Source organism: Gossypium raimondii, chromosome 12, assembly GCF_025698545.1.
Source record: "Gossypium raimondii isolate GPD5lz chromosome 12, ASM2569854v1, whole genome shotgun sequence".
NCBI classification, from domain to species: Eukaryota; Viridiplantae; Streptophyta; class Magnoliopsida; order Malvales; family Malvaceae; genus Gossypium; species Gossypium raimondii.
The window spans coordinates 46,438,880-46,571,867 of NC_068576.1; the positions used below are offsets into that span (position 1 = coordinate 46,438,880).

The window sequence follows — 132,988 nt, forward strand, 5'->3', positions numbered from 1 at the left end:
AGACTTGCTTGTATGGTTGTTAATCACATCCAAATTTTGTTGAGATGTTGACACTAAAATGCGCATTGAAGAGCAGAAACTGATGTTGGGAATTGGGATAGCATAGCAGTGATATTTGCTTATTTAACTGAAATAGAAATATTTGTGCTCTTAACACAGATGCCCATATTCTCTCTTGTCTGATAAAAGGGATTGCTTTCCTTTGTTGTTTTGTGCGTTTTTGTTATTATTGCTTAATTGTCATCAATCTCTTAATGCATTTGATACTTGTAATAATCATGTTTGGACAAAACTACTAGTATATCAGATAAATAACTTCTTAGAAGAAAGATGGAAGGAATAATCTTCCAAAAACCCAAATAAAATCTCCAACGTTTGTTTGAAGTTCGGTGGGAGCCATTGCATTATTATTATTATTTCAAAATAGTTATATGGTATATGATTGATAGACGTAGAGCATTAATGTTAAATTTGGTTTGGTGGACAATTCACATCATCTGAGACCCGAAATCTAAACTAGATGAGGATGATGATAATGACGACGAATTGAAAGGTTTCCTTGAAGCCACTTACCATAAGTGACAAAAACGTGTATTCTTTTTAAGTTTACACATCCGTCGCTTGTTATGTCCATCTTGATTATCTTTGGTAAAAAGAATCCCCAGACATAGATAACCCTAAGAGAAGCAGCCCAGCCCAAATAGCAAATCATGATGTGACCCAATCCTTTCTTTATTTTTCATTGTAAATTTTTTGTGGATGGTGGGGGTAAATAGATGGGAAAACCAGTGGAGGAGAGGCACGTAGGTAAAAGTTGGATAGGGATGACGTCATCCCTCAATTGTACTGTCGTGAGTGACGTGGCAGTGTCAGCCCAGTGCCCACCCACCAACTTTGCCAGACAGACTGGACCAGGACACGTTCCTCTATAACCTACCTGAATTACCATATCCATAACCACAATGGCTTCTTCTTTTTCCTTTTTGGTACAAATTTCGACATTCACTTTCTTATTGTTCCCTTTATCACTGGAAAATTCCTATAAATTTGTTATCTAAGTTTGATTTATGTATAACTCAATTATAGTTGTATTTAATTAAAATTGATTTATTATGTGTTATCATGAAGAGGCTCCTTCATCCTTATATTAAGGTGCAAATACTTTTTTTTTCTTCGAAGTTACTAGTACATATTTGGATGTCTATAAATAAAATCAATCTTTATAAATATATTTAGATCTATGCTAAAATCAATTTAAATAATCTCATTATTATTGTAAGATTAATAATCAAAATATATGCAAATCTTAACATAACCTACATATAATTCGTATAAAATTAAAATTAACTATAAAATTTCAACCACACAAGGTGTGCTTTAATTTTCATTTAAGTTTTACCTTGTACTTTTTACTCAAGTTTTACCCACTTGGGATTATTAATTACTGTACCCTAAATTTTCTTTTTCTCTCTCTTCAACTACATGTCTTTAGAAATTATTTTCGATGACATTGATTTTTTTAAATTCGAAATTTATAAACTAATCATATAAAACAGTAAAAATTTCAATGTGGTAGCTTTTTTTTTTTAATCCAATCTCTATCAAACTGCAAGACTAACGAAAAAGTCATTATTTGAAGATGCGATTATAAAGTTTGAAAAGAATATGATAAAAAGTAGATAATACCTAAAATTTAATGATTTCAAACTAAAAATGGAAAAGAAATCAAAGAAAAAGGAAAGGGCAGGAAAAAAAATGCCGACATAATATGAAATGGTGAATTTTAATTAGAATTTATCATAATGGCAAGGACATAGTCAAAGAAAATGACACACAGTGCTGAATTCTGTCAATTATGTCCAATGAAATCAATGTCACATTCATACTTATCAAACTAATGAATTTCCAAACTTGGGTTTTTGTCAGTCATTGACTAAACCCTATGTCAAGTTAATGGAATTTCAAATTTTTATGGGTAATATTTTTTTACGTCAAGTTGATTTTTGTAATATGAAAGCTTTCCTTAGTTTGGTCTAATTTTTTTTTATAAAATAACGTTGAGCCAAAACTAAATATTACATTAATTCTTCAAAGAGTTAAGATAATTTATCTTGTCTAAGCTTTGTACTGATTGTGGAGGTGCTCCAAATCATTTAATTTCTGTAAAGGTTATTGCCGTATACTTAGCAATATGATCAATAATTGTATTCTAAGACTTCAAAACGTGATAAAAAAAAATTTCAATTATGATTTAACAGACAATAAATAAGACGTAATTTTACGATATTGCTATCAATAGTTCCACCAACTAAAATCATCTCTACTAATAGAACATTATTACATTTCACTTCCAACTGAGGATATCCCTTCCCCATGATAATATTTTGCGTCAGCATCCCTCAACAGTCCTCCAATGCCCACAAATCAATCATTTCGGGACACTGTTCTATCCGTTGAGGATGTGGATAAATGAAGTAATTTCTTCAAGTAATTAATTAAAATGATAAAATAAAAAATAGGGTTAGAAGGATTAATGGGAGAAATGTTGGATGGAATTTGTAGCATCCAACATTCCGACAAATTTGTATGAATGATGGAAAAGGGTAGGCCATCAGCATCAGAGTCAAAAAAGATTGGCAAGGCACGTGACGAGAATTTTCCCAGCGTTTATAGATTTGAAGCATTTTGGTTTTACATTTGAGGATGTCAAGTCACAAAAATTAAAATTCGGTCATGAGGCAGTTCACAATTGAAATGGAATAACAATAATAGATTATTTCATACCAGGTTTTACTATTATTTCACAGAAATTTCAACCACCTCCTATGCTATAAAAATATACGAACCATTATTTGCTAATAAAAAAATCATTTTAATTTTACAATGATTTTGTTTAGGTTTCAACAAGAACGTGATTATGAATAGATTAGTGAGTGATGAATGATCGGAAAAGCATACAATTGCGTGAGAGACAATATTCATTAAAGAAAAAGAACAAACCCAATATACTCAATTTTAGTTTCTTTCATAATTATTCTGATTAGCCAACTTATTAGCAACAACAATGTGGACAAATAGTACAATCAAAGTAGTTTGCTTGAGATAAACCTGCCCAAAACAAAGCATCATGTAACACTCTATATTCAGTCTAAACATTGGATCCGAGCTACAGGATGCTACAATAGTAAATAAAAAATAATCATATACATTTTTATCAATAATAATCAGTATATAAATAAATACAAATCGAACCTAATGGTTAACATGCATTTCAAACAAATTTGAGTCTCAAATGAGCTTACGAAAGCTCTTAAACCGACTCGGAACTAAATCAATACCATTTTCAAACTTTTACAAAAGATAGGCAAAAAGACAAAACATGGGTCACATGGCCGTATGGCCAGACCATGTGATAGATTGAGGCCATGTGGTGCCATATCACACAACCATGTCCCCAAACCATGTAACAAACTGATGCCGTGTAATCTAGGGTCACATGGCAGTGTTGTCAGACCATGTAACTAATTGTGGCCGTATGAAACTAAAACCAACTTGAACAAACAGAACACACAACCGTGTCACCTACCCTTTGTGGTAGACCATGTGCAACATAAATGACCATTTTTGTGCATGTTTCATACCATCCATTCATGTAACCTATAATGCCATTTTATACCATTCAAACCTACTCCAAAACATACACATTTCAAGGCTAAAACATCAATTCACATAATCATTTAAACATACAATCAATATGCCCTCATTGACACCAACAAAGCATTAAACTCAAATCAACTACAAATCATGTCTTAACCATTTCATATCACAAACTCAACAATGCCAAACATAAACACTTACTAGTTTATAAACATAACATTATTCAAAACTTTCCATTACTATTCAAAATCTTTAGCCATTTCATGTCACAAGCTAATTCATACACATGATACTATTCAAAATACCAAACTTGGCATTAACCATACATCATATAACAAGTTACCAAAATGAATCTTAATGAAAACATAACCATGATAACACATTCAACATTTATACAAGTTTTAGCCATCCTATGTACATGCCACAAGTAACCAAGTTCAAAACATCAAAAGTCTATCGAATCAAGAGACGGTAGGTGTGTGCTTCACATTGATCCGATCGACACGTTCCAGACATTCAAAATAAATAGAAAAGTAGTAATACGAGTAAGTATTTAAAATACCTAGTAAGCTCATACAATATAAATATTTACTTACCTCAATCACTTAACACATATGTAATTCATTATTTGAAATAATTGTCCCTATCAAGGCACAATGCAACATCATTAAACACATAAGATTTTGAGCTCAAACTTTACATATAATCTCATTAGTTCATAATTCCATCAACAATTTATACTATGAACTTTCTTTTGCTAACAACTAATTGCATATAATTACATTTCCATTTTTTAATTCTACCCGATGAAACTTCGTAAAAGAACTTCATACGCAGGTGAAAGAAATAGTGCCTGACTACCCGTTTGGGTTAAACCTACATGAACAATAAATAATAGTGCCTAGTTACCCGTTAGGGTTAAACCTACACAAATAATAAATAATAGTGCCTGGTTACCCGTTAGGGTTAAACTTACACAAATAATGAATAATAGTGTTTAGTTACCTATTATGTAACAGCTCGATTTAAACTAAATCAGAACAGTGGTTTCGGAACCACAAATTCGAAATCGTAAAATTATTTTAATATTTTTTTTGGTATTTACAACATGTTTTTTTATATGTGTGAAAATTTTGTTATTTAATTTTACCGATTGGTTAGTTAATTTGATAAAACGACTAAATCGCGAAAATGCAAAAGTGGCATACTAATTGTTTAATTATTTTTTGCTATGATTAATTAAATGTGAGGTCCTTATGATATGATTAGACCATAAAGGAGATAGTGGATTTTAATGGCTTGACATTTGTGTAATTATTAATGTTTTAAAAGGTTAAAATAGTAAAAAGGTAATTGAAGTTAAATTAAAATAAAACAAAATAGGTTGTCATCTTTCTTTCATCATTTTGAACAGAAAGTAAAAGCTTGGGAAGCCATTTTTGGAGTTTTTGCATTCTACAATCTTGCATGCTTGATTAGGGTATGTTTAGAGCTCAATTTTTGATGATTTTTACGTTTTTGAGATTGTTGCTTCGTATACTAGCTAACCCGTGTTTTAATTTTTGAAATTTTTGATGATTTTGTGAAATGCCATTGATGAATATTCAAGATTTTTGATGTTTGATGATGAAAAATAAATATTTGATGTTAGATTATTATGTTTTATTAAGTGATTTTTGATAAAAATGTTTATTAAGGATTAAATTGTGAAAATTGTAAATTGAGGGGTTAAGATGTGAAATAAATAGAATTTATAGATAGCTATGGACATAGGAAAGGTTCAGCCAAGCATGAGTATATTGAAATTTTGTGTATTTTGTGTTATTTTGAAATAAGGACTAAATTGTAAAAATGTGAAATTTTGGGGGAAAAAGTGTAAACGTGCCCAAATGTGTGTTTTGGATTAAATTGAATATAGTAATGATTGAATAAGCTGAATTTGATATTATATAGATCAAGAAAAGTGGAATCCAGACCTAGATCGGGGAAAAACTAAAGTTATCGACTAAACGACTCGATTCACCGTTTTAGCATCCTAGGTAAGTTCGTACGCGTTAAACATTGTTACAATTATGCTTTTAATGCTTTGTTATTGCATAAATTGTATACACGAGAATACTGTCACGTTTAACGATAAATCAGCTATGTTTAGCACTTAGTATGAAATTCGAGATAGCTTCGACTATACGATGACAATTAGTGTATGAAACATTGAGTGTTCGATAATGTTACGAGAAGATTTAAGTTCGTTATGAATTTGCACAGGTATATACAAGTAAGTAGGAAGTTCAAATAGAAAAGGGTTTTTAATGTTCGGATATGAGTATTAAGTCATGCTACAAATGTGTTTCAAAGACATTAAAATGTGGTTATTTCGCATATTACTATAATATTCAAATGTGGCTATTTTTATATGTTATAATGCTGTCCATTTTGAGCATATTGATGCTGTCCAATTTGATGTATAATGTTGTCCATTTTGAGTATATTGATGCTGTCCAATTTGATGTATAATGCTGTCCAATTTGAGCATATTAAAGCTATCCAATTTGATGTATAATGCTATCAATTTTGAGCAAATTGATGCTGTCCAATTTGATGTATAATGCTGTTTATTTTGAGCATATTAATGCTATCCAATTTGATGTATAAATGCTGTCCAAAACAGGGTAGGTTACTTATGTTTGTATTATGTTGCATAATTAGTAATTTGTTAATGAAATAAATGTATACAAATAGATGTTTTGATATTTGCTCTCAGTATATGATATATCTTGATAAATGTTTAAAAATGTTTTTAAGTATTTGAATGATATAAAATTTTGATTAATTAAATGGTAATGAAAGGGTTGAAATTGAAACATGATTTGAAAATGTAATTTAATTAGTAAAGCATGATTGATATTTGGTGTGGATTGTTAATAACCTATGTTTTGAGAATAAATTGTTTTGATCATTAGGTGAGATAAATTAGGGTTTGTATATATATTTACATACACATGACGCATATTTATATACAACTATGGTATTTGGTTCATTTTTTTAAGTATGAGATTTCGATATTTAGTAATGCTTCGTAACCCTAATTCGGCGACAGATACGGGTTAGGGGTGTTACATTTGATTGGTATCAGAGCTATGGTTTAGTCAATTCTAGGACTAACGTAGCGCGTGTGGGTCTAGCTATACATACCATATATATAAACTGCGATAGAGTGATGATTCTTGACAATTAAAATGTGTTTTTTCTATAGTAAATGGATCCTGATCGAGCTGTAGCTGACGATGTTTAAAGTAATGCACCTGCTTCCACTCAAGGGGCAGTGCCATCTGATTCTAGAGTTGTTGTTAGTAGCCAAGAGGGAGAGGCAAAGCAAGCCTTCTTCCATGTGATGAATGAGTGGTTTTTGGAGTTCGTTCGAACGAATCCGGCTGCTCAACAACCTTCACTCTCGCTTAATCCTCTCCAAATACCTGTGATACCTCAAGCTATTGATCTGATGCGATTAAATAAGCCTCCGGTTGATAAAATTAGAAAAAAAAATAGGGCCAAAGAGTTTAGAGCTACTGTTAATGATGATGCCAAGCGAGCTGAATTCTGGCTTGATAATACGATTCGGGTGTTCGATGAATTATCTTGTACTCCTGATGAATGTATTAAATGTCCTGTATCTTTGTTGAGGGACACTGCATATTACTGGTGGAATACACTAGTATCAGTGGTTTCAAAAGAACGAGTTACTTGCGAGTTCTTTCAGACTGAATTCCGGAAGAAATATATCAGTCAGAGATTTATAGATAAAAATGCAAAGAATTTCTCGAGTTAAAACAGGGTCACATGACAGTGACAGAATATGAGTGGGAATTTGTGAGACACAACAGATATGCCCGAGAATGTGTTTTGACTGAAGCTATAATGTGTAAAAGATTTGAAGACGGTTTGAATGGAGACATTAAGTTGTTAGTCGGGATTCTAGAAATAAAAGAGTTTGTGGTACTTGTCGAGCGAGCGTGCAAAGCTGAAGAACTTGGGAAAGAGAAAAGAAAAGCTGACTTTAAAGCCAGAGATTCACGAAAAAGATCATCGAGTAAGTCATTTCAGTCAGCATCAAAGAAGTTCCGAGATGATTTTAGCCGTTCAAAGGCTACTGTGGGTTATTCTAGATGAGATCGAGACAGACCACCTGTGAGTTCGAAAGCTACTTCAATAGCTAGTGTTGGAAATGTCAGACCGAATAAACCTGAGTGTCAACAGTGCGAAAGACGGCATGTTGGTGAATGTTGGGGCAAGTATAACAATAGAATTTGCTATAAATGTGGTTCACGAGATCACTTCATTTGTAATTGCTCGGAGTTAGCTGAGAAAGATGATGTCCAGAGTACAAGGCCAAGTAACACGGCAGCTAGAGGTAGACCACCTAGAAACGCAGGAATTGTGAGTGGTAGTCAAAGAGGGATAACAGATACAGCTGTGAGGTTGGAGGCCAAAGCACCTGCTCTAGCATACGCTATTCGCACTCGCGAAGAAGCGTTGTCTCCAAACGTCATTACCGGTACTTTCACTCTCTATGATACTACTGTAATTGCATTGATTGATCCAGGGTCAACTCATTCTTATGTATGTGAGACTTTAGTATCCAGTAAGACTTTGCATGTAGAGTCTATTGAATTTGTGATTAGAGTATCGAATCCCTTAGGTGGGTGTATTTTGGTTGATAAAATATGCAAGAACTGTCCGTTGATGACTTGAGATTTCTATTTTTTGGTCAATCTGATGTTGTTGCCATTCGACGAATTCGATATAATTTTGGGTATAGATTAGTTAACACTGCATGATGCTATTGTAAACTGCAAACAGAAGACGTTTGAAGTGAAATGTCAGAATAATGAGATTATCTAGATTGAGTCAGATGATTTGAATGGTTTATCAGCAGTGATTTCTTCGATGTTAGCTAAAAAATATGTGAGAAAGGGTTGTGAAGCTTACTTTGCCTATGTACTCGACTCTAAAGTGACCGAAAAGAAGATTGAATCAGTACTAATTGTGTGTGAATATCCAGATGTGTTTCCTAAAGAGTTACCGGGTTTGCCACTGATCAGAAATGTAACACCCCCTAACCCGTATCCGTCACCGGACTAGGGTTAGGAGGCATTATTGAACAAACCACACCTTAATACAAACGTTCAATAGAATTCAAGAATTTAACATTGATATGCAATTCGTTTGAATACAGGTTTAAATCAACTATTTTTAATTCAAAATATAAGCATTGTATATATATATAAATTGAAATATATTAAGCTTAGCCAAATTTTAAGTAAGTATAATTATAAATTCTACTTTAACCTTTTTAAAACAAAACATAACATTTTGATCCCGTTAAACCATAAGAAAATAAGCCATTTTCGTATGGCTATTAATTTCATATACAATATATCAAAGTACGACTTTCCAAAACATTTATCTAGCCTGTACATGCCAAGTTAAAATTTAAACAGTTTAATACCGAGACAGTAGATAGAGTGATGAACTTGCTGACGATCCCTGAGCTTGAAGCTTGATCTTAAGTCTAAAAATCAGAAAGACATAAACAAACAAAGTAAGCTTTTATAGCTTAGTAAGTCTATAGCATAATAGAAATTATAAAAATAATTATGTAATTTCTTGATACACTTAATGAATTCGCAAATACTATATATGGTAACTATTACATATAGTCAAAAGTATACTTAATTATCAACTCTTAAAACCGAATGTAAATTCACCATAAACATGAATAGCCGAATGCTTATATACATATATGCTTAACAAATATTAGCTCCAAATGTATATACAGATTATTGTAACTAAATGTATATATGTATTTATCACCTGCATATATCTAAATGCATATATGTGCTTATCGCTTGCACTTCATCGAATGCATATATATATTGTTCAAATACATATGCCAAAAGCATATACTTATACTTATCAACCACATGTGCCGAATGCACATATATATATTTACTATAATCCACATATGTCGAGTGCATACACATATATGTATCCAACAATTTCATGATAACCAACATATATATATACTCACTAAACACAAAGATTCGAACGTTTATATGCTCATCAAATACTTAGAAACAAATGTTCATATATTTATCCATTACATATAACCAAAATCATATATATACCCAATGCAAATAATCACTTAATTTAAACAGATTCACTGGCACTTAGCCTGTTAGGCTTAAAGCCTGATTCAGATCACCGACACTTAGCCTGCTAGGCTTATAACCTGATTTAGATCACCGGCACTTAGCCTGCTAGGCTTATAGCCTGATTCAGTTCACCGGCACTTAGCCTGCTAGGCTTATAGCCTGATTCAGATCACCAGCACTTAGCCTGCTAGGCTTATAGCCTTATTCAGATCACCGGCACTTAGCCTGCTAGGCTTATAGCCTGATTCAGTTCACCGGCACTTAGCCTGCTAGGTTTTAAAACCTGAAAATTTCAATTTCTCATATACAGAATAATTCCTCAAATATTTATTAACAGCAAACACATATTCACCGTAGTCCATGCTCAAACATAAATGAGTTTGCAAATCATATTTTCAATCCAATTCAAGTACTAATAACTTATAATCATATAAATATATTCGAACCTCATTTATAAAAGCATAAAATTTTATGCTTTAATTCAATCTAAAAACTTGTACACAAATGTACAAATAGATATATTCAAACTCCCGTATACATATTTAACATTTATACCTTTTAAATAAAAATTAAAAGCCCATACAAGTATGTTTATTTATATTCGAACCTATATGAATTTATATATATACACATTCTTGCCTTTACCTAAGTTCACAACTTATTCATGTATATAAAATATACTTAAATAAATTTAATACAAATAATTTACATGTACTTATGTATACACACCTATTCGAGCATAACATATATATATATATATGTATCTAAGCTCAATATGAAAACATATTTATGTATATCCATACATATTCAAAACTATACATACATGCTTAACATTCATATCTTATAATATAATCAATACTTAATTATATATATAAATGTTCCATCTCACATATAATCACCTTATTTAAAAAATTACCTATACAATTTCAATATATATATTACTAATCAAACCTAAAGCTTTTACATATATATATATATATATATATATATATATTTGTATATTTGAAAACTCATGTATAGATGAGTATAATACATACCTTTAATCAAAGCAAGAATTTATACATGTATTTATTTTCTCATATTCGAATCTTATGTGTATATATATATATATAACCTTCATACAATCAATTAAATTCAGAACATATTCATATAGATACATATATAAATATTAATACATTATATATTTATATATATATATGCTTTTATAGCATTCCCACTTTAACTTAATTCAAAAATTTATATAAGCATATATATATATATATATATTCGAACACTTTATACACATATATATACCATTTATAATTCTAATTTATTCAATCAAATTACTTCAAATTAAAGCTCAACAACAACTACAATCGATATACATACATATATACTAATTTAATATCATTAAATAGCTAATAGACTTACCTCGGTTATAGACGAAGACGTTCGACTATTCGACTACTTTTGTTTTTCCCCAATCTAATTCCATTTTCTTCGTTTCTTGATCTAAACATATTCAAATTTAGCCTTTTTATCCATCAAATCATTCAATTAAATCCAAAAATACATAAATGGAAAAATTACCATTTTGCCCCTAACATTTTACACTTTTTTTTAAGTCCTTTTTGCACAAAACACAAAATACACAAAATTTAATCACACCATACTAGGGCCAAATGTTCCTAGTGTTCATACAAGTCCAAAAATTTCATTTATTTCACATTTTAGTCTCTCAAAAATTTATTTTCACAATTTAGCCCTAATTACTCAATTTCACCAAAATTTCAAAGACAAAACATGTTAATCTTTCACATATCTTTCATTTTTCATCTTCAACTATAACAAAGCTCAAGCATTCATCAATGGCACATTTCAAAATCATCAAAAATTCACAAAATTAAGACATGGGTTTTGAAGAATTCAAAGCAACGATCTCAAAAACGTAAAAATTATCAAAAACCGAACAAAAACCAACATTGAATTAAGCTTCAAAAGATGGCCGAACCTAGCTTAGGTTTCTTTCTTTCTCTTTTCTCTAGGTCAAAATAAGATGAAAATGTGGCTTTTAATTTGTTTGTCTTTTAATATATATTAACTTTATAATATAATATATTATTATAACCTTTATACATAATAAAAACTATAAATTATAAGCATAATGCCGTCCACTATCATGACTAATGGTCTAATTTCCTATTAAGGTCTTCACATTATAAAGAAATTAGCAAGTTAGCACTTTACACATTAATTAGTCAATTTTACATTTTACGCGATTAAGTCATTTTATTAAATTAAGCACACAAACAATAAAATTAATTCACGAAACTTTCACACATGTAAATTAACACATAATAAACACAGAAAATAATATTAAAATATTTTTTTAGACTCGGATTCGTGGTCCCGAAACCACTATGTCCGATTAGGGTCGAAATCAGGCTGTGACAAGAAAGTTAAATTTGGTATTGAGTTAGTACCGAGAACAACTCCGATATCGATAGCTCCGTGCAGAATGGAACCAACTGAATTAAAAGAGTTGAAAGCTCAGTTGCAAGAGTTGACAGATAGAGGTTTCGCACGACTGAGTTTTTCTCCTTTGGGTGTATCAATTTTGTTTGTGAAAAAGAAATACAGAATTATGAGAATGTGCATCGATTATCGACAGCTCAATAAAGTGACCATCAAGAATAAATATCCTCTGCCACGAATAGACGATTTTTTTGATCAATTGAAAGGGGCTACAGTGTTTTCGAAGATAGATTTGAGATCAAGTTACTATCAGTTGCGAGTTAAAGATTCAGATGTGTCGAAAACTGTCATTCGAACGAGGTATGGGCATTCTGAGTTTCTAGTTATGCCTTTCGGACTAACGAATGCACCTACTGTTTTTATGGACCTGATGAATCTAATTTTCAGACCATATTTGGATAGATTTGTAGTTGTGTTTATAGATGACATCTTGATCTATTCCCATGATGAATCTAAACATGCTAAACATCTGAGAATAGTGCTATAGACTTTGCGAGATAAACAATTATTTGCAAAGTTCAGTAAATGTGAGTTTTGGTTACGAGAAGTTGGTTTTCTGGGGCATGTTGTGTCAGTATCGGGTGTTCGAGTCGACTCGAGTAAGATTTCGACAATATTGGATTGGAAGCCTCCAAAAAATGTATTCGAAGTCTGAATTTTTCTGGGACTCGCCGGTTATTACAGATGATTCGTAAAAGGTTTTTTAATGATTGCAACTCCGTTGACAATACTACTTCAGAAAGATGTTAAGTTCGAGTGGCCGGGCAAATGCCAGAAAAGTTTTGATCAGCTGAAAGCTCTTTTGACTGAAGCTCCAGTGTTAGTACAACCAGAATCGGGTAAAGAATTCGTAATCTATAGTGATGCATCGTTGAATGGTTTGGGCTATGTTTTGATGTAGGAAGGAAAAGTCATAGCTTATGCTTCAAGACAATTAAAGCCACATGAAAATAATTATCCAACGCACGATTTGGAATTAGTAGCTATCGTGTTCGCATTGAAAATTTGGCGTCACTATCTGTTTCGATGAGAAATGTCATATTTAATCAGATCATAAGAGTTTGAAATATCTGATGACTCAGAAAGATTTGAATTTGTGACAGCGAAGGTGGTTGGAATTGTTAAAAGATTACGAGCTAGTGATTGACTACCATTCGGGAAAGACCAATGTTGTTGCTGATGCATTAAGTCAAAAATCTTTGTTTGCTCTACGTGCAATGAATACTCAGTTAGCTCTATCTGATGACGGCTCGATTATAGCCAAGTTAAAAGCAAGATCGTTATTTATGCAGCAAACTTGCGAAGCTTAGAAAGTGGATAATGAATTGTTAGCAAACCGAGCTTAATGTGATTTGAATTCTAATTCAGAATTTTAGGTTGATGCTGATGATTGTTTGATATTCAAAGGTCGGATATGTGTGCCAAAAATTTCAGAGTTGGTTCAGATGATTTTAAATGAAGCTCATAGTAGTCGTTTGTCTGTTTATCCGGGAAGCACGAAAATGTATAACGATATGAAATAGCTTTACTGGTGGTCTGGTATGAAACGTGACATCTCAGAGTTCGTTTCTAAATGTTTGATATGTCATCAAGTTAAAGCTAAGTATCAGGTACCGTCTAGTTTATTACAGCCGATTATGATTCTTGAGTGGAAATGGGATAGAGTGACTATGGATTTTATGTCGGGATTGCCCCTATCTCTGAAAAAGAAAGATGCGATGTAGGTTATAGTTGACAGATCAACGAAATCAGCTCATTTCATTCTAGTACGAATGAACTATTCGCTTGATAAATTAGTTGAGCTGTATATTTTCGAGGTTGTGAGATTGCACGGAGTACCTATCTCTATTATTTCGGATAGAGATTCGAGGTTCACATCGCGATTTTGGACGAAACTGCAAGATACATTAGGTACAAAACTACACTTCAATACCGCTTTTCACCCACAGACGGATGGACAGTCCGAGCGAATTATTCAGATACTCAAGGATATGTTACGATGTTGCATTCTTGAGTTTAAAGGTACGTGGGAAAATTATTTACAGTTGATTGAATTTGCTATAATAACAGCTTCCAATCGAGTATTAAAATTGCACCTTATGAAGCTTTATACAATCGCAAGTGCCAAACACCTTTGTATTGGACTAAACTTACTGAGAATAAGATTTACGGGGTCGATTTGATTAAAGAGACTAAACAAAAAGTGAAAGTGATCCGTGATAGTATGAAAGCAGCGCCAGATCGTCAGAAATCGTACGCAGACCTGAAACGAAAAGATATTGAGTTTTAGATTAGGGATTGAGTGTTTTTGAAAGTATCTTCGTGGAAGAAAATACTTAGATTTGGCAGAAAAGGCAAGTTAAGTTCGAGATTCATCGGGCCGTATAAAATTATTGAGCGTATCAAACCGGTTACTTATAGATTGTTGTTGCCACCTGAATTAGAAAATATTCATAATGTATTTCATGTATCGATGCTTCGACGATATCGATCTGATCCCTTACATGATATTTCCCCGTCCAAGATTGAGATTCAGTCTGATATGACATACGAAGAAGAAACGATCCGAGTTTTAGATTGCGAGGTTAAAGAACTAAGAAATAAGAAAACTTCATTAGTGAAAGTCTTATGGCATCGACATGCGGTTGAAGAAGCTACGTGGGAACCCGAGGATGCTATAAGAAAGCAATATCCGAACTTATTCACTGGTAAGATTTTCGGGGACGAAAATCCCTGAGGGAGGAGACGGTTTAAGCTAAATCGTAATAGTGGTTTTGGAACCACAAATCTGAAGTCTTAATTTATTTTAATATTTTTTTGGTATTTACAACATGTTATTTGATATGTGTGAAAATTTCATGATTTAATTTTATCGATTGGTTAGTTAATTTGATAAAAGGACTAAATCGCGTAAAATGCAAAAGTGGCATACTAATTGTTTAATTATTTATTTGCTATGATTAATTAAATGTGAGGTCTTTATGATGTGATTAGACCATAAAAGAGATAGTGGATTTTAATGGCTTGGCATTTGTGTAATTATTAATGTTTTAAAAAGTTAAAATAGTAAAAAAGGTAAATAAAGTTAAATTAAAATAAAACAAAATAGGTTGTCATCTTTCTTTCATCATTTTGAACCGAAAGTAAAAGCTTAGGAAGCCATTTTTGGAGTTTTTGCATTCTACAATCTTGCATGCTTGATTAGGGTATGTTTTGAGCTTTGATTTTTGATGATTTTTACATTTTTTAGATTGTTGCTTCGTATACTAGCTAGCCCGTGTTTTAATTTTCGAAATTTTTGATGATTTTGTGAAATTCCATTGATGAATAGTCAAGCTTTTTGATGTTTGATGATGAAAAATAAATATTCGATGTTAGATTATTATGTTTTATTAAGTGATTTTTGATAAAAATGTTTATTGAGGATTAAATTGTGAAAATTGTAAATTGTGGGGGTAAGATGTGAAATAAATAGATTTTATAGATAGCTATGGACATAGGAAAGGTTCGGCCAAGCATGAGTATATTGAAATTTTGTGTATTTTGTGTTATTTTGAAATAGAGACTAAATTGTAAAAATGTGAAATTTTGGGGGAAAAAGTGTAAACGTGCCCAAATGTGTGTTTTGGATTAAATTGAATATAGTAATGATTGAATAAGCTGAATTTGATATTATATAGATCAAGAAAAGCAGAATTCGAACCTAGATCGGGGAAAACTAAAATTATTGACTAAACGACTCGATCCGCCGTCTTAGCATCTCGGTAAGTTCGTACGCGTAAAACATTTATACAATTATGCTTTTAATGCTTTTTTATTGGATAAATTGTATGCACGAGAATACAATCACGTTTAACGATAAATCGGCTATGTTTAGCACTTAGTATAAAATTCGAGATAGCTTCGGCTATTTATGGCACTTAGTGTGCGAGACTGAGATAGCTTCGGCTATGCAAGGCACTTGGTGTGCGAGATTATAATAGCTTCGGCTATACGATGACAATTAGTGTACCAAACATTGAGTGTTCGATAATGTTACAAGAAGGTTTAAGTTCATTATGAATTTGTACAGGTATATACAAGTAAGCAGGAAGTTCAAATAGAAAAGGGTAAGATTTTGCACATAAGTATATGAATAAGCTTATGGAAGGTTTGATATTATCATGAGTTATACATTAATTGTTCAAATTGCTGATTTGTGTTTTATGAATTGTTGAGTATATTTAGTACGAACTTACTAAGCTTTGTAGCTTATCCTGTTTGTTTTTCCTGTGTTATATAGATTTTGAAAGCTAGCTCGAGTTCGGGAATCGTTCAGGAACATCGTCACACTATCGATCACTATTTTCGTACCTTATAAATTTGTACTTTCGACTTATGGCATGTATAGGCTAATTTCGATATGGTACATTTTGATTATTGTATATATAGCCATGCGAAAATGGCTTAATAATACTGTTAATGTTTGTGAATATTATGCCATGAATTGAGCTCATTTTGGAAGTATGTTATGTAACACCCCTTACCCGAGACCGTTTCCGGAGTCAAGCTCGAGGCATTATTTTATTTAACTTATTAGTTCGGGGCATAAAAGTTTGCTTTTAAAATTTATCTCACTATCTATGATAAAGTTGTCCACTCGCGCAGCAGTCACTAAATCATTTATAACTCGAGCTACGGAACTCGAAATTTAAATCCGTAAATTTTCCCTGAAACTAGACTCATATATCTTCTTACCATAAATTTTTCAAATTTTTTGGTTCAGACAATTAGAACAGTTTATTAGTTAAAGTCTCCCCTGTTTCACCACTCGGCTGTCCTGACCTCTTGCCACTAAAAATAAGTTTTCTCATTGTAGGAATTTCATATGGTGTTCTCACTTGTTTCTATAGAAAATAGACTCAATAAGAAATATAGACATATAAATTACAATTTTTATTGATTTTCTAAACTCAGAACAGGGGACTCCAAAAATGGTTCTGACCCTGTCTCACCAAAATTCACATATCTCAAAATATAAAATTCCTTTTGCTAAATCGTTATTTTTCCATGAAAATATACTCAACAAGCTTTCATTCTATATATCATACACCCTCTAATTAATTTTATACTATCCTAAGTGATTTTTCAAAATCACGTCACTACTGCTATTTGAAATCTGTTTCTTTGCAAATTATTACTCTTTCATGATTTCTATGCATAATTTATCACATAGACATGTATAACAACAAACACCTTCATACTTAACCATTTTGACAACCATTCATCTTTAGATATTTACACATCATTCTTTAGCAAAATCGTAATACAACATTCAAAATAAGTAAGTCCCTATACATGCTATAGTTCAAACATAGTTCATCATAAAATACCGAGTCGTTGTGGTTGATAGTGTGGACGATCTCCGACGTCTTTAGGATCCTCGACTTTAATTAATAATGCTATATAAAAAGAAAATAAACAAAGCAAGCATAATTCTTAGTAAGTTTACAAATAAATAAATAGCAACATTTAACACAATTAATAATACTCAAGTGACATAATCTTTAATTTCCTCTTTACTTACTTCCTTACTCGTTCTCTTGCTTGTTTACTTAGATAACTCATAATTATGCCATTTATGCTTTTAACTGAACTTTCATGAACATAAGTTATTTACTAGCCCGTTGAGCCACATTGGAACAATAAGGATACTTGGGTCTCTTTCTGATAATAACATACCAAAGCCATGTCCCAGACATGGTCTTACATGGAATGTTTCATGTACTGCCAATGCCATATCCCAGATATGGTCTTACATGGGAGTTCTCATATCGGTGCCCATGCCATGTCCCAGACATGGCCTTATGGGGGATCTCTCATCCCGGTGCCAACGCCATGTCCCAGACATGGTCTTACATGGGACCTCTCGTCTCAGTGCCAACGCCATGTCCAAGACATGGTCTTACATGGGACCTCTCATAATCTCAAGAATGCCAATGTCATGTCCCAGACATGGTCTTACATGGGATCTCTTTACCCAAATGTCATGACATTTGTATCCAATACCTTCCTTATGTTTCAACGAGACTTTTTAATATCAATTCTCTATCGTCTCATACTTGAGTCAACATCAAATAAATTCATAAAATAAATACATAATTGCTGGAAAATAGCAGCATTAATAATTATTATTAAAATATTGCACTTATTTACCGTAAACTTACCCCGGTACCAAATATAGCCAAATCTACCACTTAGTCTTCAATCTTATTCTTTCCTTTGTCTAACCTCGAGTTTCGTTCTTCTTGATCTAAAATAGCAAATTTAACTCATTTAATACTCACATTTATCAAAACAGCCCTCGACTCTAACTTTTACATAATTATGCTTTTGCCCCAAAGTTCGAAAATTAAACTTCATCTCATATTCTTATGTTATATAACATGCTGAACATTTTTCTCTTCTATAACAACATCAAATTCTCACTCTAACACTTATGTACATTAGGGATTTTTACCGATTATGTCAGCTTACTCGTTTTCACTTAAAATCGGCTAGCAAAAGTTGTTTAACATAATTTCTAGCCTCAAATTATTGCTATCATAAAACATAATTTCACCTATGGGTATTTTTCCAAATATAAACCCTAGGTTAAATTATTGCTAGAATAAGCTAAATTAAGCTACCGGGATCTCAAAAACGTAAAGAGCATTAAAAACGGGGCTTGAGATCACTTACTATAGAGCTTGGAAGCTTGAAAACCCTAACTATGGCTTCTCCCCTTGCTAAATTCGGCCTAATGAAGAAAATGATAAAAAATTGGCTTTTAATTTTGTTTTTAATTCATTTTAATAATTCAATGAATAAAATGCCTTTAATGAAAAAATTTGGAAACATGCCTAACCATGTCCATTTTTGTCCACCAACTTAACCAATGGTCTAATTACCATAAAAAGATCTCCAATTTAAAACTTCATAACAATTGAACACCTCTAACATATATAACTTAACTTTTGCACTTTTTTACAATTTAGTCCTTTTGACTAAATTGAGTGCCCAAACGTCAAAATTTTTGAACGAAATTTTCACGAATTCTTTTCGTGAAATAGTAGGCCATAGAAATATAATAAAAATAAATTTTTCCTCATCGGATTTGTGGTCCCGAAACCACTGTTCTAATAACCTTAAATTTGAGCCATTACATGTTATATAGTATATAATTGTGTGATAATAAGTGATGGATGTCGAATCCACCAATATAAACCTACGCCTTAATTTTCAAATTATGCAGTATAGGGAGTAGGGTCGATCCCTCAGAGACTGATTTACTGTAAATTGTTGCTCGCTTGACCAGATTTATGTCGGGGCAGCTGTCGTGCCCAAGACATTCGGGGATAAAATTTGAAAACACAAATTAATGAAAAATAACGTCAAAAGTAAAGGTTGAAAATAGAATAATAAAAACCGTGAAATAAATATTAAGAAAAATTAATTAGAATGAGCTCAGCTTTAGACACGAATTTTCCTCGTCTTTGAACCGATCCTCGAAATTGGATGAACTCCTCTTTTCCAATAAGCTAGTTATAGCTACCAAGGACGCCTCGGACACCAACTCTTCCTTGTGTAAATTAGTTATGGAACGTCCAATAACTAACCCTTACCGATCGAACAACCACGAAACGTTTGTGATTTAGAACTCCGGCAGCTTTGCGTTCTAGAAGAGCCTAGCTCGAACCAGTGCCCTCAACCGCGTGGGGCATTTAAATCCGGTTACTACCTCCCTTGACGGAACCAAACAGCTGTCTCCACTTGGCACGCCAATGTGTTCACAGAAAACCGATTAGAAACGTTCCTTTCGGAATTCCAACTGTACGTCTAACCACATTAAATCAAACGACGTCTTTTTTGACTTAGTGTTGATCTGACTTTATGAGTTGACAAAATCATACTCTTAATCTGGAGAAGTAATAAGTACTGGAATTTTATGAGTTAAATGGCTCGGGTTCGTAACTCACGGGTTTTGACGAGGCTAATTTCGGCCTAAAACTGAAAATGGGTTTAGTTGGCTAAGGTTTGGGACATGTTGGTATTTGATAAAGTAATTAAGGTAAATGGGTGAAAAAGGTGGGTGATGTGATTAAGTATGGGAGTTGGAATATATTAAAGTGGGGTGGTTGACTATTTGGAAAAAAAAAATTAAAAAAGGAATTGCAAATGGTGATTAACTACCGGAAATTAAAATTTGAAGGAAAGGAAACTAAAGAAACAACAAAGGCTACGTAGGAAGGAGAGAATTGAGAGATAAAAGCTAAATATTTTTTGATTGATGAAATGATGAACAATACAAGCTCTATTTATACTAGTTGATTTACTAAATTAGGAGCCAACTAGTCATAGGAAATTAAGGAAAAAATATCCCAAAATAAAATAAATCCCAAAATATTCTCCCACTAACTCAAAAATTTCAGCTAATTAATCTTGGAAAAATTCTTCTTTGGCCCTCCTTTTTCGCTTCTTTCTTCAATTCAGCCCAATTGTTTCATTTTTCTTCTATTTAGCCCCAAATTACATTCCTGCACAAAATTCAATAAATATGGCAAAATTAGTGGTGCATTCTCATAAATATACCAAATTAATTACATAAAATATGCAACTTTAGTATTTAATCAATAAGTATGTCCAAATAAGTTTGCCGATTTCGCTTCTTAATGTTTGGATATGAATATTAAGTCATGCTACAAATGTGTTTCAAAGACATTAAAATGTGGTTATTTCACATATTACTATAATATTCAAATGTGGTTGTTTTATATGTTATAATGATGTCCATTTTGAGCATATTGATGCTATCCAATTTGATGTATAATGTTGTCCATTTTGAGCATATTAATGCTGTCCAATTTGATGTATAAATGTTGTCCAAAACAAGGTAGGTTACTTATGTTTGTATTATGTTGCATAGTTAGTAATTTGTTAATGAAATAAATGTATACAAATAGATGTTTTGATATTTGCTCGGTATATGATATGTCTTGATAAATGTTTAAAAATGTTTTAAGTATTTGAATGATATAAAATTTTGATTAGTTAAATGGTAATGAAAGGGTTGAAATTGAAACATGATTTGAAAATGTAATTTAATTAGTAAAGTTTGATTTATATTTGGTGTGGATTGTTAATGACCTATGTTTTGACGAATAAATTGTTTTGATCATTAGGTGAGATAAATTAGGGTTTAAATATATATATTTACATACACATAGCGCATATTTATATACAGCTATGGTATTTGGTTCATTTTGTTAAGTATGAGATTTCGATATTTAGTAATGCTTCGTAACCCTAATCCGGTGATGGATACAGGTTAGTGGTGTTACATATTAAGGTTAAACCTACACGAATAATGAATAATAGTGTCTGGTTACCCATTAGGGTTAAACCTACACTATAAATATCCTAGTCAAGGCTTAGAGTACATGTATTCTAAAGTCTGCCACATATGCTGCCTCTGAACCTTCGGGCATTAAACCTTAACTCGATATACGAGACTTTTACTAAGTTCATCGAGATTTAACCTCAACTTATACCACAATTCATATTCACCAACAAATCACTAATTCATATTTAAATATAACATATCAACAATAGGAATTTAATTATACTGTTTGAATCTACCTGACAAAACCGTAATGGTTAAGGTAATAGGGACTAATCGACAATTTTTCTTTTTCCGCGTACATCCTCTAATTGTTGTAATTCTTGATCTAAATCATAATTTGACTCAATTAACTATTCCAATTATCATTTAACAACATAGTTAAGTCATATAGTAGATCAATGTCATCTATACAACAATTATTCAAGTTTTGCATTTATCTCAATTTAATCCCTAAAACCAAAAATACTATAACATTTAGATTCGAGCTTCGATTTCAAAATCGATCTAAATTCCATTCTTCTACAGTCTATTAGAACCTATATTATATATAATTTTATGCTAATTTTGAATTTATTACATTTTAGTCCCTAAGTTTGAAACTAACAACTTTTACTTTACAAACTAGTCCATTAACATATCTAAGCTTCAAAACTAACCAAATAACCACAAAAGCTTCAAGAATACATCGATGACATCTTTATAAATCTCTAACAGTTTTAGAAACAGAGATACGAGTTAGCTAGACCTAATTGCAACAATCTCAAAAAACATAAAAATTATAACAAATGAGTTTAAAATCACTTACCAATTGAAGGATTTAACTTGAACGTGACCAAGGGTTTTATCCCTTCTTACATTCAGCTTTTGACAAGAAAAAGATGAAAAGAATGTTTGTTTTCTTTTAATTTTAACTTATATACATGATTAACTTATTATTAAATTATAATTAGTTTAATTAATCATTAATTTATTAACATTAACCTTAATTAATACCTTTGGTAGATTATCGTTGTCTATCACCATCATTTGACCATTTACCAATGGTATAATTACTCATTTGGTCCTCCAATTAATTAAGATTCCATAGTGATTAATTTTTATCACTTTTACAATTTAGTCATTGTACCTTACTTAGTCACTAATTTGACAAATCTACCTATCCACAATTTAATTCACCTATAAAATCACTCTATAAATATTTAATAAAAACATTTTCAATCTTGGTTTATGAAAACAAGGTCCCGATACCTCATTTTTCGACACCACTAACTTTTGGTACTCATCATTTGTACCTTGACTAATTGACCAATTAAAAAAAATCTACCAAATCTTGATTCACTAATATATTATATTTAACTCATAAATATTAATTAAATGGATCTACAGACTCTCTCATCAGAAATTTGGTCCGGAAGCCATTGTTTTCGATACCACTGAAAAATAGGTTGTTACACATGAGTTGTTTTATTAGCGCTTCTACGAATTCAATGGAAGGATTGAGAATGAAAGCCAGAAACAATATAGTCGTAACCCTTAATCAATGATTCTGAGTCTGAAGCACCCCAATTACCATGGGATGAGCTTGCCAAAGTCGTTAACTATCAATCTCCAAAGCAATATCATTCGTATGTAAAGACCAAAGCCAAGAAAGAGCCTAACGGGCTACCAAGATCTCTACTATAAAAGAATCCAAAGTACTCTTCATAAAAATCGAGATGCATCGGATGAATTCTCCCGTATTATTATGCACCACCGCAGTCTATCCCGTATTACTACTAGCGACAAATATAGCACCAACAAATTTACATTTTACCTTATCGGTCAATGGCTTCTTCCAACATTCATCACTATCGTCCACCATTGGTTGAGGCCCCAATTGAGACTTATGAACCATCCGCGCACCAAGCATCCATGCATAAATTTGTCCACATGTTGCACAACATGCTCCACCATCATAATTTTTTTATTCCCCAAGGCAGTGTTTTTAGCAAACAAAATTCCCCAAAGCAAACATAAAATCCATCGCTTGAAATCAGTATGTTACCCTACCAAAATCCCACAAATAAAATAAAAAATCGATTGAGCAGATGGAAAAATGTCCACTACTTGCTATACAAGAACAACAACAATAAGGCAGCAAAAGAAAACATGTTCTAAATCCTCTCCATCTTGAAGACATCTAACACACGTCGGGTCAGTATACATACCTCACGACAAAAGCTTACTTTTACAAGGTATGAACCCTCTTAAGTAATGTCAAATATACTCCTTAATTTTTGAGGGGGTTAATGTAACACCCCTATACCCGGTCTAGTCGTACAGACTCGGTATAAGACTATTACATTTGGTGTCAAAACAGTTTTGGCTAAATACTGTTTAATTTAAACATTTATACATAGTATTTTAACTTACCAAACCACATTTGCAAACATACTTATAGTTTCACTAATTCATTTCATATAGACCAAAATACTTCAAGTAACCCAAAATAGATAGAATTTCAAGAGTTTGCATTTTAGTCCCTAACACATGGAAACACATTTGGTCTACATATGTACATGCCATTTTAATTCAAAATATGGTACCTACTCTTAAAGCTCTTGAGGATGTGATGAGATGAGAGATCTCCTAACTCGATTCTGCCTCTTCGAGTCTAACTGTACCTACGCGTTAAAAATAAATGCGTTAAGCCGGTGAAGGCTTAGTAAGCACTACAAGAATAAATAGGTAAGTGAATCATAACAAAATATTTTAAAATTATTCAATTAATACATATTTACACACATATAGGTTTCTTCAGCTATGCCTTACTTTAATAAAAAATTAACTTACCTTTTTGTAAGTTATCAAACTTACCTTAACACATTGGTGATTCACTTTTGTTCACAACTCATATTCTTAGCCCAAAGTAGACTTTATAGACCACACTGGATATACGGAACAAATACAGAGGTGCATTATTATGCACTATTGAATAGAGAGCACTAAAGTGCTATATAGAGAGCACGAATGTGCTAAACGGAGAGAACTAATGTGCTAATAATTGAATAGCGCGCTAAGGTCCCTTAATGACATGCCACTAATATCCTAATAGTTCTAAATTCCGTCTACTTGGGCATTAAAGCTGAATTTCATGTATTTAAATACTTTACATAAATATTTCAAAAAAGATTTCTCATTTCTCCATCATCTACAATTTAGTCCACATTTCACAAATCACAAATATCACACATTTTTCACACATATACTTTTACCATAACATCATTACTTAGTGTTCAAACAATATACCGTTTCATATTCTCCACCTATAATTTTCTTTACAAATTTCATAATTTCATAATCTAATCTTTTTTTCTTTTCTATTTACAAATTTAAATATATATTTTACATTTCTATTCTAAGTAATTCCATACTACAATATAAGTATTTAACTAAAAATAATTTAAAAATCTTGTAGTACTTATAACAAAAGGTTAAGATGATGTATTTTCATCTTCCTTCACTCCTTAGCCTTCTCTTTCCCTTTTCTTCAATTAGGCCCTCTCCTTTCTTTTCTTTCTCTTCAATTTCATATAAAACATATAACATTTATATGTTAAAAAACAATCAAGTGACTTTCCTATACTATTTAATAAAAATAAACATGTATGGTATGATAATTTCATCATTTCTTAACTTAGCACTTTGATTTTTACTAAGGAAATTTCAAAGAAAAATTAAAGTTTGAAGCTTGGATGGTTCAACTATGATGGTAGGACATGTAGGGAATTAAAAGAAAAGTTGGATGGAAGTTGGAGGGAGATGACTAAGACGGTTTGTGTTAAGAAAAGATGATATATTTTCATCTTTTCTCTACTTTTCTACACCATTCCACTAAAATATCTTACATTTTTAATTATAATGGTCAAATTGCTACTAAGTCATGAAGCCATCCATCTTTTTACTTTTACCCATCATTATTACACCTAATGAATATCCACTTGGCTAATTACCACTTTGTCCTTCCTCATATTTCATATTTCCTAGTATGACTCATACAACACTTTGGTTAAATTTCTTTTTAACCCTTCATTCCTTTCCTCTACTATTATATGTCTCCTAACTTAATATTTTTCCTACTTTGGCCACAACAATTTCTTTATTATTTCAACTAAATCAATATATCTATTTTAAAATTTCCTACATAAAGATTTTTTTTTATTTTTTTATTTTTTATTGGATCTATATATTTCCTAATTTAATACTTAAAATTTCTATTTATTATATTTTTAAAAAATTATACTAATTCTTGACTCGATCCATCACTGTACCTAACCCCGAGTTAAAATGTGGATGTTACAGTTAAAACCTTTTTCCAAAATGTTTGCTAAGGCCCATCAACATGATAATCAACTACATTCGTAAAAAAATAAAGAGCCATTTATATCTGGACCTCATCGAATAATAATCATTAAGAGTAAAATGCCACATAACCTGATCCTCCATAGGAAACCAGCTAACCGACATACAAAGAACCTAATTAGCGTCGTACGAGGAGAGAAGCCCTTCCACCATACCCATAACTCAAGAACCTCCATTAGGATACAACAAGCCACTAGCTTTCATATGATTAACCCCTCTAATGGAACAAACTTGTCTCATCCCAAATCTGATGGGTCCAAAAGAAAGACATATAGTGGTGAAGGTTATCTATTTTGGCGAACTTAAGTGATCTATCCGAAAATTTATAAGTTTTTGGCGATTTAATGACTGATGCATAGAGTATCCACCGTAGAAGTAATTAAAGAGTTTATATCTGGTTATTCTGTTATTTAAGAAAAGATTAGGACAAACAAAGAGTAAGTCTAGTAAGAGTTACCGCCATATGCATAGTATGCCCAATTGCTTAAGCATTATGCTAGTTAGGTTTTGTAATGTGATTTGGTAAGTAGCCAACTAAATTGTCTGGTCAAGTAATATTTGCACAAGATCCTCATTTATATTTTTTTTGGGTTTTGCAGGCCAATAATGAGGACAAATTTTGGATACAATCAACACTTGTAAAGTTCCATTAATGGGGAACTAGATATATATATATATATATATATATATATATATATATATATATATATATGAGGTGAGAATGATTTGTTTGAGAATGGTTTTTCTTTCTTCAATATTACTCTCTGCTGATTCTTTTTAAACTTATATGTTTTCTTCTCCTTTATTAAGCTGGAAACAAAGGTTTTTGAATTAATCAGAGGATGTTCCACCTCCTGGGAAGTCTGATAGCTTTGCATTATGATTTTTTGAAAGAATAAGGATAGTAAGAAGCTTTTGAACAATGAGTTGTGAATAAGAGACCCTGCATAAGGGTTGTGTGTAATTGAGATGCTAGTCATTTTCTTGTAAGTAGGTTTTAATGGTGGTTCCATGTTCTTTAAGCAGTTGCCGCTGCTGGTTCGTAAGAAATGTTTGAGTTTTGGAAGCTGCAGTCTTGGTGAGTATCAGGTGAGTCTCTATCTTGGCTCTTGCATGTGGATTGTTCAAATTAAAATACATATAAAAAATATCTAGGACAATTGGTAAATATGTAGAGAAGTAATACAAAGATTCTGCATGAGAAGGGTATTGTTTGAGTAAAAAGTTAAATTGAAAGTCTGCCTAGGACTATCTAATAAAATAGAGTAAGCATCAGTCAAGTATGTGAACAAATCTAGGTAAGTAGCTTCTATGTATAACATTCCTTGTGATTTCTCTAGTAAGATAATTATAGTGCTAACTAGACTGGCAAATCACAATATGAAGATATATGTAAGACCATGTGGTAGAGACTCATGGCATTATATGATAAGTGAAACATTCATTGTAATGCCTCTAGTGAAATGGAGATCGACATGAAGATGAATAAGCCCATGAGGGAGAAACCCATGGCACCTTCTGTGGAAGTGTGCTGGGACAATAAGCATGTGATTCTGTAAGTGCCTTTATGACGTTTTTGGGGCTACCTACATGGCAAAATCTGGTTATTTGCCTTTGTGGTAAGTTCTGGATACATTTCAAGGTTTTCATTCATAGGTAATTTTACGTTAATGATCTAATACATCATAAGTTAAATTGGTTTGACTAGTCCTGTGATGAAGTCGAATGAGTCTTAAGGGAAGTTTCATGAAAGAAAGTATGTATCTGTGTTTTTAAAAAGGGTATCCACCGTAGTAGTTTGTTGGTAAATGATATAGGCGTATTTATAATTATGTAAGGTATAAGTGTTCGTTAGTCTGAGTTTGTCTACAATAAGTAGGATTGAAATATGAGTTATCTGATATTCACCATATCTGCATAGCATCATGTCTCGCTCTGAAATCATTTGAAATCTGGGACGGTTGTCAATTTGGGCATTCTTGTGTTATGTAGCATAGGCATTTGAGATTCTTCTTAATGATCTGGAACATTTCTTCATTAGTGTGAGCTTGTTTTTATTTGAATTAGAGTATGACCTGACTGGTAGTCTGATAGTTATCCAACTCAGTATGCAGTTCCACCAAGGCAAGATTAATTAATACATATCCGTCAAAGAGTAGTATTTATGAATAACTATTCTGGGAAAATGGGAAGTGTAAGTTTGACGAGGAAATCCTTTGAAAGTGAATTCTGTATAAATATTCTTTTGAGAAGTATCCTCGTTATTTCAAGAGTGAAGAAAGGTAGAAATCATTTGGTAAGGTCTGGAGTCATCCAAGTAATGAAGCGAGAGATGATACATTAAGTATGGAAACTGGCGTATAGGCAATAAACTGATATTATCAAAGTGGCCGCCAAGGATAGTGGTGTAACTCAAAATGTTTAAAGGAAGGAAATTCAACTAGAAATGCTCCAAGTATTTTGTATTAAAACTCGCTAAGATCTCTTGAACTTACAAGTGTTGTTCATGTTTCAGGTGTTGCTATGCAATTGTGTATATGCCAGGAGAGACAAGTCAAGAATGCGCCATGGAAATGGCGAGCTAGAATAATATGCATATAGGAAACATCTTAGGAGTAAGGCGTATAGTAAACCACGCCTTAAAGAGTCTGTTTTTAACACATCATTGAGCTGTACTGTTTTATGTTATTTTACGAGTCTGTTGTATTTATTGAGTGTTATATTTATTTCTTTTGTCTAGAAAACCTTTATTAAAATAAAATGAAGTATGTTGAAAAGAGTTATACGCCAATTGTTTAAAAATTTATTCTAAGTGTTGGTACGTCGTAATACCCGAAATTCGAACTCAGTGATTCGGGTCGGGTTAAGGGTTTTACAATACATGATATAAAAATTGTCGTCATCATTCTCTTAAGGATCATTATAAACTTCAACTAGATTCCCCTTACCAATCTACCATTTAACACCTTTAAGAAGCACCTATTTAACCTTATGAATACTCTTCCAAATAAAAGGACCCGAACCCTCCAAAGAATCAAGAAAACCGCCATTCAGGAAGCTCTGCACGAAAGAGGCTCAGGTGCAGTAAGGAACCTCCATCATTGTTTACCGAAAAGCGCTAAGTTAAAACAGTAAAGATTGCTGAAACCCATGCCACCAAACTTTTTCGAGACACAAAGCCTGTCCTAAGATTCCCAATGTGTTTTCCTACGGTCAACACCGGAACCCCACCAAAAGAAATTCATCATTTTCTTCAGATCATCGCAAAAATTATGAGGAAGTAAAAAAACACTCATACTATAAACCAGGATAGCCTGAGCCATTGTTTTAATCACCACCTCCTTCCCAGCCCGAGAGAGGAGCTTGTTCTTCCAACTCTGAATGCGTTTACTCAATTGTTCCTTAATAAAAGCGAAGACCTGATTTCTTGTTACGTTTGATAAGAGATGGAAGATCCAAGTACCTTCCATGATTGAGAGATGCACTAACGCCAAGAATATTACAGACAATATGACAAATGTGCTCCTTAATTTTCGAACTGAATATAACACTGGATTTCATAAAATTGATGACTTGCCCAAAAGTTGCATCATACTGTGAGAAAACATCCCTCATTGTACTAGCGTCAGACCCATCAGCTCAAAAGAATAAGAAACTATCATGGACAAAGAGTAAGTGAGACACCGTAAGACTCCCATGGCAAATAGAGATCCCATGCAAATCCCCACTCCTTTCCTCCTTGCGCAACAAATAATTAAGACTTTCTATACATAAGATAAAAAGAATACGATGAAATCGGATAACCTTGACAAAAGCCCCCATCCACCACCAGGATATGCACAACATCATCCAATCCACGCCTCTTTATGAAATCCCATGTGCTCCATTATAAAAAAAAAAATTGCATGAGAGTTAAATTGTCCATTGCATGTATTATTACAGAAAGTGTCCTTTGCGTGATAGAACTATACTTGTATCTCTTTTGTTGATCTTGTCTCGTTACTTATGTTAAGTTGTTGTTCTTGAAACTTGGGTGTCTTGGAGTGTTTATTAATTTGGACTTGAGGTCCATTTTCTTAGGCTGATGTAACAACTTTGAAACATTATTGATTTCAAAAAATATCATTGGCATGTACAAAAAGAAAAAAAAAGGAAAGAAACGTGAAATTGAGAGACGGCGGCATGGATTTAGTAACATGTTCTAGTGTAAATCAAGGATAATCCAAGGCGTGGCTACAATGTTAGGAAGGGGTGGTATGGATCAAAACAGCGATTGGAATGGTTAAACGACAATGATTACATCACTTGGAAATGGGTATATGATATAGTTGAATTAAATAAGAAAATGCATTTGATGCATGAATGAGGCAGCTAACCAGCAAGCAGTATAAACCTCATCTTAAACATAGGCAACGGAATATTAATTTGTGGGAAATTAGGTTGGCTAAGTTGGAAAGCGTGTATTAATTTTTGTTTAATCCAGAACAAAGGTGAGAGGCAATGATTGCATGAATGGCACTGCATTAAATATTTATGATATGATATTACTTTTAACTTTTAGTTTCTTTATAAATTTAAGGAGAGTGCGGAGTAATTTAATTTGACTTTAAGGGAAGGGATGGGGTCCCAAGTCCCAACCCCTAACTTAGCCCTCTGCTGGATTGAATGATATACAACTCCACACGTGGACTCTGATTCATGGACGCCCTCCACTCCAACCATTTTCATACAGTCAAAAAACAAGTACTATTATGATTGTAATAATGAAGTTAAAATGTTTGATAAGGTTGAAAATAAAAATATAAACACCAATTTTATAATAGTAGAGATATTAAAGTGAATTACAAGGTCATCCTCACTGAATCCAAATATTTTCAATCACCCGAACGAAAATCATTGCTTTTCGCAGCTCTGCAATATTGCCTGCCCTCATAATTCTTCACTCAATTGTTGTTGTATTTGAAGCTTAAAAGCTTGGTCTCTTGCCTTATCTTTTCACACGCTCTCTCTCTCTCTCTCTCTCTCTCTCTCTCTTTCTCTCTCTCTCTTTTCAGAGAGGGAAAAAAAAAAGAAAGAAAACAACTGGGTTGAAAGCTTCCCCGTCTGAAGGGAATTCATAACTACAAAACATTATTGCAACAAAGAGAAATTCAAAAAAGAAAAGAAAATAGACCCACACCACACCCACCAAAGTCACTGAAATTGAAGGTGGTCACCTACAGATCATGTCAAAATAAAAATAAAAAAGTGTTGGGAATCGCTAACACATGATCATGGACGGCGAAAATGGGATCTCAACGTCAAAATTCCCTCTCCAACTTCTAGAAAAGAAGCAACCACCTTGTCCAAACAAAGGAAACTCAGAGACAAGCTCCGAACCACCCAAGAAAACGCCACCAAAGCGAACATCAACCAAGGACCGCCACACCAAGGTGGAAGGCCGAGGACGTCGCATCCGCATGCCTGCTACCTGCGCCGCTAGGGTTTTCCAGTTAACAAGGGAGCTCGGTCACAAATCTGATGGTGAAACCATCGAGTGGCTGCTTCAACAAGCAGAACCCGCTGTTATAGCCGCCACTGGAACAGGTACCATCCCTGCAAATTTTACGTCCCTTAATATCTCTCTCAGAAGTTCAGGCTCCACTCTCTCTGCTTCCCACTTGAGGAACACTTACTTCAATCCAAATTTTACATCACAACAATTGAGGAATATGGCTGACGACTCTTCTTCTCACCAACAAAGGCGGATTTTATTTCCGGAGGATTCATTAAACTTTCCGAATGTGAACACTTTCTTGCAAACTAAACAAGAGATGCGGGACAGTACTAGTGTGGATTTTTCGGCGGCGGAGGATACTAACAAGGGGAAGAAGAGAAGACCTGAGCATCATGAATTATCACAAAATCAAGTCGGGAACTACTTGATACAATCGACTATGGGTTCGGTTCCGGCAACGTTTTGGACGATCACAAATCCCAGCAACCAAGGCATCAGCGGGAGTGGCGCTGCTGATCCTATGTGGACCTTTCCTTCAGCTAATAATACTAATATGTATACAAGTACCACGTCTAGTGGGGTGCATTTTATGAATTTCGCTTCTCCGATGAGTCTCCTGCCCGGACAACAATTGGGTACGGGCATTGGTGCTGGTGGTTCATTTAGCGACAGTCATCTAGGCATGCTCCAAGCACTAAACGCATATAGGCCGACTCACAGCACCAATGTTTCGGAGTCTCCGGCCACCGGATCACATCAAGTATTACACCATGGTGAAGAACATAGGCATGATTCAAGTAGCTAGTAGCTAGTAGCTAGTCTGTCCATTTGCCCTTTACAGCAAATTATAAGCTTATGGGCTATGGCTTGATCATGCTTTATTTTCTTTTCCCTTATTTTCACTAGTACGTATAGAAATATATAATTGAGTGTGATATTCGATTTTGGTGTGAGCGAGTAATGAGAAATCAGTCGACTAGGGTTTGTTAAGAAGAATTAATATTTATATTAATTCAGGTATCTTTTTGGGGCGTGATTAAACAGTTCGATATCAAATGTTAAGTTGTTAATATGTTTATCTTTTAACATTACCAAACAAATTAATCTTCAGGCCCAAGGGAAAGATACTATATTTATACCTTTATATTGATCAGGTTAGGTTTAACAAGGTCATCATTTTTCTCTCTTTCTCGCTATTACAGTACAAGTGTTAACAGAAAAGCTTCCATATGTTGATTAATTTTAACGAAATGGTGAGAGCACTGACGGGGAGGGCACAATCTATACAAAAAGGGTTCCGCAATTGTGCATAAATTCAAGCGCTGGAACGGGCATTTGTGATGATTGTTGCCATTAGATCATCAGCGCGCAATAAAAGGTTCAATCATGTCTGCAAGAATAAAGAGAGGAGCCCACACGTGTGATCAGCCTTTGGAGTTCACTGATTTCTCTGAGATGGGTGAGCCCCCTTGTGAGTGTTGCAGGTCACTAAAAGCAGTAGGCAATCACTAACTAACAACAGGATCCTTCCCTCTTTCTTCATATTAGGAAGGTTGGTGGTGATATAGAGATTGATTGGTTTAGTTTTTATTAATTTCCTTATCATTAAGAAAGAGAGAGAAAAAAACATATCTTTATTCATCTCTCTGAAACCCTTAATCAAGTTGTGGGGTTTTCTCTCTGATAACCCTTCAAAACTTAACAGATGACCCCAAGCAGTGGGTCTTCATGGCATTTAAGAATGTCAGCTCAGTTGTTTCTTTTCTTTAAGTGGCGAAGGACTGCACATTTCTTTCTTCTTCATCATCTTCTTAGATTTTCAATGGCAGAATTAATGCTGGATGCTGCAATGGCGGCTCTCTTTGGCTTGAAGGTCTACTTTTTTTCTAAATCGGGGAACCTTTTCTTTTGTGCAGCATTTCTATGAAGATTTCCATGCAAACTTCTTCATTCTCTCTAATCATTATATTAATATATATATATAAAATAGTATTAAACGTTTTTTCTTTGTGTATCCTTGTTTATTATCATGGATAATTGCTTTGTTTTGCAGCATTATTAACAAATTATTCGAGTTCTTGACTTAATTTTAATTAAAACTTTACAATTTTGAAATCTTATATTTGAGTCTATAAAATTGTGGTTTTCGGGTTTATATAAATTAATTTAATTATTTTATAATAAGAAAAATATTGATTTTTTGAAAGGAGTTGATGAGATTCCTTTACCAGTACATCAATGTCTTCATTGACAAAATAAAACATTCATGATATACATGGGTTAATTTCAGTAGGTCATTTCCAAATTGTAGCCTAAATTTTAAGTTTTCATTGAGTCATTAAAATATATCAATTTAGGATTAAATGTTAGCTTGAATCTTATGTAGAGCATATTTAAAATGTATAGATCAAATTTTAAATAGATCTATACTTATTATATAGAAAAATTTAACTCTAAAGGTGACAAATTGTCTATGAATAACATAGTTACAGACTAAAATTCACTAGAAGGGCTAGTGGGTGTAGTTGTAGTATAATGGTAGAGTTATAGACACCTTCATTCCTCAGAAACAAAGCAAGGAATAATGCAAAACTACGAGTTCTTCAGAAGTGTAATGTGGGATAGTGTAGAGAACTTAAGAAGATTTTGGGTCTGGTGGTGCTTGATGAGTTTGAAGTTTCGAGGAGTTCCAGTTCACACTTGGACTGTTCTGACATTTTTAAAGGGGTTTTAATAGAGGTAATGCTCATATTATTCAAGTTACCGTGGAAAATTGATAAAACTTGTAAATTGTCAGATGGAGATATGGTTGAATGTCGGAGGTGGATTTGGATGATTGCAAGATTGATATTTAGAATTCTACAATCCAATTGGATTCAAGTCAAGTTTTCTTTATGGGTTATTTTTCATAGTTTGTCTTATTCTAATATTGCTATTTCTTTTATACAAACAATTCACATTTTAAAAATTTTGGAGTTGAATTTATTGGATTTTTATATTTAAAATTAATTTGATAGAATGTGTAGATATTAGAAAGTTAAATTAATAATAATAATAATAATAAAAGCATGCGCCAACTTTCCATCACTCCTATCTATATATTAAAAAAGCAATTAAAATATTTAACTTTAAATATTTTTAATTAATAATTAATAATTAAATAACCAAAGTAAAACAAAACCAATAATTTAATATTGTACTTTACCTAAAATAAATTTAAAGCGGCACATTAACAGAGCAATGAATGCAAGGTGGCACTTTCTCTTCCTTAATTTAATGTGTTTTAGTGAGTCATATGTAGATGTAGGAGCAGGGAATCATTTCAATTTTATTGACCTCCCATCATATGCCTTTTAAGCTCTGTCTAATCCAAATTTGGGGCCAGCCAGTCAGTCCAATCTTCTCTATATTCAGGGCTGCGGGGCTTGACACTAAGTTATCATTAATTACCATGTATTTGGGGTCCCATATTTAATTATCACCTTCAACCTAACAGTATTTATGCAATTTCTTCTTTCACTCCCCAACGCTATGCTACATGAGCAAAGCTAATTCCTTCAACCCCAATTTTGCTGCAATTATCAACCAAAACTCAAGCCAATGGGTGCCATTCTATATGATATGCATGCCTGTAGAAGAAGGCTTTTATATATATATATATATGTAAAGTACCTTCATTGGCTGCCAGTGGCAGGACTACCCTTCTAATATTAAATAACATTTTCAAACATATATAAGTGGAGTGAGAGTCCATCCCATTTCGTTACCATCATAAATCTTACTTATCACAATATATTTATTTTTAATTAGTAAGAATTATGGATGATATAATAGAGAGAGTTGATACTACTAGAAAAAAATGTTGATGAACTGACCAATTGAAAAGCCCAATACTGAGGGGTGTTTGCAGGAGGCAACTACCGCAAATATTTTGCTGAATCTTTAATCTTTGGGCCAATCAAACTTGGACTCAGAAAAACAAAATAAGTTTTCATTACGTAAATAGAATTATGTTGAGTCCGAATGCTCTAAAATGGCAGTAGCAACTTTATGGTGCTAACTACTTGTTACCATACCAACTTGATGTCAAATATGTACCACAAAAAGCTATGCCAATAAATTAATTTTTTTTTCTTTTATATCCTTCAAAACTATCAATATATCTTAAACATAAGATACAGATATTTTTTAAAATTTTATTAAAAAAATCAGCTTTGGTTAATTATATATCAAGTTGCTATTACAATTATTTCGTTTGAAGTCTGACTCATTCCTTAAATATTTAGGCATTCCAAGGGAATCTTAAGCTTGTAAAGATGGTTTGAAATTTCAAGTTTTTATAGAAGAGGCATGTGACAATAAGTATGCATTTACTTAATAAAATCCAAATTTAGGGGTTACAAGATAATGAATTTAGGGTTATGAACATTCCTTCTTTAAGGGTTACAATAGGATAAATTTGAGGGGGTTATGAACATCCATTTATCAACGGATTTACAACACTCCCCTTTGGATGTCCATTAATGAAAATGTCTCCTAAACAAAAAAAAACTTCATTAGGAAAGCCTCTATGAGATAAAAACCTAATGAAAGAAAAAAGTACATAATCTATTATTACAAGCTACCTCGTTAAAAACTTTTACCAGGAAAACTCAGTGGGACAAAATCTTAGTTAAAGGAAAAAAATTACATGTTTTAGACTCCCCCTAATGGCAACATCTTTGAGTCGATGCATTTTAATCTTGTGTAGTAATCATTCAAGCGTTGAAGTTGGAAATGCCTTTAATAGAATGAACTTGTTGAACTTCTATATCACATTTTTCCTCAAGATCATGAATACCAAAGAATAATTTTGGTAAATTAATATGTTTTGTTCTATCACCTTTGATGTAACTATACCCTTCAATTGAGCTATACGTGTTGCATTATCTTCATATAAGATAGTTGGCATCTTTTTGTAAAGCCAAATTACATATCTTTTAGATATGTTGGGTCACTAACCTTAGCCAAACACACTCTCGGTTTGTCTCATGCATTGCAATTATTTCTGCATGACTTGAAGAGACGGCAGCTAATGTCTGCTTTGTTGAATGCCATGATATGACAGTGCCTCCACATGTAAATAAATATCCCGTTTGAGATCGACCTTGGATCCGATAAATATCCAACATCAACATAGCCAACTAATATGGATTTTGAATCATTTGAATAAAATAACCTCATATCAATGGTCCCTTTGAGATATCTAAATACATGTCTGATTTCATTCAAATGTCTACATGTTGGAGAAGAATTAAATCTTGCTAACAAGTTTACAACAAAAGCTATATCAGGTCTTGTGTTGTTTGCAAGATACATCAATGCCCCTATGGCACTTAGATATGGTACTTCAGGACCAAGAAATTCTTCATCATTCTCGCAATGACGAAATTTATCTTTATTCACATCTAATGATCTTATAACCATCGTGGTACTCAATTGATGTGCTTTATTCATGTAAAAAAAATTTTAAATTTTTTAAGTTGACTGATGGACATTAATTCCATATTTTAAATGCTCGACCTGCATGCCAAAACAAAAATTTATTTTTCCAAGAACTTCATCTTAAATTATTTCTTTAAACAATTTAAAGCATTTTGAAGCTCTTCAATATTTTCAATAATATTTAGATAATCAACATAAAGAACAATTATCACAAAACTTAATCCAAATATTTCATCTCAAATTTTTCTTTAAATAAATTACTGCATTTTAAAATTATTCAAGAATTTTAATAATATTTAGATAATCAACTTCAATAAATTGGATATTTTATAACTTTTTTAACAAATATTTAGTAACATCTATTTTCAAGTGATGCAATCATAAGAAGAAAAGAAAGATTAGATAGAGAGGATCCATTCCACTAACATGGAAATGCAACCAATGGTGCGATTTTTTATTATTATTATTATTATTATTATTATTATTATTATTATAGAATTAAGAAAGTTTAAGCATGTGCGGATGTGCTGGAATCAGTCACCCAAACAACACTTTGATGGTGTAGAGAGAGAGAGAGAGAAAGAAACGAAAGCCAGCCAGGCTGCAGCTTAGACTTGAATACCAGTGCTGTGTACTTTGGTGGTTTTCACTGCTTTTTCCATTCGGCTTTTTGGGAAATCTGATTTCGACTCAACCACCCACCCACTCTTTCATGGCCCCCTAAATAATCAACGTTTTCAATTTTCTATTTTTTCATCCCATTTGCAACCAAGGTGGGCGTTTTTATATAAAAAAAATTTAATTAATTACGAAAATAGGTTAAAAGGATAAATTATTTATAAAATGAGTTGTTTGTTATAGTATTTGTTGGTATCGTTTGATACATTAGCAGCATCACTCTCATTTTCTAGTCTATCATGAGCTAATCATCAATGTTTAAAAAAAAATTGCCGCTAGTGTGTTAGGTGGCACCCATATGTATTTTCCAAAATAGTCATGAAAATATGGGTGTATACATGATGGAAAGAGATAACTTTTTAATGGTGTTGTTGGTTTGTCAGACGGCACAAGTGATAATTTAAAAAAAAAAAACTTGGTGCCAGGAAAAAAAAGTTGAGACAAGTAAAAATAATATTTTTGTTAATGGACGTCGTCTGTGTGTCAGGCATCACCACTGATAATTTTAAAAAATATATATATTTTTAATTGGTGGCGTTGGTGTGTCATGCCTGCACCAATATAATAAAAAAATGGTTATCAAGGGAAAAAAAGAGAAACCGAAAAAAAAATTAATTTATTTGTGGTGTTGTCGACGTATCAAGTGGCACTAGTAGTCCCGCGATGCTGTCAAGTGGCACCACCTAGTATATATACTTGATCCCCGGTCAAAAAATCTGTTTTTGTTGAAGTTTTAGATTTTTGATGAAGTTTTTGCTTTCTGATGAAGAAAAGAAAAAAGAAAAAAAATACTTTCAACTTTTTTTTTCATGAGATCAGAATTTTTTTTAAATCATCGGTGTCGCTTGATAGTCTGACGGTAGAATTAAAAAATATTTTTTTTATTTTTTTCCATCAATGTACCTTTATTTTCAATAATATTTTGGAAAAATACATAACAAAATTATCTTTTAAAAAGAACACATCATTACATGATGATTGACTGAAAATGGAGGATGATGCTGCCAATATGTTAAGCGGAACCGATTAATACAGTGGCAAACAATTTATTTTCATAAATAATTTATCCCAATCCATTTTCATAATTAATTAATTTTTTATATTATTTTTTTATAAAAAAGCGACTGAGATGGTATACTAACATGCACCTGCTGCATCTTCAACTTGGTTGACTCAACACCATTTTCTCTATTTGGAGTCCCAACCTCATCATCTGGACTTCCAACCGTCTTATGATTCGCTCTTCTTCAAAGCCGCCGCTGTTGTTGTTGTTGTAATACTGCTTTCTTTGTCAGCTTCTAAGGCTAAGCAAAGAATACTAAGTTTTTTTTTTTTTGTCGTTGTCATAAAAGAGCATGAAATAGCAGGAAACATAGGATAGTTAGCCACATTGGCTTATTTATCATACGAAACCATCAAGTCGAGCAAATGAAAACAAAGAACATAGTGTTTCAAGGGATCCCTAGGATTAAAGGTAGATAAAATTCCAGATTAAAAGCTCCAGTCGAGGTGAAATTCCAGCCTCAGTGGTACATAATGAAAAGCAATGAACAGGGGTAGCCAATTGAGGGACCACAAAATAAGATTAAGAGAAGGGATGGGTCCAATTGTCCTTACCAAAATTGACATAGAGCCATCAAAACTGATGGTTTTAATTGAAGAATTTTTGCCCAAATGGAGTCCAGGTTTTGAACAGCTCTCCAGACTCCAACCAAAGCTTGATTTTGGGCTTTCGTTTGACGGAGGCCACGTCCCCCAACCCTTTATGGTTTGGTAACCACAACCAGTTCAATTTACGAAGCTTAGATTCATTTCTAGTGCCGCCCCCAAAGGAAATTCCGATTCATACGATCAATCAAATACAAGCTGGGAGCTTGCATGGAATGGGCATAGTGATGGATTTGATGAGGGTGAGTCTACCATAGGCGATAGAAGGTTAGCTTTCTTACCAGATTTTTCTACAATAAAAAGTGTACTTGTCTATTTGTGACCCTCATGATTTACGGCGTTTTCTTCCAGAAATAATACTCTCCCTTTAATCTAAGAAAATTAACCACGAAATCAATCATTAATGGAATACAACAACTAGCATTAACAATAAAAAATCATAGTAACATAGCAAGAGGATCAAGTCATCCAGTACATGCCAATCCTCCCTGACTATGCTCCATTATCTTTCTGTTTTATTCAAAAATGCAAATGCTTGAACAAATGACATGAGCAAAAAGATTAACTTTATATACAATTACTAATAAATTTTATCTGACTCTTTAAATGATATATAGTTGCTTATGAATGTAAATACAACAATTTAATAGAAGAGAGATCAACTCACGGTTGGTCTGTAATTAAACTTTCAAGGAAAAGCCTTTGTGAAGAGAATAAACTAGTTTATGTATAGGATTGATGTTGTAACTTGATGAGTAAGTTTAATTTAACTGAATTGACAGTAAATTACATTTAAATAAGTTCCCATAAACATAGGAAAATCTTCTGAATTGCATAACTCACTTTTGTATACTTTTTTTACACTTCCAATGATTCATCCAAGAAAATTCAACAAACTTTTAATAATAAGGAACAAATCTCAAAATTATACATGAAATTTTGATTATGATTCAATTATACGCATCTAAAGAAATAAACACATCACTTTCTTTCCATATTAGATAAATATAATTTTTAATAAATAAATAAAATTATTTTTGTGTGCAATATAAAAATACAAAATGATATTATATAGATATTTTATGACAACTAAGTCAAATCAAAATTTCATGTATAAAATTAAAAATATATATACAAAAGAGGTGGAGTTGTATGTATAAAAAAAAAAAGAAAAAGAAAGAAAAACTGTAATTTGGTGCATTAAAGTTACAACTAAAACTACAGTGGGACATTGAACTGTGAATAGAAAAGGAGAAATTGTCCCACCAACCTTTGGGTGTAGCAATTAATTCGAACACATTCCTTAAACAAAGGACACATTCCCCCCCTCTTTTCAATGGGTTGTCGTTCACCTTTGCCAGCTCTCTCATAGCTAATAACTTGAAGAGATATCTGGTCCTTACCTTAGCTACACGCATTCTATCCACTCAATGCTAACAAAGAAATAGTTGAAGGCTTAGAATCAAAATGATTAAAGAAATTTTAACAGTTTTGTAAGACATTTGAATGAATAGGCATGCAAAGATGGATAACTCAGCCTACCACAACCCCTAATTCTTGGACCCAAAGGTAACCAAATTAATTACCCGGACTGCCTCTATTTGTCGTAAAAACCCTTTTAGTTTCGAGGACCACCCACTTCAGAAATAATAAATAAAAACCACTTTCAATTTATAATTTGCTACATTTGGGCGATGAATATAAACCAAATTCCTTGGAATTAAAAAAAAAAAAGATTTATGAAGTTGATATCATTGGGAATATGATTATAAATATTAACTTTTTTTTTACAATAAAATTTTAAAATTTTAAGAGAGATTCAAATATATTCATTAAATTGAGTAATAATAAAATAATAACTTTAAAGCACTGTACCATTAATTGAGTAATAAAATCTTTGTAATTTTCTCACTCAATTTTTAGGGTACTTTCATTTTAGTCACCCAATCATTAAACCTTTAAGGGTGATTCATATCATGCTCACTGTAACACCCCTAACCCGTATCCGTCGTTGGAACAGGGTTACAGAGCATTACAGGGTTTACTGATCAATCAGACAGACATATCAATATTAATAATAAAACCAATCAAAATCATATATATTGTCCCTTAAACGAGCCCTCGGGACCCAAAATATGCATTAGAAACAAGTCGAGACTAAGTCGGGTGCTCAAAGAATTTTTCAGAAAACACTGAAATTTTTCAAAGTTTCAGGGGTCACACGACCATGTGGTTAGGCCGTGTGACTCACACGGTCAGGAGACACGCCCGTGTCTCAGGTCGTGTGGGTATTCGAAATAGGGATGCACGGCCGTGTCCATACCCGTGTAACTCTCTGACTTGGGTTACACAACCAAGTCACATGCCCGTGTGCTAGACCGTGTGAGCATACTGACTTGCATTCTTAAGAAGATATAGGAGACACACGGCCGTGTCACACATGGCTGAGACACACGCCCGTGTCTCTACCCGTGTGGACGAAAATAGGTCATTTTCTAAGCCACATTTCTCACCCAATTTGACACCAACCTAGCCTCAACAAATTATACATCAATAAGCCATAACAAGACATTCAAATCAAGCTAAAATCAAATCTTAAACATGTATTATCACCACATACAACCAATATGCCCTTAGATACCTCAAGTGACAACTTAAAAATATGTCCACCAAATATCCAAACTTACCTAATTAATTTACCTAACCAAGTTATCAAAGTTCACTACAATTCAAATACATGCATACATATATCACTCATACTAACATCACGATTATACCCTAATCTCATACCAATATGTAAATTTGATTATATAAACATAATATTTACATAAGCTAAACTTTGACCAAGACCGTACAAAACCTATTCATGCCATGTAAACCGTATTTAACGTTTCAAATACTACCGAGATAAACTGGATAGTGTGACTTGAGTGCTGATCCAATCGCCCAACCTTCCGATAATCTACAAAGACATTAAACTATACAAATAAGCTTAATGAAGCTTAGTAAGTTCAACGGGTTAAATAAAAATCTTACCGAATCTACTATAACAAGTCAAATAAATAAAATCATTTATGTCAACTCCCTGTCATTCACAGCTTCACTTGATCAATACATCCGTATTCAAATCAATACAAAAATAAATAACATGTCTTTCAAATTCATTAAATAAATTACTTTACCGAAATCTTTCCATTCGAAGAACGACTTACGGATAAGAGTATATCGTCAATAGAAGCTCATAAGAGTTAATCCACCCAATCACGCCAAACAGAAAGTAAAACACGAGAGTTCGCAACAAATGCTGAACCTCGGTTTTACTTGGGTAAAATGCTGATATCTCCCTCCAATACCATCATACACCAAATTACAAATGTACTTAAATCCCGCGTTCAATTCAAACCGAACATCCAATCCAATATTATAATTTCAACAAAGCAACAATAGAATAAATGCATAATACTATTTATCAATTTATACAAATTTTAAATTTTAACCGTATGAACTTACCTAGATTGAATTGTAGTAATTGCAAAAGTTCTGAGGCTATTCCACTATTTTTTCTTTTTCACAGTACCTACGGGATCTTGATATAGAATATAAAATTACTCACTTATTAGCATATATTTTCATTTCCAATTAATTTTGCAATTAATACCCTTTTATTTTTAATTTATGTAATTATCCTAAACTTTTACAAATTTTACAATTTAATCCCTTAATTTGTTAATCTATCAAATTAACTAATTTTCTCAATCAATAATCTATCTAAATATTCTAGGCCCTCATACAGCCCTTAATAAACCCTAAGTTCACTATTAAACCCTGATATTTTAACTTTTCACAATTTAATCCTAAAATCAATATTTAATAAAATCACTTTATAAAATCATCATACAACATAATCAAAGTTCTAAATCCATGTTATTCATAAAAACATCTAATATTTATCAATATTAACTTCCAATTTTTTTAATAAAATCAAAAACAAAGGTATGGTTTAATTGGATCTAATTTTAAAAATCTCAAAAATATAAAAATTACGAAAAACGGATAAGAATTGAACTCACATGAAACAAAAATATGAAAAACCAGCTTAAGGCTCCCTCCTATAGCGGTTTAAGTCGAAAATTAGAAGAAGAAATGCATAGGAAACCTTTAAATTTTAATTTGTTTGTTTTTAGTTTCACCAAAATTACCATTTTGCCATTCAATGGCTTTATTTATTATTTTTCCTGAACCTGCCGCCCCACCTTTCTAATTTACGAATATTTATTACTTAAGTCCTTCCTTATTTATAAATCAAACCATTTAATCACTTAATTATTATAATTAGCAAGTTTTGTACCGTTTTCAATTTAGTCTTTTTTTAATTAATTAACTATCGAAACGTTAAAATTTTTCAACGAAACTTTAATACCACCTTAATGACACTCCATAGATATTTATAAAAATATTTACGGTTCGGTTTATAGAAACAATGTCCCGATACCTCACTTTCTAAAACCAATTGACCTAGGGTCTTACCACTCGAACCTAATAAATCATTATAAAACATAAATTACCAATTCAAAATCCTTTTTAACCATATTTAAGTTCGTAAATATTAAATAATAATATTTAGGAACTTACTCGTCGAATTTGGTGGTCTCGAAACCACTGTTTCCGACACCACTGAAAAATCAGACTATTACATTCACACTTTCATTTTGATCACCCAATTTTTAGGTCACTTTCAAAAAAGATCATTTCCTTAAGTATCAATTGAGATTAAAAAAAATTAATGATTAAAGTGAAAAAGGTAAAACTAAAATAATTGGTTAAAATTTTCAAATTGTACTTGTTTATCACATTGTCGAAAATTACAACTTTTTCCATATTAAAATTTTAATTTTAAAACATAAAAATTAATTAAATAAATTGTTGAATACTTTTATTCTTTTATAATGTTAATTAATTTTTACTGTAATATTGAAATTAATTAAGTTGATTTCATTCTAAATTTTAAAATTTTATTTTATATTTCCATATCATTCTTAATAAAATCAACTCAAAATCATATTTAATAATTATCAACGAAACTTAAATTTTTTTATTATATACCCCAAATCTTTCATACTAATCTAAAATCAAACAAAATCATTACAATTATTAAATTAATTGCTTGTTAGTGATAAAAAATAATTGGGTTTTATTTGGCATAACATATAAAATTAATTTAAGAAATTTTCTTTGCTTTTATTTTAGTATGAAAGACTCGAAATCATATAATTAAAAAAATTGGGTTTCATATACAATTATCAAAATGATTTATTTGTGTAACAGCCCAATTTTTAGTAGTGTCGAATAGTGATTGGAGATCATTAAATCCGATGAAAAGTTAGAAAAATTTATTAATTAATAATTATAAGTTAAGCGTGATTTTAGAAATATTTTTGAATTAGTGAATTATCGGGTCTCCGTCTTGGTAAAACGGACTCATAAAATAATTATTAAAAATATTTATAGAATTAGTTATATCACCAATTGGATTTTAGTTAAGTGAATTTAGTTAAATTAAAGTTAATTGAGTATTAGGACTAAATTGAATTAAGTGTGAAAGTTAATTATAAAATAGAAAAAGGTGAAAGGACTAAACTAATAATTAAACCACAAAAAGTGACAAGTGTGTGGTAATTATAAATACATGTGTAATAAATATATGTATACATTTGTAATTAATATATGTCCATACTTATTAATTAAGTAAAAGATATTTATTTATTATATTATTAATTAAATAAAAGAAATAAAAGATAGAAAAAGAGAATAGAAACAGAATAGCAAAACGAAAACAGGGGAGAAAGGAAAGAAGAAGAAGAAGAAGGGAAGGAAAGGAAGAAAATTTGGGATTTCAAGGTTCAAGGTTTGATTGGTAAGTCAATTTAGTTTCTTTTCTTGTAATTTTGATATTTTTGGAATCCCAGAACAAAATATTACTTGATTTAAGTTGAAATTTTGAAAGTTAGTAAATTTTTAGATGTTGTTCATGTTGAATTAATTGAAGAATTAGGGATTAAATTGATAAAATTTCAAGTTAGAATAGAGAAATGGATTAAATTGTAAAATAAATTATAGGTTTTGAATTAATAGGGACTAAATTGAGAGAATTTAAAATTAAGGATTTTGGTGAAATTAGAGAGTTAAATTAGTTTAAAGTGGGAATGGAATGAAAATATGAAATTAGTTTTGAGAATAAAAGTTAGTCTCGGTTTAGAGACTAAATTGAAATTTAGGCAAATATTGAGTAAAAATTAAAATATTTAATGTGAAATTGAATGGTGTTGTTTTGACGATTTTTAATTATTTTAATTCCGTAGCTAGCGTCGTATTGGAATTCTCGACTAAAAAGGGGAAAAATATAGTCGACATCGAATAGCTCGGAATTCTTGGTTTGTATTTCTATAATTCGAATCTAATTATTGATTAAATGTTAAAGTTACATATTTTATGTAATTAAATTGGTTAATTTATGAGATTGCACCACTAATTTTCCCATGTTTATTTTGAATTTTGTGCAGAAATACAATTTGGGGCTAAAAAGAAGAAAAAGGAAACAATTGGGCTAGATTGAAGAAAGAAGCAAAGAAGGAGGACCAAAACAGAATTTTTCCAGGATTAAGTAGCTGAAATTTTTGTTCACTTATTAGGGAGATTATGTTGGGATTTTTTGTATATCATGGAATATTTTCCTTAATTTTCTATGACTAGTTGGCTCCTAATTTAGTAAAGCCACTAGTATAAATAGAGGCTATATTGTTTATCAATTCATCAATTCATAAATCAAGCTTTCAATTAAGTCTTTCATTAAGTGTTTTTTTCTTTCTTCAAGTATTTTTCATCTAGTTCTTTTATCAAGTTTTTAATTACCAAGTTTTTTTTATCAAGTTTTGCAACAAGTTCTTTTTAAAGTTTTTCATCAAGTCTTTTCATAAAATTTTCCATCAAGTTTTTAATCATTTCGTTTTTAAATTAAGCTTTTATCTCTTGCAATTCCATCTTTTCTTTCTTTCTTTTTTTTTTGTCAGCAATTAATTTCCAACCTTGCGTCACCTTCACCACTCACTTTCATTTTTTTCATTTATTCAATCTTATTTAATTATTCCAATACCAACATGCCCCAAACCTTAGTCAACTAAACCCATTTTCAGCTTTAGGCCGGAATTAGCCTCGTCAAAACCCGTGAGTTACGCACCGAGCAAATTAACTCCTAAATTCTAGTACTTATTATTTCTCCAGATTAAGAGTATGATTTTGTCAACTCACAAAGTCAGATCAACACTAAATCAAAAAAGACGTCATTTGATTTAGTGTGATTAGACGTACAGTTGGAATTCCGAAAGGAACGTTTCTAATCGGTTTTCTGTGAACACATTGGCGTGCCAAGTGGAGATTGCTGTTTGGTTCTGTCAAGGGAAGTAGTAACCGGATTTAAATGTCCCACGCGGTTGAGGGCATTGGTTCGAGCTAGGCTCTTCTAGAACTCAAAGCTGCCGAAGTTCTAAATCACGAACGTTTCGTGGTTGTTCGATCGGTAAGGGTTAATTATTGGACGTTCCATAACTAATTTACACAAGGAAGAGTTGGTGTCCGAGGCGTCCTTGGTAGCTATAACTAGCTTATTGGAAAAGAGGAGTTCATCCAATTTCGAGGATCGGTTCAAAGACGAGGAAAATTCGCGCCTAAAGCTGAGCTTATTCTAATTAATTTTTCTTAATATTTATTTCATTGTTTTTATTATCCTGTTTTCAACTTTTACTTTTTACGTTATTTTTCTGTTTATTTCAGGTCATCAAATTTTATCCCCCCGAATTTCTTGGGCACGACAGCTGCCCCGACATAAATCTGGTCAAGAAAGCAACAATTTACAGTAAACCAGTCTCTGAGGGATCGACCTTACTCCCTACACTGCATAATTTGCAAATTAAGGCGTAGGTTTATATTGGTGGATTCGACACCCATCAATTATTAATTGTTGTATTTTGATTAAATGTTATAGTAAGTGATTAATGTGAGAATTATTGTGTTTTACAATTGAAATGGATTGTTTTGATATGTGATGAAATTATATTGGTTGAATTGAATTGGAATATATATATATTATGAATATATATGTGTAAATGTGAAATTGTGCAAATATGATAATTGGATTATTTTTTATATGTATAAAATTCAGTTTTAATGCCCAAGTAGACGGAATTTAGAACTACTGGGATTTTAGTGGCATGCCATTAAGGAACTTTAGCGCGCTCTCTGATTATTAGCACGTTAGTGCTCTCTGATTACTAGCACGTTAGTGCTCTCTATTTAGCACATCTGTGCTCTCTGTATAGCACTTCAGTGCTCTCTGTTCATTAGTGCATAACAATGCACCTCTGTATTTGTTCCGTATATCCGGTGTGTTCTATAAAATCTACTTTGGGCTAAGAATAAGAATATGAGATAGTAAACTGAAAATAGAATGTGAAATATGTTGTAAACACATGGAATACACGAGTTATATACTCATAAATCGATTGTGGAATGGATAGTGACATTGTTTAAATGATACGTGAATAAATTATGGAAAGATATTATATATAGTAAGTGATGAAAATCGAGTATTGTGTGATTTTAAATGTTCAATTGTGCTTAACATTTTATTATACATATTTTATTGTTTTATTTTTTTTAAATATTCGGATACCACTGAGTTTTTACTCAGCGTACGGTTTTATTTTCCGTGCGCAGGTTAAGTACTTAAGTTTGATCGCTGATTCAGCATCCAACAATGATCCCGAACTCAAATATGGTGATGTTTATTTCTTTGTGTCGGCATGTACCTAGAGTGTCTAAATATTAGTTATTTTGTGGTTTGATTGTAAATGAAGTTATAAAATCTATTTTGGAGAGTTTAGAGTTTAGATTAAAATGATGCTTTAATGACTTGTTTTGATGATATAAAATGTTTGAGATTTCTGTCTGTTTGATCTGTAATCTCCGGTAATGCTTCGTAACCCAGTTCCGGCGAGGGATACGGGTTGGGAGTGTTACAATTTGAGTTGATTTTAATTTGAAAACATAAAATAAAATTTTAAAATTTAAAAGGAGACTAAATTAATTAATTTCAATATTATAGTAACAAATCGGTACAATCAAGGAATAAAAATTTTCAATAACTTATTTAATTAGTTTTGATATTTTAAAATTTAAAATTTCAATATTGAGAAAAAACTAGAACTTTAGGAGAGGGATAAACCAGTACAATTTAACAATTTTAATGCATTATTTTAGTTTCTACCATTTTTTACTTTAATTCTTAATATGTTTTACCTTGATAAATATTAAAAATTATCTTTTAGATGACCAAAATGAAAGTGTGAATATGATATGACATGTACAAATTAATTACCATTAAAAATTTAACGGTTAGATGACTAAAATAAAAACACCCTAAAAATTATGTGATGAAATTGTAAGGATTGCATTTTGAATGATCAAAATTAAAATGCCTAAAAATTGAGTGACCAAAAGGTAGTTTACCCCATATATGTCAATAGTAAAAGAAATTAAATGATGGTGAGGCAATCGAAGACTAGGAACCCCACATGGTCAACGCCAAGTTTAAGGGTCAAACCATGGACTGCACAGTTGTCATAGAGACTGGGTGAAATGCAAAATAAAATGCATATTCCATATTTAAAGAAAAAAAAAAACACAGTTTATACGAAAGAGAAGGGAATTTCAAGTCTACACTGCGAAAACAATAACCGAGTACAAAAGTAGTTCAGTGCCGGCTTTTCATCTTGTATGTTTTGATGATTTTGTCTTCTGGCAACTCATTTTTTGTCAAGTAATAATTTCCGAACTTCAAATATATGGAAACATGGTTGTATCAATTATATTTTTGTAATCCAAATTACATAACTGTAACCTACATTTATTATTAATAGTAGTGCAGTTTTATTTTAATAAAAAGATACACAGTTGCTTTTTTTTTTTAAATTATATTCATAATTAAATCAAAGACCTCAAAGTTTATACAGTTCCTACATTCCAATTTCCACGCCTATAACTAATTGACAATCTTTCTAAAAAGTATAATATCTACTTGTATTTTCTTTGGGGGGGGGGGGCAAGGGGTAAATGCTTCCCAGCTAATAAAGAAAGAAAACAATACACCAAAAGTCTCCCGATCATAAAAGATGACGAAGTAACACAGAGTTGATTGCATATAAAATAAAACGTGGGGCAAAGGGCCACCTCCTTATTTTAGTATGGGTGTTGGCATACCCAAAATAGCAATAGGAGAACCAAAAGCCTAATTCAATTTCGTTACACTGATTGAAATCTGCGTGTGAATTGGCTTAACATATAACACAAGACCCAACTGCTAAAGGGGACTGTTATATATATATATATATGTGTATAAAGAGAGAGAGAAAGGGGTCAAACAGGATAGCTAAGACATATTTTTGCAAGATTTCCTCATCTAAGGCTTAGTTTGGATGGGCGGTGTGTTTAGCTCCGGTGAGATTAAAAATAGCGGTGGCGGTGAGATTAGTTACTGTAGCGGTGAGATTGGATACTGTAGCGGTGAGATTAGAAACAATGGTGGAGTGTGTGTTTGGATTCAAACGCATTAGAAGTGATGAGGTGAAAATAGAAAATGACTTTTAAGGACATTAGATTAAAATGATATATAATAGAAGTTTTTAAATTATTTAACAATTACAAATTTAATAAATGATTAAAAATTATTACAATTATATTTATTTTTAATAATAAATAACTAAAAATGAATTAAAACTAGAGACAAATTCAAAAATTTATTTTATTTAATATTTCAAAATTAATCATATATTTAATTATAAGGGCTCAATTCATTATTGAAAGATTATTGAAATTATTGAGCCTTTAGAAAAATAAAACATTATTGAAAGATAAAATAATAAAGCAACTTTAGAATAAGGGTCTTAATGCATGTTATTTCAAATGTTTGTCATCAGTAACTCAATGCAAGACATTGCTAGCACCAAATAACTTTAAAACTAAAACCAACCGTTGGCTAGTAACTGAAATAGCCTATGGCCACCATGTAGAACGTGCAATGTTGAGCCTTGAGCTGGTCATCAATGCTAAAGGGAAGAGTTAAGAATCACATCTGTTGGGGTTTTGACAGCAGAGGAAGAAAACAGAAGCAAGTAACCCGGATGATGTAAAGATTAACTTCATTACTTGAATAAGCAATATGCAAGAAAACAGAAGTATTTATGTTACAATGAAATATGGCAGTTAACTAATGTATAACTGCTCCCACTAATACATGACTAAAGCCTAGATAGAATTACAAACAAAATGTAGCTGACATACCGGCTATAACATCAAACATAAATCAACAACTACTCCTACTAACTTTAAGTATAAATTACATTGCAACTAAATCAAGTTACAAATGAACAAAATAAACAAATTGTTTGTTGGTTATCTGGTTCACTTGGATCTTTGGTCGCATCTTTGGTTTGTTGTTGGTTTCTGTTGCATTGCAGGCCAAAGTTCAACAACGTCTGTACTTTGCTTACTAACAAAGTAGTGCATATTGCGGCCAAAGTCAATACAACTATGAACTTACAATGAAAATATAACACCATTTTTGAGTAAATTTATGCCAAATGCTAATTGTTTATTGAAAATATTGAACCCTATGAACACAAAACAGATGGCATTAGCATCAGAAATTAATGCACCAATGGTTCTAGCAAAGCAACAAAAAGAAAGCAATGGATCTTTTATAAACTTAAAAGTGATAGAAAGACCATCCACCTGTAAACTAACAAATTAATGAACGTGAAACCAAAAGTGTCCATAGGATACAACACAACGCATTCTGCTCATATCAGACAATGTCTACATGCAAACTGACTACATAAAGCTTGAGGATAAAAATATTGAGATGGATTGAAAATATAACAACCAATAAAGCAGGGTAGCTGGTATTAAAATTGCAGAAAGTTGACAACCTCTGCAGTGAGAGAAACAGGAGCATATCGACGAAGTTGCTTTTGTAGTATTAGACTGCGTGCTTCATTGTTCTCTTTGTACCTTTAAGCAAGTATTTGAACCGTTAACCACAACATGAAATGTCAACATGAATATAACATTTAGATTAATTTGACAATTATTTTGTTCAACAACATGGTCGTAGTTACTCAGCTTAACTTTTTGTAATTATATCAAAGAGAAGACCATATTGTTTATTTACATCATAAGGAACATATTTAGGATCTGCTTCAGCTAGGTGACTTCTATATACCCCAAAAGAAATGTATTTTACATCAGAGACTTCGATATCCTATCATAAAAAAAAAACCTAATAAAAAACGTTCACATTTTCAGGTAGTTTTGTAGCGGGACAAATCACGTATCAGTATTCCCTGTTTACCATTCACCATTCACATTTTCAAAGCATGACTTTCATATATAATTGTAAAGAAAATGTATAATGAACTATTCACTAAGCACCGTGCACAATCAATGACCTTAAATTCTGAGACTAAAACCAACTTAAAAGGAGGACAATCATGGTAAAGATGGAAGTTTAGAAGGATGAATCTCATCCATAGAATGAAGACCAGAGAGCTATATTGATATACTTCAGAATCGGGATTCTGCAGCAGATCCATGCAAGCCTATTAGGTTCAAAAACAAACCATAAAAAATGGATTTTCTAAACAAATAAATGTGATCAAACATTATAGACTTTTAGGCTTCTCATTTGTCTTTGTGCAAGATGTTTCTCTTTCAAAAAAAAAAAACCCTTAAAAGAGCAACAAAAGTTGAATTGCACTTACGCTTTGGCAGTCCAATATTTTTTGGAAAATTTTAGAGAGAGAAAGAGACAGAGTTGTTCAACTTGTTTTCATAAATTCATCACTGACAATGGCATTTTTCTTTCAGTGCTCGCTTTAGATCAGAAAGGGAACTTCCAATCAAATAAGAGTAAAAAGCTTACAACATGAAAACAGACTGAAATACAACCAAGAGTGGAAGGGCTTAAGATCTAGAGTTGAATTCCACTTGTTCATTCAGTACAAACAATGTTTAAACTTAAGATGATAAACCATACCCACACTAGATGTTTCATTGTAGTCAACTTTGTCACTCATCTGAGATAGGTTTGGAATATCAAGAAAATTAATCCATACTCCACCGAAAACCAAGAGAAAACAAAATCCATGAAATTTTGAATGATAATTCGATTGTTATTGACTATTGTTCATCTCAACAATTTTGGACAAAGAAAGTACTTTGATATGGAAAACAAATACGAATTTTGCATATTATATATAATCAAATAACATTGAATGGGTTGAAATTTTCAAGCGAGAATATCTGTTAGGAAACTATCAAGTAGATATTTAAAAGAAATGTATTAACCAAATCTAGCAAGTATATAAAACAATGAAAGTAGCAATGATAAACAAGAACATGGGAGAATATCGTGCACGCACACATAGAAAGATTAAAGACCGAACAGCTTTTTCAAATTCCTATGAAAGAAGCAAGATCAAGACTTGTGAAATTGGATTCACTTATCGTGTTGTTATTAGCGATGAGTCACCAGCAGATATATGGCCAAGACTGGAGATATCCCACAACCCCGCCACGAGTCCTTGCGATCTGACGTTTTGGAGAAGTAATTCTTGTGTCCTCTCGGTAAAATTCCAGACATGGACTGCTTTATGGTAATCCCCATCTCGATGGACATCTCCCCTGCAAAGAGATCACAATGAGTTACATATCAAGAAACTACCATTATAGAGAAATGCTAGTACAGAAATCATAAGCAACCTCTAACACACAATAATACTCAAAATGAAATATTTTATATCAAATGTATGCCTCCTAGCTCTAGCTTGCAAGTTTTCCATTCCAAGTTCCAATTTCAAGGACCATAAGCAGCCTCCCCCCCCCAACTCACACACACACTTGAAAACTTTCAGTTCTATAATCCAGATTGAGTACCAAAAAAATTAAGGGTTCATTGAAAGAAATTACAAACCAAATCAACAAATGAAGCTATTACTACCATTTTTAAGGAACCAGCTTAACTAATCTCAAAGGTTCTATCAAACCCAATTTACAGAAGCTGCAAATAACAAGTATAGCTTAAATTAAATTATCCTATAATTTTCCAATTTAATAACTGCAAAAACATGTTTTCTGCTAAGAGTAAGCAACAGCAAAGATAGAAAATAAATAAAAGAGTTGGTTGTAAAGTAATCCTTTATGTTGAAAGATCAAAAACAGATAATCCGAAATGGACAAGAATGAAGGACGTGCTCGGGCTTGGAAACGCCGATTTTTTACCGATTTTAGTGAGAACGTCGAGATACTCTACTTGTTCAACGAAGGCTCGCCATTGTTTCTTTCGGTGAATTGGACTTTGTCTTCGTTGACGAATTTGGTAAATTGCGTGCTTCTTTATTTATAGCTGAAGACAGATTATGCTGAGAAGAGAAGATGAAGAACGGAAGAAGAAAAAGGAATGAAGAATGAAGGAGAAGAAGCCTTACCTGGATGAAAGAGGAACCGAAAGAGGTCCTTGACCAAACTGATTTGCAACCCAAAGGGAAGGGGAAATGGGAGAAGAAGGGTAACCAAACATCAGAAAAGCTTGAAGAATGCATCTGAAGAATATATGGGTAAAAGAGGAAAAGAAAAAGCAATTGAAGTTGAGAAATTTGTACTGGAACAAAAGGCTCCAGTCTGAAATTAAGGCTCCGGTGAGGTGAAATGCATTTTCAATGCACTGAAGAATGCTTTCCAAACAGCCTGGCGTTTGCTAACATTTCAGTTGTAATTTTTTTTAACCTAAAAAAAAAACGTACTGAGATCCAGTTGCATCCAAAGGGGCCCTAAGTTTTCTGGGTTTCTAAAGACATATCTAACATAAATGCTACAGTCATATATCAAAAGCAAAAATCGGTGTAAAAAAACACTAATGAAATAGCCCATATTCCCAAGTATAGAGCAGGAAATAAAATAAAATAAAATAAGCCACCCATAAAGATAGATCATCCAGTAAGCAACCATCCTAATGACCTATATCTAGTATCAACCGCACAAAGATTAGATTCCTCACAAAGGCCTATCTCCCTATATGTAAGTGTTGCTTTATATGTGTGTGTATATAATATATTATATATAGTTAGTTGGGAACCTAGCTCCTAAGAAATATACTTTCTTTGCACCCCAGCTCTGAAAAGAATGTTAGGGCAGAAATGTCATAATTGATATTCGTTTTATGAAATATTCTTTAACCCAGACAGATCTCTCCAAAAACCAAGAAAACTAAGATCTTCATCATTGCAGAGCACACTCTGAACTCCAACAGAGACTATGGCCATTGGCCATGCTAACTGTGAATTTGCAAAGGTCATGGCCGGTGGCATCCATTGAATATTAACAAAATCTGGCTGACTAGCTTATGATTTCAAACTTTACACACAGGAATTTAAATGGAAGATTCACTATTTCAATCACTCTAAAGTTTAAGTAACTAGAAAAACCATCAGGCTGTTCGATATTTGCCTTAAGAAATGAAACATATAAACAGGAAGGAATTTTGATGTGCAGCATGCACAAGTTTTCAGTATAGAACCCATGAGTTCAACTCTATATAGCCATCGCCAGAAGTCCTACGTCCACCAATCACTATAAGGCGATCTCCACATGCTCTAAATGCAAGACCCCACATTTATTGAAACTGCTCTTTCAGGCAATCTTCCAATCGTCACCCATGAGTTTCTCTCCTTATCATGCTTCTTTACCTCCATGTCAGCATAAACAGCAGCATACAGTTCATCATTTACTACTGCAACATGATGGGGTGCCCCAACAGCCACAGGAATCTCAGCCTCACCAGCTGCTCCACTTCTGCCTGGAGACATATTTGGAATTTCAGTCCATTTTTTTGTCTCTAAATCGTACGATCCTCACCCGAAGTGAGAACTCTTGTATCTTTCCCAACTCCACCAACTCCCCCAATCACATAAAATTTCCCATCCATAAAAACCCTACTACACATCTTCCTCGACTTATGCTTGGGAGAGTCTCCCACTTTTGCGTCTCAGAATTATACATTTCTGCAGAGCTCAGGATATTACCCTGAGAATCACAACCACCAACTAAAATTGCAATCTCTCCTAGACTATCTGTACCAAACAAGCACCTCGGAGCATCATACTGGTGCTAGAAGTCCTTGAATTTGTCAAAATACTGTATCTATATATAACCTGGGAAGTCACCTCTTTCCCAAAGGCAAGCAACTCAGTTCCTACAGCCAAGGATTCCTTATCTCAAAAAGGGAAACATTCATTAGGAGGCATCACTGGCAAATGCATCCACCTGTATCGAATTGGATCAAATGCCTCCCACTGAAGGAGGTGACAAGAAAAGTATACACAATCTTCAACCACTCCATTCTGCCTCCTCAACTTATAGATCTCTCCGCTCCTAATTAAGGAACGAAAACTCCGGGTTCAACAAGGTAATGGAACCATAATCAGAACTTGAGCACCTTATCAGACAACTGATGGAGTTGTCTCTCCCAATTAGTTGGATTAATGCATCCAAATCTGACGACAAATCCCCAACATGTTCCCTAGCACCATCCTCCTCTACTCCCATAGGAGAATCCGAGATGCCCTTATCATCATCTTCCATAGACGGTTCCTGCGGTGAGTCCTCCACGGAATTCGACAGGCTGTCGTCGTCTGATTGGACATTCAAATCCGGTTTGTCCAGTCCAATGGGGTGACGGTGGATAAGTGAAGAATCCAAATCCGAAGAAGACTCAGATTGCTTACTGTCATCGTCGGATTGGTCAGGTGAAACAGGCAAGAGGAGGTCAGGTAAGCCTTGTGGGAAAGTAGTGCTAGTATTAGTATCATTGTTATCGTCGCTGGAAGAATCATCGGAAGAGAGCTTACACAACTTGGTTTCCCGAGAAGTACCATCGGATTCGCCGAATTCTGGTGAACGCTTCCCATTGAACATGTAAGACCATTTGGTTCCTTGTTGACAAGAGCTTGCAAACAACCAATACGACTCGCAGGACCGGTTCTCCAACATGACTCTTCTGCCCCCTCCCCAACGTCTAACAGGAAAAACTCCCTCAAAATAAAAATACGGGAATTTTTCAAATCACCGTAACAAGCACAAGTTTTTTTTTTTTGGGGGGGGGTTGGTCCCCCGGAACAAGAAAACGCTGTCAAGAATTTTAATTAAAATTAAAAAAAGATAATATAAATCAAACAGAAACTTGAAGCCAATAAAAGAATAATCCAATTGAGATTTATAGAAAAAAAAAGTCTACAGTTCAGAAGCAGATTTTTTTTTTTTTTTTGGCTTGTGTATTGGTTATGGAAAAAAAAGAATTGAAAAAGTCAAATGAGAATAAACAGAAACAAATTTATAAAACAAGGAAAAAGGAAATTCACGATAAACGAAGCGAAGAGAAAAAAAAAGTACCAGATCTCAGTATTTCATACAACGAAAAAAAACGTAACATAAAAAAAGAAATATGCAAATATTACTGCTAGATTCGAAAGAAGAAGACGAGAGAGAGAGAGAAATAGATCTGATTACAATTTCATTAATCGCATTTCATGAATCAGGACAAAAATAAAGTGATTAAAAGCTAAAAACATAAAAACGAACATGAGGGAAGGGAAGGAAGTGACAAAAAACTAGAATTAATGACAATAATACCAACAATGTTGCGAGGGACTTACTGTTTGGCTAACAAGAAATTGAAATGAATTTCTCTTTTCTTTATTTACTCGTAATGTTTAATGGTTATTATCACTAATTAGATTTTGGATAAGTTATACTTATTATTTTAGATTAATTCTCACTTAATGTTGCAATTATATGTCAATTAAAAATATATGCATTAACATGACATTTTCATCCAAAGCATTACTTGAAATTTGTATTTTAGCATTATTTAGAGGATTTTATTTTCATCACTAAAAAACTATGATTTTCATTCAATAGTTTTACTATTATTTGATTTTAATAACATTTACAAAATTGTGAATATTATCTATCATCCTGTTGTAAAATATTAAAATAATGGTTCGAATAATAAATTATTTTATTTAATTATTTAATATTTTATTATTGATTGCTTCTCACCTTTTATTTTGATTGTTGGGTTTCGTTGATTTCTTAATACTAAATACTCAATGCAAAGAAATTGACTTCTTTGTGTCCTAAAACGTATATTGTTTAGACAAATTTTAATTAAAATCGATATTTAATATAATAAAATACGTAGCTGATTTCTTTTTTTATCTTTTATATTTATTTATAGTTTAAAATTACTTTTTTTTAATAATATCGTCTAAAAAAATGTAGCGGGGGAGTGAAAACTAGGCCCAAAAATAGAAAAAAGAAAAAATTGCTAAACATGCACACATGTGCGGGATACAGTATTGTTGGAGTAAGCGCGCGACCACAGAAAGGCAAGACAACCGTATGGGACAAAGAGCCACGTGTGTGTCTCTAAGTGGAACCATTAACGTAAATCACCATGAATCATAACTGTTAACCAACACTAAACGAGGCTTTAGTTTGCTTATAGTGTTTAGGGTTGTTGGGAAAGGGAAGGGAAAGCAAGGGAGATTGACTATTGAGAAATGAACAAATGACGAAATTGGGGGGAAGGGGAGGATGAGTCTAAACAATCTAAATGAAGCACTATGTCTCTCAATTAGTACAACTATATTGTCTTTTAGTCAAATTATGCTATTACTCCCTCTTCTATGTCTAACTTGCAGATTTTGTTCTTTTACTCTCATTTCATCAAATTTAATACTTGTATTTAGAATTTCAAATTTTTAATCTTGACTTACATGATAATCGTTAAATTCATTAACAAAAATGACATAACTTTTCTATGTGCATCATCATGTCGAAATGACTAATTCACATGGCATTGCAAACATATTATAAGATGCTTTGTTACATAAGATTTTAGAAATAGAAAATTTTAAGTTATTGAGTTTAACGGCTACTATTTGATTGGAATTAAAATTTCAAAATTGAAACATATAATGATTAAAATAACCAAAATAAAATGTATAAACTAAATTCATAATTTACACCTAATATAAGGATTAATAGTAGAATTTAACCTCATTTAAACCTTTTTCCTTTTTGCCTTTTTAATTTTCTCTTCCACTTTGGTAATGGTTGTATTTGAGTGCAAGAGAAGTAAAATTTGGGGGGAAAAAGAAGGGGGACTACTGCCCACGTGACATGTATGGTAGGTTGCATGCATTTAGATTGCATATTTAGTTTGGGGTTTATCTAGCAAAGGGCCATTCCATTACCGTATAAGGTGTGCTTAAAACCCATGCAACTAGATTAGAACTATATATGGTTAGATTGTGCATAAAATTTTTACATTATAAACACTTGGTTTGTTCTATTGACACATAGAAAATAGAAATTTAGGTTAGAGTGGAGACACGTGGACGGATTATTAAAGACGTAATTGGTTAGTGGGGGACCTCTATTGTATCAGATTTTATGCAATCAAAGAAAAGTTTTTTTTTTTGCCATTAGCCAAATAAATGTTGTGATTATGAAATTTACAATTAATTAATCAACTGTTTGAGTAATATTTTTCTCGTATAGTATTAAAGGAAACACAGGAATATTTATATATGTTCCTACTGTTACTATTACAGTTCACAATAGGGCCCATTATTTTATCTCGATATTAGGGCTGATGGTACTGACATTCCTTGTTCCTGGTGCTGATATTCCCTAGTCATCCATTAGCTTATTAGACGCGTGTCTGCAAAGCACGCCATCCTTTCTGATTCTAGGACTGACTCCCCTAGTGAGCGTCGTACTTGTTAGTCATGAGCGGGGATCCCTTGCCTGTGGACATAGCTCGCGACCTCGTTTCTACAAGGCTTATGCGAGCTCTCCTCTCGTGACCTCATTCTTGCGAGGCTTACGCGAGCTCTCCTTGCGGGCTTCCTGTGCGAGCTATTTTTACTAACATCCAACATTCCTTCAAGGTCCTTAGCGAACTATGCCTATAGACGAACATTCTTCTTCCAGACCGAGTCCATCCGGGTTGGAGATCCAGATCCTATTGGGTCACTTGGGCCGACGGTTCACAAATCCTAACACCTCTCGAAATTGATTTAATAATATATACACTGAACTCAGCCTAAATTGAAGTAGTTGATATGAGGGAGGCTCTGGCTGTGGGCAACAGTAAATGTTGATGAGACAAAGATTAAAAACATTTCCCAAACAACCTGTACCAAATCTTAATTTGATCATGCTATAATGGCTTAATTCCACTTTATAATTATTTGAACAATCTGTGCTGTAATAGTTTGATGTCCGTTTGTATTTACACTTAGGTTGACTTGTAACCCTTTCAAAATATATATGTATATATAAATAGTAATAATGATAGAATTGGGTCTTATTGGGCTTTGGGCCTTTCTTGATCTTATTAGCTTTTAAGCATTTGTTTTTTTTTTTTTTTTTTGGATCAGCGCCTAAAGGAAGAAGAACTGGAGATAAGAAAATATTTTTGTTGGGTTTGATTGGTACTTGAGATTTTTACAGGAATATTGTTTTTTTTTTTTCATTATTTATTGATTTGTGTGTTTTAAGGACCACTTTGACACTCATGGTTATTCTTGGAAAAGTAAATAAAATTATATTAGGTTTAATCTTAATATCTACGACTACGAATGTTGAGTTTTTTGTTTAATTAAAATTATTATCTTCTGGAAAGAATAATCCTAATAAACTTCTTCATGAATTCAAATTTCATTGTTTAATGGAACCCGACACCCATAAATACACAATTGAAATCTATTCTTACACTTGTCTAACTTCCAAACCTTAAAAGCTCCCTCGAGTTATTACTTCTTATCTTAAATTTGGGTTTTGAAACACGATAAACAAATTTCACTTATTATTTATACGAGTGACTAGAAAACGATAGGATTGATGAAGAGTTGTATATGTAAGTTGATGTCAAATAAATTGGACAATCTCTGCCATTACATGTAATTGCCCTACTTGAAGAGCACACTCTTCTCCCCGTGTAGAACTCGGGGCATGCATTATTAGCATTCCTCATAATTTTCCTATTGTTTAATCACACATATACCATTTACGCTTTTCTTCACCATTATTTCATTCAAGATTTACAACAAATTTTTTACCAATAAAATCAGTAAATATATTTTTCTCCTACCTTCATTCTTTAAATATTTATTTCATATCTCAAATTTAATCTAATAATTACTTTTCTATTAATTATCATACATCTTTCTCTACTTTAGGTAGAGTTCGACATCTGTGAATATTTGATTCGAAATTTGCATATTTAAATAATATCTAAATTTCAATATTAAAATTATTATCCACTTTAAATTCGAAGCGGGTGTGGATACACCCCATTAGATATCCATTATCTGAATCCATATCCATTATTTGGATAATAGATTAGGACATTCAACTCAGCATTACTCATACGAATCTAGATGTAGAAATTCGAACTATTTATTTCAAAATTCGCTTCTAAAAAAATGTGCAAATCCATGACCTTTTACAAGTAAAACTGTGAACTAATAAATAAGGTATAAAATAATATATATTTTAATTAAATATAATAATTTTAAATATGTTAAAAATTTATCAAAAATTATATCATCTATGACTTCTTATTTTGTTGAATCTCATTTAGCTTCTCTAAAATTATATTCTTTTATGTTTATAAATCTAAATGAATAATGAGATGAAATCATTGTAACTTCTAAACTTGCAATTATCATTTTTACTATTTGATTAACTTTATTAGTTACATTAATTTAAATAAAAATTAATTAATATTTATATAATTAACTATTAAATAATTATATTTAGTATATATTATATTATAAAAATAATATACATACACGTTTAAGTACATATTGTAAGGCCCAATATTTGCCCGGGCCCACAAACCAAAAAATAAACCAATATAAAAATAAATTAAAAGCCCAAAATACAAACACTAAGCCCAAATGCATATGCCCAATTACACCTAGCCCGAATGCCCAAACAACCCGAAAAAGCTAATACCCTAACCCAATTTACACGGCCCGATTCAAGTTGAAACCCTAGCCTTCAACAGGTTTCAGCTTCAGCCACCGCTTTCCCTCGGCCTCACGTGCCCCACGAGCCACGCCTCCGCACACCACGTCTGCACCACCGTACGGCCTCGCACCTGCAACAACCTGCAACAAACGAACAGAGGCAGACAAAAACAACACAAAGAATAGCAAGAAAGGACAGCAAATAATGCGAGATTTTTCTGTAATTTTTCATTTTATTTTATTCTGTTGTTTTTTGGCCATAAAAAAGGCCATTTTTCAGCATTTGTAAGGACACATATGGAATACAAGAAAAATCAAAAAAATATTGAGAGGAATTGAAAACAAAAGAAAAGATTTGAAGGTAGTTCTTTCGATTTCTGTTTTTTTCAAGCTTCTTCGTTTTTTATTATTATTTTCTTTTTTTATATACGAAGAAGAAGAGAAAAGGGAGAGATTGAAATACAATACAAAGTTTGAGGTAAATCGGAACGTTCATCTTGCTTTTCATTTTTTCTCATTTTCGATTTGTTCTTTTTTTGTATACATACGTGAAGAATAAAAGAAAGAGATGGGGGAAGGAGAGTTACTTTGAGGCCGAATCCCTGTTCTCTCCATCGCAATCGAAGCATGAGTGAGGGTTCGGAGGCCTTTTCCAATCGGTCATCGGCAGAACGGCGCAGAGTTTACTTTAGTTTAGGTTTTATCTTAATAAAAATGATAGGTTTGTTAGGGTTTATTTTAGTTTAAAGCGTAGGAGTTAAAACGTCACCGTTCAGAGCCAATACAATGGCATTGAAACGGCGCCGTTTAGCGGTCCTTGACCTGCGCGGTGACCCAACCCGAGGGAAGGATCCGCGCGCTTTGGGTCTGATGGGATTTTTGCACAATAAGTCCCTTCGCATTAGATTTTATTTCAAATCGGTTTTCTTCAGGTTTTAAAATCGTACCGCATATTTTATTTTATTTTCATTTCGATCCAAAGACAAACAACGTCGTTTTTATCAATCAGATTTTAACCCTTGTACTTATGCGTTTTTTTGCAGCTTTAGTCCCTAGGTTTTTAATCTAGTACAAATTTAATTTTCCTTTTACTTTTATTCATGTTTGCTACCCATTAAATTTTGTTTTAATTTCAATGTAATTTTTTCCATCATTTTCTTATATCTCGTTTTTTTCACTTCAATTTCAACCAAGCTTTTATTAACTTAATTTAAAATTAAATTAGTTTTATTTTGACATAGTTTATTTTTAGTATCACTTTAATATTTCCAAATTAATCTTATTTTAAATTTATTAGACATTATTTTTTAGAAATTCATTATAAACTTTGGTTTTCAAATTTAACATCTTATTATTTAATTCATCATTTGTTAATATATTTATTTTATGAAATTTGATATAATTTGTATGTATTTTAATGTTTTATTTCATGTTATATCTTAAAATTCTCCTATTTATATATATGGACTACATATTTGGTGTTTACATGATAATATTTTTCTTAATGCTAGTATTTTTATGTATGACTTATTAAATTATTCATTTTAGGGTATATCATTATTCGATCTTATTACGACTATTAATTTTAAGTTATTGATGTGTTTATGTGCTCATTTAGAATTGGTTTTATTTATTTAAAAAAAGGAAAAGAACTCACTGTGAATCCTTTATATACTTCAATATTTATGCATATATGTATTATTACTGTGATGTTTTTATCTTATATGTATTACTTTTATTAAATTAATATATGCATGAAATTAAGCTTGAATATATTTCAAATTCAACTATTCAATGGTTATTTTATTTCAAGTCTATTCGGACTTGCATACGTAATTTATTTTAGAACTTTTATACATAAGATCCTTTTTATCTTGAAGTATCTTTTAAAAATTTTGGTAATAAATTTATTTAGCTTTTGAATATTGATTTTGATATTTGCATAAAATGATTAAGATTATTGGTGTTAGTCTTGTTTGTATTTGCCTATTACTCGTTAAATTGCTCCTTAGTGTAAGTTTAAGCTGCTATTTATCTTTTGCATTATGTTTCGCTATTCTATCATAATTCGTTTGTAAGAATTGTTTTATTTTAAAGCACAACAATCATTCTATTTCACAATAAAAAAACCTAGCATTTATATTTCTTGAGAGAATTGTGCCCTAACTTACTGGGTTCCAATTCTTCTCGATGAATTTAGATCGCAATGTGTTTGTTTAATTAAAACCATACAATTTTAGAACTAAGCATTTAGGATTTCAAAATGTCGAATCCTAACTTACTGGATATGACATTCTGTTATCCCAATTTTAAAATAAAGGCAATGTTTGATGTTTAAGAGCTTCGAGAAATCGAAACCTAACTTACTGGATTCTAATTTCTCGTTTGACTTAAATGACCAAACAACCTTCTCAAAATACATGAATTTTAAAATTTAAAAATTAAAAAAGGCACACTTAAATTTGATGATTGAATTGTTGCATCCTAACTCACTAGGTGTGACAATTTATTTCTTCGAAATGAGTGTGTCTTATCATTCAATTTGATTTATCCAAATTTAAACTTCAAATGATCGTATTTCAAAATCTTTTCAAAATTTTGACCCTAAGACATTAAATAATCAATTTGGTATCAATTTTGGGCGTTACGAGGGTGCCAACCCTTCCTGGGGCATAACCGACTCCCGAACTTGTTTTCTCAAAATTCACAGACCCAAAATTATTTTCAAGGTGATCCGATCACCCCTTAATAAAAGATCGGTGGCGACTCCCATTTTATTTTCAAAAGTCGATCCCCATTTTTCAAATTCAAAAAATGGTTTCGACACATATTATATATCATTTGTTATTTGCGTAAATTATGAATGTATAATAATCATTATACCATCATGATATTATAATGTGAATTCTTTTATTAATGAAATGCAACCTAAACCTTAAACATGTAATTAATTTTATGATACATTATAATTTATATACATAATTAATATTATAAAATTAAGGTGGATTATTAATGATATTTAATACTATATATAATTATGTTATTATAATGTATGTGTTTATATTTATGATAAGTAACATTAATCCTAAACGTGTAATTAATTTTATGCTAAATTATAATATATACAATTAGCATTATATAATTAAGGTAGATTAGTAATAATATGTAACTTTATATACAGCTATGTTATTGTAATTAGAGTTGTTTATGGGTCGGGCCAGGTCCAGTAAAAAAGTTAGGCCCATTTTCTAGGCTCGGGCTTGACCCAAAAAATTAGGTCTAAAATTTTGCCTAAGCTCAGCTTGGATAAAATGTTAAAACTTAAACACCTGGCCCCTCCCGTATTAATATTTTTATATTTTTTATATAAAAATAAATTTTAAAAAATAATACATCAAATACACTAAAAATATTAAAATAAATGTTTCCCAACAAATAAAAAATTGTACTTAAATTACACTAAGATAAGTGCAACTTAGCAAGCAAACACATCTAAAATAGTAACAAAGTTAATAATAAAACAAGAAATATATAATATCCAAATAATAACAACAAAATAGTAATAATATAATAGCGAAACAATAGCAAAACAATAAAAAACAATGACAAAACAATAAAAATGCATCAATTTATTTTTACAAATTCAGGCCAGACCTAGGCAAAAAAAAAACTTACTCGAGGCCCGACCCTTTTAAAAAATGAGTTTTTTTTTGTTCAAACCCATTTTTTGGTTTATATTTTTTTTCTAAATCCTCCCACTTTTCGGGCAGGCCTTCGGGTTAGATGACTTGATCTATGGACAAGTTTAATTGTAATGTACATTTTTATATGGGATAATGACATAAATTTCCTTGATACTTCACCAAATCTTTCAACGTGGTTTATGTAGGTCCAATTTGCCCAATTTAATATCTCGATTTTTATTCCATTTATCACTTTGTTACTCCATCCAAATGATATTAATTTCTAACGTGTTTTGACACGTAGACCTGAAATGAAGTTACACGTGACGACGTGGGCCACATCAAAAATTTTGAACAAGCGATCAAAGGTACTTATTAAAAAATTTCCTTTTTGAAGGTAAAAAACTAATTTAAAATTAAAAAATATACATTTAATATATAACACTTGGAGAAATTAAAAACTTATTTAAAATCAATTTAAAACTTATTTGTTTCTTTTTTTACTCTTTACTCAAATTTAAATTAAAAACTTGTTACTTTTTTTTATTTCCATTTGTCTTCTGAATTTAAATTAAAATTTATTAATTTCATTTTTATAATTTTTCCTTTTTCTTTAAATTTTTTGAAAATTTTAATTAAAACATTTTTAATTTGGCGCTAGTTGAGGCGATTATTGAAAATTTAAAAACAGAGTCTCGATTTTATTAAAAAAAGGAGTCGCCACAGATCTTTTTCTTTAGGTGTGATCGAACACCTACAAAATTCTATTTTTAGAAGAAAAATTTATTTTAAACTTTTCTTAAAAAAAGAGGTAATTTTAGGTCCACGTTAAAATCTAAAGAAAATTTGGGTTCGGGAGTCGGTTACGCACGAGGAAGGTATTAGCACCCTCGCGACGCCCAAAATTGGTATCTCGTTAAACGTGTGTTGTCTTAATTTTCAAAAAATACGAGTTTAATTTGATATTAAACCATGATCCAAAATTTTCTTTTTCTTTTTTTCTTTAAAACGGGAATTTTGATAAATTACATATTATTATATATTTTTAAAAAATATAATTTGATAATTTACAAAAGTTAGACATTTTATTTTAACCTGAGAATTTTTGAATTTCTCGATTTTTTAGAAGGGCGTCCGGTATTTAACACGAGCCAATGATATTCACCCAACATAGCGATGAAATCCATGACTTAATGTTAAATCGGTTTGTTGACTTATGCATTTAAATGATTTTTATTTTAAAACTGCAAGTAAAATAAATATAATAATATTTCTAAAAAAGCTATTTAAAAATGCTAATTCAATTGAAATAAAACCACAATTAAATAAATGGACTAAATTAAAAAATGATTAAAAAAATCACCAACGGCCCAAAATTAGGGGCTTCAAGAATGGGCCTTTTTCTCTTTTTTCTTTTTTTTTCTCTTTTTTTCTTCTTTTTCTCTTTTTTTTCTTTTTTTTTGCTGGGCTGGGCGCTGGTGGGCTGGCCTGCTCGCTGCTGGACTGGAGCTGCTGCACTGCTAATCACTGGGCCTGTTGCTGGACTGGACCAGCAGCCGTTGCTGCTGTTGGCATGCTGGGGAGCGTGGGCCTGGACTGCTGGGTGCGGGCCTGATGCGGGAGTTGGGCCTGCTGCTGGTCTGCTGCTTTTTTTTTCTTTCCTTTTCCTTTTCTTTTTCTTTTTCTTTTTTCTTTTTTTCTTCTTCTTTGGGCCAAACCCTAGCCCTTCTTTCTTTTTCTCTTTTTTTTTAAACCCTAGCCCACCGTCGTCAATGCTCCCTTGCTCCGTCCGACGGTGCAACGGCCGGCGCTCCCTTCTCCTTTTTCTTCTTTTCTTCTTTTGTTTTTCTCTCTTCTCTTCTCTTTTCTTTTTTTGTCTTTTCTAAAAGCCCTTCTTGCTTAGGTGCGACGGCGGTGACGTTGTCGCTGTGGCGGTACGACAATGGAGGCGCGACGATTCGGGCGATGGCCTTGTTGCTGTTTTTTTTGTGTGTTTAGCTGCCTTTTTTTCTTTTTTTGAAAAACCTCCTCTTTCTCTCTTCATTTTCCTTCTTTAATCTTGCTAATTTTTGTCTTCTTTTTCTTTGTCTTCAGGTGGCAGTGGAGGCCATCATGATCCTAGGGAGGCTACCGGAGTAGCTGAAGGTGGCAGTGCACGCCCAGATGCTGATTAGGGTGATTTGACATGTCCAGAAAGACTAAACTGTAGAGGATGCAAAAATTCTGGGGCAAAAACATAATTGTGGAAAAATATGGGTCTAAAATGCATTTATGAAAAGTTTAGGGCTCAAATGTAATTTATGAAAAGTTTAGGGTCTAAAATGTAATTTATAAAAAGTTTAGGGGCTAAAATATAATTTCTTTAAAAAGTTGTATTTTCTGATTTATTATTATTATTAAAATTAGAAAAGCATAACAACAAAACAAAACAAACAAAACAAAAAAAAAACAATAAGGGTTTAAAGCCCAAACAAGCCCAAAGCCCAATTATCCAAACATAATGGGCCCAATAAGACAAACCCAATCTTGTGATTACAACACGAAACCTTAACCGGATAAAATTCAGTGATTACAATATGTATAAAATTTTGAAAGTGTAATTAGGGTACTACAATTAAAAGCAATTCAATGGTACCCATTAATTATAATGGTTACCCAAACACACTACATATGTAATTATAAGCATTTACACCCAAATCCAATTACTAAGTAGTTTCCAAATGCACCCATAATTCTAATTTTCTGGACGTGTTTGCTAACATAATATAATTGTAATTACACAACTACATAACTTTAAAATATGAAAACTTTTAATTATTATAAAAAAATATCAACTATACTTGAGAAAATTTATTAACTACATATATTAATATAAGAAAATATTTGAAAATAAGATAACTTATAAAATAAATTTTATTTAATTAATCATGCATTCCATTTGTGTTGAGTTATTCTTTCTCTAACATTAAGCATATATTTTTATTACTTGATCATTAACCAAGTATATATAATTAATAATAAATACTATGCAATATAATTAAAATTAATATAAATAATTTATAATAAATATTGTGTAATATAGCTAACTATATTTTTTGGTAATTAAAATAGCTAAATATTGCAGATCAAAATGTAAGACAACTTATCTTTTGCGAATAAAATTTTCACATTGTAAAGCCCAAAATCTGCCTGGGCCCAACAGTCCAATTACAAAAAAAAATATAAACCCAATTTAAACCCAAATAAATCAAAACCCTAGGGCCCAAATGGCCCAAAATCTAAAGCAATTTTTTCACTAAATTTAGCAAAGAAAACCCTAGTCAGATGCCACATCTCTGCTGTCGCCGCCTCTCATGGCACAAGGCCACACCTCCACCACTCGCCTATCACTGGCCTTCCATGCCTCTGACACCTGTAGAGAAAAATAAATGCAATGCAACAGAAGAATCCGGCGAAATAAAGAGCAAAAAGACGAATAGAAATCAATAGTTGTAATACGGCTATAAAAGCCAAAATGTTCTCGTTGTATTTTTTTTACGCACACTAAGCAATCAAAAAGCAGAACAGAAATTTGAAAAGGTTGATTAAAATCTTTTGCTGTTTCCTATTTGTTTTTCTCTTTTTATTTTTTATTTACAAATCCATTTGAACGAAAACTAGAATAGAAAAGCAAGAAAAAGCTTACCTGGGCATCACGGTCCCATCGTCAGAGTCCCTTTCTCTGTCGCCGGAGCCGAGTTTCAGAGAGGGGATGAGGAAGACTTTCTTTTTCTTTCCCATTTTTGTGGGCACGGGCTAAAAACCTTTCTCTTTTTCCGTGTGACTCTGGCCACCGTCTGTTATGAGCAGAAAAGTTAGCAGGAGACATTTACGAAGATTAAGTGAAACGGAGAGTTTTAGGAATTAGTCATACGGGGCGTTTTGCGTTTTTGTTTTTAACAGAATGGTCCATGTCATTCTGTTTGTTTGTTTTCTTTATATTGAATGCATTGCATGGTTATAGGGTTATGCTGAATATACATAAAAATTTCCCAAATCTCTGAATTCTCCTAAATTCTCCTCTCTTTTTCAAATTCTTTTCTTCTTCCTTTACTCTTAATTTTGTTCCGTAACAAAGGTATCAGAGCTTTCTCGATCCCTTTTAAATGGCCGGCGATGGTGTCTTGACGTGGTGGCAGAAAGAAGTGGGCAGTATGCAGCAGGAAATTTCAAAAATCCGAGAGAAAATCGTACATCAGGAGACCAAAATGGAAACTCGACTTCAGGAGTTCAAAGTTGAGCTTCGAGGAGACTTGCAGGCGTTGCTGGGCCAGTATTTTGGACCTCCGGCGACAGGCTCGTCGGGAAATCCTGTAGTTGCTGCTGTTGACAAGGGAAAAGGAGTCCTGGGAGCTCCTCCTAGGTTCCTACCAAAAGATTCTGATCCACATCAGATGCAGACAGATCCGTCCGTTGCTGCAGGAGGCAGTGTGCATTTGAGAGAGCAACCAATTGCTTTGAGAGCTTCGGGGAAAGGTAACAGACTGGAATGGCCCAGGTTTGATGGCACTGATTTCAGGGGATGGTGGACTAAATTGGAACAGTTCTTTGAGGCCGATAGTACTCCAGATGCTAACAAGATCCGACTGGTAATGCTGAACCTGGGAGGGCGTGTTCTGGAATGGCATCATTTCTATTCGCAGAGGAATGGAGGCTTGCAAATGCCGACTTGGTCGGCGTATATAAAGAGCCTCCAAGATCGTTTTGGATGTGGGCCGTTCGGGGATCCATGAGGGAGCTGGTCAACTTAAAACAGCAAGGCTCCATTTTTAATTTAAAATCCAACAATGTTGGTGTTGTTGCTAATACCTTGCACTATGGCGCCTTGAACACGAGCATGGGTGCAACAACGATAGTTTCAAGTGGAACAGGGTGTTTGGATACAGGGCAGTTCATGTACCAGAAGGGCGCACATGCCTTGAACACGAGCATTGGTGCCAAGGCAGATGTATTTCACATGCTATCTGATATGTGGAAAACACCTGCAGAGTGGTGCTTTATGTGGTTGGGAGGATTTCGTTCATTTGAACTTATGAAAAGGCAAGTTCAGAATGGGGATAAAGGTCAGAAACGTGAACCTTTTAACCGAGGGAAGCAAAATAAGCATTCTGGTCCCCAAAATTTTGGGAATTATACTGGAACTGGTTGGGGGAATCAAAGTAATGGAGGTGGCCAGAATAGTTGGGGATCTAAGAGAACAACTTGGTTGATGCTTATTGACAAGCTTTCAAAGAAGTCACTATTACCTGCGGTTATATTTGGTTTCTCAAAGAATCAATGTGATAAATCTGCTGACAAACATCGCTCAGAGAGGATTTACCAAAAGAGCCAGTTCGCATTGTTGAACGGAGGATGGTTAAGAAAGGAAGTCAAGCGGTGACCAAAGTGTTGGTAGAGTAGGCTAACTCTTTTCCAGAAGATGCTACGTGGGAGTCTTTGACTGCAATCCAAGCCAAATGTCCTCATTTTCAGCCTTGAGGACAAGGTTGTTTTCTGGGAAAGGAATATTGTTATGAGCAGAAAAGTTAGCAGGAAACATTTGCGAAGATTAAGTGAAGCATGAAGTTTTGGGAATTAATCATACGGGGCGTTTTGCGTTTTTGTTTTTAACAGAATGGTCCACGTCATTCTGTTTGTTTGTTTTCTTTATATTGAATGCATTGCATGGTTATAGGGTTATGTTGAATATACATGAAAATTTCCCAAATCTCTGAATTCTCCTAAATTCTCCTATCTTCTTCAAATTCTTTTCTTCTTCCTTTACTCTTAATTTTGTTTCGTAACACCGTCCTTAGTGGCGCCGCAGTGGAGATGTGGCGGACGACGGCGGGGTTCCAAAGCTAGGCTTGGAGCCCTAGCAGAGAAAAGGGAAGCCCCCTTTCATTTTATTTTTCTGTTCTTTGTAACAAATGAAACAACAACAAAAAAACTGTACCTATTATAACAATCGTAAAACGGCGTCGTTTGAAGGGGAAGAGCTGCGCATTCATGTCCTAAAGGGGTAATTTATGCAATTGGTCCCTTCTCTTCGACGCCTTAATGCAATATGGTCTTTGGTTTTTTTTAAAATTTGGTCGCATAATTCTTCATGCGTTTCATTTTAGTCCATGCTGGGACTCAATGCATGAGGGTTGGGGATATTTTCCCAATCAGTCCCTCATATTTAAAGCTTGTCCCACTTGGACCCGTAATACCTCTTATTTATTTATGGTTTTAACCCACTGATTCTAGCCCGATTCCAATTTCATCCTTGGTTCTGTAAATATTTATTTTTGATTTTTTTCTTTTAAATTGGTTTTGTCTATTATCATTAGTTTTTCTTATTTGTCTTAATTTCATCTTTATTTGTTTTTTTTTTATCGTATAGCTATATTTTTCTTTTCTTTTCTTTTTCTATATATATTATTTCATTAAACAGTTTTATTATTATCATTGTTTTTTATTTTTTTTTTTTTTACTTTACGTTTTAGTTATATTAAACATTTTTGTTTATATATAACGTTTTAACTTTAAGTTTCCTTTCCTATATTACATTCCAAACTTTTTATATAAAATATACTGACTTGCTTTTATAAATTATTTATTATTATTATTTATCTTTTTATGATAAGATGTATTATATATTTCAAATCTTATAAACTGCTTTCTACTGTCATTTTATCTTTATTTTGAACTCATTTTATGTATTATTTAGTTAAAGTTGTTTTATTATTTAAAATTGTTTTATATATCTTTTAAATGCAACTTATTTATTTAAAATGTTTTATTTGTTTTTCGTTTTAAAGATTTTCCTTTTCCTTCCTATTACCTATTTCGTACTTTTATACATATACATTATTTGCTTTATCTTTTATATATATATCTTTTTTTTTTGTATATTATTAACCTTAAAATTCTTGTTTTGCATTATCTATTTTAAACTCATCATTATCATTTTAATTTTTTACATTTTATTTAATTTTAATTTGCTTTATACCTTCTAAATTATTGTTTAATTTATTGTCTTTATTTATCGATGTTTGAATTTGAATGATGAATGTTGTAAAATTATTGCCTTTGTGTTTAATTTAATTCGCTTATTCGTTTTCATATCATTGGCATTCACTTGCATGATATTGTATTCGTATATTATTGTCCCGTGTGCGCTACATATTTTAATTCATGTCATTGTATCGCGGATGTTTCAACGTTTTCGTTAGATATAATCCGTTTTGTTTTACTCACAAACAAAATAAATGCACATCTCTAAGTGTTGTACTCGCGACTATTCAAAAAAGATTTTCTAAATAAGGCAATATTTCGCGTTTGGAAATTCGAGAAAACATGCCCTAACGTGCTGGGTTTCGATTTCTCGTTCGACCAAATAGCCAAATATCCTTTTAAGATTTTCTAAATAAGGCAATGTTTTGCGTTTGGAAATTCGAGAAAACGTGCCCTAACGTGCTGGGTTTCGATTTCTCGTTCGACTAAATAGCCAAATATCCTCTTAAAACTTCAAAGTATGGTTTCGTTAAACTATAAGGTGATCTTGGTTTCGATGGTTTAAAGTATCGTGTCCTAACGTGCTGGATGTGATATTCCTTCGGAACAAGAGAATCTTATATTTCAATTCATGTTATCAGAGTTTCTTTTAAGGATCGTATTTTTAGAACTCTTCAAAGTTTTCAATTTTCGACACTAAGACACTAAGTAATCAATTAGGTACCAATTTTGGGCGTATCGAGGGTGCTAATCCTTCCTCGTGCGTAACCGACTCCCGAACCCATTTTTCTGAATTTTGTAGACCAAAATCGTTGTTTTAATAAAAATTAAATCGTTTATTAAAAACAACCATTATTCGAGGTGACCCGATCACACCTCATCGAAAAAATATTGGTGGCGACTCCCGTTTTCGTTTTCGTTTTCAAAATCCAAGTCGACCCCGTTTTATAAAAAAAATGGTGTCAACACACATTATTTAAATGAAACTAGTAAAATAACATGTAATTATACTTGAAAAAATTTAAAATATACATCCTAAAACAGAAATACTATTTATTGTATAAAAATTACAGAGCTAACATATGTGATTATGGTGTCAATTCCCACAAAGAAAAAGTAAAAATACTTACAATTTTTTAATTTAAAAATTGGTGAATTGACCTAAAAATTAGAAAATACACATCAATTTTTTTGAAAATAAATATTTTATAAATAAATTAATCTCTCTCCACCCGTTAAAACCCCAAAATCCCTAATCCTTTTAATTTAATTCAATATTCATCATTTTTTTCAAATTTCTCTTATTCTCTTATACACGATCTAGAAATTTATAAGATAGGTGACTAACCTTTAAAGTTTAAAGTGGGACTCTAACTATTTTTCTAAGACTTATTGATTAAAATCTTGAAAATTAAGATTGTGGCTTTTAATGAGATAGATTAGTAATTTCATACAAGATTCAAATTTTTATTGATTGAATGACTTTGGGATTCTTATATTTTATTATGTAATAATTTTAGAGGTTGATTGACATAAATATTTAGAGAAATTAGGATTGATTGTCTTTATAATCTTAAAATTCTTAAATATTGATTAGAAATTATTATTACTAGTGATTATTGTAAATCTTGTGTTTGACATACACCATAAAGCATTTAAGTAATTTTAATTTTGTGAAAGAAAATTACTGTAATTGTTATTGAAATGATAGAGACAATATAAGAAGAGTGTATTTGCAAGAAAGGCATCGTCAATCGCACAATCACAAATTTCCCAAAAAATTGTGGATTAATATATATAATTTTATAACTATTCAGATTTTATTTTAAAAAAATTCACCGCATAGTTAAACTTAAATCATGTACGAGTGTAATTAAAAATAATATGGTATTTGATTCAAGTGTAATTATTTGTAATTACCTATATATTTACCTCAAAATTTTACCTCATTTGAAAATTAAAGAATATAATCGAGTGCTTCAATTATACTCAATCAAATGGGATTCACTAATTACAAGGATTATACATATGTAATTATAAACAACACTTGAGAGGTTTCCAAACTTACTGCTTATTTTTTAACATTGAATTAAAGTAAGAACTGTAAATTTATGATGCATAATTTTAGTATAAATAGCGACAAATATAACGCAACAAAGCACAACCAAATTGATTTGTTCAAAGTTTGCAATTCTCCCATTCAACCTCAATAATATCTGAATGCTTGTCCCTTGACTCTTCTTTCTTTCCTTTTCTTTAAAAAAGAAAATAAAAAAGGATTTCCATTTTTGACTTGTTTTACTCTATATATAATATGTTAAACGTTGTGAAGTATGGAATAGATGGGATGTTGTTGGTAACGATAGGTTGGAGTTTAGCATAGAATTCTGCTTAACTTGGACAACAAAATGGGAATATACCTCTGATTCTCTTGCTGTTGTTTTAGTTATTTTAGGGCTTACTGTATCTGGTGTTTGCAGATCCTGCAATTATCATTTTATTTTATTTTTAAATATATTCATATTTAGCAAACATTGAATCTTGAAACGTGGATGGGCCTACAACAACATCAAGATTTCAAATCATATCATAATCACATGTATGATTAAGTCAGCTATAGTTTTTGAGACATCGACTGTGACTCTCCTTTATTAACCGTTTCTGTTGTCTTTCTGAACTCTCTTTTTTATCATTTGTGCCTTAAAAACATTCATTTTTCTTTTTTTAATTCAAAAAGAAAAAAAGGAAAAAGAAGAAAACATTACATGTGGTGTCTTTTACTAGTTTTGATGAGAAACCGAACGTAACTTTTCACTTCATAGACAAGTTTGGATTTTGTTGTCCCCGTTACAACATGCATCCATTCCCATTATTAATCCATCCTTCCTATTCCTAAGGTTTCTACTTATCTGGTTTGATATATGAACATTGCTATCAGATGATGAAGTCTGAAGTCTGAAGCGAAAATGCTGTTAAATCAAAAACAAGTTCCAGGTTGTTGTTTTAGTATTATTTAGGAGAGGCAAATGAATCACATGGTTAGTTCCGTATGAAACCTGTTTTACCCTTGATGGCGGTGAACTCTTAAAATTTTCTAAAATACAACTCAATTTCCCGACAATCTGAACTACCTAAAAAAAAAAAACGTGTTGCCGACCTTCAGGTTGTTGCAGTCTTAGGATGCATGAGTTAAAAGGCTTGAAGATGGACATGTCTGAAACAAGGCAGTGGGAAAACATCCCACATGGTTGAGTTGCAAAGACAGTGGCACAAGGGTTTGATTCCGAAGGTCAATTTTGGGCCACATAGCTCCCCTCTCCTTGGATTTTGCTTTGCTTTGGGTTCCTTCTAATTGGCTTGGGTCTGTATCATATTCATGTAATTTTTGTATCATAATTTATATTTATATAAACTTTTGATAATGATTTGTGTTTATAAAATTTTGAACATCGGTATATTTATCCAAAGTTACTAATATTTTTCCATTAAAGCAAGGGTACTATTATGTTAACTTTTGATAATGATTTGTGTTCATATGAACTAATGCCTGTGTCTAGTGACTGCCTAATTGCATGTCGATTATGATGAAGAAAAAAACCTTGAATTTTTGCTCAAGTATTCGAGACTTTGGAGACCGTAAGAATTTAAATGGATATGCAAATGCAGAACAAATAAATTAGGGCTAAAACAGGTAGTAATAATGTAATATGCAGTGATTGATTAATCTAAGACTAAATTATATTAGTAATCACCTAATTATTAGTAATTTTTTGGGTTAACCAATTATGAGAAGTTATAAAATGGTCACCCATTATTAGTAAATTTCTTTTTGATTATCCAACTATATGAAAAGTTACAAAAGTCACTCAATTAATTATTAAAATTTTGGCATAATAGCAATTTTAATCCTCAACATTTATACATTGTGTAATTTGTTTTTTTTGCAATTTTACTTTTCTTGACCCTTTCACCTAAAACACTAAAAAAACAAATTTATCAACTGAATTTGATTGAAAATATACAAAAAAAAGGCAACACTAAAAATTCAAGATAATAATTTTAATTTTTTTCATTCTTTTAAAATTAACCCTCAATTTCACAAGAAAAATAAAATGCAAAAACAGACCAAATTACACAATGTAAATGTTGATGGTTAATTTTTTAGAATCAAGACTAAATATACATAGTTTATAAATGTTGAGGTTAAAGTTACTATTATGTTAACTTTAAAAGTTGTCATCGTTAGCCATTTTGGTGATGAAAAGGTTAAAATTGAATAATTTGATGACCATTTTGTAGCATTTTATAGTTGAGTGACAAAAAGAAATTAAAAAACTATTTTATAACTTTTCATAATTTAAAACAGAAAAAATATATTTATAATTGAGTGATTATTAATAAAATTTACCCTTAAACCAAATAGTTACAAAATTACAAAATTAAAACAGTATGCAAACCTGTAATCTTTGTCGTGTAGGGTAGCAAACTAGATTTTCGCAATTGAGATTGAGAGCTTGAAATCTGTTGTGAGATATGCATGAAGTTTTGGAGGTCACATGACACATGGCGATGTCAAGGTGAAAAATTAATTACATAAATTTAACCAAAACTTAAAAAGATCTGTTTATGTATATAATATAGCCCCCCAATCAGTTCTGTAAAGCAGCAAATTTTTGTCCATACTGATTAATGAGGAAATTACGATTAATAGCATTGATTAAGGGATGTTACCGACGTTCTTTTACTATATAATAATAATAATATGTGGTCATTATTATTGTTATCGTTGAAAATCAAGTTTAAGTCGGTGTTAGTCGATGTTATGGGTATAGACTCACGATTAATTAAAAAAACAAATTTTTGAATAGGAGACTTGACCATGAGAAGCTATATAAACTTTTAAATCTAGCTGAAGAAAGGTGGAACATGTGATTTATCACGTGTGGAGATATGGAAATGGAACACCCTAATTTTAATTATCTAAAAGTACTGTCTATTTTAATAATATTATTATATGTTTCCTCTCCTTTCTCTTTTAAATATTTAAACACAACTAAACTTTTAAATCTAGGTGAGATAAGTAAGATCTCATGCCCTAAGCATAACCTAGGAATTTAACTATAATGGGAGAATCTGTGGTCTAACTTCTACGAACTACTTTAACCCACTCTTATTTAATAAAGTGAGGAAAGTGCTATGCTTTTTCTTTAAAATCATATTAATTAACTATATCACTAGTTTTAATCATTAAATCAATCATTATATACTAAATTAAATAAACAATTCAATTGAATATTGATGGTGCAGTAAAAGAGGATTGCGGATTAACCATGATTGGGAATGTCATATGAGAAAGAATGGAACATGGGTTCTTGGCTATAATCGATTTTTGGGAACATGTTCTATTTTCGATACTGAATTATGGGGTATTCTGGATGGTTTGGCGATTACACCTGATAAAGGGTTTGTCAGAATGATTACCGTATCAAATAGTTTAGAGGTGGTACAAGCTATACAGGGTGATTTTACAAAGGTATCGGATTCCATTTTGGTTAGAAGAATTCAACTTTTATTAGTTAAAGTTGTGCATTGGTCGATCCATCATGTATCTAGAAGACAATAAAGAAACAGATAGTCTAACTAAAATGACTATTGGTAATAAAATTGGCCTTTAGCTATTTGAAACGCCCCCAAGGGATTTGGGCATATCGCTAAGTAATTTTTTATTCACTAAAAAAAAATTCACAATAAGTTAATTAATTAATACATAATTTTCGTAAACTCAAAGATTCATAACTTCATCTTTTATCAACACATCGAATGCTTTATTAATAGATTAAATTGATGCCATGAATCAATTAAATATAAATTTAAAATAAATTATATTTCTTTTATATATTTTTATATTAAATCCATAAAACCAGACATAAAATTTATAACTTTTAAAACTTCAAGTTTACGATTCAGTTATTAAATAATTCTTTTAATAAATATAAGGTTTAAATCAAAATTTTTACCCATATTAAATTATAATTTAGATTTAAATGCGAAGAGAAAATTAAAGTATGTAGTATGTTTAAAAAAATAGAAAACTATTAATTAAGTAGTTTAAACTTATAGACTGACGTGAGTATAATTCAAAAGACAGGAAGTAATAAGAGAACGTGGGCTTGCGTGCTAAACTGACAGACGGGAGGGCCGCGTAGATGGGTGATTATTGACTACATTTGCCCTTAACCCACTTGCCTACTTACCCCAGTTCCCAGACACTCCGATAAGGACAGTATGGCGTATCTCTCTTCCTTTTTATTCTATTTCAGTTTATATATATATTTATATAATTCTGAGTCATAAATATCAATCCACCATAAGAACCCTATTTAATAAGAAGCATAGCCCACTGCTTTCTTCCATGCATTTGTCCCTTATAATTCTACTACCCAAGCATATCTCTTCTCTACCTTTCTTGCTCTTGTTTTTTACTTCGTTTCTTTCCTCCTCTCATCCCATTTTCCCCTTAAACTTTTCTTCTCTGACAAAACCACATCCCATATATTTATAATATCCTTAAACTTTCACTTTGTTGATTACTTTCCTGAGCCAAATATCAATACAATGTCAAGCAGAAGATCACGTTCCAGGCAATCAGGTGCTTCAAGGATCACTGATGATCAGATCATCGATCTTGTTTCCAAGTTGCAACAGCTTATCCCTGAGCTTCGTGGAAGACGCCCCGACAAGGTACTTTTACCGTGCTCTTTTTTTTTTTAATCTATACATTTCTCCTTTTCTTTTCTATGGCCTTCCTTCACTTTTGTTGTGCTCTACTCAAACATATATTAAATTTGATGTTTCTTTTGAACCTTAGAAGGAAATCCTAATTAATCTTAAAAAATATCATGTTGTTTCATTAATGTTCTCCCCCTCTAATTTGTAATTTTCTCTTCAGGTATCAGCTTCTAAGGTCTTACAGGAAACCTGCAACTATATCAGAAGCTTACACAGAGAAGTTGACGGCTTAAGCGATCGGTTATCTCAGCTATTAGCTTCCACAGACACCGATAGCGACCAAGCAGCCATTATCAGGAGTTTACTTATGTAATGATCAGATTTTTGGTTTTTTTTTCCTAGATTAAGTATTACTCACTTTTTCCAGGTCTAGGGTTTGTTTATCATCGCTTGTATTGTAGTAATGCAGAACAAGGGTGGAATAGTGGCTACAGTGAACCATGTTTCGTAATCCTTGTCATCAAGAGACTTGTATACTGTTCGAGTTTATCCTCGTATATTTATAAAATAAAAATAAATTATGAGTTGATTTACAGCCGCGATAGTGAGGAAAATTCCTTCTTCTTTTTTTTTCTCAGCAATTTAAATTTTATTAAGAAAAAAAAAGTGTTGCATGGAGCAAACACCAGAACTAATTACAAAGCATTAGAACAGCACGAGGAAACACATCATAACCATCTATCACTGAAATGCCTACAAACTTACACCAAGACAAAAACACCTCAGAATTAAAACAACTTCAACAGCAAATTAGAAAACGAAATATGAGCACTTTAAGCCATTTTTTCTAAGATTATATTGGTTTATTAATGGCGACATTACGGTTCTAATGTCTATTAGATGAATATGGCAAAGTTTCAAATTATAGAGGAAAGCTAGCCATGGCTGGCTATAATATTATGATTTGTGCACACGTTAATAGTTCTGTTAATAACCTTTAGTTAAGATTAAGCGCAGAGAGAGAGAGAGAGAGATTTAGACTTAAAGAGTGGACCCAGAGAGGTCAAACCTCGGAAGCTGTGGACAATGGCGGACATGTGATTTACTCCATGTCAAATTATCTTTAGGGCCTAACCTTCGATCAGATGGGTTTCAACCTTTGAATTCGTTATACTCGTTTTAGCCTTTAGGTGTAGTTTAGAAGATATACTTCGCATATGAACCATGCTTAAATGCTTGAAAAAAAAGTCATATTTAAATATGAATTTAATCACTCTATTTTATGAAATTAGTTGAAGTCAGAGCTGGAAGAAAATAATTTAGCAAAACTTATCAAATGTTTACATTTAAAATGTAGAGTTTAGGGTTAGAAAATGCTAAAATAATTTTCCATGGATAATTATTTTCTCGAGAAATAAAATAGTAAAATAATCATTTTCATGGATAAAATTAATTCTTTCAAACTAGAAAGATGAAAGGAGAGAATAAAAAAAGCATATCTTAATTCAAATTTATATAAATTTTATTTTATTTTTCAACTTTACTAGGTAGTGAATGGAAAAATAAAATATATTTTTCTTTTAAATTTTCCATCGAGCATACCTATAAAAGAATTATATTTTTTCATCTTTCTATTTTTTACCTTTCAATTTTTATATTTCTAATTTTTATGAATTTTTTTATTATTTTGAAATAAATATAGAAACCTTTAAGTTTGTGAATTAGGTTGGTTTTCTAATCCAATAATTTTGCTCTTTGAAATTCTTAGTACAAATTCAAATTATGCTCCAACTCCATCCATGGGACGGAGTATCTGCTGTTTTTCCCGCGTCTTTCATTGGTTCGCTAATTTTGTCTGTACACTCGACCCCAGCAATCGGGTGGGTGTGGGTTTTTCTCTTACGTCAGGAAAATCCTTTTAACCAACGGTGCTGATCCATTTCCCTCCCACCCTCCATCCACGCTCCCCTTTCTCGCTTTTCTCTTTGATGTCAACCTTTCTTGTCATGATCATTTATGAAAAACAAGAACATTGACCCTACACGTAAAGATCTTAGAACTCATCTGCATTATCCTTGATGCATATGTGACGTACGCGAACATGAGCAATAAATAAATGCGAGCGAAAGACCCGTCATTCCTCTTAATCGTTTCCCTTGTCTCTGCCCAAATATGACCTCGCACTAACGTAATTTTATTCGGATCCAATTTGAAAAACAAACAAGTAAAATAGAGAAAAAGAAATTTATTTCGATTTTATGTTCTAAATTTTTAATGTGGAGGCTTGATTTAATTAGCTCTTTGAGGATAACCCGCGACTGAGTCAAAAAGGCTATGGCGGGAATGAGTGACTCATTGTCAATCAGGGTTCCGTACAGTAACTTAAAGAACGAATCGGAGGTTGAAATGATCGTCGATCCTCATTTTCAGATGGATCTGAATTCGTCTCCCAGCTTTCGTTCAATTTCTTCCTCGTCTCCTTCGTCGAGGACTCCCCACGGAAACTTTAACTTATCATCGCCAATCCACGTCAGGTCCAAGGATTCTAGCTTAATGACTCTAGTTCTTAGTTGTATGATCGCAGCTGGGGTTCAGTTTGGTTGGGCTTTGCAACTATCGCTCTTGACTCCTTACATTCAGGTCTTTTAAGTGCTTTTTTTTTTTCATTTTTGTAAATTACGTTAGTTTATGTGAAATTTAAAGGGAAAAAAAATAGGTTATTGATAATGAATGTTGTGAAATTTGAATTTGATGCAATGTGTTTTGATTAGTTTTATTATTTGTTGACATTGTTGTGTTCCATTATGTTTTTTTTTTTCTTTTTGTAAATTTGAAGGGAAAACAATTCAGCACATTATACTTTTTGTAAGCATTCTTGAGCTGAATCAGTTAGAAAGTTGACACTGGAATAGCGGCATTACTTTCTTTGATGTTTACTCATAAATTTATTTAATTCTCTGGGATTCAGAAAGCGTTTTGGGTGTAATTACAAGTTGGAAAAGAGAAATCATTGTGTTGAGAGAAGTGTTTTTTTTCTTTATTCTCTTTTTTCTAGAAATTCTTCTGATAATTTGTAGGAATACTTTATCATATTTAAAAACATCATATAGGATGGCCAACAGTTGAAAACAAATATTGAAATGGGGGGTGGGGGGGGGGAATGTTTACTAGCAACTAGATAGCCAACAATTTCTGCATGATGATTATTGGCATATGTGTGAGAAAGAGAAGAATATGATGGTAATATTTCAAAGAACATCTTTGGAAAATAATATGATTTTCAGTTATACTTGTATAATAGCATCTCTTCATTTATTTATTGTTAGTTTCAGCCATGATTTCTTTTCAACTGCTTTGAGCTTCTCTTTAGCTTATGATACTTTCCTTTATGTTTGACATTGTGTGATTGGTTGATTCATGCAGACACTTGGAATAGGACACACTTTTTCTTCATTTATTTGGCTCTGCGGTCCAATAACTGGTCTTGTGGTAGGTGATGTGAACCATGTTACATATAATTCTTAGATATGCTTCTATTTTTATACTATTGCCATTTTCTTTATTGACAATTTAATATGGTAACTTGGTAAATCTTATAAAACAGCTTGTGCTTCTTTTTGAGCTAACTCATAAAAGGGTTAGCGAAGGGCTGACTTTCATGCCTCCTTGATCCTTATAGAAGGTGGAAAATGGGTCCCTAGAAGATTTATGAATAGGCTTGCATAATAGTAAGCTACTTTGTTTTTGCAAATTTTTATTGTCCCTTCATACGCTGGGAATGTTGTAGTACTTTTATCCCACTGTAGACAGTTGATTGACTTCATGGTCTCTCTTTTGATGTGTGTCTTCGTGTAAATTTGATTTAGGATATATATATTTGTTAATATCCTTTTGGCTATAAATGTGCTACTGCAGTGATACATGTAAATAAATACAGTTAAAAAGAATTCGGAGAACACTGCCTATCTTTACATCTCATTCATTGAGTTGGCTTACATTTGATGTTAGGTTCAACCTTGTGTTGGCATTTGGAGTGATAAATGCACTTCAAAATATGGAAGGAGACGACCTTTTATCCTAGCTGGATCACTCATGATCTCTGTGGCTGTAAGCATCAAAGAAGATTGTTCCATCTATTAAATAATTTGTTCTCATGTTTTTTGTGTTTTATGTATGCTAAACTATGTTTTGTAATTTAGGTGATAACAATCGGGTTTTCTGCAGATGTTGGATACATATTAGGCGATACAAAGGAGGATTGCAGGTTTCCTTTCCTGCTTTTGATCCCTTCTATTAACTTATAGCCCCCCAGTCTCCACCCCCCAACTCAACCAAAAAAAATATTAATGGAATGATATATGCAATGCAGTACATTTAAGGGTACACGAACCAGGGCAGCTTTTGTCTTTGTTATTGGGTTTTGGATGTTGGATCTTGCAAACAATACAGTGCAGGTCAGCCTTCCATGAAAATTAAATTTTTGTTCCAGTTTACCTTGTATTCTGCATGAGCTAATAATATTACTTTTATTTCCTTAGGGACCAGCTCGTGCCCTTCTGGCTGATCTGTCAGGTGAACTCCTTTAAGAAGACTGGAAAAATTTCTGGTCTAGATATAGCAACATTGAGATGTTTAGGTTCAATGCCTTTCGTTTACAAGCTCCTATAATACCACAAAATTTGAATACTATGCATAACAAAATGTTGGATTGCTAGGTCCTGATCAACATAATTCTGCAAATGCTATATTTTGCTTATGGATGGCTGTTGGAAACATCTTGGGATTTTCCGCTGGTGCTAGTGGGAGTTGGCACAGGTGGAATTTGTTTTCATGTGTGTTATTGTGATGAAACGAACAAATATGGCATACCCAATTCTTTATTTCATCATTTATTGCATTTAGGTATTGATCTAATTCTATAAATTATCTTGACACAGATGGTTTCCTTTTTTGAAAAGTAGAGCTTGCTGTGAAGCCTGTGCCAATCTTAAAGCAGCATTTCTTGTTGCTGTTGTAAGTAGCTTTATCCATTGAACTTTTCACACTTATAAAGCTTTCTAGAATGTTAAAACTGAAATTCTACTAAACGTTACTTCAATACGTATTATTTGTTTATATATGGTCTAAATTATGTTATGTCACTTTAACATGCTTACTGATTCTTCAGATAATGATATTAATATGAGCATGGCATATTGTGATTGAAATTGTTGATCTCAGTTGTATTTATTATTGTTGTCCTGCTGATTCCATGAGCTATGAAGATAATTTCCTTGTGGGGCCAAATATTCGCACAAGTTGACCTTGAAATAGTTATTCTTATTAGTGTCTAAGTTTAACCATGTAGACATGTGGTATAGCTTCTCTAAACTTTAAATGGTTTTTCAGTAGTTCCTGTTGGGATGCCATTTTTTTGCATTTTGTGGTCGCTCATGTTTTCTAACACTTTCTTTGATGCCGTCCATATTGCTCAAAAAAATTGTGTGGTATTGGTGCAGGTCTTTCTCTTTTTTTGTACTCTTGTGACTATATGTTTTGCGAAGGAGGTTCCACTTTCAGTGCCAGCAAACCAGCCAGCTCACGTATCGGATTCTGCTCCTTTGTTGGATGATTCCAATCAACATGGCTTTCAACACCCAAAATCAAAATCTGAAGTGTCTGTTGTTGTCAATGCTAATAGGAACCATACTGAAAATGGATATGAACGAGTGTCAAAATCTGAGCATGCTGAGAGAAAAGATACAAATGTTCAAGATGAAGTTTTCAGTGATGGACCTGGTGCTGTTGTCAAGTTGTTGACCATTTTAAGGCATTTACCGTCTGGAATGCACTCAGTGCTTATTGTTATGGCTCTCAGTTGGGTAAGTCTCAATGTTTTGTTCTCTACACTTTTATTTTGAGATCGGCCTCGAGTCAATTGTCTGTTGATTGATCACAGACACTAGGATGGTTAACATTTTGATCTGATTTCTTGTACAGTTTCAGAACCTTTTCTCTTCCCCCATCGAGAAATAAGAAAAGTAGGAAAAGTAAGGAATCATTTATTATTATTGTTTTTATGTGTATTTGGATCTTATTTGCAGCTTTCCTTGTTCCCGTTCTTTCTGTTTGATACGGATTGGATGGGAAGAGAAGTATATCATGGAGATCCAAAGGGGAATGCTTCTGAAATAAAATTGTATGATCAAGGTGTCAGAGAAGGTGCATTTGGTTTGCTATTAAATTCTGTAAGAACTCAAAGTTGATCATCAGTTAGTCTTTCTTAGATTGTCTCTCAATCTTCTGATTAATGTTATGGTGTTATTCGATGAGGGCTGTTGGTGATTAGTTTTGTTTTAATCATTTCAATGTAGGTTGTTCTGGGTGTTAGTTCTCTCTTTATTGAACTGATGTGTAAACGGTTGGGGTCAAGACTTGTTTGGGCAATGAGCAACTATATTGTGTTTGGCTGTATGGCTGTCACAGCTATAATTAGTTTGGTATCTGTCAGAGAATATTCTCAAGGGATCGAACATGTAATGGGAGGAAATGCTGCAATCAGGATTGCTGCCTTGGTTATATTCATTCTTCTAGGCTTTCCTTTAGCTGTATGTATCAAATGAGTTGCTGTAGATTTTATATCCTTCAGTTTTTCTTTTCAAAAATAATGCTTCTTTTGTATGTTTTGTTTATGCAGATTACCTTTTGTGTTCCATTTTCTGTTACAGCAGAGTTAACTGCTGAATCTGGTGGCGGCCAAGGTTTACATCTCAATAGTCTTCTCTGGCGTGTTCTCCTACTTTACATGGTTTCTGTAACGTAACAAGTTGTGTCTATGCAGGATTGGCAATTGGAGTTCTGAACCTTGCAATTGTTGTTCCACAGGTATGAAATTTTATGCATTTTCTATTTAATTTGAGCTTTTATATTTTTTCAGAAGGTAAAAATATGCACAGGTCCCTGTACTCTTCGTAAATTGGGAATTTAGCCCCTATTTTATTTAAAGGAATTTAGTTCCTCTACTTTTTGGATTTCAAAATTCAGATTCAACTGTTAACATTGTTATATTATATTTTGTTAAATTCCGGTTCATTACAACGTCAATATTTCTAGTTACATTGCTACCGGGTGAATATTTTTTCTATATCTCAAAATGTCACACCAACAAATTAAAAAAAAAAGTGTTAACAATTAACCTGTATTTTGAAATCTGAAAAGTAGAAGACAAAATTCCGAAATTGTGAATAGTACAGGAACCTATAGCACATTATAACCTTTTCAGAATGTTTCTTACTACATAAGTTGGATTTTAGCTCCAAATATTTCTAGTTACATTTTGGGTGCCTTTGTATATCGGAAACTTTTGGACGTATAAAATAAAAAGTTGATTGTAAACTGAAAGAAAAACTAGTACCTTTTGTGCTATCTCAATTCCATGTAATTAAGTTAAAACTGACTTTGAACGTATTTATTGGTTTGTTCAGATATTTGTATCGCTGGGTGCGGGTCCGTGGGATGCTCTATTTGGTGGAGGAAATGTGCCAGCCTTTATTTTGGGTTCCTTATGCGCTCTGGCTGCAGGGGTTATCGCAACTTTCAGGCTGCCTGATTTGTCAAGTTCCTTCAAGTCGTCTGGTTTTCATTTTGGTTAAGGACCAAAATTTCCTTAATAAAGTGAAAACCCACTTTCTATCATGATTCTTAGCAACCACAAAAGTGCTGTCATTTGCTTTCAGAGGATGCCTCTACCGTCATTCGTACGTATAATTTTCATACTAAAAGATGTGCGAATTGCATATCTAAATTCATTCATTTTTCCCCACTGTTTTGTTGAGGTACATTTATTTTATGTAGAGTAGGTAAATTGGCCATTATTGTATTCAGAAGAATGTGAATGGGAAATGTGGGATGGGAGATATAATCATTACATGTTACTCAACCCAAGGTTGAGTTTCAAATATAAATATGTATACAACACATGTTTGCTCATTTTTCAAAAAAAAAAAAAATCATATAGTTGAAGCCAAGGGGCCGAATCAAGAACATGAAATTCTGGACAACAGCACCGCAGAGGCAATAAAGGAAAATACCCCAAGCTGCTTCTGGATGCTGCTTGTAGAAATGGATTGCCTCAAAGTGTAACAGCTCGATTTCTGGTTTAGTCGAAATAGTGGTTTTGGAACCACAAATCCGACGAGGAAAAATATAATGGCCTGAATTTTTAGAGGTGTCAGAACGGTGATTTGAGATCACTAAATTCGACAAATGGGTAGAAAATATTATTAATTTAGTGAGTATAAGTTAAATGTGAAGTTAGGAAAAATTTTAAAATAGTGAATAGTGCACTAGAAATAAATATTAAAATAATTAGAATCGAAAATGAGGTATCGAGACCTCGGGGATTTTAAATCGAGCCATAAATATTTTTATAAATATTTATGGAGTGTTAAAAAGTTAGTATTAAAGTTTCGTTAAGAAATTTTAAAGTTCCGATAATTAATTGAACAAAAAGGACTAAATTGTAACAAATACAAAATTTTGGGAAATAATTACATAGCTTAAATGATAAAAGGAAGAGGGTTTAAAAGGCAAATAGACCCAAGGTCTATTTGGGCTGGACGGCAAAAGCATGAAATCAGCAACAAAGTAAGGAGAATTAAGGGTAAAATTGGAATATTGCAAAATTTACTTAATAAAGTTAGGACCAAAGTGGAATTATCTAGATTTCTCTTCATTTTTCTGTATTCTTATCAGCTAAAACACCATAGAAGGGTTTCCTTAAGCTGGTTCTTCCTATTTTTACTGCAGGTAAGTTCAAATCTTGATTATTTCTTGAAAATTTTGTGTTTTTGTGACTTTTACAACTAGGCCCACTTATGGTATTCATTAGTTTTTGATTCTATGAAAGAAGTTGAAAGTTGCTATGAATACATGCTGGAAGTATATGATGATTTAGCATGAAATTAGAGCTTTAAATTGTTCATATGCTGATTTTATTGAAAGAATTGAATAGAAAGTGAATGTTTGGGACCTAATAGTAAAAGAGTTTGAAGTTAGAGTTTTATATGGAAATTCTGAATTTCAACAGTTGTGAAATAATTTATAATGTCTAGGTAAAGTACTAATTGAGAAAATATAACTTAATTGAGGGGTTAATTGATCAAGAACTGAATTGTATGAACTGTGGAATTTGGGGAAAAAATGAAATCACCATTTTACACTAAAACAGATTTGGACAGCAGCAGTGGTATAACTTTGAAAAATCACAAAAAATTTTGGGAATTTAATTAGAGGGTGAATAAAATATGAAATTAAAGCTTATTAAGTCTAGTTTCTCCTAAAAGAAGCGGTGCAAGTAATGGAATTGTAAATTATGAGATATAATAAATTTTGTGAGACCATGTCAGAATGATTTCGGGTTCCCTATTCTGACTTTGTAAAATCATAAAAAATTGAATAAAAATAATTATGGGTTATAATTTATATGCTTAGAATCCTTAATGAGTCTATTTTCAAAGGAAATAAACGGAAACATCATCTGAATTTTTTACAATTAGATAATTCATTTTTAGTGAAGAGTGGTCGGAATTGTCATACAGCAAAACAGGGGAACTTTAAAGAATAAACTATACTATTAGGCTAAACCAAAAATTCTGAAAATTTTATGGTAAGAAGATATCTGAGCCTAGTTTCAGGGAAAATTTACGGATCTTAGTTTTGAGCTCTGTAGCTCCAGATAAAAATAATTTAGTGACTGTAACTCGACTAAACAACTTTGAATTTAAATATAAGTGAATATTAAAATTATGTATAATGCTATTTAAGTGTGTTATATGCATCAGGGATGTGGGATGGAGAGGAGGAGGAGGACAATAAAGTATATGAATGAATTGTGTATAATTGGTTATATTCTTGATTATAATTGATAAACGATGAAATAGAAATGATGCTTATATTTGTGCATTATTGGTCATGGTCTAAGCTCATGTATGAAAATAAAGTTTCATAGAATGTGTGTATGGTATATTTGGTATATGATTTGGCATGAAAAAAAATATCATGAATGGTTTATGAATTAACACATGTTGGTAAGCGTGATACATGAATAAATATTGTGCTCATCCATGCTTATAATGCTTATGCTATATGTGTATTTGGCTAACATATTTAGTGTACATGCTTAGACTTTGGCCAAGTAGTGTCTAGATTATGCCACGTTAAATTTATAAGTTATGCATTGAAATAGTAAATTCATATGACTAAAATCCAACGATTAAATGTTAATTTCATGAGTTATATAATGTATGTTGAGATATATTTATTGTTGAAATGAGAATAAAATAAAAATGCGAAAACTGAATAAATGATCAAATGAGCGGAACGTCGGATTTGAGTGCTTCTGATCAGTGACAAGTGACAAAGTGATAAGTGGTAGCCTCAGCTACACTTATCTGATCAAGTGAAAAAGTGATAAGTGGTAGCCTTAGCTACACTTATCTGATCAAGTGAAAAAGTGATAAGTGGTAGCCTTAGCTACACTTATCTGATCAAGTGACAAAGTGATAAGTGATAGCCTAGCTACACTTATCTGATCAGGGACAAGTGATAAGTGGTTATACGTAAGACCATAGTTATACTATGGCAAAGTGAAAGTGAAGTAGTCAATTTTCCGTTACCGTTCCCTAATTTGATTAAGGACGATAAGTGACAAATGGGCCCAAAAGAATTAAAGTAAATGGATAAGTGGTAGTGTATTTATACCAGGATGATGTTGTTATATAAGCTAAAGTGATATTTTCATTGCAAAATTGAGAATTTCATAAATGTGTTATTGAATAGTACAATCGATAAAAGTTGAGTTAAATGGTAAATACATATTAGTGTTGAACTTAATGTCATTGAATTGTAGGTGAATTAAATGGAAACTGTTAGTGATATGATTTAAATTGTGAGCATGAGAAATTGCGAATTGGATGAAATAGAAATGAAGCATTAAATTGCATGAGTATGTAGCGGGTCTCGTATGCCCTAATTATTATGATTATAATATTTTGAGGATATATTGTGAAAAGTTATAGAAACATGTTAATTATTTTGAAAGTTTTAATTTAGATGAAATTTTATAACTCGGTTAAATATGTTTACAAGTGTATGTGTTTTGATAATGCCTCGTACCCTATTCCGGTGTTGGATACAGGTAAGGGGTGTTACACAAAGCCACTCCCTTGTAGTCAACCAAACATGTAGATCATGTTGTATATGGTACCCCCGAAGTTCGTTCCCAACTTGATATCTCAAGCACTTGTCTTTGGATACCTAAGCAAAGAAAACCAAAGAAAGTGAGAGAAACTCAAATGAACAAGTGAAAATCAGTTGTGCTAGTATCTGATCATGTTATACAGAATTTAAGAGGCTACGGTAAGTAAATGGGGGAATAGAAGTTTTAAGCCATGAACCTCGCTCGTAGAAAGTACATTCTTTAAGATTTACAAACTAAATGCATCTTTGAGCCAGCTAGTTGTTATAAACCTGAAATTTGCTCTCTCTTTGTTGCAAAAACTAGGTTCGTTCAAAATAGTAATGAAAATATCAAGAAAAAAATAGTGGTACAAGAAGAACATGAGCTGAAATCTCAGAAAATAAAAGAAAAGGCCTTTAAATTAAACCATCACTAATGCTGCTAACATTTCTGCATGAAAATGATGACATTTTCTCCTTTAGAAGAAGAGTAGGAGCTTTGGCTCCTAAATTTACTTTGAAACATATTCAATTGAACAAACAAATAAGCTAGATTAACAAGAATAGTTCTTGGACAGTTTGATCAAGTATGCTTAACTGGTTTTTAATTATTGCATACTATTTTTTTTCACTTTAATTCTTAAGTTTTTTTTTTTGGGTCCACCTCATGCTCTAATGTTTTTAATTATTCACTCATTGAATCCTTTCAACGTTAAAAAAAACAATTCAAATATTCAACTAATCGTTAGATTGTGACACCATTACGAGAAAAAAAAATTAAGTTTTTTAAAAATATTTAAAAAATGTAAAAAGTACTAAAAAATTAAGTTGTGGCTAAGAAATTTTCCTGTGTTACCAAAATAAAGTCTAGCCTGGTTGGACTTCAACTCTTCCCGAAGGTCGAATGATGCAAATGAGCAGTAAGATCCTAAGGCTGTTGGATGGATGAATGTAATATTATATATATATTTGGTATTACAGTTTAAAATTAGTTATGTTGGAATTAAAGATAGTATTTAAATAAAGTTCTCTTGATAATAATATTCTAAAATTCAAAATTAGTAAATGTAAAAACTCCATGCAAAAAATAAGATAGATGGCTATGGAAGAGGAAGACTAGCAATGTTTATGATATCTCATTCACATGCACTGTGTAATTATGTAAATCCTTGTTAGTTAATATTTCTTTCATTTGTCATTTGATATTTGTTTTGTGCAATTTATTAGGGGTTGGTCAAAGGGTACCAAGGTTGTTGGGCAGTGTCTGTGTTTGACTGTGAGGTGATGGGTGTGTGAGTTCTTTTTACAATTTGGAAAAAAAATCATATGCAACTTATTAGGGATCTGTTGTCTGAAAATGGACGATGATTCAGATCCAGCATCAACTTCACCCATGAAATTTCATTATACTCTGCTTTCATCCATCTCTAACAATAAAAAAGGAAAGGTCGATTTCACTATTCAACAAACAAAATTACAAAATGTGGTTGAAGAAACAAACCACTTCTGCCATTTGTTTCTAAACAAAGATCAATACTCCTCTTTCACTTGGAATGTGAAGGAAGAGATCCCAGCAGGCAGCAGCAAATGGCAAGCATTATTATGAGATTTACAACCACTCCAGCAGTGGGCAGCCAAATCCAATATTTTTCCTGGAGTCAGAAAACTAATGAGAAACTCGTGGCCGTGTTGTTGAATATTCAACGAGGACCGCCACTCCATTGGGGCAGTATTTTATGAAGTACATCACAGAAATTGATAAAACGTGGTTAGCTGTCTTAACTCAACTCAACGCTCACTGTGGTCTTAGTCTAGTCTAGTCTAGTGTAGCCACGTGCATTAACTTTGGTTTCCCACTTCATCAGGCAGGCCTTTCCCCCTGGGAAATTTCAAACAAGTTATTGATACCTTACTGTATATGATATGATTTCTCACGCCAGCCACATGGGTCATGGAAACCACTCTTATAATCTCAATTGATAAGCAAAAATTGTCTTCAACTTCATCCATTCCAAACTTAAATTATATGTTCATTATTACATTTTACTTTTATATTTTTAATTTATTAATTAATTTGAATATTCTGAATTTCTTTTCTTAAAAACAAGATAATTATAGATACAATCACTATTACAAATAATTAACTATGATTAAAATTAGAGGCAAATCCAAAGGAGGAGGCAGGAGCCTTGATCTCAAAAAAATCATAAATTAGTACATGATAAAATTATATTTTGATCTCTCAACAAATTATAATTTAATTTCAACTCCTCCTAAAAACATTTATATTCACCCTACCCAGAATTAAACGTTACAAAGTAGAATCCAACTGATAATTGAAATAATATTCAAACTTAGACCAAAATAAATTTGAATAGGATCCACACATAAAACTAAGGAAAAATGAAAATGGAATTTGCTTCGTGATGTTGGGAAATTGGAAGGTTTTAAATAGTTAGTTTAAAAATTCCAATTACCTAAATTCTATATTTTATTTTATTTTATTTATATTTTATATTAATTTTTATGATCTAAAATAAATATTTTACATTTAAAATAGTACAAATAATATAAAAATAATTTTTAAGAGATACTTATAGAAAAGATTTTGAAATTTACCAAATATTATCTAAAAGTCATAAAATTAAACTTATTTTGTCAAAAAAGAAAAAGAACCCAAAACCCAAAAGTAGAATAAAAAGAAGAAGAAGAGAGAGAGACTAAATTGAACTAATCCCTACAAAACTTGAATTATAAGACCAACACAACGATTCAAACATAAAATTTTAAAATTTTAACCTTATCATTAATACAAAGTTGCATTAAAAATTAATTGAAAATTTAAAAATATTTACTCTAAAGTCTAAACCCAATCCTTACGCAAAAGGTGTTTTTCTTCTTCTTTTGTTGTAGTCGTAGAATATTTGACCATTCTTCATGCTGCACACAACTTTGTGTGTGTGAAAATATGTGGTTCACTTGACCTTGTAGCAAAAGTGTAAGATAAATTAGAATTTTGTGTGAAGTTCCTCCAAAATGATGGAAATAAGTAGAAAGAAAAGAAGTGATGTATTAAATAAATGTTTGGGTCAAAATGGGGACCAAAATTATATGGAAATAACACCTTTCTTCTCTTTGTCTCTTGGTGCTGACATTTGAAAGACGCCGGCGATTGCTCACTTTTCTTTATTCGCTAATTTCTGCTATTTCAAAATTATTTAATTATTCAAATTATTTTACCCATCCTATGTTTTGCAAAAATTGTACATTTTTAGCCTTTTTTACAATCTTGACATCAACCCACCTACAAAGCTATGATTCTTTATTCATATATATATCGATACTTTTAATTCGATTCAATTATATATATTCAAAGAAATAAATAAATTTATAAGTTAAATAATATTAAAATAACCTACACTAATCAGAAGAAAATTGAGAAAATTGTATAACACGTCACGTCGTCGGGACAACACCTCTTCCTCGATGGGGCGTCAACTCTGTTTCGACTAAAAATGCGAGGCATTTTCCACAGTAAAACTCCAATAACCTAAAATTTCCTAAATCAGTTATTTATAAAAATAAAAATCTAAAAAAAACTTGGAATATTTCATGAGTTAAAAAATTATATTAGTATAAGGTAATAAGAGTAAAATAATTGGGTAAAAGTAGGTAAATTAGTACATAGATAATTGTTAGTTGGAAGCTGTGGGAATAAGAGGTAAATTAGGAGTAAAACAAAAGGATTGGATCTGAAAGTAGCAGCTACATCTTATTTTAGAAATTATGGTTCAAATCAAAATAAAGAGAGAATTTAACTAACATTTACCCACTAAACTATATATTTTCAAGCCAACATCACCAAAAAGTAGTACCTAACCTCAACTGTTTGCTTATTTACACATCAACAAATACGAATAGTTCAATCCAACGTTCGCCTTAAACTCATCATTGTTTCTCAGTGTTTTGATAACAACAAAATGAGGTAAGAGATGAGTTAATTGCACCCATTATCACCTTCATTCTAAATTCCTCACTCCACTCTAAATCATTTTAATTACATCCTTAAACTATCAATGCTACATTAATCATTAGGTATTAAAATCGTTAATTTAATTATTAAACGACGTGTCAAATATCATATGGCATAAATTAAAATAAAAATCTTAAGAAAAATGAATACGGTAAAAAATAGATGTTTAAAAAAATATTACTAATCACCCCGAGTCGGAGTTGTACTCAAATGCTCTCGAGTTCCTACAAGATTCAGGTAAACTATAGAGACACCAAAGCTTAAATTAGCGAATGAACTTGGTAATGGAGAAAGTAAGGTAGTGTGTGATTGAGAAGAAGATGGAGATAAAGAAGTGACACCCCTCGTGGGAGATAATACCTCTGACTTGTTCTTGTGCTTGGTCCCTAAGTTTGTTTCTTATTGGTTTTTGGCTTAAAGAGTAATCTCACGTTGTACTAAGGGCTGGTTTGATAATGCTTTGGAAAAGTGCTTTTGAAAAGTGTTTTTGAAAAGTTTGGTTTAAAATTTGAATGTTTAGTATTACTCTCAAAAAGTGCTATTGAGAAATAAAATGTTCATTTTAGTTATGTTATTATCAAGTAACAAATATACATTTAAATAATATTTAAATTAGTTAATATTATTATATTTTAGTAAAATATAAAAAATTATTATAACTTGTTAATATTTTAATATATGAAATATAAATTTTAAAAATTTTAAGCAATAAATATTAATTATTTATAAAATTTAATTAGAATATATAAACTATATTTTAAATATTTAAACATAACCATTAAATATTTGTAATTAGTATTTTAAAAAATATTTTTTAATTTTAATTAATAATTTTAACACATTTGTAATTAAGCACCAACAATAAAAAATGAAAAGTTCTATGTTATTGGAGGGGTGAAAAAATAACTTTTGAAAAGCACTTCTAAAAAACTAAAACTTTCAGCCAAAAGCAGTTTGTTTAGCACAACTTTTCTTTCAAAAGTGTTTTTGGAGCTAGAAGTGTTTTATTTAAGCACTGTAGAACAGGCCCTAAGTCGACGTATGTAGAGTGGTCCCCATTTACTAAGTTAGGCTAATTGCTTGACAACTAGCATTCCGTTAATATGGTATAAAAATATATTCCCTCTATCTTAGGTCTGAGGCAAGTTATAATGTGGTTTGGAGAACACTTGTGTTAAAGTGCTTATGGGCTACGATACTTTAATCAATAGAATATTGTATAAATGATTGATTGAGTAAGTTTACTTAATATGAATTCGTCATTACGAGATTTGGCTCTATTGATTATATGGGAGCCAATTTGTGGAGGTCAATTTATTTGACTAGGTTACATCTCCTAAGGCTTTTGGCTATTAGACATTAGTTGTTGATTAATATCTTTAATATGATTGTGAAGATGTCTTCCTTACCTTTCAAGTTCTTTTATACACAATGTCTAGGAATAAGGCTCCTTTTGAGTAGATATAATTGATCACTTATCTTCATTATTAGTTTGAGGATTCGTCTATTTGGTTATGTTGGTGGGTAGGGCTGAGCAAAAAAATGACTAAATTGAGAATCTGGCCTAAATCGACATATCGGTTTGGTCTCAGTTTTTTATAGTTCGCTTTTGGTTAAATAATGTCTTTGAACCGCATTAATTCAGTTTGATTTCGTTTTATTCCATTGGACACCAAAAAGCCCACAAAAATATCGTTTAAAAAACCAATATTTTTTGTATATATAGCCGAATACATAAACTCATTTAAAACTCAAAACAAAACCATTGCTTCTAAATTTTAAATACAACTTTTATTATATTTTTACATATTTTATAATTAAATAAAAATAAAACCTAAATATAATTTCAGTGCTAGTCTCTCACAATTTATTGTTTATTTATTATTGTTGTTAAAATTTGAAGAATTCAACTGTTCATCTATTTTTACTTATTATGTATTGTGTTTTTTTCTATTATTATTGTTGTTAAAATTTCTAAAATTTAGTTATCATTATTAACATTTCAAGTTATGTGCTTTTTGTTGTCATTACACATTAATAGTTATAAAATATAAATAATTTAACATTTGATTATGTTTAGTGAAAATTGAAAGGGATTAAATCAAGGTTTAATTAGATTTTCAATAAACATTTATAACTATAGATTTTACAAATTACTTTTTAGATAAATATATTAATTACGATTTGATATATAATTGAAAATAAAAATTAAAACTTTCAAATAATGTGTAAGAAACATAAGACAAAGATAATTCTACCTAAATAAAGTTGAAAGGTCCAAATTCAAAGACACTTTTGATCAAAATAAAGTCCAAAATCTCAAAGCCAAAACCCGAATAAATTTTGTATGGTTCGGTAACAAGCGATTTTTTATGTCCACTAGTTCGATTTCAATTCAAAAAATGGAAAAATTGAATAGCCCAATTAGATTTTAAAAAAATCGAAAAAACCGAATCAAACTGATCTTACTCTTATTGGTGAGGTTGTAGTCATAATAGTGTTGTGTTTGTCAAAAAGTTGAGAAAAGCTTACAAGGGGTCTAAACCTCGTCCATGAAATTGGATCGACGATATTGAGAGTGTGATTTTTAGGGTTATTGAACTTATTACTTGAGAAAGTGAGAATTTATCATTGGAGGGAGTAGGGACATATCCTTTGGAGGAGTTAGAATGTGAACATGACCATTAGGAAAGGGGGAATGTATTGTTTGAGAGAATGAAAATGAATCCTCTTATAATAATGCTTGAATCTAAAAACATTTTAATTTCATTGCTATGATTTCGCTAACTAATATTACCATCTCTTTTGTTTTTAATTTTTACCAAACAATTTAACTATATCCAAATGGTGAGAGTATTTTTGTCCATTCGTGTTGCTATTATGTTTGTTTTATTGAAAATAATTTTTGAAAATGCATTGATTTTAGTAAAATATTTTCTGATATTTAGATGATTGTGCGTAAAATATTTTTCTTTTTACAAATTTTCCTGAAATCATTTTTAAAATTGCTTTTAGTAAAACAAACACATCATATGGTATAAAAACATAAATATTATAGAAGAAACATTTTCTTTTGACAATTTAATTTAAATTTATAATAAAATTATATTTTATAATAATTAATATATTATGTAAACTTAATGTCTAATTACAATTTAATTGTGTCACATTAGAGTGAAAGGGATAAACAAAGTTAAGTATGATTTAAGCAAAATACTCATATTTGTATTATTAAAATTTTCATAATTTATAGTATAAATTATTTATTATTAAATATTTTTCAATAAAATATTAAGAATATTATTTAAAATTTAAAATTTTACAATTATTAATGTTAAAATTTATTATTAAAACAAAGCTGCAATATTAAATGATTTATTAAAATAATATATTATATTAACAATTTATTATATTATTAAAAATTTAAATATGGATGTTTAATAATATTAAAATTTATAATATTTGATATCAATATTTTAAAGTTTTAAAATTAAAATTTTATTTTATTACTCAAATTAATTTTTATATAAAAATCAAGTTACATATAAACGAGTTATTTTTCGAAGAATAACTCACACTTTAAAAAAGTTATTTTCCATTGTGAAATTATTTTTATAAAACAAACATAAAAAGTTATTATGAATAAGTTGGAAAGTTTTGTAAATCTTAGGTAGAAGTCAGCAGCAATCCACAAACATAAAAATTAAAACTAATGTATTGGTTGGGGATGAATAATTATATGTTTGACAATTGACTCTTCCTCTTCCACTCCAATTTAAAAATTGATTTTGACTCTTAATTAAAAATTCAATTTGGATGGCGAGTACATCTTTTATTAGTAAAATAAGTATGCATAGTAGAACTAATTTTGTTCTAATAAGGCAAAAGAAAGTCAAAGACAAATGAGATAACATTAAAAAGAACAATTTAATATACTGTTGTGTGTAATTCTAAAAATTAACAATACATACATTAAAAATAGAATATCGGTAATGATAATTTATCACAAAGAAAAAGAGAGATAAAAATAAATAACATACAGATTTTACGTGGAAACCCTCTCGGGAAAAAAACCACGGGAAGAGGAGAAGATAATTCACTATGTCGAATTCGAATTGTTATAAGAGGAGCATACTATGTCTATTTATAGGCTTGTAAAACTATATTCTAATAGGAGTGTAGTAAGATTGAAACACCTTATTCTAATCAATATCAAATAGATGGAGCTTAATAATGTTTAAAAAACCTCATTCTAAAATAAAATAAAAGAAGTGTAGTTCTATATGGATTTTACCAATGTATTTTATTTAAATAAGGATTCGGGTCACTTAATTCTAACAATCTCCACCTTGACACAAATTCTCAATGAACAAGTTATTCATCACGAACTCTGAATGAACAAGTTCTCCACCTCTTCCATAAAACCCCTTAAGGGTTTAACTTCAACAATTAACACCAAACAAATCTAAGAAATACTCAAACTTGGTTATAGGAAGCGACCTAGTCATCATATCTATAGGATTTTCATGAGTATTAATTTTGCTCACAACAATATCACCACGAGCAATAATATCACGAACAAAATTATATCGAACATCAACGTGTTTTATTCTCTCATGAAACATTTGATCTTTTGTAAGGAATATGACACTCTGACTGTCACAAAATACTGTACTGGTTTGAAGGCTTTCATGGAGTTCACTAAAGAGTCCTTTCAACCAAATGACTTCTTTACAAGCCTCAGTAATCGCCATGTACTCAGCTTCAGTGGTAGACAAAGCAACTGTATTTTGCAAAGTGGCTTTCCAACTGATTGCACAACTTTCGATTGTAAAGATATAACCTGTGAGAGATCTTCTATCAAGGTCTCTAGCAAAATCAGCATCAATGTACTCAATGACTCCATCTCTAGTTCTTCCAAACATTAGTAATACCTCGTAAGTATCTTAAAATCCACTGAACTGCTTTCCAATGTTCTTTACCCGGATTCGTCATGTATCTGCTAATTGCACTGACTGCATATGATAAATCTGGACGTGAACAAACCATAGCATACATGAGAGATCCCACTGCACTAGAGTATGGAACATGTGACATGTACTCAATCTCATCATCTGATTGTGGAGACAAAGCCGATGAAAGTTTGAAATGGACTGCTAAAGGAGTACTAACAAGCTTAGCATTTTACATATTGAATCTGCAAAGAACTTTCTAAACGTGCCCCTTCTGACTTAGGTACAATTTACTTTCTTTTCTATCTCTGAGAATCTCTATACCAAATATTTTCTTTGCTGGTCCCAAATCTTTCATCTCAAATTCTTCACTTAGTTGGGCGTTGACCTTTCTTATCTCTCATTTATCTTTCGTTGCTATCAACATGTCATCAACATAAAGGAGTAGATACACAAAAGAACCACCACTGTTTTTCTTAAAGTAAACACAACTGTCAAAGCTACTTCTTTTGAAATCATGAGAAGTCATAAAGGAATCAAATCTCTTGTACCACTGTCTTGGTGACTGTCTCAAACCGTAAAGGGACTTTTCTGCAAATAAACATAGTCTTTTTTTTCTGAGACTGTAAAACACTCTGGTTGTTGTATGTAAATATCATCATCAAGTTCTCCATGTAAAAATGCACATCTAACTGCTCAAGCTCCAAATCATGCATGGCCACAATACCAAGCAAAGATTGAATCGATTTATGCTTCACAACTGGGGAGAACATATCTGTGAAATCCACTCTTGGAATTTGACTGTAACCCTTTACAACAAGCCTTGCTTTATATCTAGGTTCTTCAACTCTTGGAGTCCCTTCTTTCTTTTTAAACACCCATTTATAACGAACAACCTTTTTAGCTTTAGGAAGTTTCACAAGATCCCATGTTTTGTTTTTGTGGAATGATTTCATCTCTTCTTGCATAGCAAACATCCACTTTTCTAAGTCTTCACAACTAACTGCATCAAAATAATTAGATGACTCTTAGTTTGTATCTATATAGTCAGCCACATTTAAAACATAAGCAACTAGATCAGCCTTGTCATACTTCTTTGGAGGTTTAATTTTTGTTCTAGTTCTGTTTTTGGCGATAGAGTATTATGGTGAAAAAGTAACTCTATTTTGAATTTTTGTACTGGCTTGAGGAGTTGTCTTTGTTGTAGATTCTGGATTAATCTAATGCTCCACCTGCTTTTGATTTTCTTTATTGGAAGAGTCTTTAAGAGATAAGTTAGGTAGCATAGCAGTTTCATCAAAAACAACATCTCTGCTAATCACAACTTTTTTATTTTCAGGACACCATAACTTATACCCTTTTACATCAGCTTTATAACCAAGAAAAACACATTTAATGGATCTTGGTTCCAATTTTCCATTATCAACATGAGCATACGCAAGACACCCAAAGATCTTTAAATTAAAATAGTCAGCAGGATTACCAGATCATACCTCTTATGGAGTTTTTTCCTCAATGGCAACGGATGGAGATCGATTGATCAAAAAAAATGCAGTAAAGGTTGTTTCAGCCTAAAACGACTTTGGTAAGTTGGCATTTGACAACATACATCAAACCTTCTCCATGATCGTTCTGTTCATTCATTTTGCAATACCGTTTTGCTGTGGAGTATGACCAACTGTCAAGTGTCTCACAATCCCTTTTGACTTGTACAGTTTATTAAACTCATCAGAACAGAACTCTAAGCCATTGTCTGTACAGAGGTATTTTAATTGTTTTCTCGTCTATTTTTCAATCATAGTTTTCCAAGACTTAAATACGAAAAACACATCGCTTTTCTACTTCAGGAAAAATACCCACACTTTTCTGAAAAAATCATCAATAAAAGTTAGCATATAATTAGCTCCGCCTCTCGAAGGCACTCTGAATGGCCCCCACAGATCAGAATGAATATACTCCAACGTTTTCTTCGTGTTATGGATTCCTCTGGTGAATCAAACTCTCTTTTGCTTCCCAAAAATGCAGTGCTCACAGAACTTCAGTTTGCAAATTCCTTACCCATCAAGAAGTCCTATTTTGCTCAATTCTTCCATGTCATTCTCACTCATGTGCCCTAGGCGTATATGCCAAAGTTTAGTAATATCATCATCTAATAAGGAAGAGGATGCGACAACTGCATTACTAGTAATAGTAGAACCCTACAAAACATATAACTTGGCAGTCTTTCTCTGCCTTTTCATCACAACGAGAGAATCATTGGAAATATTCAAAACCCCACTTTCAGCTGTGTATTTGTACCCTTTTAAATCAAGAGTACTCAACGAAATTAAATTTCTCTTTAATTCTGGAACATGTCGTGCGTCACTAAGTGTTCTGACAACTCCATCAAACATCTTAACTTTAATTGTTCCAACACCTACAATTCTACATGAAGTATTATTTCTCATCAAAACAACACCTTCAGACACTGTTTCGTAAGTTGTAAACCAATATCGATTGGGACTCATGTGGAAGGTGCAACCCAAATCAAGGATCCACTCCTTGCTCACTTTAGAATTGTTGACAGAAGCGACTAAAAGTTCACCATCGCTGTAGTCTTTTACAACATCAGCTTTACCAGAATTTTCTGATTATTTTCCATTTTGATTCGCAGCCTCCCTTTTGATCTTGTTTTGTAGCTTATAGCACTAAGATTTAATGTGCCCTTTCTTCTTGCAGAAGTTACAAGTTTTACCTCTGTTTGAAGACTTCGATCTACCCTTAGATTTACCGCGAGTATTCTGTTCTTGTGTCATTCTACGATCATCATCAATATTTCGGTCTTGTCTTTCACGAACAATGAGACCCTCTCCCTAAGAGTCGATTTTAACCATAAGATGCTTCATCTTATCATACGAGGTTAAAGAATCATAAACCTCATCAACTGTGAGAGACTCACGGCTATATAAAATCGTATCTCTAAAGGTTGAATAAGACGGGGGCAACGAACAAAGTAGAATCAACTCTAGATCTTCCTTATCATACTAAACCTCTATGGCCTCCAAGTTTGAGAGAATTTCTTTAAACACTGTTAAGCGTTCGTAAATAGAAGCACTTTCCTCCAAACGATGAGCATAAAGACGTTGCTTCATATGCAGCTTGCTAGTTAGAGTTTTCGACATACATATTTGTTCCAACCTTTTCCATAATCCAGTGGCGGTCTTCTCCTTCATCACATCCTGTAAAATTTCGTTAGACAAATGCAAATGTAACTGTGTTAAAGCCTTTCGATCTTTGTGCTTCTTCTCTTCCTCCGTCAATATTGAAGGCATCTTATCTACCCCTAGCAGGGCTTCCTCTAAGTCCATCTGTGCAAGAATTGCCTGCACCTTTATCTGCCACAATACGAATCTGGTGTTGCGATCCAACAGCAAAATTTCATACTTCAAAGACGCCATTATCATGATTGAGCTGAACAACCCGAAAGCTCTGATACCAATTTTTTGAAAATAGAATATCAGTAATGACAATTTATCATAAAGAAAAAGAGAGAGAAAAATAAAGAACACATAAATTTTACGTGAAAATCCTTTCAGAAAAAAACTACGGGAAGAGGAGAAGATGATTCACTATGTCGAATTTGAATTGTTACAAGAGGAGTAGACTATGTCTATATATAGACTTGTAAAACCATATTCTAATAGGAGTGTAGTAAAATTGAAACACCTTATTCTAATCAATATGAAATAGATAGAGCTTAATAAGGTTTAAGAAACATTATTCTAAAATAAAATAAAAGAAGTATTACATAAATTTTACTTTTATTTTATTTTACCAATATATTTTATTTAAATAATAATTCGAATCACTTAATTTTAACAGTATCATTCTTTGATCATTCATAATTGAGAAGAAATAAGATTCAAGAGAGACGTGATTTGGTGGACGCAACATTACACGATAGGTGGATTTATATCACATGTAGAGAAAAAGGAGGTCATGCTTTTGCTTGCCACCCAAACCAAGCTTAGTGAGAGTTGGCATGGTTTGATTTGCCTTTGTTTTCGGGAGAGGGTGCTTACGTCATAGCTAACGCCACGCCAAGTGTCCCCTTTGCCCCTCTCGACACTTCCCACGCGTTTGTCGTGTTTCGTTCGGCACATCCAAAAAAACCTCCCCAAAGACGAGAAAAATGACCACCCAACTTCAGTTTCTTCTATAAGAATTTAGTTCCTGAACTTCCGTAGCTTGACCGGCCGAACCAACCCAACCCAAAGGTCCATGTAAGAGAAACAATTTCCAAATACGAGAGAGAGCCGTTTTCCAGTTTCCTTTCTTCTGTTTAGGATCTTAGAAATTACCTGCCTTGTTGAATTGTAAAACTTTTATCTCTTATAAAAGAAGAGTGAACAAAGAAGAGAAAACTATTTTTTCTTGTTAAAGCATTAGTTTCTCTCTGATGGGCAACTGCTTGTTTTCTTCCACTAGAGTCGATTCTACCCAAAGCCCCCAACCAACTTCTGGTAATCATTTCTTTCTTTCCATGGGTATTTTTTGTTTTGGTCGATTATTGCTTTTTTTTTTTCATTTGTTATGGTCTTTTAGCTATAAAGGTTTAAACTTTTATGTCGGATTTGACTTTCTTCTTGGGGGTTTGGTAAGGTTTATTTTTAGCTTTCTGAAAGAGTATACCTAGAAATTACATTCATTTTATACTTTCTGATATTCATAACCCTGGTTCTTGATATTTCTTCAATTTCTTGAGTTTGAGCTTTGTGGGGGAATAGATCCTGTTCACTTGAAACTATTATTTGATTTTGGATAGTGCCCTTTTTCAATCAAAACGAGTTTCAGTGTGCGAACTTGAAGAAAAGTTTAGGCACGAGTTGCAGGCTTCTGTTGTAATGTTCGGTGTGTTCATATATACTTGATTACGCAAGATTCTTCTGGGGGGAAAACATCTACAAATTTATATTTTGAAGGCAGTACGAAATGGTATGCATAGGAAATGGTGGTGCTTGCTTGGAGTGCTATGACCCTTGCATAATCTGTGATTTTATAGCTAATGATTGTTGCAAACCTCAATTGAAACAAATTTGTTCGATTAATCCTACAATTGTTTCTTCGCCATCACGAGTAGTGAGGATCAGCAGATTTATATTTAATCCCTTAGTTGTTTTATCATCTGTTATAAGTCAGACTTAAAAGGAGTTTGCTTCAAAGAATTAAGGGAAAGGTATATATGGAAATACAATAATGCATTTTCTCATACTAAATGCTAAATGAATGAAAGAATCTACTGATTTGGGTGGTTTCAGGATGCATAACCTCATGGGAAGACCATAGATGTTAGATAAGTTTAAGTTTGAATTCCTCTTGCATTTGATACTGTGCTATGTAATCTATTTAACAACTGGACCTAAGGAACTTGTTTTGCTTTTCAGCATCAGGAGGCTCAAGAATTTCTAGCAAAACCAGTCGATCTTCAGCTCCTTCAAGCTTGACTCTTCCATCTTTCAGTGATACAAGTAGTAGTAATGGATGTCTTCCAACACCAAGGACTGAAGGAGAAATATTGGCATCCCCCAATTTGAAACCTTTCTCGTTCAATGAGTTGAAGAATGCCACCAGAAACTTTCGTCCCGACAGTCTTCTTGGTGAAGGTGGCTTTGGTTATGTCTTTAAAGGATGGATTGATGAACACACATTAGCTGCTGCAAGGCCTGGCTCAGGAATGGTTATTGCTGTCAAGAAGCTTAAACCCGAAGGATTTCAAGGCCACAAAGAGTGGCTGGTAGGTTTCATTTTTACGAGTTCTTTTATCTTGTTATTGCTTCTGCTTTTCCTCTACCTGTTTTTGTTTGTGTTTGTGCCCTATTAGTGATAGTCAATTGATTTCAGACTGAAGTTGATTATCTCGGGCAACTTCATCATCCAAATCTGGTTAAGCTAATCGGATATTGTTCAGAGGGTGAGAACCGTCTTTTGGTCTACGAGTTCATGCCTAAAGGAAGCTTGGAGAACCATCTTTTTAGAAGTAAGTATCACATCTTTGAATTTTTCTGGAGAATCATCTTTTTAAAAGTAATAGGTCCCTGAATTGATAAGAATGGCTTTTGGAATCCAATTCCATGGCATTATATGTTCTTGTGCTCTGGAAATAACCCTTACCCTCAAGAGGTTGCTATGAAACTTGCAAAGGGAATTCCAAACTTTTACTTTTTTATATTTTAGTTTCAAGGAGAATGCAAGTACTCTGCTGCTGTTACATGTATTGGTCAGCTCAAGTTGTCATAATTAGATTCTCAAATTTTCTTTCCTCCTTTTCTGTGGTGATAAAACACAGGGTTAGCATCCTTCCTTGTCGCCCATGTCTTTGTGAACATGTCGGATGAATTTTCTTTTCTAATACTAATTGTCCATTTTTACCATTTTAAGTTATACTACTTTTTAAGTTATGAATGTCATGTTGAGGACCATCTTTCTAGTTCTTTAGCAATGGAAAAGCTTGGAAGTTGGAACTACTTTTCCATAGGCTAGAATATAATTGTTTTTGTTCTAAATATGCATCCATGTAGGCTTAAATAGATCATAAGCAAGAAAAGTCAATAAAACTAGAGGTCCTAGGCGAGGTGGGCTTTCCTTAATGACACAAAGTGGAGTTGATTGGCTTATTTCGCTTTGACTTTAATTATATGTGTATTATTTCCTTCATGTTTGTCTGGGATTTTTCACAAGGTTTTGACAGCATGCATTATACCCAACAGACAAAGCCACATGACTATCACGAGCCTGTAAAAGGCTGCTTCCTATGCACTATTGTGTCTTAAACTACCAAACAATGGGTATCCACATTTTTTTGGAACTATTAAGTATTTTTTAACCTTTGATGCTATGTCTTGCTAAACAGGAGGGCCGCAGCCACTCTCTTGGGCAGTGAGGCTTAAGGTCGCCATCGGTGCCGCTAGAGGGCTCTCTTTCCTTCATGATTTGAAATCCCAAGTCATATATCGTGATTTCAAAGCTTCTAATATTCTACTAGATGCGGTATGCTGAGTAAAGAAAAAGAATAATTTTGTGCCTTTCAATATTATATCTAAATTGTATGTACTACCAAGTTTTTGATGATAATAATCCATCGGATGTAGGAATTCAATGCAAAACTTTCTGATTTCGGATTGGCCAAGGCAGGGCCTACTGGCGATAGAACTCATGTATCGACTCAGGTTATGGGAACTCAAGGCTATGCAGCACCTGAATATGTCGCCACAGGTATGAGTTTTAGTGAAATCCCATATTAATACTTGTATATGAAGCCTGCCGATATATTCTTTGTTATCTTAGTTAGCTATCAGAGATAACTGTTGCCGAAGAAAATTAGTTCTTTTAATAAACCAAGAAGGTACCTACTTTACATTGTTTGTTAAGAAAGAACGCTTTAAGTTACTGACAAGGAAAATTGTCTGGTTGAACTGAAAAACTCATGTTTCTTTATCTGCAACTAATTCTGATAATTTTCTGTCCTGTTTCGTTCTTACACCTCTGGGTTTCTATATTTCATCTTTATTAGAGGGGAAAAATGAACCAGATAGTTGCCATGAAAGCATCTAAAATGAAGGTGCAATATATCGCCTGTTTTGTCTTTTATATGCAATGCCTTTGGTCCAAACGTAGGATACTTGGGCAAAGCAACTATTTCCTGGGTTCTATCTTTCATATGTTGTCGGAAGTTACATATAATGAAAGCTTCCATTGTTGAACAGGTCGATTGACGGCTAAGAGCGATGTGTACAGCTTTGGAGTTGTTTTGCTTGAACTACTGTCTGGACGGCGTGCTGTTGATAAAACAAAAGTTGGCGTGGAGCAGAGTCTAGTAGACTGGGCAAAACCATATTTGGGTGACAAAAGAAAATTATTCCGAATCATGGACACAAAGTTGGGCGGCCAGTACCCCCAGAAAGGTGCTTTTACGGCAGCTACCCTTGCTTTACAGTGCCTAAATAGTGAAGCTAAACTCAGGCCTCGAATGTCAGAAGTTTTGGCAGCACTGGAGCAGCTAGAAGCCCCCAAAACTGCATCCAAACACAGTCAAGCAGAACAGCATGCTGTTCCACTTCCTGTTCGGAAATCCCCAATGCGGCACCATCGATCACCTATGCATCTAACACCCAGAGCATCTCCATTACCATCTCACAGACAATCCCCGCGGGTACATTGAGATTCCATCTGTAAATTTTCTAGATGTATTTATATCTTTTTGGTTGCTTAGAAAGCAATTTTTTGAGCGTGTAGTATTTTTTTTTTGCAGTTTTGCATAGCACACCTTTTGTTTAGAGTTTGTGGTCACTGTAATAGCAACCTTCATCTCTATGATGCATATTAATCATAACCTTCCATTCTATGAATTCTATCATTGTATTTATGAAACACTGTAATGGAACCCATCATTTATCTGTGGTGTGAATATGAATTTCAATGCGCAGAGGCTTAGGGCTTGAATCAACCTCCTTCCCTTCCATCATGAATCAACATTTGTGATCTCTTCAGGGCAATACATTTGGATGATTGAATAATATGCTCAACAAATAGAATTTATTTGTCGTATGTAATATAGCCTACTTTCTTGTCCACACTTTTCTGGGGAAACTATGTATCTCACTTTTGATTTTGATGATGAAATGTTCTTTCTGTAGCATAGCCTACTTTGATTTTTATTTTAATTAAATTAATTTTAGTGATAATTCCTGGAAAAATGAGTTTCATTCTTATTAAAGTTTGTAAGAATTTTTGGAGGATTTGAGTAATCAATTTTCTTTTTCAAAATTATTTACTATAAATAGAGAAAAACTTAATTTTCAAAATATAATTTTATTTAATTTTAATATGCTTTTTAGATTTTATACTATTAAAACCATTTATAATTTTTATAATAATTATTTTGAGTATAATTATCGTTATAATTAATTTTTAACTTATAAAATTTCAATAATTATTTATCTAAACAATACAATTACAATGCAAACATTCTAAATTAGTAAATTCTAAAATACAAGAAAACTAGTTAATTACAGTAATTTATGAATTAAACTATTGTTCATTATATTCTTCCAAAAAATTGTTATTAATTCATAAGTGCAAGATAAGAGCAGCAGTTTAATTGATTAAAATTCACTCTAAATTTTGCTATCCTTCCTACATTTTACTTTTATATTATTCTCTTTTGAAAACATGAAAATAATATGAATGAATTACGTATAAGAGACAAATTAGTTGATATTCAATATAACATATAGGGTAAATCACACTTAAGGTCACTAAATTATTAGTATGTTTATGTTTTGGTCATTTAACTTCAAAAAGTCACTGAATTGATTGAAAGCTTTATTTAAGTCACTGTTAAAATCGTTGATGTATTGCTTTCTTTGTTTGCATTGCTTGCATCAATCAAATGCTCTCATTACTCTTCTTTTCTACTGTTTATTTTTTTTCATGAAACGGCTTCGAAAGTCAAGAATCTGCAAACCAAAATCCAAATAACTTTCTTATTTGGTCTCCCACACTGATCGTCAGATCAGCTTAGATCTAAGTTATGTTTTTTTACTCGATGGGTACTGATCCATTGTACCGATCGTCAAGTTGTCGCTTGAATCTCACTAGCCGGACTTTTTCTTTAAAAGAAAAAACTTAACAACCAGTGACTTCAATAAAACCTATCGAATAGTTCAATGACTTAAATGAAAGCTTTTGAATAGTTCAGTGATATTTTGTAACTTTTGAAGTTGAATGACCAAAACATAAATTTACTAATACTTTAGTGATCTTAGGTGTAGTTTACCTAATATATATTAAAGAAATATAAAAACATGAACTTGTCAAATCCAAAAATATTTTAAGAAATTTAAAATCATCACTAAATAGGCATCAAACAAATTCTAGGATCTGAATGTTTTGTTTTAAATAGTTTACTATTTAATTTACACAATTTTCGAAATCCAAATCTAAAATTTGAAATTCTAGTTCCTGAATGCTACCTTATTGAATTTAGTTCCTTCAATTTCTTGATAAAATGTAAGTCTTATTTTTAACACCGTTAAAATTTTTTGTTAAATTCAAGATCATTATAGTATTATTTTATTTCAAAATGTCACTGAATTAATAGAAGAATTCTATCGAAAATTGAATTTTAAATCTGAAAAATAAAAGGATTAAATTTCGAAAAATAAAAGTAAGAGGAACTAAATTCAAAATGTATAAAGCGTATAGGGACTTAGAGTATATTTTAACCAATTCAAAATTGTGCTACAAAGTAAAAATAAAATAAATTAATGGAAAGATATTTCCAGGTTTTAGTTTTAATGGCGACGGAGTTGGAGGAATCAGTCTGGATTTGTTTATTGACTTAAAAGTTGGCGCTAATGGTCTCTTCTTCTTTCATTTTATGGGTAAATAACGATCCTTCCTTTAGAATTTCTTTATGATCTTCCACTTTTCTCCTGTTTGTTAAATTGATATTTGTAATATGTTGGACTATTTCTGGGTTTAAAAGCTGATAATTCCCATGTCCAAAATTCTAATTTTTGGATATGGGTAGTCTTGTTTTTATCAAGAAATTGCTGATAAATGATCTGGGTTTATGCAGATTCTCGAAGATGATTGAGTATTGAGAGAGAAAAGGGACTTCCCCCCCCCCCCCTTTCTTTGTGTAGAATTAAGGAAAGCTATTGACGTTATTGACTTCTTGCTGATAGAAGTATGGTGTTAGTTTTAGCAATAGGAGACCTTCATATTCCTCACAGGGCACCTGATCTGCCTCCAAAGTTCAAGTCCATGCTTGTTCCTGGCAAGATTCAGCACATCATTTGCACTGGCAATCTCTGTATCAAAGTAATCAACTTCACTCTCTCTTTTTTATGTTTATGAGATTAAGTATTTCTTTTGGTTCTATCTAATTATGGTATTGATACTTTTTTTGAAAAGATTTTCTAATGTTTTTTATGCTATATTGGGGTGTTACAGAAGACAAGTTTCTAGAAAGAACATATTTATGTTGTTTCCAGTCCTAACAAATGATGTCTATGTTGAGGGCTGAGTTAGGGGTGGTGATACATTTAGATTAACTACTATAATTTTCCGATGTGTACCATCAATTGTGCTTTTGTGCTTTTATGCAGATTGTTGTTTATATGTTTAGCCGTAGTTCTATCTTTTATAGATATGTAATGAACCTTTTATTAGTAACACCAGACGCTAGTGGCCTTGTCTAGTTACTGAACAGCAAAGGCATCTTGAATATGTGGCTCGAAACTTGTTATGCTACATGGTCGTTGTAATTGAAAATGATAGTCTATATGCATCATCGACATTTTGTGTGATTTCTTCAAGTCTACCAGAAATAATTTCATAAACTCTGTTGTATTTTTGTATCTTTTTTTTCTAATTGATTTGGCTTCACTTTTCCCTTTTGTATGAGGGTTGACTTGTACTTTACCTGCTTTCAGGATGTCTCAAATTTTCAAAAGCAACAATATGTTTGCTTTGTAGTATTGTAGATTGGTTATAATGTTTCCCTTGTATTTCCTTTCTCACAAGTGCCTTAGACTGCAAGTAAAGTTATTCTTTTACATGGATTTTATGACCAGGAAGTTCATGATTACTTCAAGACTCTGTGTCCTGATCTGCATATTACTCGAGGTGAATATGATGAAGATTCCCATTATCCAGAGAACAAAACACTGACAATTGGTCAATTCAAGCTTGGGATATGCCATGGGCATCAGGTTTCTACCATCCTGTTTGTTTACTTTCAATTACCCTCAATCTGAGTGTAAAAATAATTGCTATCAAATGACGTCCTAATTAAGGTTTTTGTTTTGCATTACAGAAACATGTGATGTATTTAGTTCCTTATTTTCTGTATGTGTAGTGGCCATAGATAATATATTTGGGTCCCAAGCTTTTTACATTTACAAACATCTTGCATTGCTAAGTTTTACTTTCGTGGACCTCAATATTGTACACGCAATCAGTTTTGGTCAATGGATTGGCAATGGGACGAAACTGTGGAGAGCTTTTCATTGTTCCTTTGTTGATACTATTTCATGTTGGATGCAGGAATAATGTTTGGGATTGATGGGACTTATAGTGTGAAGCTATTTTACCGTGTCATTGACATGTCTCAACTTTGTTCTATAATGTGTAGTTTACATGCTTAACCAACCGACTTCTAAGTACTGTGTTAGAAAAGAGAAAATGTGGAATCCCGGTGCTTCATGGTCACTCAAATGTGGGAGCTTCTCCTAACTAGCTTTGAATACACTTCTCTGGTGCTAGATGGTAGATTTCCAGAGACATAAAAGCTTTAAGCTGGGCTGCATTCTTGGAAGTATTTCAAATTGTTTGATAGCAAGCTTTTAGTTGCAGCCCGATTTATCATAAATATATGCCCCTATGGTTATGACACCAGTTAGCAATCATTGATTGTTCCTGGCTTTTGAACTTTGTACAGGTCATTCCATGGGGGGATTTGGATTCACTAGCAATGGTACAAAGGCAATTGGACGTGGATATCCTTGTAACTGGTCACACTCATCAGTTCAAAGCATACAAGCATGAGGGTGGCGTAGTCATAAATCCAGGCTCGGCCACTGGTGCATTTAGTAGTTTCACCTACGATGTTAACCCGAGCTTTGTGCTCATGGACATCGATGGCTTGCGTGTTGTGGTATATGTGTATGAACTCATCGATGGTGAAGTTAAGGTCGACAAAATTGATTTTAAGAAGACAGCCACTGCTTCTGCACATTAAACCAATTCTTGTTGTTGGATCTTGCTCTGTTCAGCTATTTGAGCGAATTGTGAATTCAATGAATTAATCTGGTTTAGAAGCAAGACTTGTAATTTGAAATCTGTCCGTTGAGGAATAATTATTTTGATGTTTGATTTTATTACTAATTTTCGTTTCATTATAATTAATTAATTTTTTATACAAAAGAAATTTTATTTGTGTTGTTTAAAACAAAACAAAAATTATTTTCTTATCAAATATTTATAGAAATTTGACAGCACTGATATGACATATATAATTTAAACTAGATATATGTGATATATATTTATGACTAAAATATTAATAAAATGTTTTATTTCTATTTATTTTGGAGTAAGTTTTTATGTTATTATTCTAGGTGACAAACTAGAATTCAACTAGAGGTGCTCATGGATTAAATTAGATCAAAATTTTAAATTTGAGTTGGTCTGGTTCGAAAAAAATGGGTTCACTTTTTGTTCAAGTCTGGTTCAATTTTAAAAATTAAACCTAGGTTTGACCTGCTTGTCCATATTTTATTTTTTTAGATTAATTTTTATTAAAAATAATTTTTTTAAATATAGTACACTAAATATACTAAAAAAACCTTAAAATGAAACTTTTCTAATACATTAAGAATGCATTAAAAAGTATTTATATTAAAAACACTACTATAAATATAATAAATATTTTATTATATTAAAAAATTACCATAAATATTTTATTGTATTAAATATAATTTTAAAATTTTATATTTTGGGTTGAATTATTTAGATGGGTAAGTTCTTTTAGGTTTTGGGTAATGAATTTAATTGTTATTGGGTTAGTGATTTAATATAAATATATAATTATTTAACATATATAATTAAAATAATTAATTTTTATAACATAATATATTCAGGCCGGGCTTAAGCAAAAAAAAAAAAAATTGTCCAAACTATTTTTTTAACGAATTTTCGGACTTTGAAAAGTGGCTCGACCTATGAGCAAGTCTAAATTCAACTCTTGTTTTATAATTATTCCACTAAAAACAATAAGAAACATCCATAACACTTCTATATATTAATGAAATAAGTATAATTTAAATGTTTTAGAGCTTTAAAATATAAATTAATATAGCAAATGATAATTAAATTATAAAATAAAATCGATTAAAAATTAATTCGATTGATATCATTATTATTGTGATAAGATGGTGGTTAAATTTATTCGAGGATTGAATAATTCATCTAATCTAAACTCCGAATTCAATTTAAATAATAAAAATACTTTTTAAAGAAACTTTGCATGTGACCCCTTGAGCTGTTGGCAATGGCAATGAAATCATCAGGAAATATGCTCCCAATGCCTTTTATTTTCTCATATCTTCTTTTGTTTTTGAAAAATAGTTTTTCTGTCACCTACATTTCCAAATTTCGCATGATAATCCATGCAAACTTCATACTAATTTTCTGAATTTTTATAATTTTTGAGTACTTTCATTTTTTAAAAGATATTATTGATATGATAATAAGACAAATACTCAATATCATTAAAAATATTTATATTTTAGTTAGTATTTTTATAAAAAAATTACAAATACTTGTAAATTTTAATAAAATTGAAACATCATTTCGATTATAAAATTGTAACATCAATTTATATAAAGGTAATTTTAATGTTAAAATCAAAATTATGTTTTAAAAAGTAAAATGGAATTATATAAGTGGTGAATAATTGGTAGGTTGATTTTTTTATTTACATAAGTAATTTTAAAAGTTGTTATGTGTATTTCTTTTAAATATATATTTTAATAATTTATTATATCTTTATATGACACTTCTCAACCCCTAATATTATTTCTGAAGTTTAAAAGTTTCATTGAGTGTGCCAAATATTTTTTTTATATAAATGGAGAGTTTTATTTTTATTTTTTAAAGAAAGTCAATAATGAAATATTTGAACCGGATTGAATCAGGTACCAATCAAGGTATGGGGTCGAGGAAAGATATTGGATCAGTTGATCCAGCAACGGGTACGATTGGTTGAACAGTTGAATTAGATTTTTTATTATTTTTAATTATTATGATTTTTTAATGACATATTTAATCAAATTGAATGGACCAAGTGTTCAGTCCAATTCTAAATACCTTGAAAAAATGTAAATTAAACCAAAACATTAAATACAATTAAGAATAACAATTTTGATTAATAAGTATTAAGTAATAAAAGTAACATTAATGACCACCTTTATACTTCAATGACCAGGCCTGCAGCGCGGCATAAGCCTTGACCGGTTGCCACCTTAAAATAAAAAATTGTATGTTTAATTATAGTAAAATTAATCTTTTAAAAATATAAAACTATAAGCTAAACTCTCAAAAAAAAATCATGTAATTTAATTCTGCTTTATTCTCCCTGAAAATTTTTTTGCTTCCCATGCAGGTTTGTATTTAATTTCCTCTCCCTTAATTTGTTAAAAAAGAAGAAGAAGCATAATACAATATTTGATACCTTCACTTTTTTTTTTAATTTGGTATCTAAACTTTTTTAGGCCCAATTTAGTACTTGGACTTGACATTTTTCCTAATTTGATACCTAAGTTTTGTTTTAGGTTCAATTTAGTACCTAAATTTACTAAAATTATGCAAAACACTAACGGTGTTAAAAAAAATTATGCTACAAAAATATTGTCGGTGTTAAAGGAAATTCATGTTAAAAAATAGGTATTGTGTTATGCTTAACAATTAATATTAAATGAGTTCATTATTTTCAATTAATAAAATAATTAATTAAATAAATAAAACTAAAAGTAATTGAACATATAAAAAATATATCATATCATCATCACATGCCGGTGTCTGATGGTTATTTTGCTACTTCATAAAAAAGATATTGTTAGTATATTAGAGTAATTTGTAAAACGTTTGACAAGTGCCAAATTGAACAAAAAAAAGATTAGGTACCAAATTAGAAAAAAGAGTCAAGTTCAGGTACTAGATTGGACCCCAAAAAGTTTAAGTACCAACTTAAGAAGAAGTGTCAAGTTTAGGTATCAAATTAGAAAAAAGTGTCAAGTTCAAGTACCAAATGTTATATTAAGCCTTAAAAAATAACATTATTGAAATAAATTAAATCAAAATATGTTAAAATTAAATTATTTTTATTCATATTTAAAGTAACAATAAAAAAGTTCACGATAGTAAAACCCTAGTTACTAAATTTGGAGAAATTCATTTTAGTTTGATTTGGATGACTAAAAGAGTTGATTATGTATGATTAAAGATTAATGATAACCAATAAAATTACGAGGGTAATCCTTATATGTTTGTTCAAATGCCAAGTAGGTTAAATTTTAAAAAAAATTTATTATTATATGTTTTTTTTAGTTATTTAGTTAAGACAAGAGACCTGATAAGCATATATTAATGAAGATATTAGTATAAATCTCGATCGTCCATTCCCTTGTTTCACTACACCGCCATTCTCATAGTTCTATAAATACAATTACTAGTGATACTTCCAATCTTCATAAACATAGCTTCTTCCTAAAGTTTCTCCCATGGCTTCCTATTCCTCGTCCTTTTCGCATCAGCGTGATGGCCTGTACCATGATGTTTATCAACCCCGTACTAGGTCAAAACGTCTGTACCCCATTCCCCAATGCGTTCAAATCGAAGTAACCATCTCCTTCAATCTTATAACCCGCCACCATCACTGCTTAACTGATCGACTCGTCACTGTATCCGACACCCACTTCCGTCAAGAATCTCGTCGTTTCGACCTCCAAGTTTTGAGAAACCAGGATCAGGCTTACCAAATCCTTGGTGCCATGTTGAGAAGATTCCCAATCGGCCCCACATCTCTTACTTTTGACGTTGTCATTGATAAGATTATCCGACACGGACTTCGAATCTCAAAGTGGGGTTCCAACATGGGTCGTCAAGTGTTGCCTGTACGTGCGAAGTTATGGGAAATAGTTACGCGTCACTTAGTCGACGATAGAGCTTTGCTAAGAAGGGCTTTGGCGGAATCTGCATTACTGACCAACAATACCATGGTTCCAGCGAATGAAACATCGGTTAAGAAAATGCTGAAAAGGGTTCGAGTTGAAGACAGAGATCAACGTCAAGATGTTCAACAAAGTACCAAAAAAAGGCGAGTGGAAGCTGAAAGTTGCACTATATGTTTAGAGGAAATCAAGGTCGGTTCATCCGCTTCTCAAATGCCTTGTTCTCATATGTTTCACAGTGGTTGCATCGAGAAGTGGTTGAAACAAAGCCATTATTGTCCTCTTTGCCGGTTCGAGTTGCCAACGTGAAAGAGTTTTGGAGCTTCGGATTTGCTTTCTCTTGTTTCTTGTTCGTCAACATATACTGTACTCCTTGAAAAAAAAATGTTAATACTTGCACCAGTTTTTACTATGAATCGGTTTTGGTTATTTTTTATTACTTGTGTTTCAAGTAATTCCTATTATTTGTTTATTTGTTCATTCAAGGTAAACATATTGTAGTTACTGGAAAACATATAAATGGAAGACTACTGATCTTTTGTTATGATTTGCTTCTTTTTTCGATTGAAAGTTATTTTATTACTTCTGTTTCAAGTAATTGATAATTTTGTTGAATTCTAACATGGATGGTTATTATTATGGAGATGAGCCAAATGGATGGCTTTAATTGTTAATTAAAGCTGTTAGTGGATGTAGATAATATCTTGTATAATTTTATGGTAAGCAATTATGGGAAATTGGCGATTGCGCCTGGCATTTATGGGAACGATTTAAAGACCGATAATATATTGTTTGATTGTCATCTTACGGACAAATTGGCAGTGCAATATTCCCCTGTTATTTATGGTATATGAAACAGGAGAAAGTCTACAGTACTTGGATTGCATTCACATGCATTATTTCCTTTTCCTCTTGTATTTTAAGAGCCATAATTCATTATATAGCAGTATAGTTTTAATAACTGTAGCAAAAATAAACTTAGTATTCACACAAATCATCACCAAGAAGCTTCCCAATGGAAGTTTCAAGTTTGATTTACTTGGGACTTAGGGTTTATTTATGCTTGGAGTACTAGATGAAATATGCTGCCCAAGGAACAGCGTTCATTTTCTTAACACAAACAACATAATAAAGACAAAGTAGTTTGCAACACATTTGCGGTGTTCAATGTTATTTAGACAGGACATTGGACTATTTTTGACGTTCCATAGAAACCAAACCAAACGTTGAGCTATCAATCAGCAGTCCAACTATGCTTGACAGTCTCACATGCTCTCCTAATGTATCCACGCTTTGTTCTGACTATGGAAATCCAACATGAGAGATCAATCAGCAGTCCAACTCTGCTCGACTATCTCACGTACTCTCCTATTGTATTCGCGCTTGTTCTCACTAAACATCCGAGCAGCTTCAGAATTTGCAGGGGAATTAGGATTTGGATCACAAAGCAATGACTGCATAGACAAAATTAGAGGAGCTTAAACAACGATGCATAGAGAGAGAGAGGACCATAAGTGGTATGCATGTTAAATTCATCAATGCCACAGCTCCATAACAACCTATCTGGATTAGAACCAAGGTTTCCCATTTAGAAGCACCAACATGTTTAAGAAGGGAAGAAGTTATCTGCCAACTGTTTATCCTGAAGCCCAATTTCTATATGCTCTACGTGTGTAAACACACACCAGGACAAAGCTTAAACCTTATCCTATATGATGGATGAAAGTATTAAAGGTCTGAGTCCACTTGAATGACTGATGGGATAAATATATATATGCTCATTACAATGAAAGATCTAATAAAAAATGGTTGTCTGTAGAGCTTTGCAAAGGTAACTGGTGTTTTCACTTCCACATTTTTCATATGGAAGTTTACTACATGAGGCAGGTGGTTTTGAAGCAGATAACATAACAGCTTGAATTGGAAAAAATGATATTTTATCCTTAGATAGCCACAAATGAAAGCCTAAAGAAACGATGTCATACCTGAATAGATGTCAGTATTGCAGCTACATCATAAATTGGACTCCACTGATTTTGTAGAATGTCCAAACAGATGCTACCATCAGCATAAACTAACAAATTTAAAGGATAAATAGGGATCAGATCAAGAAAGCCTAAAACGGTTGCCTAACAATTATATAAAAGCAGAGATAAAACCTATTAATAACAAATAAGATATAATATAGATATCAACCAAGAGAACCAGAACTAAATCTCAACTTGTAAATTTGCCAAGTCAACATCGGCTTTAAAGCTTCGGTTGCATGGATGGCCGGGTGCTTATAACACAAACAACTAACAAATGATGTCCTTGTGTTTCCTAAATATTAGCTCCTATTTGGAGATTCATAAACAAATGCTACATGCAGTTCTCCTTGAGAACCGGTTTTTGGAGTAGGGGGTATACCAATTCAGCAACCACAAGTATCCATCACTTTCTCGGTATTAGATCTACTCGTTCACAAGTATAGTTAAAAGATCATAGTATGATGAGCGACATAAGCACAAACACTATAGTCTCACTCTATCTATTACACCTATAATGCAAGAAAGTATAAGTTTATCTAGCATAAATATGAAAAAAGTCAAAGCTTACAATAAAAAATTCTAAGCTGCATGGCATGCAAGAATAAAAGAAAATGTAAACTGAAAATGTGGATTTAGCTAAAGGGAATAGGATTAGTCTAGAGGCTTACTATTTGGATGGAACATTCGGGATACAAAACGAACAGTTGGTGGTTTGTTTGGATAATCCTCCGTAAACTGAAGAGTCAGCTTAAACGTACCTGAAAGAATAAAAAATATCAACATAGACATTACTTTATAGTTGTTAGCAGTTTCCCTACATTATATGATAAAAAAAAACCCAAAGCAATAGCTTAAATAATCCTGAACTACCATTCAAACTAAAACTCACAACAGAAATAAGTATGACTACTTTCCATCCTGGTTAGAAAGTTTAAAATGAAGAGGTTGTATGGCCGTCAACATCCTTAACAATAATCTTAGGGTCATTGAATTCGAAGATTTCACAAGGTTCTAGTCCATGAAAGATTGTTCCGCTTCTGCTTCACTACTGACATGAAAAATAAGTCTACAGGCCCATTAACAATGCCACTCCCCATTGAACAAATCTAACCTTCAGCTTTTTGCATTAAGTACCAGTTCATACAATTCTCAGAAGCTCTCTTCATCTTCGGGCCAAAACTTACTCCGTTTTAGAAAACAAATTCATCATTCAAAAAACCGCTCAGAAATTTTGAATAGATTACATCAACATATATTGAGCATATCAACCTTCTAAAGAGAAAATCAAACAAATCAACTAAACAAACATAGAAAAATTGATGCTTCAAACCAAAACACCAGAATTTACTTTACCTCCATCCCATGGGGTGTCATCAGGTCTGCAAATCCATCAAGTAAAGACATTAGCACAATTTAATAGAACTTTAATCTAAAAAGCAAGTACATAAAGATTCTCTAGTCTTATTTCATAATATACCCAAATATAACAGCATTCCAAAGCATAATGTTGTTATCTTGAGGTGCACCACTAATTCCTGCAGGAGGATCTTGCTGCAACCTCTTAAAATCCCTCATCAATCTCTTCCTTGCAGGAGTTGACATCTTCACCTCCTGTAAATTTAAAGGAAGCCAATCCAAATCAATACAAAGATGCACAAAATAAATGATAAAAAAGGCCACAGTTCTTTAGCATAAACAGCAAACGAATTAGATGAAAACCGGACTTCTACAACTAAACCGAGTTTAGAACATCAGTTCTATAGCTTCACATGTAAATTGACATTCAAATCTCAATATTTACGTTGAAGTCACGAGCTACACAACAAGAAGAGACTGTTTTCAATCCCATAAGCTCTAGTTAACATCGCATGGTTCGAATTAAACTCTTCCAACTAGGAATCTCAAGCTCTAATCGCTGGGAAACATCAATTCGCACACCAATCATAAACGTTGATATTTTTATTTGCTTACAGTTTACGCAATAGTGAAAAAAAAATCATACGGGGCATAAAGCACACTATTGCTTTTAAATTCTGCTCTGGACACTGATTCAGCAAATCACAACCATTAAATATGAAACTAAGCATAGAAAATCCCAGAGAATCTAAGCATAAGAAGTTAAAATTGCCATGGAAATAAGCTAAAAACACAAATCTAATTAACACCCAAGAGAAATCAATCCTAACCCAAGATCCGTAACCATGACAACGATAAAAAGCTTCAACATATCTTCGCAATCAAACAATAATTTTCCTTTGACATGTAATTACTAGACACAAATCTAAACAAAATAAAAGAAAAAAACAAGAAAAAAATGAATCTAATTCAGGAAATAGAAAACAAAGAAAAAAAAAAAGGGAACAAAAAGAGATTTCTTACTTTCTGGGTAAACGCGTCGAGTTAACTAGGATTCTCTTAAAGAAAGCTTCACAATCACAACGAGTTAACAACAGGGGGAAAAAAAGGGTATTCCTTCCCGAGATTTGCTCAGGAAACAAACGGAAATTTTTATCAGAGAACCATTCTTCTTTATCTAATTTCTCCTATCTCAATTAATTATAAACCAATTGATCCGAAGGAGAAGATTTTATTTTCCTTTTTATTATTATAAAATAAATAAAGAAAGGCGACGAAGGGTTAGCTCAAGGGTCAGCTCAGCAGTCCTCTATATATACTTCGCCTTTTTACTCTCTCTTTTTTCAATGAAAATTGCATTAATAATTCCAATATTTAATATTTTTAAATTTCACTTATATTTTATTTGAGTGGGCCCGATGCATAAAATATTCCTACGTGTAATTTTCTTTTATTATATACGAAAAGGATAATAATACGTAATTTAATTAGTTTTTCTAGAATGTTCATTACAATTGTGAAAAAAGATGCTCAAATAATCAAAACATTTGAGTTGATGTCGGCTGGAAAATTATAGTTTGATCTACAAAGCTTATGGTCCAAATATCTATGATCAATGGTGAAATCATTGTTCTTACATGATTAGTAACATTTTATCTTGATTCAACTTCTAATCCAATCGTAATTATCAAATAATATCTATACCTATAGTTATAGTTAGCTTTACATTTCTTTTTTAATTTCTATATCATAATTTATTTTAAGTTTCAATTTAAGTACAGTAGCTATCATCTATAATTCATATCTATCCTCATACATATAAAAGTACGAATTCAACCCACCATCATATTATTAAAAATTCACATTTAAAAATAAAAAAAGTTTAAAATTTTATAATTTATTAGAAATTGAAGTTACGAGAATTATTTATTTAAAATAATTATAATTATTAATTAAAAATATTGTACTAGATTAAAAATAAAAATTTAATTATAAAATATAAGAAAAAAGTTAAATTAGTTATTAATATTTACCCTTTAGAGGGAGACGGGATTTGCTCATTTTGATGTTGACAAATTCATATAATTTTTTTCTGTTTAGATTTTTGGAATAAATTAGAATTAGAATATATTCATTTGTTATGCTTCAACATTCAAATTTGAATAATTTTTAAACGTGATAGTGCATAGATACATGATTCAAAATTTAAATATATGAATTTATAATAAAAATATTAATTTAGTGATAAATTTATGTAAATTATAAAATGAACTAAAAATGACAGAAAATATTGTGAATCTCAAGTTATGAAAAATAAAATTAACATAACATAAATATACAAGCATGTGGAATTTTTTGTAAAATGTAAAAAAATTATATAAATTTATAATACCTTTGCATATGAAAATAACTAAAATATTAGAGGAATACCTTCTTCTTCTTTTCTTCTAAATCGAATCCTTGCTATAAAATATGCTAAATATGTTATGATTTAGGAAATGAAAAGAGTTTATATATATATTCACTGTATTAAATTACAGTAATAAATTACGAAAAGGGTTTTTATTAGAATATTGCAAGGTAAGTTATTTTGCAAAATACATTCTTTTAAAACTACTTTAATACTCGTGGATATCAATAGGGAAGTATTGAAAAGTACAATCAATAGTACCTCAACACCTACATGTGTTGAGTTCGTAGTGAAGTTTGAATAGGGGATTTTATTTGCTGCTTGTCTCAACTAAACTATTTAATGTATTAGAAGTCAGTCCAATTTATAAATATTCCACCCATTTCCCAAAATCCTATTAAACTCTCAAACCCTCCAAAAAGACTCGTTGAACACATTGCAAACTATGCCATCTCCGTGATAAAAATTCCAATTCAATTATTTTTTAATTTTGTATTTTTTGCAATAATATTTTTAAGATTTTGCTTTTGGTCATATTGTTTTTTATGGTTTTTTTAATAGCTAAAAGATAAATTGTTCATGTTCAACATAATTTAAAACTCTCAGAGGCCAATAAATGTATTAGAGACGGTTAGCTTATATGCAACATCTACGATGATGAAGTTCACTATGATACTGTAGTTGTTTGTCACCTTGTTAGAAAGATAGAGACTGAAAACACATACATTCCATTTTCCATGCGGGGAAGCAGCTATAGTGCTAAAATGTGTTGCTTTAATAACCAACCTTCTAATCGGTGGATAGACAGTAATTAGAGCTAGTAACGCCGATGCAGTGTACAAGTGTCATCAGTTGTTAGGTACCATCTTGTCTAAAGATAAGCTAGAGAATGAGTTAGATGTGAATCAGGTGAAATTCATGCAGTTAAAGAGGCTTGTCCAACCAACCTCTCTACTACATGCAATTGTGGGGGAGATATATCGATGTGCTAGAGATTAGATGCTTTACATGGTAGGGAGAATATTGTTGCCAGACAAGTTTGTCAACAATGTTCATAGCATGTATTTTCAACTATTGGAATCTTTTAATGCAATTGATAGATTTAGCTTATGTTCTACGACTCTGACATATTTTTAGAGGGTGCTCTGTAAGGTGATGTGAAAATCGATAAACAAAATATTCTACAAACATGGGTATGTATATGGATGTTATGGTTAGCGTTCATCCTTTCACAACCATAGGTTTTCCCTATTGCATTGAATATTTAAATAGATTTAGGGGTCACTTGGATCTTATACATTAGAGAAGAGACATGACTTGGATGTGACAATAAATCAATTGACGAGCCAATGAAAAGGTATGTTGATGTTGTATTTGGATCTAATGCAATTCATTATTCCTATTAAATAATATAAATATATTTGTATATATTTGTAGTTTTGGTGAAAGTCGTACCTGGATAATGCAATGTTTGTCATTGTACTAAAGACAATTTTTTAGTAGTATGTGTTATTAAAGGCACAAGTGCCCATCATCTGTTTTCACATTATGGAGGGGCAACACTCTAGCCTGGTGAAATGACAGCTTGAGTTAGTCCAAAATATTTTGGTAGACCCACAAAACATCAAGCAACATTGTTGAGGAGTGAATACAATGAATGTGGCGTTGAAGAATAATAAAGGTGATAAAAATGAAACTAGGTCGATAAAAAAACCCCTCCATGTTTATATATTTTAACTTTTTCCTCTAACCCTATTTTTAAAATTGTCCATCTTTATCCATTTAAACTTACATTAAAAATAATAATTATAATGATAAGATATAAATAAATGATAAAATAATTAGATTATGGCACAACAATGTTGTGGGTAGAAAACATTCATGTAACAAATATATTTATAAAATTTTATGTAAAAATCAAACAAGACAGTTCAAAATTTATCATGTGTGTATTCTTCTACAATTTAATATAAAAGACAACAACACGCTAGCAATAATGCTAAATACTTCATTAAAAATGGTTTTGAGTAATTTCACAATTGAGTTGGAACTCAATAGATGAATGAACCAACTTAGCGAAACACTTAAATAATAGTAATAAAAACATTATAAAATAATAATATCAAAAGTCATGAAATTCAAGCTCAATTCAAGTTTGATTCAAGAAAATATGGTTACTACATCATTATCTTTCTAATAATATATATTTTGACCTCTTGATTTTATATTTTCATATGGTTTATTAAAAAAAAGGCTCACTAACAATTTATTTAATTGGTTTATGTTAAGCTTTTCTTTAAGGTAATAAGATAATTCATCAAGCATCCATAACGTCATGGATTACATAATCATGAATAAAAGACAGGTAATTGAAATGAAAGTAAAAAAAAAGAAAGAAAAAAGAATCAAACACAACTATGCACCCATGACCCATCTAGCTAAGTTGTCCAACTCTACTAAAAAAAGAAAATGAAATAGAAGTAAAAGTAAAAGTGCTAATAATGTTCCTAGCCTCTTAGAGGTGAATGTCGAGTAAGAATAAATCAGTGTCACTCGATCGGAGAATGTTTATCACAACAATGGAGTTCTCTTCAATCACAATGTCTGGTTAGCCTTTGTCTCTAGAAAATTTGAATACCAAGGTGAAGGCCCTCGCCTCTATTAGGTTTGCAAAATAAATCTTTCTCAATGGTTCTATAAGCTCTCCAATGATAAAAGCCATTTGCATCTCTTGCACCCACTCCTCGTCCTACTCCACCATTATGATCTTTCTCAAAGTAAGCACAATCTACATTGAGCTTAAAAGCTTGCCCAGGTGGATAAGCCCAATTTACATGTTGCAGCCTTTTAGGAAGAACTAGATTATGAGTAAAATTGTGTAAATAGTAATTCGTATGCAAAGTCTATGCCTACTAAAATGCCACTCTAGTAGGAGTAGTCTTTCCCTACATCACAAACTTATTATTCATGTTTCAAATCTACCATAGCAAAACAATAAAACTAGAAAAGTTATGAATATCCATAAATCTCATAGCATTTTCAAGCCAATTGATGCAATGAGTATAATGACTATAAAAAAAAAACTCTTATGCACCCCCAAGTATAATGACCTCCCTAGCATAGTCACAATATCTAATGGTATGCATGATATCCTCAAAGGCACTTTTACAAGTTGGGTCACCTAACATAGAAGTTAAAACAATCTTAACTGTAGTAGGTAAAATGCCATAAACAAGTCTCCACCTAGAAAGTTTAATATTTAGGGGTCTTAACCTTCCATATGGATCACCAGAACTATCTATATGGACTAACAACCAACTCGTTAAGGAGCAACCAATCATACCTAGACTATGTAGCGTAGACCTAGAGCTTGCATGTCTCTAAACCATAATATCCTCAAAAGGCATTGTAGGAATTGGCAGTTGTAGTATAGTATGCCCATCATTGTCAATAAATAAGGTACACAGCACTTCAAAATAATAAAAATAGGAGTTGTTATTGATCAAATCACTAACCCTCACATCTAATTCCATATGTTGATCATAAGAACCCGAAAGCTCAATCGAATGTGAGGTACCCCACCCTATCTATCCATAAAAAGCTGAATATGATTACCATTTACCAACCTTAAAATAGCCCAATGAGAGAGCCCTAATAGCTTGTGAAATACTAGGCCAAGCATATGAAGGCTTATCTACCATTTTGGCATTGAAAGTATTACCATTGAGAAAGTACTTTGTATGGAAAACCTTGTAGTAGCAAGTCGTTATAGTACAAAAAATCTCTAAACTTATTTACTGGGCGGCGATAGTTTAAAAAGGCAAATATCTTTAAGCCCAAGTCCACCCATTCTCTTTAGTTTGAGGATGGTATTTAGTTTAACATGGCCCGATCCTTATCCTCTACTTTGCTTGCCCACCAATATTGTTTAATGGTTTAAAAAAAACATTTGTTATAGAAAAAATGGAGTAAAAACAAGACATAACATAGGTCAAAATGGATTGTAACACCGATTTAATGAATACCTCACGACCTCTATCAAAAAGCAACTTACTGGACCAAATCTAGATTTGCTTTTACACACTGTCCGTAATATACTGAAAGACTATAAGTTTATTCTTACAATAGAAAGTGGCATATTCAAGTATCTATAAGGCTCAAACTCCTCTCAAATACCCAACATAGTGAAAATGTCACCTCGCTTGTAACGATCTAATTATTTTTAATAGTATAAAAAAATATGGTTTTGAAACCCTAATTTTCATAAACTAAAATCGTAAGTATAAAATAAGAATATTTATGGAGTTAATATGAGAATATATTGAAGTTTGGTTAAGTAATTTAACCGAGAAATTAGTTCATTAAAACTCAAGGACTAAATAGTAAAAGTCCAATCGCTATTAAGTTTTAATTTAGAAAATGCTTGGGGACCTAGATAGTAATTATCCAAAGGATTAAAAGGGTTAATAAACCAATTTTTGGCATGAGTTAGTGGATGATGATAGATTCCACTTAGATTAATTAATAATAAGATTAGTATAATTAAATTAATTAAACTAGATTAATTAAAGTCTAATTATAGTATAAATATAAAAGTTAGTGGAAATTTCATCATCTTCTCCGCTCTCCCATCGTCCACTATAGATGAAAAATCAAGAAATCTTCAAAACTTCATTTCACATTTAGCTATCAATTGGGTAATGTAACCAAGCCATTTTCTTGAAATTTGTATAGATTTATGATCATGGGTGCTTGATTTAGCTAGCCCGTGCATCAATTTTTTAATTGTTAAGTTTTTAACAATATTCCATTGTAGAAGAATTGATGAATTAGGCCTGAAATTTATAGATATTAAGCTTAGATCATGATAAGGACTAAATTATAAAGTTAATCAAGCTTGTTTGATAACGTTGAAACATTAAGGACTAAATCGAATAAATGGAAAACCTTTCATGAATTATGTCGTGAATAGAAAATTAAGGGTCCCTAGTGAAAGAATGTGAAATTAGATTTAGATCTGATGCTAAATACCAAAAAATATGCATATCCCGAGTACAGATACTAAAATGAATAAAACACAAAATATGAGTGTATTCAAAAGAGGGATTAATTAGGGTCATTGTAACAGCCGGTTTTCAGTAAAATCAAAACAGTGGGAGTCAAAATATATATTTTATTATTATTTTATGGTCTACAAGATGATAGAAATACCATATAAAAATTTAGTTGAGAAATTTTCTTTGCTTTATATTTAATTTGATAAAAGGGACTAAATTGCGTAGAATGAAAAATTTGAGTTCTAATAGCTAAAGATATTAAATAGCTATAAAATTTTAAATTGGAGATCCTTATATAGTAATTAGCCATTAAATTTGTTAGTGGATAAGCATGAATAGTCATCATTGGAAATTGAATGAAATATTAAGGTTAATTTTGAAAATTAGTGATTCAAGCTATAATAAATTAAATAAAATAAACTATTATCATCCATTCTTATCATCTTCCACCAAATTTAAAAAAAAAAAAACTAGCCATGGAAGCTTGAATTTTAGGCAAGCTTATTTTGCTCAATTAGGTATGAATTTTTGTCCCGTTTTTAATGATTTTTATGTTTCCGAGATCGTAGTAGTTTAATCTAGCTAGCTCGGGGATTAATGTGCAAAATTGTTAAAGTATTAGAGTTTTTCATTGATGAATATGCTTGAATTTTGAAGTTTGATAATAGAATATGAATGGTTGTTGTTAGATAAACAACTTTTGTGAAGAGAATTTTGATGAAATTATCAGCTAGGGGTTAAATTGAAAAAGGTGATAAATTTTTGGTAAAATTGATGAATTTTTGAAATATATGGATTGCTATTGATATGTATAAAAAATCGGCTAGGCTTGAGTAAGGATTAAATTTTATGAATTTCATTTTTCAAGCCTAGGGACTAAATTAAAAAGGAATTAAAAGTATAGGGCAAAATGGTAATTTTGCCAAAATTCCATTTTGGATTAAATTGAATGAGAATTATAATTAAATGAGTTAAATTTATTAGTATAGATCCTGTCAGACCTCTTATAGAGTTAGATCGAGGTAAAGAGAAAATATCAGATTAATCGCCTCCGTATCTACATACACTTATTGAGGTAAGTTTGTGTAATTAAATTTTACATTTATATGTTTTAAATTGAATTTTTTTTATGAATTGTATAATTTCCATGTATGAATATCGATTGTATATTCGACAATTACCGAGCCCTGTTTGAACCTTAGAAATCCGTAGGATACAAATGACATGTCATTAGGGTTACTGATTTCAGCTCTTATGAGCTTACCGATACTCAACTCACATAAGCTTACCGTTACTCAGCTCGGAGGAGCTTACCGTTATTCAGCTCGAAAGAGCTTACCATTTACAGCTCGTACAAGCATACATATACATGAATTGATGGATTACAGTTCAGTACACCTCGTGTGTACTACTCGCATATCCAACGTTATTCTAAATAGTTCAACAAGCATAGTTCTGTTACAAGATTATATGAGTTCGGTATGAACTATTACTGGTATTTACATGAAATACATGAAATGTGATTATTTGATGAATTCAACCATGTGTGTTGGATCTTATATATGATTTTCATGGCTAATTTGTTGGTGATCATGTGTTTAGGCTTTTGGTCAAATTGGCTGAGATATGCTATGTTTACTTACCTATTTTATGGATATATGGTAAGTTAAATTCTGTGTTATACAAACTTACTAAGCTTAAATGCTTATTCTATGTTATTTTTCTATGTTTTATAGTTATTCAGAAGCTTGTTCAGTTTCGAAGCTTGTTGGAGCTATATCACACTATCCATCGACTCTTTTGGTACTTTTGGATATTTAAATTCGGTTATAATGACATGTATAGGTTAATTTGGCCAATGTTGGTATATGAGTGTTTTGTTGAGATTAACCATTTATATGGCTTGTATTTGGTATATTTTGATACGTATATATGTGGCATTATCATGTTTGATGTGTGATTGATATAGTAGAATGAAAGAAAGTAAAATATGGTTTGAATATGCATATATGTATTTGGTCATTTAGGTAAGTTGAGATACTTGGTTGACATGTTTTCAAGTTGTCATTTGAGGTGCCTAAGGGCATATTAGTTGTATGTAGTGATATTGCATGTTTAAGACTTGATTTTTTGGCTTGTTTTGAATGTCTTGTTATGGCTTGTTAATATGCAAAAATGTTGAGTTAGGTTGGTGTCAAATTAGGTGAGAAATGTGACTTGGAAATTGGCTATTTTCGTCCACACGGGCAGAGACACGGGTGTGTGTATCAGCCGTGTGTGACACATGGCCATGTGTCCCCTGTTTCTTCTTAAGATTGCAAGTTAGTATACTCACACGGCTTAGCACACGGGCGTGTGACTTGGCCGTGTGACCTAAGTCAGAGAGTTACATGGGTACAGACACAGGCTGGGAAACGACCGTGTGTCCCTATTTCGAATGCCCACACGGCCTGAGACAAGGGCGTGTCTCCTGACCGTGTGAGATACATGGCCATGTGACCCCTGCAACTTTGAAAAAATTTCAATGTTTTTCGAAAAATTCTGAGTATCTGATTTAATCCTGACTTGTTTCTAATGCGTATTTTGGGCCTCGAGGGCTCGTATAAGGGACTATATGTTTAATTTCGATTGGTTTCTGACATAAATATTGTATGATATGAAATGCTTGAAATGTTTGTGTATATAATTTGTAAACTCTAGTAATGCTCCGTAACCCTATTTCAGTGATGGATACAGGTCAGAGGTGTTACAATCATGCATCTCCTGGCATCATTATTGGTAAACTATTGAGTGACTATTATATGTTAATTTATGATATTGATTTGGTATGTATATATTTACTTGTATAGAGCAAGAATTGGATAGAAGTGGAGCTTGCAGAGGAAAGACTAAAGTTGTGGAATAAGCCTTGAAAGATCTACTCAAATTTTTTGTGTTTTGAAAGGTAATTTATTATGGAACTAACTACCCTTCCTTGTTTGATAGGTGTCCTTGTATTTATTTTCATTTCATCTATGTTTGAATTTATGCTAAGATTATAGTGGAAATTGACATACTTGATTAGGAACCATAAATGAATTGAGGTGAACTGTGATAAGTTGAATGGTGCTATATCTATTGATTTGTAACTAGAAGAATGACAAAATATCTTTAAATGTATCACTAGTTGTATGTGTGATTCGTACTCTAATACAATCGATAAATTTCAACAATTAATATGTGATGGTTACAACTTATGTTTATGCATTTATGGATGATTAATGCCCATGTAAAATTAGTAGAAAGATGATCTGCCATAATTTGATATGGAAAATTAAGCTTTCCCGATATGCTTAAGGAGCTTGTTCTTAAGCAAGTCTTTTTCGTAATTTTTAGATTTGAAGTTAATAAGTTTAAATATCTCATTTTTACTCATTTTGTAACCCAAATTGGCCAATAGTGCCATTAGGGGGGCCTAATGTGTGGTTGAGTGGTGTAGGAACATGTTGGAGATTGAAAGCGACACCAAATGAAAGGGTATTATGATATCTATACCTTGGAATCACGATACCTCCAACAGGCTTGAAGATTGGAGACCACCCTTTAGTGGTATCATGATATCCACCCTCAAAGAAGACATTCAAGTTTGAAACTGATTGGGGTATCGCGATATCTTATTCTGGGTATTATAACACCGATATTGTAAGGAGGACAAACTTGGATAGAAATGGTAGTCTTTGTCCACTCGATGCACCAACCACACAAGGCCCGTGTGAGGGCAATTTTGGTAATGAAATTTCATCAGCATTCAGCCTAAAATAGTTAATTTTGGCTGAGGAGAGACACATTAGTTAAGTTTTCAGCTGTAGTTTCTCTAGGTTTTCTTTTAGTTTTTCTACAACTTATTTAGAGTTTTTATTTTCTCTTTTTCTTGCTTAGTTTTTGAGTTTATTTTTCTGCACTTACTAATTGTTCTTAATGTTCATAGTGTTAGTTAAGTTAGTTATCATTGTAGCTTAGGTTTATTTGCACTTTTAGTTCATGTACCTTGGTTGTAAGACATTTCTAGTTTTAGTTTAATGTATTTCAATTTCTTTTACTATAAATCAACTAAAGTTTGATCCTTTTATGTTTATTGCTTTAGATTTTCTTGTTAAATGCCTTTAGTTTCATGTTCTTTACGTTTTCTTGCATAAAAATCCAAACTTTTATATTTTTCTTAAGCTTTACTTTAATGGTTTATTTGCTTTTCATTTTCATGACCATTATCTTTATTTTCAACATGAGCAGCTAAACCTCAAAGAGGGTTGGTTGATGGAGATGTGGGTAAATTGATTTTTTTGACAAGGGATTAAATCGTAATAAATTAGACTAAACTGAATAGACCTAAAAACTTAGGAATTGATGCCCTTAAGGGAATATTTAGACAAGTGAGACCGAGAGGTAATCTTGTTGTGCACCAATTCATTAGTCTTGGGTTAATTGGTGAGATCGAGAAATAAATTAGATTAATTTGTCTAAGTTGGTAAAGTTGAGATCAAGAGATAAAATGGATCCACTTAGTAATTTAAGCTATTTAAGCCCCTCATTCGAGGACTGGTGAACCACATCGAAATCAACCAACCACCGTTAGTCATTTATTGGTTAATCTCTTAGTTTTGTACTCTTTACAATTTGGTCCCTAGTTTAGCATATTCAATTTTCTTGCAAAACTTTCTTGTTATGATTTGTCATACTATAAAATCATATCAGTAGTTGCTTAGACTCTATATTGTACATTGTTTATCACTCAATCGTCATCTCCTTTGGGTTTGGTCCTTGGAATACTCTAGTGTTCCATAGTAACACTACAAATATTACAATTGACCTGTATGCTTGCAATAAAACCACGCTTTAAATTTGTTTTATAAAATCATTTGTTTTATGCACATGTGCGCATGCAGCCAAAAGGCTAAAATACAGTTGGCATACCAATAAGGCCATATGTGCGTTTATGGATGAGTTTTGTTGACGATGTGGAGATTACGATGTCATTTGATATCCAAAATTTGTCGCGGATCATTGAGTACTTATTGTCTCTTTGGATACCTTGGTGTGGTGGAGGGATGTATTTACATATGAATATGCATTTGATGCTTACAGGCTTAGCACTTCGGTGCTTTGGTGTAGTGTAGTTTTTGCTCAAATGAGCTATATTGGTGTGGTGTAGTTTACCCACGTATACGAGTTCATTTTTATTAAGGTTGCATTGGGCGAAATGTTAAAATTAAATTTTGAAATCGAGAAATGAAAATGAATCGGATTTGATAAGTTATAAATGTATGTGGTTATAATCGTATAGGTATAAACTAGTAGTCTAGTGAATGTATGTGGGATTGTGTTGATCTTATATGAATTGGTACAATTTGATGATATTATGGTTATGTTTATAATGTTGACATATATGAATACCTATATTTCCTATGCTCACTATGTTATAACATTATATGCCATGTTTTAGTTAGATATGTGCCTACTTCTTTTAGTAGTTAAATTCTCACTTATCATTGTTTTCCTGACATCCCTAGTTGTTAAAAATCTTAAGGTTGAATCAATATGGGTATCACACTATCAACAAAACAGAAAGAGTATGTTCATTTTGGTACCTAACATTGTGACATGTATATATAGTGTCTCTCTCTAAGTAATGCTCATCCATGTTTTGAATGTTAATGTTGCTTTGTATGTTAAGGTTGATTTTGCATTTCAAGGTCAGAAAAGGCCTAATTATGCCTAGTTCATGATCATGTGTTTAATGTTATTTGAACTATTTGTTTTCATAAGTTTCATAAGCCTTATGTGCTCAAATTTGCATGATGTGGTGATTTGTTAAATTGGGATGAACCATCATATGCTAATAAGGTTTATGTTGGAAGCTTTGAATGTGTACCAAAGAGGTTATTGCACAAACAAGAGGTATCATCGCGACGATGAGTTCCTAACGTCGCGACTTGAATTGACAGAGAGTGGC

At 32.0% G+C, this 132,988-nt stretch overlaps 7 protein-coding genes, 1 long non-coding RNA gene and 1 pseudogene across 12 annotated transcripts in view; 7 read left to right on the top strand and 2 right to left on the bottom strand.

Annotated features, from left to right (window-relative positions):
• LOC105764518 (uncharacterized) overlaps nt 1-188 on the top strand; it is a 3,555-nt gene extending 3,367 nt beyond the window's left edge. For all 3 annotated transcript variants that reach the window (XM_012583120.2, XM_052625832.1, XM_012583119.2), the window contains one exon: nt 1-188. This exon is cut by the window's left edge and continues 103 nt beyond it. The gene's annotated coding sequence lies outside the window, so the exon portion shown is untranslated.
• Nucleotides 189-31,069: 30,881 nt separating this feature from the next.
• LOC105764521 (transcription factor TCP15) lies at nt 31,070-32,772 on the top strand. The gene has a single exon (XM_012583122.2). It carries the CDS (start codon nt 31,473-31,475, stop codon nt 32,505-32,507), a length of 1,035 nt encoding a protein of 344 aa, XP_012438576.1. The 5' UTR covers nt 31,070-31,472; the 3' UTR covers nt 32,508-32,772.
• Nucleotides 32,773-44,643: 11,871 nt separating this feature from the next.
• LOC128035317 (uncharacterized) lies at nt 44,644-46,378 on the top strand. Its single transcript, XR_008191684.1, has 3 exons — nt 44,644-45,446; nt 45,892-45,963; nt 46,093-46,378. It is a non-coding gene; the product is annotated as an uncharacterized LOC128035317 (long non-coding RNA).
• An 8,641-nt stretch (nt 46,379-55,019) lies between these two features.
• On the bottom strand, nt 55,020-56,686 carry LOC105784800 (F-box/kelch-repeat protein At1g26930-like; annotated as a pseudogene).
• A 22,131-nt stretch (nt 56,687-78,817) lies between these two features.
• On the top strand, nt 78,818-79,767 carry LOC105762499 (transcription factor PRE6). The gene is made up of 2 exons (XM_012580274.2): nt 78,818-79,184; nt 79,393-79,767. Exons 1-2 carry the CDS (start codon nt 79,059-79,061, stop codon nt 79,543-79,545), a joined length of 279 nt encoding a protein of 92 aa, XP_012435728.1. The 5' UTR covers nt 78,818-79,058; the 3' UTR covers nt 79,546-79,767.
• A 1,520-nt stretch (nt 79,768-81,287) lies between these two features.
• Nucleotides 81,288-87,080, top strand: LOC105764522 (sucrose transport protein SUC3). 3 transcript variants are annotated; one of them, XM_052624856.1, is made up of 15 exons: nt 81,745-81,812; nt 82,596-82,661; nt 82,777-82,900; nt 83,181-83,279; nt 83,397-83,436; nt 83,542-83,626; nt 83,711-83,744; nt 83,888-83,987; nt 84,110-84,185; nt 84,671-85,033; nt 85,256-85,399; nt 85,526-85,759; nt 85,849-85,912; nt 85,993-86,036; nt 86,636-87,080. In XM_052624856.1, the coding sequence occupies exons 4-15, from the start codon at nt 83,213-83,215 to the stop codon at nt 86,801-86,803; spliced, it is 1,419 nt and encodes a 472-aa protein (XP_052480816.1). In that variant the 5' UTR covers nt 81,745-81,812; nt 82,596-82,661; nt 82,777-82,900; nt 83,181-83,212; the 3' UTR covers nt 86,804-87,080. The 3 variants fall into 3 exon arrangements, with proteins under 3 accessions (XP_012438579.1, XP_012438580.1, XP_052480816.1); XM_012583125.2 differs by lacking the exon at nt 82,777-82,900 and having other exon boundaries at nt 81,288-81,812; nt 83,372-83,436; XM_012583126.2 differs by lacking the exon at nt 82,777-82,900 and having other exon boundaries at nt 81,732-81,812.
• Nucleotides 87,081-103,504: 16,424 nt separating this feature from the next.
• LOC105764523 (probable serine/threonine-protein kinase PBL3) lies at nt 103,505-107,758 on the top strand. Its single transcript, XM_012583127.2, has 6 exons — nt 103,505-103,876; nt 104,798-105,147; nt 105,255-105,390; nt 106,264-106,400; nt 106,502-106,625; nt 107,117-107,758. The coding sequence occupies exons 1-6, from the start codon at nt 103,813-103,815 to the stop codon at nt 107,569-107,571; spliced, it is 1,266 nt and encodes a 421-aa protein (XP_012438581.1). The 5' UTR covers nt 103,505-103,812; the 3' UTR covers nt 107,572-107,758.
• A 1,901-nt stretch (nt 107,759-109,659) lies between these two features.
• On the top strand, nt 109,660-112,304 carry LOC105764526 (vacuolar protein sorting-associated protein 29). The gene is made up of 4 exons (XM_012583129.2): nt 109,660-109,795; nt 109,993-110,237; nt 110,993-111,130; nt 111,859-112,304. The coding sequence occupies exons 2-4, from the start codon at nt 110,106-110,108 to the stop codon at nt 112,156-112,158; spliced, it is 570 nt and encodes a 189-aa protein (XP_012438583.1). The 5' UTR covers nt 109,660-109,795; nt 109,993-110,105; the 3' UTR covers nt 112,159-112,304.
• Nucleotides 112,305-117,143: 4,839 nt separating this feature from the next.
• LOC105764527 (ubiquitin-conjugating enzyme E2 2) lies at nt 117,144-120,821 on the bottom strand. The gene is made up of 6 exons (XM_012583130.2): nt 120,556-120,821; nt 119,654-119,787; nt 119,530-119,555; nt 118,845-118,934; nt 118,132-118,220; nt 117,144-117,600 (listed from the first exon to the last, which is right to left on the bottom strand). The coding sequence occupies exons 2-6, from the start codon at nt 119,776-119,778 to the stop codon at nt 117,472-117,474; spliced, it is 459 nt and encodes a 152-aa protein (XP_012438584.1). The 5' UTR covers nt 119,779-119,787; nt 120,556-120,821; the 3' UTR covers nt 117,144-117,471.
• Nucleotides 120,822-132,988: the final 12,167 nt, after the last annotated feature.

Coding starts and splice junctions, on each gene's coding strand:
- LOC105764521 (XM_012583122.2), top strand. CDS start 31,473: ATGATCATGGACGGCGAAAATGGGATCTCAACGTCAAAATTCCCTCTC.
- LOC105762499 (XM_012580274.2), top strand. CDS start 79,059: ATGTCAAGCAGAAGATCACGTTCCAGGCAATCAGGTGCTTCAAGGATC. Junction 79,185..79,392: donor GTGGAAGACGCCCCGACAAG/GTACTTTTACCG, acceptor TTTTCTCTTCAG/GTATCAGCTTCTAAGGTCTT.
- LOC105764522 (XM_012583125.2), top strand. CDS start 81,507: ATGGCGGGAATGAGTGACTCATTGTCAATCAGGGTTCCGTACAGTAAC. Junction 83,745..83,887: donor CCTTCTGGCTGATCTGTCAG/GTGAACTCCTTT, acceptor TTGGATTGCTAG/GTCCTGATCAACATAATTCT. Junction 85,034..85,255: donor TTGTTATGGCTCTCAGTTGG/GTAAGTCTCAAT, acceptor TCTTATTTGCAG/CTTTCCTTGTTCCCGTTCTT.
- LOC105764523 (XM_012583127.2), top strand. CDS start 103,813: ATGGGCAACTGCTTGTTTTCTTCCACTAGAGTCGATTCTACCCAAAGC. Junction 103,877..104,797: donor AAGCCCCCAACCAACTTCTG/GTAATCATTTCT, acceptor TTTGCTTTTCAG/CATCAGGAGGCTCAAGAATT. Junction 105,391..106,263: donor GGAGAACCATCTTTTTAGAA/GTAAGTATCACA, acceptor CTTGCTAAACAG/GAGGGCCGCAGCCACTCTCT.
- LOC105764526 (XM_012583129.2), top strand. CDS start 110,106: ATGGTGTTAGTTTTAGCAATAGGAGACCTTCATATTCCTCACAGGGCA. Junction 110,238..110,992: donor CTGGCAATCTCTGTATCAAA/GTAATCAACTTC, acceptor TTTTATGACCAG/GAAGTTCATGATTACTTCAA. Junction 111,131..111,858: donor GGATATGCCATGGGCATCAG/GTTTCTACCATC, acceptor AACTTTGTACAG/GTCATTCCATGGGGGGATTT.
- LOC105764527 (XM_012583130.2), bottom strand. CDS start 119,778: ATGTCAACTCCTGCAAGGAAGAGATTGATGAGGGATTTTAAGAGGTTG. Junction 119,556..119,653: donor TGGAATGCTGTTATATTTGG/GTATATTATGAA, acceptor ATGGATTTGCAG/ACCTGATGACACCCCATGGG. Junction 118,935..119,529: donor TGACACCCCATGGGATGGAG/GTAAAGTAAATT, acceptor TTATTCTTTCAG/GTACGTTTAAGCTGACTCTT.